This window comes from Periophthalmus magnuspinnatus, chromosome 11 (assembly GCF_009829125.3).
Source record: "Periophthalmus magnuspinnatus isolate fPerMag1 chromosome 11, fPerMag1.2.pri, whole genome shotgun sequence".
Lineage (NCBI taxonomy): Eukaryota > Metazoa > Chordata > Actinopteri > Gobiiformes > Gobiidae > Periophthalmus > Periophthalmus magnuspinnatus.
Genome location: NC_047136.2, coordinates 418,353 through 562,058, shown reverse-complemented (window position 1 = coordinate 562,058; position 143,706 = coordinate 418,353). Strand labels below are relative to the sequence as shown.

The 143,706-nt window shown below is 43.5% G+C and overlaps 6 protein-coding genes across 9 annotated transcripts; 4 read left to right on the top strand and 2 right to left on the bottom strand.

Annotated features, from left to right (window-relative positions):
* Nucleotides 1-12,327: 12,327 nt before the first annotated feature.
* zgc:91944 (uncharacterized protein LOC436941 homolog) lies at nt 12,328-33,197 on the bottom strand. 4 transcript variants are annotated; one of them, XM_033975692.2, is made up of 11 exons: nt 32,934-33,194; nt 32,138-32,241; nt 28,437-28,866; nt 28,138-28,223; nt 26,050-26,160; nt 23,806-24,006; nt 22,476-22,632; nt 19,190-19,272; nt 18,516-18,611; nt 17,451-17,578; nt 12,328-15,415 (listed from the first exon to the last, which is right to left on the bottom strand). In XM_033975692.2, the coding sequence occupies exons 2-11, from the start codon at nt 32,217-32,219 to the stop codon at nt 15,281-15,283; spliced, it is 1,509 nt and encodes a 502-aa protein (XP_033831583.1). In that variant the 5' UTR covers nt 32,220-32,241; nt 32,934-33,194; the 3' UTR covers nt 12,328-15,280. The 4 variants fall into 4 exon arrangements, with proteins under 4 accessions (XP_033831583.1, XP_033831584.1, XP_033831586.1 ...); XM_033975693.2 differs by having other exon boundaries at nt 13,932-15,415; nt 17,451-17,575; nt 32,934-33,197; XM_033975695.2 differs by lacking the exon at nt 23,806-24,006 and having other exon boundaries at nt 13,932-15,415; nt 17,451-17,575; nt 32,934-33,195.
* Nucleotides 33,198-34,299: 1,102 nt separating this feature from the next.
* Nucleotides 34,300-35,911, top strand: LOC117378982 (gap junction beta-4 protein-like). Its single transcript, XM_033975698.2, has 2 exons — nt 34,300-34,906; nt 35,375-35,911. Exons 1-2 carry the CDS (start codon nt 34,371-34,373, stop codon nt 35,634-35,636), a joined length of 798 nt encoding a protein of 265 aa, XP_033831589.1. The 5' UTR covers nt 34,300-34,370; the 3' UTR covers nt 35,637-35,911.
* Nucleotides 35,912-37,656: 1,745 nt separating this feature from the next.
* Nucleotides 37,657-39,665, top strand: LOC117378983 (gap junction beta-3 protein-like). The gene is made up of 2 exons (XM_033975699.2): nt 37,657-37,728; nt 38,385-39,665. The coding sequence occupies exon 2, from the start codon at nt 38,402-38,404 to the stop codon at nt 39,095-39,097; it is 696 nt and encodes a 231-aa protein (XP_033831590.1). The 5' UTR covers nt 37,657-37,728; nt 38,385-38,401; the 3' UTR covers nt 39,098-39,665.
* Nucleotides 39,666-42,439: 2,774 nt separating this feature from the next.
* LOC117379010 (gap junction beta-3 protein-like) lies at nt 42,440-43,913 on the top strand. The gene is made up of 2 exons (XM_033975727.2): nt 42,440-42,489; nt 43,204-43,913. Exon 2 carries the CDS (start codon nt 43,221-43,223, stop codon nt 43,911-43,913), a length of 693 nt encoding a protein of 230 aa, XP_033831618.1. The 5' UTR covers nt 42,440-42,489; nt 43,204-43,220.
* Nucleotides 43,914-45,320: 1,407 nt separating this feature from the next.
* LOC129456671 (uncharacterized) lies at nt 45,321-55,379 on the top strand. Its single transcript, XM_055225470.1, has 6 exons — nt 45,321-45,382; nt 47,831-48,027; nt 49,332-49,391; nt 51,109-51,300; nt 53,964-54,119; nt 54,711-55,379. The coding sequence occupies exons 1-6, from the start codon at nt 45,370-45,372 to the stop codon at nt 55,377-55,379; spliced, it is 1,287 nt and encodes a 428-aa protein (XP_055081445.1). The 5' UTR covers nt 45,321-45,369.
* Nucleotides 55,380-58,332: 2,953 nt separating this feature from the next.
* hpca (hippocalcin) lies at nt 58,333-120,983 on the bottom strand. Its single transcript, XM_033975700.2, has 5 exons — nt 120,623-120,983; nt 72,414-72,591; nt 68,705-68,986; nt 63,028-63,133; nt 58,333-61,234 (listed from the first exon to the last, which is right to left on the bottom strand). The coding sequence occupies exons 2-5, from the start codon at nt 72,507-72,509 to the stop codon at nt 61,137-61,139; spliced, it is 582 nt and encodes a 193-aa protein (XP_033831591.1). The 5' UTR covers nt 72,510-72,591; nt 120,623-120,983; the 3' UTR covers nt 58,333-61,136.
* Nucleotides 120,984-143,706: the final 22,723 nt, after the last annotated feature.

Sequence of the window (143,706 nt, the reverse complement as noted above, 5' to 3'; positions counted from 1 at the left end):
GTGTCATCGATCTGTTTGATTTCCTCCCCCTGGTGTGAACTTCTCCTGATCAAGTGTGTGTTTTATGGAAACTTGATCAACTTTTATCCTTTTTATCCCACGACTGTTTCATTTTAGTGATAAAAGCACATGGGCCGTGGTAAATGACTCTCACACGTTGGCACTTTGTGTAGTTTGTTTTGTATTTAATAGTTTTCTGTTTTTCTGTGCAGTCTGGTGTTGGATTTGCTCTGGACATTTTCCTCGTCTTTACTAAACTGTTGAAATGAACTTCTGTGTTTTAAAAGTGCCACGTTTGTTCAATAAATCAGATAAACTTATTTCCTGTTTATTTTATTTACTGAAACTACAGACACAGAGACACAAGTGCAGGAATCAGACGGAATATGAAAGAGTCGAATGGACCGGGCTCAGGTGTTTGAGCTCAGACCTGTGTCTCCAAACAGAGCCCACATTTCACTCGTGCAGAGTCTGATTTGTGCAGGTGGAGGCTCTTTGAACAAAGAGGAGGAGGGGGCCATCACGACTGACCTCAGGTGGACCTCAGGTGGACCTCAGGTGGACCTCAGGTGGACCTCAGGTGGACCACCGGGGTGAAGCTAAAATGTCGTCCCTAAACTCTGGGCGAGTCCCGTGATCTGCATCGTCCTGGTCCATCTCTGCTGAGAGCAGGTCCAGAGGTCGTGGCGTCTCGTCACCGTCAGGACGGAGACGCCGTGAGCTGCTTTTTAATCGTCTCGTAAAGAGGAGGAGTCACTCGGGTTGACAGGTGGAGAGGTTCCGATCCGATACTCCTCCGGCTCCACACGAGTCCCATAACATCCTCACGACAGTCTGCAGTGGACGGGACAGATGGAGCGAGGAGCAGCAGGAGGAGCAGGGGGAGGGGCAGGGGGAGGCACAGGGGGAGGAGCAGCAGGAGGCGCAGGGGGAGGAGCAGGGGGAGGAGCAGGGGGAGGAGCAGCAGGAGGCGCAGGGGGAGGAGCAGCGGGAGGCGCAGGGGGAGGAGCAGGGGGAGGAGCAGGGGGAGGAGCAGGGGGAGGAGCAGGGGGAGGGGCTTATCGCACATACTGTAATACTGAAAGTGAGTTTGAAAATACAGAGGAGACGTTCGGCTCTTTTGAACGGCTCTTTTGAACGGCTCTTTTGAACGGCTCTTTTGAACGGCTCCTTAACGTGAACCGTGAAGGAGCCGAATCTCATTTATAAAAAAATGAATCTTTTTCTGTATTTAGCACAAAAACAGTTTATTTGGAATAAAAACAGTTTGGGTTTTGCAGTTCTGCTTCTCAATTATTTTCTGTTTTCTTTCCTCCAACTATAATAGTAAAATTTGTTTTTAAAAACAAAAACAAAAATTAAAAAAAGAAAGAAATATAGATCAACTTACAACAAAAAATACTTTAACCCATAAGGCAAAGTAAGTTTATTTGTACAGCATAATCTGTACACAAAGTAATTCAAAGTGTTTTACAGAATAAGAAAGATTAAAATCACACAAATGAAAACATAAATAATCCCCCACTCACACTTTGTCCCTTTAAAAAGTCCCCACAGTGACACCAGTGGAACAAACTCTGCAGAGCTGTGTCCTCTGCTCCACTCGGTCTGTTCAATAAATATCAAATTAATAAATTAAAATGAAATAAATATAAAATTAATAAAAATAAATGAGTTTATTATTATTTATTGATTTTGTTTAATTTGAATGTTTTAATTTGATCTTTATTTTAATTTATAATAAAATAAAGTAAACTCTGACCTCGTGTGTCTCATTGAAGGATTTGTCCTGTTTAAATCTGGACACATCACAGTGACATCACGTGTCCACTCTGAGGCGCTAGAGAGCAGCCCAAACCATGTCAAACTCAAGCCTGGGGGCCAAATCTGGCCCCTGGTGTGATTATATTTGGCCCATGAGATCATATGAAATGTGTGTTAGAGCTGCCCCCTGGTGTACAGAGCGTGTACTACTAATACTACAAATCCCAGAATGCTTTGCTCGTGCGCAGTCGAGACCAATGAGCAAAGCAAATCAAAGTAAATTGAGCTTAAATATGTGTTTTCTCTGTGCACTTTACTACTCCAAGGTTTGGACTGGTACAACTTTGAAAATTGAATTTTCCGTGAACTAGATCTTATATAAAATCAGACTGAATAAAGAGTTTCCTGATTGGTCTGAACAGTCAAATTATAACAGACAGAAAAACCAAAGTGACACTGAAAACTGGGTCAAATATCGGCCTCCAGATAGAGTCAGTTTAGTCTGTATTTAAGGAACAGAGACAATAAACATAAAACAGATCAGAGCTGAGCGGCTCATTTCATCTGCAGACTCTGGTTTACAGAGAAAATACACTAATAATAATAAAAAAACAGATAAGAATTTATAAAGTCTATGCACATTCACACGTCTCAGTCTGTCATCCAGTTCAGACTCTGACGCACACACACATGAACACACAACACATCACACACAACACATCACACACTTTAAACACATCACACACTTAAAACACAACACACACTTTAAACACATCACATTTAAAACACAATAAAAAACTCAGTGTCATGTCCCAAAGCCGTTGTTTTATTTCAGAGGCTGTACTTTGGTTTCGTTCTTTCGTTCTTATTTCAGGTGGGAGGTTGTTCCGTTGTTTATCGATATCGGTTCGTCCTGATTCGATAAATTTGCTGATGTGATAAAACTCTTTCCTGTCACCGTCGGCCCAGAGAGTTTCATAAAGTTTAACAGCGACGTGACTCATTTGGATCAGAAATAAGAGCCGTTGTCCCTGGTATCGGTTCAGATCGGGCGATACTTCAGCGCTCGTGTGTGTGGAAATCAAGTCCTGAGCTTTAAAGCAGCAGTGTGGAACATTTTAATGAGGCGTTGAAAAGTCAATGACACTTTTGTCCTGATGCTCATTTCTGTTTAAATATAAAAACACGGGACACGATGGAAAAGTCGCTCATGTTTCATGTGGTGTTTTGGTTCAAGATGTTTCGTCCAATCAGGGAGCAGGACGAGCGTCACATGATCTGAAACTTTACGACTTAAACCCAAGAACCTGCAGCCGATCGTGACTCAGCGTGAGAGTCTGCAGCTTCAGATGGAGAGGCTTCAGTCGACTGTAGTACCTCTTTAAACCTGAAGGGGGCGCCACACGTGAGTCACTTCCGCCGCGGTAAGAGCGTCAGGAGGTCATAATCACGCTCAAAAACACGCTCTTTGTGTCAAACCAGAGCAGAACTTTGACACAAGAGAAGCAGCGCCCGCCCTGCCCCGCCCCGCCGCCCCACTGCTCCCGCCGCGCCCGCCCCGCCGCGTCTTCCCGCCGCTCCTGCATCATTACCCTTTGTGTCCAATGTTTTACGCTCTATACAGAGAAACGCCATCCATCTCCGCCTCGCTCCACACGGCTCTAAAAATTATTCATGGAAGTTCATAATTACGTAGAGGAAATATTTTCTTGTTCATTACCCGTGGACAATGTTCGTGTTGTGACGCAGCTTCGCCGCCTCCCGTCGACATCTGGCTCATTTCCTATTAACATTTTGCTCTGCGTTTGTTCCAGGGCCGTGTTTCATTTATGGCGGCGCCGCAGCTGTACGTTCACGCTGTAATTTGTGTGTGTTGATTTGCATCGAGCCGATAAGTGAACGGAACGACAGAGCGGAACATGTCCCGGCGCCGACGTACACGAGTAAAACTGTGTCTGTGATCAGCTCCAGTTTACACGTGTCACGAGGTTTAAGGGTTTAAGGATAAAAGTGATATGAGGCGACGGGGAGGTGGAAGGAAACGACGTAAAAAAGGTGAAAAGAAGTGAAGAAGCGGCTTGAACGAGAAGCAAAACGTCTTTTTTGTCCAGTCACAGATTTAATTTGATCTTTTGCTCTGGATCAGACCTGGACGACTCAGGGTTTTATTTTAAAAACAAACCACAAAAGGTGAAATCCACCAAGTATCAGCTTTATTTTTACATTATTCTCTCTGTTTTTGTCTGTCAAACCCCTCACCACACACTTTATACACTTTTCTCACACAGGCCTTAACATTTTCTCACATTTCTCTCTACAGTCCCTCAGCCAATCAGGACGTGGAACAGCTCATGTGTGTGTCTGACCTCACACACACACACTGAGTCCTGTTTGTGCGTCACATAAACTCCATAAACAAACAGCTCCTCACACAAACAGAAAACAATTAATTTATGTAACTTTTGTGCAATGTCCAGTGTCTTTATGTCGTTTTAAACTCACGTTTTTGCTGCTGTAACTTCTCCTGACCAGTGTGTCCTGTGTGTGGACACTGGACGTCTGCCTCATCAGGTCTGAAGTGTCTCAGGGCGTCTGCGTCCTCCCCGACCTGTGTCCACCTGCAGCTCCGGACAGTACTGAGGTCAGTCTGAGCGGTCAGTCTGAGCGACCTGAGACGTTTGTTCTGCAGGAAAATCAATAAATCTGTACAGAAAATATCACTTTATTTATAACAATTTAAACACAGCACAGGTTTGACAAAATGCTGCAGAAAATAACAATAAAAACAATAATAACATGTGTTTTTATTTATAAAACAACTGAAAAATTAATAAATCCATCTCCTCAGACTGAAGTCCTCCCTGGTATTTAACTCCACAGACACAGTTTATTGTTCTTTTCTTCTGTAGATTTGATTTTTTTATGTTGACTTTTTTGTTCAGCTGTTGTTGTTTTAAATGTGCCGTAGAAATAAACTTTTCAATTAAACTGAACAGATTTAAAGACGTTTCATAGACTCGTCTTTACTTCAAAACACCCAAAAAACTCATTTGTTTCCTGTTGTGACTTTATAAGTTTTTCACAACGTTCAGTGAAGTTTTTCCATCGAGGCAACGCTCACAACCACTAGCATGCTAACACTGCACCACTGTCCCGGGTCATGATAAACACTCAGCTTCACTTTTCTCTAGACACAGGAGCAGAAAATGAGTAAAAACCCGAGTCTTTGACTTTAAAGCTTCAGATCCACAAAATGTTTCATCTTTTACCTTTTTTTTTGTTTTGTTTGATGTTTGTTTTTTCTCACTGTCCAGTCGATGACTCGAGCTGAATCTGTTGATCATCAACAGATTTTCTGCAGATACAACAAAACTTTTTTTGTTTTGTGACTTTTGTGTGAAGCTTTTTGTCGTTTAAATAAAACAGAACTGAATTTAAACTGAAGCTGTTTAAAAATGACACGAGCGACAAACTTCACCACTTTAGGTTCATTAAAAAGAACAAACTGCCTCCTCCTCTTCCTCCTCCTCTTCCTCCTCTTCTTCCTCCTTCTCTTCTTCTTCTTCTCTGTTGATGATGTTCAGGAGTTAATCGCTGCATTAATGACTCTCAGTTCCTCCTTCGCCTCCTCCCACAGGAGCCTCCTCTGGGATCAAACGTCAGGATAATTATAATTAGACCAAGTTAAAAGAGTGAACGTGACAGAAGGAGAAGTGAGGAGGAGGAGGGAGAGAGAGAGGGAGGAGGAGAGAGAGAGAGAGGGAGGAGGAGGAGAGAGAGAGGGAGGGGGAGGAGGGAGCAGGGAGAGTGAGGAGGAGGAGGAGAGAAGAGAGGAGGAGGAGTGAGGAGCAGATAAATGCCGGTGGTCAGACTCTGGACACATCTCATCCAGTTTCTACATTTTATAAACAAACAGAATAAATTAAATATGAAACAAAACATGGAATAATATGAATAAAAACATTAAATAATTCTACTAAATATTTTTATATAGTTTATATTTAAATCCTCAAACTCTCCTCCTTTTGTTTATCAAAAATATTCAGTAGGAGGAAGTAACATTTTTCTTTACTCCATAAATGTTACTTCATGAATCTGATGCGTCTGTAATAATAATAATAATAATAATAATAATGTAAAATGTATAAAGTTTCATCTGTTTCTTTTACTCTTCAAAATGACGACAAAGATCCTTTTTCATGGTTTTCTGGAGCCAGTGACAGAAAGAAGAGCCCGGGAGAAAACTATGAACAATAAACAGGTGCATTATGGGTATTTTTGGCGTCTGCGTCTCTACGATGGTCCTGTGGTTAAAGGGGCGGGGTTAAGTTGCTTTAAATTTGCCGCGCTCTGGTTTTGGGGTCGTGACCTCCAGGGAAACAAAATAAATATTTAAAAGAAAAACAAAAGTGTGAATAATTAAAGGCACATGACGAGTGGACCAGCAGGGGGCGCTGTCAGAGTCACATGATCCACAGACACAAACACGTCACTTCAGATTAAACCTGCACTATGTAACTTTTCTGTCCATGTTCCCGTCTCCATGGAGATGTTTTAAATACGGTATTATCTCTATTGAAACAAACAGGTGGAGCTACGGGTCAGATCTGTGGAGAGGCAAGTGCTCACAATAAGATGCAGGTTTTTGAACGTTAAAAATGTTATGTAGTTGTAGAAACTGATGGTTTAAAGTCAGACTGTGGAACATTTCAGGCACTGACAGTTCATTTTACTTCACAAAACAGAAGTTGAAGTGTGAAAGTACAAAAGTACTCGTGTATATTCAGTACTTGCAGTTCTTCAGGCTGTACAAACTTTGCTGAAACTGAAGTCACATATAGATCTGAGTCTCAGAGCGGGATGTGGAGCTGAGGAGGTGGAGGTGGAGGTGGAGATGAGCTCAGGGCCTGTTCACTCTTGTTCTGCGGCTTGTGCGTTGCTCTTGTGGCTGACCTCTGACCTCTGCTCTCTACTGACTCTGCTTTTCTCTTTTCCTGCAGAACTGCGTCCAAACGGAAAACACGACTTTTCAAGTTTACAACATCCACCCGAGGGAGGAGCAGAAACACGAGTCCATCACGGAGTCCGGAAGGTGGAGTAAAAAGAGCAAGAAAGAGGAAAAAGAGCAGAAAAAAGAGCAAAAAAAGAGCAAAAAAGACAAAAAAGAGCAAAAAAAGAGCAGAAGAGATGGTGTAGTGTCCACAGGAAAAACACACAAACACAAACACACCCCACACAAACGTCCCTGGGCCATTTTGCTGATCTATCTTCATTCTTGTACACGCCCCCTGTGAAACACCTACTGTGCCACGCCCCCTATGACACGCCCACTGTGACACGCCCCCTGTGACGTCCGTTCTTCCTTCTCCAGTTTTATTTTCTTAATCGTTGATACTCGTCTGATTCTGCAGCGTCGCGTCGTCATTTTGGTACAAATGTATAAAAACGTGCTGCTCTAGTGTGATGTGCCTCTGTCCATAGGGGGCGCTACAGCGACACGACTCTTTATTGTGACGATGTTTACAGCGACGGCAGCTCCAATTGGACACCACAGTTTTCTTGTTTTTTTTTTATGAAGTGTTTTTAGATGAATATTGTGATTTAAAATGTGTAAATTATAACAAAAAGATCCACAGGTGTCAGATTATGTAGACACAAAAAAACCTTTATGTCAGTGTTTATACATGCAGTTTACACAGATTAAACACAGATTAAACCCATATTAAACCCAGATTAAACTCAGATTAAACACAGATTAAACACAGATTAAACTCATAATATACATAATAAACACATAATAAACACAGATTAAACGACAAACATCTCTAAATTTTCTGACAGTCGTCCTTTTGTTTCTTCGTGGTTTCCCCGTGGCGTTTGTCCAAATCACAGTTGTATAAATGTTTCTTTAATGGCTCCTTTTTCTGCTGCTGGAGTTTTCAATTTAAAAAAGTTCCAGCACAAACAGCCATTAGACAAAAACATAAAAGTTTGTAAAGTTGAGAGAAAAGTTGTGCGTCCAAAGAGACTTAAGTTTGTCTCGTTTTGTTCGTGCTCATCCTGCGGTGGAAGAATAAAAATCACACGACGGAAAAGAAATGGAGGAGATGAGTCCTCAGAGTAAATGATCTCAGAGCACGAGGTTCCACCTGAAGCTCTGACAGAATGAGGACAACAAACACAAACCTGCTGCAAATGGGACAAACTGGAACTTTTCCCTCCACGGCGCCGTCTCCGAGGGCAACGGGCCGGGCTTTATTTAAATGTACACTCTGGAACTTTTCTGGTGGAGGCGAGCTGCCTAATTAGCTCCCTGGTTGTGCGGAATGTTGCAGAGGACGGCATTACATTTATCTGCCTCATCCATCTCCATGGAGACGAGTAGTGTGTTCTGTGGAGAGGCGAGCTCGCAGAAACATGAGCACATGACCCGCGAGGATTTATTTAAAGAACCAGTGTGGATTATTCTGGCTTCAGTCGTTTTTAAATGTGCTTTTGTTTAGCTTCAGATTAGGATTTCATTAGAATAAGAACAAGAATAAAAATAATAAGACGACGTCAGGAGTTTTATCTATGACGCAACAAAATGCACAAAATGAAACAGCATTTTTAACAGAGCAGAGAGGACAAAATAACAAGATGATTTGACAGGTCCAATCTGTGGCGAGGTGAGACGGCTCACACAAAGAATGTAATGTAATAATTTTGAGCATTAAAAAAATGGATATGTGTCTTAGCATAGAACGTTTAAGGAACATTTAAGGAACTTTAAGGCCAAGCATTAACGTCCCCACAGAGACAAGGAGGTGTTAGACAATAGATGTTTATATAAATGGACAGAGCTAACCTGCCGCCGCCGCGCTCCAAACAGGAAGTGGTCATGGTGCACTTCCTGTCTCTGCTGCTTCAGACTCATTCTGGTCTTAAATGTTCGTATTAACCCTCTACATGATCCTGGGGTTTTTATTTTGAGTTTATTTTTTCCATGTTTTTCCTTTTTTTAAAAAGTTATTTTGAGTTCTTTTTTTTGTTTATTTATTATTATTATTATTATTTTATTTTATTTTTTTTTATTTGGAGGGATTTTTTTTTATTTTGATTTAATTTTTGAATTTTTTTTATTTTTTGTTTTTCGTTACTTTATTTTTTCTTTTTTTTTACATTTTTTTGAAATTTTGAGGTTTTCTTTTAGTTTTTTTTGTTATTTTTGGTTTATTTTTTTTGTTTTCTGTGTCTCTCTCTGTCTCTGCTCCTTCAGACTCATTCTGGTCTTAAATGTTCGTATTAACCCTCGACATGATCCTGGGGTTTTTATTTCACTATTGTGTCTGTAAATCAAGATATGAACATTAATAACAGACAAATCAGGCACCGTCTTCCTCTTCCTCTTTCTCTTATTTCCTCTTCTACCTCTTCTTCTTCCTCTCCTCCTTTCAATTTTTTTCTTTTCTCTTCTCCTTCCTCAGCTTCTTTTTTTCTCTTCATCCTCTTTTATCTCTTCATCTCCTTCCTCTTCTCCTTCCTCTGATTTTGCTTCTTCCTCGGCTTCTTTCTCTTTTCTCTTCTTTCTCTTCTTCTTCAGGCTCCTTCTTTTCTTAAGGTCGTTCTCATTAGCGACAGGTTTGATTGACAGCGTTGCTAAGCGCCGCTCCCTTCTAATCCAGTGATGGAGGCATGAAGGGGCGTTACCTTCAACAGCCTCGCTCCTGATTGGCTCTTTGGTTGCTATGATACTCGTGCTCCAGATTCGCCGCCGTACTCGCTTTAGCCTCGATGAGCTTCATTTGTGTTCGAATGCTGTGACTCACACTCACTCGGTCGCTTCTTTCTCCTTCTACAGTCTACGTGTCAAACCCGTCAGAAAAGTTTCACAGTACGTCTTTAAACACACATCTTTGCCGTAATGGAATTCAGAGCCATAAGAAGTTATTTTCTCCCGCCTCAGAAAATCTCCCGCTTTGTGATCCTCAGATAAGATAACTTTAACTTTCCTCATCTTATCTCCTCCTGCGTCCGTCCTGTCGCCTCAAAAGGACAAAACGGTGAGATGAAAAGTAATCAGACGGAGACGGCGCATGAAACGCTACGGAATAAATGTTTTCTCCATTTTTAAAAACAGGCAGTGAACGCCCCGTCGACACGAAACAGAACCAATCAAAACAGAACCGTTAGCGATACAAAGACGGGGAAATTCAATCGCTTTTTATTTCTGGGGGTGTCATTTTGGGGGGTTTTGTGCGCGGGTGTCGTCGTGGGGGTTTTGTGCGCGGGTGTCGTCGTGGGGGTTTTGTGCATGGGTGTCATTTTGGGGGTTTTGTGCGCGGGTGTCGTCGTGGGGGTTTTGTGCGTGGGTGTCTTTGGACGCTTTGTGAGGAGATGGTTTACAGGAGCAGAGCGTGGCCTGTGCAGTCAGCAGAAAGTTGACGGGTCATGAATTCCGCTCCGTCGGGAATAGAGACGATGAAACACCGGTGAAGGAGACAAGTGAAGGAGACAAGTGAAGGAGACAAGTGAAGGAGACAAGTGAAGGAGACAAGTGAAGGAGACAAGTGAAGGAGACAAGTGAAGGAGACAAGTGGCCTCGACGCTCGCTAAAAATGGCTGGTTTGTAAATATTATCTCCAGAGCGATCGGCAAAAGTGTCTCCAAAAGTTCCACAGCAGTTTTCTGATTGACAGCGAATAATCCATCTTATTCTGACCAGGACGATAAAATCCAAGGTTTGATTTCAAGGATCTTTTCAGTCCTGGAATTACAAATCTACTACTGAATTAAAGGTTTTTATTTGATTGGGACAGTGTTAATGAACAGACTTGATTCTACATAAACACAAACACACTGAATTATAACCAAAGGATCATTTCCATCCATTGTCCCAAAAGGCTGGGGTCAAAAAAGGGTCAAAATCAGTCAAGACACTTACATTTTACATCCACCCCCTTCATATTTCGCCCAAACATGTAAATATGTGTCTATGGAAAAGTTAAAATCACATTGTCTCGACAGATGATGACTCATAAAAAGGGAGAATAAAACCGGCCCGAGCATTGACCCCTGAGGGACACCAACATCTCAGTCTGAACATGAAGGTTTTACACCATCGACTCCACAAACTGTTTCCTGTGGGACAGATATGATGGACAGAGCTGGACTGGAGTTAAACTGAGTCGACCTGGAGATAGATCTGCTGGTTTAGAGTCGAAGGTTTTGTCCAAGTCTAAGACACAGAGTCTCCTCACAGACTCTTTGTGTTTTCTGTTCACGGGGCAGGTCTGTGGAGCGATGGGCACAAAGACAAACTGTAGATGATGTAACGAGGGTCTGGTGTTTTCTAAATGAGCAGTGAGAAGTTTGACCACAGGAAGTTTGTTTATAGGCCGATAATTAGACATGTCTGTTTTAGCACCGATTTAAAAACTGGTGTAACCGGAGGTACTGTCCACTGGGACAGAAGGACGTGAGGACAAACTGAGACGATTGGTCCAACAAGAGGATCCTATATTTTTACAAAAAATGTGTATTTAGACCAGCTCCGTCAGGCGCAGGTTAAGCCTCTAATTACTCCAGCCTCATGTCTCTCGTCTTTGGACCTTGGACCTCACATCTCTCCTCTTTGGACCTCTGGCCTCATGTCTCTCCTTGTTGGACCTCATGTCTCACCTCGTTGGGCCTCCAGCCTCATGTCTCTCCTTGTTGGACCTCAGGTCCCTCCTCGTTGGACCTCAGGCCTCACGTCCCTCGTGCTTCTACACTTTACAGATGTTTCTCAGATCTGAACATCGTGTTTCGCTCTAAAAATCCGGTCGTGAGGCTGAAGACTGGACCAGATGGTGTTTTTTTTTGTTTTTTTCTTTTGGGCCTCACTCCCGAGGGCCAGGCCCTCTGCTCTTTTCAGTTGTGAATGCACTTGACACTTATTTCCACATTTAAACACAAATTTGAATAAATAGAAAACATTTTGGACACATTCCAGAGGATCTGAGTTTATAATATTTAAAAAACTGACTTTATTTATAAACCAGTTACATCAGCTCTGAGCTCGTGTCTCCCTCTAGTGGAAAAACTGAATATTGTCGTTGATGAGTCTCACTGTGTGGATTGAATTCAACAATTTACAAACATGTTTTTTACCTGTTTTTGTGATCTTTGTGTTTATTTTACTTTGTTCTTAAATCCTGCTTTGTGATGAAAAAAACTGAAGAAAACTGAACTTGTATAAAATAAAATATCTCTATATGATCCAAAGTCTTTACAATAAACAAAGACGTGAGGTGTTTAACTTGAACATTACATAATTACACTCTGATTTGTCACTTTGGAGTTTCATTCATGTAAAACGATGCTGCCACCTTGTGGTTTGAAGAAGAATCACTGCACAGATTTCTACAGCAAAATCTAAAGCCAATGTGTTCAGGTTAAAACTTTAAAACTGATGAATAAAATTGTATTGTTTATAAAATTGACACAAACTCTGCGACTCAAAACAAACAAAGGTCTTTTCTCTTACATGGTTTTATTGGTATAGTTTGAGTTTTCAGATAAAAGCAGATACAGTAGAGTCGAGCAGAACCATCACAACGAGGAGCAAAACTCTGGAAACTGTGTCCAAAGTCTCACATGAGAGCTGAGGAGGAGGAGGAGGAGGAGGAGGAGGAGGAGTCAAGAGGAGTCAGAGGAGGAGTGAAGAGGAGGAGTCAAGAGGAGAAGTCAGAGGAGGAGTCAGAGGAGGAGTCAAGAGGAGGAGTCAAGAGGAGTCAGAGGAGGAGTGAAGAGGAGGAGTCAAGAGGAGGAGTCAAGAGGAGTCAGAGGAGGAGTCACCCAGAGGAGTCAGAGGAGGAGTCAAGAGGAGTCAGAGGAGGAGTCAGAGGAGGAGGAGTCAGAGGAGGAGTCAAGAGGAGTCAGAGGAGGAGTCAAGAGGAGTCAGAGGAGGAGGAGTCAGAGGAGGAGTCAAGAGGAGTCAGAGGAGGAGGAGTCAGAGGAGGAGGAGTCAGAGGAGGAGGAGTCAAGAGGAGTCAGAGGAGGAGTCAGGAGGAGGAGTCACCCAGAGGAGTCAGAGGAGGAGTCAAGAGGAGGAGTCACCCAGAGGAGTCAGAGGAGGAGTCAAGAGGAGGAGTCAGAGGAGGAGTCAAGAGGAGTCGCCCAGAGAAGTCGTCTAGTAGAGTTGCCCAGTCGAGTCACCCAAAGGAGTCGGAAGAGTCATCCAGTGGAGTGACTCAAAGGAGTCGTCCCGAGGAATCGTCCAGGGAAGTCGTACAGAGGAGTCGTTCAGGGGAGTCGTTCAGAGGAGTCAGAGGAGTCGTTCAGAGGAGTCGTTCAGAGGAGTCGTACAGAGGAGTCGTACAGAGGAGTCGTACAGAGGAGTCGTTCAGAGGAGTCGTACAGAGGAGTCGTTCAGGGGAGTCGTACAGAGGAGTCGTCCAGGGAAGTCGTACAGAGGAGTCGTTCAGAGGAGTCGTTCAGAGGAGTCAGAGGAGTCGTTCAGAGGAGTCGTTCAGAGGAGTCGTACAGAGGAGTCGTACAGAGGAGTCGTTCAGAGGAGTCAGAGGAGTCGTTCAGAGGAGTCGTTCAGAGGAGTCGTACAGAGGAGTCGTACAGAGGAGTCGTTCAGAGGAGTCGTACAGAGGAGTCGTTCAGGGGAGTCGTTCAGAGGAGTCAGAGGAGTCGTTCAGGGGAGTCGTTCAGAGGAGTCAGAGGAGTCGTTCAGAGGAGTCGTTCAGGGGAGTCGTTCAGGGGAGTCGTTCAGAGGAGTCGTACAGAGGAGTCGTACAGAGGAGTCGTTCAGAGGAGTCGTACAGAGGAGTCGTTCAGAGGAGTCGTACAGAGGAGTCGTTCAGAGGAGTCGTTCAGAGGAGTCGCTCAGAGGAGTCAGAGGAGTCGTTCAGGGGAGTCGTTCAGAGGAGTCGTTCAGGGGAGTCGTTCAGGGGAGTCAGAGGAGTCGTTCAGGGGAGTCGTTCAGAGGAGTCGTTCAGAGGAGTCGTTCAGAGGAGTCGTTCAGAGGAGTCGTACAGAGGAGTCGTACAGAGGAGTCGTACAGAGGAGTCGTACAGAGGAGTCGTTCAGAGGAGTCGTTCAGAGGAGTCGTTCAGGGGAGTCGTTCAGAGGAGTCGTTCAGGGGAGTCGTACAGAGGAGTCGTTCAGAGGAGTCGTACAGAGGAGTCGTACAGAGGAGTCGTTCAGAGGAGTCGTTCAGAGGAGTCGTTCAGAGGAGTCGTTCAGAGGAGTCAGGGGAGTCGTTCAGGGGAACCCGTCTCGCGCTGCTACATAAAGTCCGTGTCATGGCGTCTCGGTCATGACGCGTGAGTCTGAGGTAAGCTAGAGTTGGCTAGTGTTGTACTGAGCATAGAATCTACATAATCAGGTACAATGTGGTCGGACTGAGTCCTGCTGCTGCACAGTCTGAGTCTGGAGCTCGTTTCTACCTTGGCATAGCTTTGGCATTAAGAGGTAACATGGCCACGCCCACAGGGGGCGCTTCACAAACAAAGCATGAGTTCATTATATGAACCGTGAGGACGAACGGCGGCCTTGGGCCACGCGGTCGATACAGGGGAAAACAGAAAAAACAAAAACATTATTCAAGTCAAATATTTTACATTGAATTTAAAGAGCGCTCCACAGGGGGCGCTCTCTGGACGAAGGACAGAGCAGCTCCTGTAGAGTGAGGTCACTCTGAGGTGCTTTGAAGCTTTGAAGCTTTGCAGTCGATCATTGGAGCTTTGAGCTTTAGCTTATTCTGCTCACATAAAAACATTAACATGATGTGCGTGTGTGAAGCACCTGGATACTCACATTAGTTTATACGGATCTAACACTGAAGTAAGAAACATCTGAGTTCACTAGTCGAGCGTTTCTGTGCCTGAAATCAAACGGAAGCTATTCACAAGCGGACAAATAGAATCATCGCATTCACTCATAAAATGATCAAATATTCTGAGGCTTGTTCTGCTGATACAAAGAGGTATAAATAAGATCGTGAATATTATAGTTTGGTTAAACAAAAACACAAAAGTATTTATAGAAGCGCCGTACTGTTCTGCTCTGATCCGCTGTTCCCTGAGTCCAGCAGAGCCTCAGGGTTTGATGTTCACATTAGAAACACCGTCATCGGTTTAACCTTTGTCCCCAGAGCACCTGACCCGCAGGCTCAGCCGACAGCCGCTGTGGAAACTCAGGAAGACAGAAGAAAAGTAAAGGAGCTTAAAATGGGCGAGGTATTTTTACATAATCGTCCAACTAAGAGTTTAGGCTGATTAATACCATCTTGAACTGCATTATATACCATTATAAATATACATGTATACTGTATATTGCCGTAAATATAAGCAGGATTACTGTTGATAAATACGGAGGCCTCTCCTCGTCGGAGGCGCCTCAAGCTTCAGCACCCGTCTCCCTTTGATTATAGGGCACACTGCACCCACAAGGCTCGCACGCCGCCCCACGCCGCGCCGTGTGGCTGGACATGTTTGGTTTGCTCGTTACATTTGCTTAAACATGATTGTGCCGTCAGCTCGTGTCACTCCTCGTCCACGGCCTCCCGTTTGGACAGCTCCTCCTTGTGTTCCTGCAGCTGAGGGGCGGGGCTCGGTAGAGAGGCGCCGTCCGTCGCAGAGTCCTGTGGGTCTCCCAACCTCTGGACCGAGCCGTCCTCCTGAGGGACACAAACACTACGGTCAAAGGTCAAAGGTCAAACGGTCGCAGCTTTATCTGTAAAACGGGACAAGGAGCAGTTTAAAGACGATGGACAGAAACACAGACAGAACGAGGATCGACTAAAGTCCAGGTCAGGTTTAAAGCATAAAACCTCCTCCTCCTCCTCCTCCACCTCCTTCCTCCTCCTTCCTTCTTCCTCTTTCCTCCTCCTTTCTCCTCCTTTCTCCTCCTTCCTCCTCTTTCCTCCTCCTTCCTCCTCCTTCCTCCTCCCTCCTACTTTCTCCTCCTCCCTCCTCCTCTTCCTTCTTCCTCCTCTTTCCTCCTCCTCCCTCCTCCCTCCTCCTCCTTCCTTCTTCCTCTTTCCTCCTCCTTCCTCCTCCTTTCTCCTCCTTTCTCCTCCTCCCTCCTCCTCTTCCTTCTTCCTCCTCTTTCCTCCTCCTCCCTCCTCCCTCCTCCTCCTGCTCCTCTAAACTGAACTGTAGACTGTTTAAATCCTGCTGTTTGTCTCTGGCGTTTGACCACACGGGTCATGTGACCAGCCCGGGGGCCGCTCCTCGTCTCCTGGAGGAGCTGATCGGGGCTTTAGTGTCTGTTCTTTGATGTGTCAGATGTTTTTTCTCCATCTGCGGTGAAAACAGAACAGCTGCTCCACTTCAGCCAAGTCTGTGTGATTTATACATTTGTTCTGTGGCAGCTCTGGTCACCTCCTGGAGCCAATAACTGATATTTACAACTTTAAAAGACCAAAAGACGTAAACTGAACGGCCAGCACGGGCCCTAGAGCTGAACCACCAGGAAACACATCAACACAGTCATTTTTCTATCGAGCGTCGCGATTAGATTTGAGATTCATGATATAAATCAGTCTGTTGAGCTTGAGTCTCTATGGTTCTCATCTCTGTTATAATTTACACATTTTAAATCACAACATTCACCTAAAAACACTTCATAAAAGAGTTTGAAAACTGCGGCGTCCAACGAGAGCTGAAGTCGCCCTAAACGTCGTCACAATAAAGAGTCGTGTAGCTGTGGCGCCCCCTGTGGACAGATGCACGTCGCACTAGAGCAGAGCGTTTAAAACATTTGTACCAAAATGACGACGCGACGCTGCAGAATCCGACGAGTATCAACGATTAAGAAAATAAAACTGGAGAAGGAAGAGCAGACGTCACAGTGGGCGTGTCACAGGGGGCGTGTCACAGGGGGCGTGTCACAGGGGGCGTGTCACAGGGGGCGTGTCACAGGGGGCGTGTCACAGGGGGCGTGTCACAGTGGAGGTTAAATGGGACAGATGGACAAAATGGCGTCTTGAAAATTGTCGATTAAAGATTAAACTCAAACATAAATGGCTCCAGTGGATAAATGCTGAGGGGAAATATTTAGCAGAATCGTCTAATTTAATAAAAGAATCAGATCAAAGTTCACATTTTAAACACGTCCAGAAGAACTGAACAAAAAGACTGAAATATGAACCGATATAAACTAAGAACGAGCCAAACCCACAGGTGCAGATGTTTTTACGCAGACAAAGTTTTGTATCTTCTGGGGAAACGACGGCGCTTCATGAATCGTCTTTGTGATTTCAATTCTACTGCGATTCAAACCTCAGGCCGAGTCACTTTACTTCACGTCATCACCGTGTTTCAGATAAAATCACCACATTTTACACGACAATCATTTTAAACACAGATAAATCACAGAAAATGAGGATTAAAACGCTGATCTTTGTCGTAAAACTGAGTTATTTGGGTCCAGATCAGGTTCAACATTTGCGCTTTTACTTTTTGCATAATTCCTGGTAAAGCACAGTGTGATCAATAGGACAGTCTGGCTGTTGCGCCCCCATCTGGGAGTATGACGTCATTACATCTGAGTCTGAAAACGACCAATATCGAATGTAATATTAATCTAAAAAACGTCAGATTCAAAATGACTTCTATAGTTAAACAAAAGAGCGACCTATTTATGTATTTATTTTTCCTTTTTTAACTGAAAATCAGAGGTGTGTTTTCGTGCTTTCAGGCGTCACTCACGTGGATGACTTGCTCGACAAAGCGGTGGTTCACCTGATCAGCGAACTCGTGCATCTCCACCTCTTCTCCGTTCGAATGGCAGCTCGGACTTGGCACCTCGATCCCATGGCTTTCTAAAATGGCAGCTTCTAGTTGTATTAGAGAAAACACAGAACAGATTATGTAAGAAGCAAATGGGAAAAGTTTAACATGTCACATTTTTACACAGAACTTGTCACAATATTCACTCCATCGACGTGTGTTTCAGTACATCCCGCTGGAAATACACATTTTTGGGCTCAATATTTGGACTTTTCTGGACTTTTTTCTTTGCAAAACTGTGGAGATGTTTGTTCTTTTTGTTGTCGTTCCAGCCCTGGACAGACCGATGTGTCGTCTCCACTGATGATGTTTCTGTGCGAGATGTAAAACAAAACCTCCTGCGATTGGTGCGCACCCTAAAAGGCCCCGCCCCCTGCCGCACCTCCACTTCAGACTGAACCATGTGACACTTGTGAAGCTCTTGAACTTTAACCCTTGTAAAACCTTAGAACTCAGTGTTTTACCTTTAACCAGTTTTGAACTCGCTGAGCCTCTTCGTTTGTTCATTTTACTCGTGTAATTCTAAGTTTATGGCTCTTCTCGTTATTAAAATAGACGTTTATAATTTACCTTTTTACATCCAGGGTCGTGTTAGTTCCTTTTTGACCCTATAAACGATTTCTAACAGTTGTAAAATGATTCGATTTGAGCTGCAGACGGAGAATAAGTCACTTCTGTGGATAAATATCGCTTTGCTCTGCTGTTTATTTCTTACAGCTCATGTTTTTAAATGATACGGTTTATTTCAAAATGTTTTGTTGGATGATCTCACTGTTTTTTAATTGTATGAAAGGTTTAAAAAAGCTTCAATATTCTCATTTATTGCAGTACATCTCTATAAAAACATAATGTGCTTCAGATTGTGTTAACGTGGCAGGTCGAGAACCTTCAGATCAGTGGGCAAACGCTCTACCAGCTGAGCCACTGTCGCATATAAAACACAATAAAGAAAAAGCAGTTTAAACATTTATCTTAAATATTCACCGATATTGGCTCTTCTCTTCATCTCCTTTCGGCGATTGGCAAACCAGTTGTAAACTTTCAGCGCCGTCACACGTTCAAACTCCGACAGTTTACATCCTGGGACAGAAAATACACTTTACCTTTAACACTTTACCTTTAACACAACAGCGTCGTCGCTTTATTTTCACTGGACTAATATTTAAACCCACTGCAAAACTGAACCGAGGGATTATTTTTACCTTCAACAAACATCAAAACTGTCACTGACTTTGAAATGTAAAAACGCCGCGATAAAGAGAGAGAGTGATTTACCAAGAAAAAGGAACGAGAAGAACACGTCACGAGAAAGAAAAAAGAGCTTAAAACCTCTGTTAATGTGAAAGAAAAAACGTTAAAAAAAAGAAATGTATAAATGTATAAAAAGAAATGTATAATAAATGAATAAATAAATAAATGTATAAATGAATAAATAAATAAATGTATAAATATATGCATAAATTAATAAATAAATGCATGAATGAATGAATGAATAAATAATTGTATAAATAAATGAATAAATGAATAAATAAATGTATAAATGAATGTATAAATAAATAAATATATAAATAAATGCATAAATGTGTAAATAAATGAATAAATTAATAAATACATGTATAAAATAATAAATAAATATATAAATGAATAAATAAATGTACCTGGTTTCTGAATGACCGAGTTGCAGGTGTTGGCGATCTCCTCTCGCTTGGCCTCGTCCGGATACTGATTCTCGATGAAGAAACTGTAAAGGAAAAAGCCCAGAGCTGTAAATGGGTCTGCATCAGCGGCGGCGGCGGCGCGTGATTGGCCCAGAGCGCTAATCTGAACGTCTTTACTGCGGCGGCGTTTCACAGCCCATTACCTCCTGAAGACGACACACATCTTCATTTACTCTTTAAATTAGATTAAGACCAGGACTCATTCAGAAAGTACAGGTTACAGAAGCATTAGAGCGTCTGGATTTACTTAATAAACGCGTGTGAGTACAGAGCAGAGGGCGGGGATAGGGGGTGAGTGAAAACTGGATTTTTTTTGGAGAACTAAAGCGTCAAATACAGATCATAAACCTGCAGGAATCAGCCAAAATGCAAGAAAATATGATGAGGAAACACTGTTAAAAGCCGTAAAGGGACGTAATTCAGCTTAAAGTGTCACAGAAAAGAAAAACTAAAGGAGGACGTGCGTGTGTCGTGTGTAAAAGTGGAGCTTAAACGAGAGCAGATCGACAAAACGGCGTCTTGAAAATATTCGATTAAACATGAATCACTCCAAACACAACGTTAAAACAACTACAACTCGTTTAAAAACTCTAAAAAGTTGTTTTTGCAGAATCCGCCTGATTTAAAGTTTTACGCAGGAAGGACACGGTTTAGTTCCAGGTGGAGGAGCGTCCATTTTGAGTCTGTTTTGTCCCTCTTTGGAACATCTCTTGGGGCTAAAAAAGGAGGATTATCTCGCATTACAAAACACAGCGGGATCGATGTCTGCGCCTCGTCACCCCGGGCCCGTCCGCTCACGGCTCCTTAACCTCCGCCGTCCCGTCCTTGGGCGGAGAGCGGCCCGTCACTGCAGTGGAGTTGCGTAACCGTGCGAGGTCCTGTGGTCGTCTGCAGACTTATTATTGTGAGTGCTGCTTGTACTTACAGCAGGCGTGTTCTACAGAAATCAATGTGATACAGAGGAAAGAGCCGCCGCCAGGAGGAATGTCTGCCCCGGTTTTGTTCTCCAGAGCGACTCGCGGCGCTTCTGTCTGACACAAACACGGCGGTGCAGGTACAGCTCTGTAATTAACTCCACACTGTCGACTACAGCTTTAAATAACCGGGGTGAAGACTAAAGGACACTGCACCTGGGACTCTTATTAAAACTGACAAAGCCACGTTTTATGGAGTTTGGCTGCTCCCGCTAAAAACTCTCATTTTAATAAAACGAAGCGAGCGCCACGCGAGGGAATGCTAATCTCTGCAGCCGATTCTCTGGTTCTTCTCGACACAACAGTTTGAATTGGATTTTCAGAGGCGGAGTTTGAGCAGAGACGTTAAAGCTGTGGAGATATTAGACAAATATAAATCACGTCAAGAGCTTCTGTAACTCAGGAGGAAATAAAACGCCTGATTTCTACGTGTAAATCCTCAGTGATCCACGACTTTTGCCTTTAAAGAAAAAACATTATTCAGGTTTAAAATCCTTCAGAGCCTCAGTTCAGCGTCTGTGTAATGTGACTGAAACATTTAAGCACAAGTCAGTGTCAAAACAACACAGGGACCTGGTTTAGACCTGGTTTAGTCCTGGTTTAGTCCTGGTTTAGTCCTGGTCTAGTCCTGGTCTAGTCCTGGTCTAGTCCTGGTCTAGTCCTGGTTTAGTCCTGGTTTAGTCCTGGTTTAGTCCTGGTTTAGTCCTGGTTTAGTCCTGGTTTAGTCCTGGTTTAGTCCTGGTTTAGTCCTGGTTTAGTCCTGGTCTAGTCCTGGTTTAGTCCTGGTTTAGTCCTGGTCTAGTCCTGGTTTAGTCCTGGTCTAGTCCTGGTCTAGTCCTGGTTTAGTCCTGGTCTAGTCCTGGTTTAGTCCTGGTTTAGTCCTGGTTTAGTCCTGGTCTAGTCCTGGTCTAGTCCTGGTTTAGTCCTGGTCTAGTCCTGGTCTAGTCCTGGTCTAGTCCTGGTCTAGTCCTGGTCTAGTCCTGGTTTAGTCCTGGTTTAGTCCTGGTTTAGTCCTGGTCTAGTCCTGGTCTAGTCCTGGTCTAGTCCTGGTTTAGTCCTGGTTTAGTCCTGGTTTAGTCCTGGTCTAGTCCTGGTCTAGTCCTGGTTTAGTCCTGGTTTAGTCCTGGTCTAGTCCTGGTTTAGTCCTGGTTTAGTCCTGGTCTAGTCCTGGTCTAGTCCTGGTTTAGTCCTGGTTTAGTCCTGGTCTAGTCCTGGTTTAGTCCTGGTTTAGTCCTGGTTTAGTCCTGGTCTAGTCCTGGTCTAGTCCTGGTTTAGTCCTGGTTTAGTCCTGGTCTAGTCCTGGTTTAGTCCTGGTCTAGTCCTGGTTTAGTCCTGGTCTAGTCCTGGTCTAGTCCTGGTTTAGTCCTGGTTTAGTCCTGGTTTAGTCCTGGTTTAGTCCTGGTCTAGTCCTGGTCTAGTCCTGGTCTAGTCCTGGTCTAGTCCTGGTTTAGTCCTGGTCTAGTCCTGGTTTAGTCCTGGTTTAGTCCTGGTTTAGTCCTGGTTTAGTCCTGGTCTAGTCCTGGTTTAGTCCTGGTTTAGTCCCTGGTTTAGTCCTGGTTTAGTCCTGGTTTAGTCCTGGTTTAGTCCTGGTCTAGTCCTGGTTTAGTCCTGGTTTAGTCCTGGTTTAGTCCCTGGTTTAGTCCTGGTTTAGACCTGGTTTAGTCCTGGTTTAGTCCTGGTTTAGTCCTGGTTTAGTCCTGGTTTAGTCCTGGTTTAGTCCTGGTTTAGACCTGAGTTTTGTTTAAACCTGTCTCTCTTCCTGTAGATGTGACTCAGACCTCGACTTTGACGATGTTTGAATCAGACTCTGTTCTGTTTATCTGTGACTAAAGGTTTTTATTCTGCACTTTTCTCTTTCATGATGATTATTTATGTTTTGACTCATTGTGTTGTGATTTTTTTTGTCTTTCTTATTCTCTAAATCTCTTTAAATCACCTCGTTACATTTGTTCTGTACAGATGAACTTAAACCTGGTGGAAAAGTGTTTTTATTGAGACTCATTTTATGTTTTATGTTTGTTCTGTTTGTGCCTCAGAGCAGCTGATGTGTCTCTGTCTCTGCTTATTTCATTCTTATTCAATCATAATCACGACTAAAAAACAGCCAATCAGAGACGAAAGAGTAAAAACCAGCCAATCAGTGCAGAGGGAGCGACGCGTGAGGAGGAGGCGACGCGTGTGAACCCATCGCTCACAGACGCGGCGGTTCTCCTTCGAGCCTTTGCAGACGTTACTGTTCTTAAAACACGCACCTCTCCATGATGGACTGACACTCTTTCCTCCAGGTGAAGCGACTCCCTCGGCGCAGCCTTAAAGGTCCGCCCACGATCCCGGTCCTCTCCCCCGTCATGATGCCCGTCCTCCAGTCCGGCTCCTCCTTCACCATCGAGCGCATGGACAAAGTGGCTCCTGAAACAAAGACACGACGTGAATCTCAACGGAAAAAACAACAACGAGCTCCTCTAAAGACGTTTGAAGTGACGTTTGATCCTCAGCTCTGGAGACGTTCACACACAACACACAACAGACAACACACAACACACACAACAGACACAACAGACACAACAGCAGCGTTCCAAGAGGAATTCTATAAAATTCCTTGCATCCGAGAGCATTTATTGTACATTTTCATGGATTTACAATGGAGCTAATACGACAGTGTCCTCAGTAGATTATAGTTCACTCTGACCTCGGGGAAAGAAGGACCTGATTTGTCTGTTATTAATGTTCAGATCTTGATTTACAGACACAATAGTGAAATAAAAACCCCAGGATCATGTAGAGGGTTAATACGAACATTTAAGACCAAAATGAGTCTGAAGCAGCAGAGACAGAGAGAGGAGACAAAAAACAAAACAAAAAATAAACTCAAAATAACAAAAAATAAATAAATAAATTAAAAAAAATCTCAAATTTACTCAAAATAACCCCAAAAATATCAAAAAACAAAACTCAAAATAACAAAAAAAGTAAAAAAAAATAACAAAAAAGTAAAAATAAATAAATAAACAAAAAAACAACAACTCAAAAAACAACAACAATTCAAATAACAAAAAAAAATACAAATAAATTAAAAAAAATCTCAAATTTACTCAAAATAACCCCAAAAATATCAAAAAACAAAACTCAAAATAACAAAAAAAGTAAAAAAAATAACAAAAAAGTAAAAATAAATAAATAAACAAAAAAACAACAACTCAAAAAAAAACAACAATTCAAATAACAAAAAAAAATACAAATAAATTAAAAAAAATCTCAAATTTACTCAAAATAACCCCAAAAATATCAAAAAACAAAACTCAAAATAACAAAAAAAGTTAAAATAAATAAATAAAACAAAACAAAAAGCTCAAAACAAAACAAAACTCAAAATAACAAAAAAAAAACAAAAAACCAAACAAACCTCAAAATAACTCAAAATAAAAACTCCAGGATCATGTAGAGTGCGTTAATAACATTTACGACCAAAATGGCGAGTCTGAAGCAGCATTTACAGACAGAGACACTGGAGCGGCGCTAGCAGGTTAGCTCTGTCCGTCTGTGTGCCCCTGCTCTCCTGTAGGGGGCGCTCCGGGCTGTTACCTGTGTTAGTCTGTGAGGCAGCGGCGGTAGCGTTGTACCAGGGCAGCAGGTGCATGAGCAGCTCCCTCTGCCTGCTCCACAGCGGGGCGGCGTTGGGGTTCAGGGTGGTGTTGGGGTTGGGGAGGAGCTGGGGGGTGCTGTCTCCTCCCCTGCCCCTGGACGAGGGGCTCACGCTGTGCTGGTTTTCGCTCCACCTCAGCCCTTTTGGACAGAAGCCAACAGTCAGGCATAGACTTTGGAAGTTTGCGATGTGCTGCGGTTAAATAAAACAAATTGCCGCGCTCCGTCAGACCCGCGTTTGCATGTTTCCTGTTAAAATGCCCAATCGGGATCGTCATAGTAACGGAGCGGCAGGTCAAGAGGAGCCGACATCGAAAGCAAAGCATGTGGAGCTTTGGAGAGCTGTTGTTAGTATCACAGTTAATAGCCTGAGTGTTAGCCGTGTAGGAATGAAAACCAGCACAGAGACTTCCACCTGCAGACACTGCCGATGTTTGAGAGGCCAGAGCGAAGCGAGCGTGGGAGCAGGCGAAAAACAAACATAAAGATGAAAGAGACGCCGAGGGAGTTCATCAGCAGATTTTAATATGAATCACTCGAACCAAGCAACATAAAGGAGACAGTGTGAGCACGACGACGCCTTAAAGGGACGACGCCTTGAAGGGACGACGCCTTAAAGGGACGACGCCTTAAAGGGACGACGCCACAAAAACTCACTCTGGGGAACTTTAATCTGTTCTGATGTTTCCTCGTCACACACAGACCTGGAGTTGTGTTTTGTTTCATTCTCACATGTTTAACACACAAACCTGCAGATTTAGGCTGAAAACCCTCTGTTCCACCTTGTGATGTCATCATGTGGTGATACAGGAAGTGCTCCACTGTGTTTTTAAACTCCACACACCTTCATTTATAGAATCATTTCAGCCCTCCTCTCTCTTTCTCCTCTCTCTCCCATCCCTTTCCTTTCTTCCTTTCTCTCCCCTCTTCTCTCTCCTCTCTCTCTCTCTCTCTCATCCCTCTCCTATTTCTCTTGCACTCCCCCTTTCTCTCTCTCCTCTCTACCCCTTTCCTCTCTTTCACTCTCCCCCCTCCTCTCGGCCCTTTCTCTGCATCCTCTCTCTCCCCTCGCTCTCTCTCTTTTCTCTCATTATGATTCAAGCTTTCTCTCAGTATCCCTTCTTTCCTCTTTCTCCATCTGTCCCCTTCCAGCCCTCTCGCTCTTTCTCCTTCCCTCTTTCCCTCTCTCTCTTTCTCCATCTTTCTCTTTCTTCACTAGAATCATTTGGATCATTTCAGCCCTGGATTTTTTTCTTTCTGTCCTGTCTGTTTTCTCCCCGTCTTTTTGTCCTCTCTTTTATTAGCTGTATTCTTGCTTCTCTTTCTTTATTACCCCCCTTTGTCTTATTCTATCACTCGCTCCCTATCCCTCTTTTCCTCTTCCTCCCCTCTCTGTCCCCTCACTTTCTCCTCTTTCTTTCCTCTGTCTTTCACTAGAATCATTTCAGTCCTGGAGTTGTCTCTTATCTCGACTGAACTAAAGGTAAAAGGAGGAGGAGTTAACTTGAAAACTACCACTTGATGACATCACAAGGTGGAACGTCGCATTTTGATCTTTGTAGATGTGACAGACTAATAATAAAAGTGTGACTCAAACATGTGAATGAAACAAAACACAACTCCAGGTCTGTTTTTGAGGAGGAAACGTGGATTAAACCTCCCCGAGTCCATTTTGTGTGATCCAGGTCCTTTAAGTTCTTAAACGTTTCCTGAATGTTAAATGTGAACATAAAACGATATGAGTCTTAAGAATCCAGCCCTCACATGACCTTGGGCGTAATCACCTCGTGGTTACAGTCACACCACATTCACCTGCCTTACGCCTATCGACCCTCATCTCCAGTGACAGCTCTGGCTTTTTCATTTGTATTTCCTTTGAAATTATAGATTTTTTTTGGTCCGAGTCCTTGCTTGCCCTCGGTGCGCGTCATCAGAGGGAGTTAGCGCAGTGAGTGAGGCGGGGCGGTTTACCATGCAGGAGGCAGGGACAAAAGAAGGAACATGCACGTTTAGGAATGTTTCACCACAGAAAACACCAGCTTTTTCACATCATCATCTTTAACCTTGGCTCTTAATGCGTTTTCCACAGTCGCTCTCGGGCCTTATCTGCTCGGAGCATTCATCATCCGTGTTATCTGATCTGGCTCTCGGTCTGAGCGTTACATGACCGGGCGCTCTGCTCACCTGGGTTGTTCCTCTCCAGCAGGTACCAGCGGTAGAAGGCTCTGCGCTTGGAGTCGCTCATCTCCAGCCCCTGCTGCAGGAGCCACTGGGAGATGTAGCTCTGACTGATGCCTGGAGGTGAAAGAAACAGGTTTACACGCCTCAAACATGTATGAACAATGAGCTTCCTCACATTTACACGCCTCAAACATGTATGAACAATGTGCTTTTTCACATTTACACGCCTCAAACATGTATGAAGTTCTTGTATGGCCCTCATGACTTTGACTTATAAGACTCATATTTGTTTGTGTCTTTTTGTGAAGTATTTTTAAACTCGACAGACGAATCACAAAACTCAGTATCAGTTCATCTGAGTCTCTGAGCAGTAAACAGTAAACGTCTCGTTTCAATCACAGGGACAGTCACACCGACCGTTTACAGTTTGCACTAAAATCACTAAATCCTGACAGATCAGAGAGTGTAAGCTGCAGGCGGGTCAGAGGTCAGAGGTCAGGGGGTTTAGGGGGTGTGGACAATAAACACATGGGACACATTTCTTACTTTCTCACACAGGTGTAAAATGTTCTGTTTCCCATCATGCAGCAGTGCTCATAGATCACACGGAGGGCAGATAACAGCTGCAGGATGTTCTGGTCATTTTGGTCAAAGCCACGTCTCAGGAATGTGTGACCCCCACGAAGGAGGAGAATAAAACACACTCACCGTCAGACTCTGCTTCATCACTCCTCTCCTGTTTTGTATTTTACTGGACTCTGCCTTTAACTCGACTGTTTTACTGTAACCGACAATAAAGAGGGTCAGGGGTCAAAGGTCAGGGGGTTAGAGTCAGGCAGGTGGATGTCACTGTCACATGTTAAACACTGTGCATCTTTGTGTGTCAGTGCTAATGCTAATGCTAAAGCTAATGCTAAAGCTAATGCTAACTTCCATTTAAAAATTAAATGTAACATAAAAAAACAACAAAATTAAATAGGAATATTTTAAGAACGACCCAGTTATTTTTAGGTGTAGATTATTTCAGTCAGTGACGTTATTTAAATATTAGGCTCCACAACTAGCATTAGCATTAGCATTAGCATTAGCACGGACACTCAAACACGTCCCTTTGTAAACACAGAAGTCTCGTGTGAAGTTTTCTCTGCATTTGTGAAGAGTTTAACATGTTATCAATGACATCCACGCACAGCTCCCTGTCCACTGTCTGACCCTAACCTCTGACCTCTGACCCCTGACCCCCTGATCTGTCTGATCTGTCAGGATTTAGTGATTTTATGGCGACTCTAAAAACCTCACAGACATTACATTAAACCAGGTTTAAGCCGCTGAGCACAGAGCCAAATGTGACTAGTGACTATTAAAATAAGTGTAATCATATTAAATGGACAATAAACAATAAAACACAAACCAAAACACACATTATAATACAGACAGTGGCTTTATCAAGTCAAAATGGCAATAATTAACTTATCTTTTTAAAATCCTTCAGTCACCGAGGTTCAAAACAGTCGACATAAATGTTTGACTAGTGAACTTATCGTTAGTTGGTCAAACTGTTACTGCTCGTCACGACAAACTGCTTCTGATTAATCCCCGAGGAATAAAACACCACGTCCTGTCCAAACAGAACCGTGTCAGCAGCTGCTGCATTTGCACATTGGATGAACCACGTCACTGCAATGTTCTGTGAGACGCAATCTTTGTACTTTTGATTCACTTATACGAGGGACATTAGATTAAAGTGGCCACAACAAACACTGCAGTGATATGAACAGAAGAAAACTCAACTCTGAAGCAAAACAGCACATTTCCCTGCGTACTGTCCTGTTATAATCACATTAGAGAATACCACACTGTAAGGGAATTGCATCATTAGTGAAGAGGAGCAGCCTCAGATCTATTCAGACACTTCAAACCCAGAAACAAACACAGGCCTAATCACTGCGCTCTGTATTTAAGGACAAAATGTTCACTGAGTGTGGGACGCTTTCTAAAACACAAACCTGAAAACGTGCGTAGACATTTCGACCTGTGAACGTGTGACACCCGATGAACAGGAGCCTCGTTAAACCTCAGGACTCTACTCACCCGTCACTTGTCCAACTATTGCCTGAGAGATTCTGCGGTTGTTGAGGAAGGCCTTGATCTCCTCCTTCACCAGGTTACTGTCCCGTCTGCGGAACGAGCAGAACATCCACGTATTACCGTTACAATCCCACCTCTGCTCCAGTTAACCTTATTCACTGATGCCTCCCGTGTCCTCCCCGCTCCCCGAGCACTCAACCTGAATTAACACGCTAACAATCCTGCAGTACAAGACCAGGCCACCGGGGACATTTACCATCATTAGCCTCTGTTCTAATGCTCTCATTTAATCTCACCCTTACCTCATGTACTCCTCCACTTTCTCTTCAAGGTCCCACTCCTCTTCTCCCATCATATCGTAGCTGAATGACCTCTGAACCGCCACCGTTGGGGGGTAGAGCGGCGGGGGTGAAGCCTCGTAGCTGTTGCTGGGAGACAGCGCCGCTCCGTCCAGGCCGGAGGTTTGGGTGGTGGCGGAGGCCAGAGACAGCGAGGAGGCAGAGGAGGATGAAGATGTGGTGTGGGCGCTGCCGTTGTTGTTGTTGTTGTTTTGGGAGGGGGCGGAGTTCGCGTCGCAGTGGGCGGGGCGTGTGTCCGGGTCCAGCCGCTCCAGAGACTCCAGGGCGTGGATGATCTGGGGTTTGGTCATCCCGGACAGGCGGAGGCGCTGCAGGAGGTCGATCTGTTCGATGGTGTAACGTGGCTCCACTTCACAGCATTCCATCGTGGCATCTGGGAACGGGAAGATCAGAAGTGGCAGATTATAAAGGAAGGTCCAACTCCGTGATCTCAGAGAAACCGGAGGATCCACATGGACACAGCTTTATTTTTTACATTATTCTCTCTGTTTTTGTCTGTAAAACCCCTCACCACACACTTTATACACTTTTCTCACACAGGCGTTAACATTTTCTCACATTTCTCTCTCGTTTAAACTCTCTCAAAGTTCAAACCTTCGTAGGCGTCTTTGTCGGTGCAGAACGTTTCATCGACATTGTGGGTTTTGTCGGGGAGAAAAACAAATTGCAAACGTACAGCACTTCAGAGTCACACTGAGATCCAACGTTTATGTAAATTTGTCTGGACACATTCTGTACTGGACAGGAGACACGGCAAAGTCTCAAACTTTGTCCCTGACTGTCACATTTGTTTTGTTTATAGATTTGTTCATTATAATTTCAATCACGCCACTTTAAAAAATAAATGTGATTAATTTCTGGCTTTGCAGATTAAAGACAAAGTTTGTACTGTACTTGGATTCTACAGGATTTTCCCTTTTTCCCTCATATCGACCGATCTTCTTATTTAATTTGATATTTTTTCCTTTTCAGAAAATAAAAATCTAATCTTTCAGTAATGATTTCCTCAACATACACAAGACAGAGCGCTGCGTAAGTGCCATTAAACATAAAAAATACCCCCGTTTCTTTCTTTTAAGTCCACACTCTGGTCCAGACCACGTGCTTTTGCTGACGAGGCCTTGGCCGTAAACCTCTGCATCACAAACACCCAAGAGAATAAACTCAACATCTCAATTCACATTCTACAAACCGCCCAAACGCTTTGACCTTGTGATTATTGTGTCTTTTGATGAGTCGACGTCAGAAACAGCAGATATGGAAAGTCTGATAACGCATTAGTTTATGAATGTGAAATAAAACACATCTAGAGCAAAAACAGTTACAAAACAAGTCACTGCGCCATTAAAACCTGCACCTGCGTCTTTAAGAGGCTTTCTGTTGAATTAAAGTCACGAATTGACAAAGATTCAGGCTAAATAACGACCCAGAAACAGCTTGTAAACATCTGTGTCTGTATAATCATCTTATAAATGAGTGATTTTTGTTACGTAAAAGGTATAACTGCATTAATAACACATAATTAAAATCACAGACTGTAAAGAAGTGACTGAATGAGTCTGACGTCACCACAGCTTCAGCTCCAAATGAAGCTCATCGAGGACAGAGCAGGTAAAGAGACGATTTAGAGCAGAGTTTCATATTTGGAATTCTGTCTACGAGTATCATAGCAACCAAAGAGCCAATCAGGAGCGAGGCTGTGCGCTTAGCAACGCTGTAAATCAAATCATTAATGTTCAGATCTTGATTTACAGACACAATAGTGAAATAAAAACCCCAGGATCATGTAGAGGGTTAATACGAACATTTAAGACCAGAATGAGTCTGACACATTTCGTGGCCTCGCTGTTTCAGTTTTGGGTTTTTTTTTGTGCAATTTAGCATGTTTTTTTACAGTGTATGAACGTGCATTGTGTCGTGCGTCCTGATTGGCTGTTGGACTGTAGACCATCGTGTCGTGCGTCCTGATTGGCTGTTGGACTGTAGACCATTGTGTCGTGCGTCCTGATTGGCTGTTGGACTGTAGACCATTGTCCATCAGTCTCCTCCGTGCCGTGTCTCCTGTCCAGTACAGAATGTGTTCAGACAAATTTACATAAACGTTGGATCTCAGTGTGACTCTGAAGTGCTGTACGTTTGCAATTTGTTTTCTCCCCGACAAAACCCACAATGTCGATGAAACGTTCTGCACCGACAAAGACGCCTACGAAGGTTTGAACTTTGAGAGAGTTTAAACGAGAGAGAAATGTGAGAAAATGTTAACGCCTGTGTGAGAAAAGTGTATAAAGTGTGTGGTGAGGGGTTTTACAGACAAAAACAGAGAGAATAATGTAAAAAATAAAACTGATACTTCATGGATTTCGTCTATTGCGGGTTATTTTTAGAACGAAACCCCAGCGATAAACGAAGGACCAGTGGACTCAGACTGTAGTTAAAATACCAGCAGGCTGATGGTTCCGTTGTAAATACTGTGTGGAGTAGGTCGTGGGCAGTAGGAGGTCGTGGGCAGTAGGAGGTCGTGGGCAGTAGGAGGTCGTGGGCGGGGGCTCGCTGAATGCTGATGTGGCTGATGTGGCTGATGTGGCTGATGTGGATGTTGGATGTTCATTACAGTTATGTGTTAATAAAACTGGTTTATGGAACCAGCTGCATTCTCCTCTGTCGAAGCTCATTTGAAATCCTGGCATCTGTTCAACCGCTTGGCACAAACTATAACCTTGTTTGAGACGCCCGGGGTGAATACAGACGGAGCAATGACACTCGCGTTTTAAAACTACACCTACGGGCTCCTACTCACGGCCCATTTGTCTAATTGAGAGAAGAATTAAAAAGTGTCGTATCATGGAACTTTTATCATTATGGTTTTAAGGTCAGATGTTGAGTCTGGACTGGACGAATACTTTTTATTATATTTAACAAACTCAGCCACCTCCTCCATCCACCATAAGAAACACACAGTAACAACTGAAGCATAAAGGAAACGAACACCTAAAGAGCCTTAAAGGAGGAATGAAAGAGACTTCAGCCACAGCATCCAGAAGTCTCCTCTTGTAATACTGAAACGTGCATGTACAAGCTGAAATGTGCGTGTGTGGAAGCTGAAACGTGCATGAAACGTCCATGTAGAATCTAAAACAGGCATGTAAAAGCTGAAACCTGCACGTGGAAGCTAAACCGTGCATGTGTGGAAGCTGAAACGTGCATGTAAAAACTGAAACGTGCATCTAGAAGCCGAAGAATGTATGTGTGGAAGCTAAAATGTGTATGTGGAAGCTGAAACGTGCATGAAACGTGCATGTAGAATCTAAAACGGGCATGTAGAAGCTGAAGTATGTATGTGCGGAAGCTAAAACATGTATGTGGAACCTAAATCGTGCACGTCAAAGCTAAAACGTGCATGTAGACGCTAAAACGTGTATGTGTGGAAGCTGAAACGTGCATGTAAAAACTGAAACGTGCATATAGAAGCTAAAATGTGCATGAAACGTGCATGTAAAAACTGAAACGTGAATGTAGAAGCTAAAATGTGCATGAAAAGAGCATGTAGAAGCTGACACGGGCATGTAAAAGCTGAAACGTGCATGTAAAAGCTGAAACGTGCATGTAAAAGCTGAAACGTGCATGTAAAAGCCGTGTCCCGTTACCTGCAGGGGGGGGTGACACGGAGAGGCAGCCCGGGAGTGGCTCGGTGCGCGGGGTCGCAGCGGGGACACTCCACTGTCGCATGGCTCAGCGCGTGTCTCCGGACCTGCGGGAGAAAAGACGCACAGAGGTCTGAGTTTGGCGCACAGTTTAGCGCTGTTTCAGTGTTTTAGCGCGGTTAAAGCCGAGCCCGTCCCGGAGCATCACTAACTCCACAGTCACGGCTCATCCCGCTCTGGAACAGCCCGTACGGGGACAGCGCGCGCACCTCTGCCCGCAGCTGAGAGGTGACGTCAAGCCGCTGCAAAACACAGCGAACCGGAAGTGCGAGGCGAAAGTGTCAAAATAAAATGAGATAATGAAACAGCACTCCTTTAAAGCGAGGCTAGCTCAACAAACACGCTAACAACACAAATATAAACAAGAACAATCTGGAATGGTTATAATTAGCTTCTATTTACAACCAGTACTTTCTAAAAACACCAAACACACAGCTGTATTTGAGCGGAAGCAGCGTTTTATTTTGAAAGTTCCCCCGGATTCCGCTCGGGCTCGTCTCCTGTGACTTTCTGAATGTGCTTTATGTTGGCTAATAACTAAACTTTGACAACATGCAGCGCGGAGAGTGCGTTTAGTGCGGGTTCGCGTGACTGCGGCCTGTCAAATGACTTAAATACAATAAACGATGACGCGCATTAGCCCAAAAAAAACAGCGGACAGCGCCATTATGCTAACGCGTTAGCTCGGCGGTAGCGCTAGCAAAGCGAAGCTAACGGCTCCGTCCCACCGCGGGCTCACCTCCGGAGGAAGAGGAGCGAGGAGCGGCCAGCAGCAGGACACACGGGGCCCGGACTGAGGGACAGAGGAGGACAGAGGCTCCGGAGGACAGTCCAGCTGCAGCAGGGCGGTCAGAGCGGTCACTGAGCGGTCAGAGCTCAGCCAAAGTGCACAGGGTCATGTTGTCTTTGAGCTGTGCAGAGGGGAAATACTGTATGCAAATGTGGGGAGTCTGTTTCAATTTATGACCCCTCACCCGACACCACTGTAATCGCGCACATTGTAATAATCACAACTTCCGGTTACAGTACAGACGCACGTGCAGCTCGCCCCGTTTAAAGAGAAATGCGATTAAAAAACACCCAAAACAAACGAGAATCTGCAGTTTATTGACGTGCCGTGTCCTCTCCGGACTGTCTGACACTGTCCACGTCTCCAAAACACCCACGTCTCTAATGTGCACAATGTACAGAGTTAATGCACAGTTATGTTTTATTTTGACACGCGCAGGAAGTGGTGGATGTTATCAATCAGGGTTGACGCTGCAGCGCATAACAGTGGGCGTACAGTGTCTGGCACAGGCTTCTACACTGTCTGGAAAGAACAGGCATCCGACACTGAACACGTGCAGTGGAACAGGACATTTATGAACTGCATGTTTATTACAGTTTACTCCATGTACCAGTTTGACACAACCTCCTGTTCTGTGGGATTAGACTAAGTAGACACAGTGTTGATGTGCTCTCTGCAAACTGGAACTGTACTTCTAAAACTTACATTTTTAACTTTAGCTTTGCACGATCCCACTGAAATAGAACGTTAAAACCATACTTGTAATCCTACCTGTGCAGATAAGTTTAAACTAAACTGTGGAACTGAAACCAAAGGAACAACATTTCCTTGGCCCTCCCCCAGACCAAATAAGATCAGGTTTGTGGAGATGCAAGCCCATAAAGTAGGATTACAACATTTTTAGTGCAAAAAAAACAACAAAAATGAAAGCACTTGCGTTTATTTTTGTATATTTTTGGCTAAAAAGTTGTTTACTGTGGCTTTAAGTTCATTCAGATATCTTGTTTAACTTGTATATTATTATAATTCAGTGTTTTATGTTGCACTTTATCACAAAAAAACGTTCCTAGTTTGTGAGTTGTGTTCGCTGACGATGGCAATAAAAGTCTTCTGATTCTGATCTGATTCTTTTGTATTGATTGGACTAATGCAGTGATTTATTTAAAGGCGTTTTCAGCTTTGTAAAATCTGTTTTAAAACGGTAGGCGTGTTATCCTCGCTGTGACTGCATAATCAAATGTTTGCTTCGAAGTTAAAGGGGCGGAAAGTCATTCATTTCCCGCCCCTTTAACTTCGACGTGTGGTGCAGTAGTAGCACCAGAGCCATAAGGTGTGTGCCGTCTGTTCAAACTCACCCACTGTGTTTGCGTCTACCAGTTTGTCACAATGAACTGGGTCTTCTTGGAGGGTCTTCTCAGCGGAGTCAACAAATACTCCACCGCGTTTGGCCGAGTCTGGCTCGCTATTGTCTTTATCTTCAGGCTCCTGGTGTTCCTTGTGGCATGTGAGAAAGTCTGGGGAGATGAGCAAAAAGACTTTGACTGTAACACACGTCAGCCCGGGTGTCAAAACGTCTGCTACGACTATTATTACCCCGTGTCCTACACCCGTCTCTGGGCCCTCCAACTCATTTTTGTCACCTGCCCGTCCCTCCTGGTGACCCTCCACGTGAGCTACAGAGAGGAACGGGAGCGCAAACACAGGCTGAAGCACGGAGAGGACTGCACCCCTCTGTATGACAACACTGGGAAGAAGCGCGGAGGGTTATGGTGGACCTACTTCTTAAGCCTGCTCTTTAAGATCACGGTGGATAGTGTTTTTATTTTCTTGTTGTTCCATATCTACGAGGCCACCTTCTTCCCACCGCTGGTCAAATGCAGTGAAGACCCTTGCCCCAATGTGGTGGACTGCTACATAGCGAGGTAGGAGAACTTATAAGACATGTTTATTTAAGGTGAATATAGAATCATCACGTCCCACCGGGAGGAGGCCCTGAGGAAGACCCAGGACACGCTGGAGGGACTATGTCTCTCAGCTGGACTGGGGACGCCTTGGGGTCCCACCAGAGGAGCTGGAGGTAGTGTCTGGGGTGAGGGAAGTCCGGGAGTCCCTGCTTAGACTGCTGCCCCCGCGACCCGGCCCCGGATAAGAGGAAAATGGATAGAATCATGACGGGGTTTGTTAATGAAATGATGGCTGTGTGGCTCACCTAATTCCAGTTTCACAAAGTCCAAATAAAATATTAATACAAAAAATATTATGTAATAATTATACAAAACAAACAAAAATGTGTTAGTTTTATTCACTGTCCTTGTGTCATAAATGTACACATCGGTGCTCAGCGTCTTATCGCTGAAGAATCTAATCTGTGTTTTTCCTTTATGTCTCAGACCCACAGAGAAGAAGATCTTCACCATCTTCATGGTGGGCACCAGTGTCGTGTGCATCGTCCTCACTCTGCTGGAGGTGCTGTATCTGTGTGGAAAGAGGCTGTTTGAGAGCTGTGGCGCCGGGCACAAGTCCAGGAGAGACCAGTCCTTCATGATGCCTGTAATACCCCAGACCGAGAAGGAGAGCTCCATTTACAAAGGGCCAGTCATGGACAAACTGGACAATGGAGAAATGACCAAAGAATCGTTAGACATGTCTTGAGACAAAGTGTTTGATGTAAATGTTTTGTATTGACTAGACATTATAGTGAAATAGACTCCATGTTTTTATAAATGTTTCTTACTTTGTGTCAATGATCCACAGAACGGGCCCAGTTCTATACTTGAATGTAAGAATTTCTGTTTAACCACTGAAAGGGCTAATCATTTATCCAACCTCTGAATCTCAAAGCCTCATCACAGCCTTAAAATAAATACTGCAAAGAAAGATTTAAGATTGTACTTTGTATATAATGACTTTATTAATAAAAACACCTTTCTCACATTTTTCATTTCCATTTACATTCTTATCAGGTGCTCCATTGTGGAATAACAGGTTGGTTTGGGTTTGTTCTAGTGCATGTCGTGGACCTTCTCCTCACAACCACATTGAGAATATTCAGAATAGTTTAATTTGACCCTGGGAGGGCATCTCTGATACGGCACCAAACTGGTTCAAGTCCTGTCTTGAAAACAGGGAGTTCTTTGATGAAATTGGTAAATGCATCTCAGATAAAATGTCCCTGACCTGTGGGGTGCCCCAGGGGTCAGTCCTGGGGCCCCTGTTGTTCAGTCTCTACATGCTGCTGTTAGGACAGTTAATACACAACAATAATGTGTCACACACAACTCTGCAGACGAGTCAGATCTATGTCTCACTGCAGCAGGTGAATATGGACCAGTGGATTCACTGCATCAACAGATCAGTGTGTGGAGGAAAAACAACTTTGTCCAGATAAACTCAGACAAGACTCAAGTCACAGAAACATACAGAAAGTGTCAGCGTCACCTCCAGTCTCTCTCTAAAACCTTCAACTCAGGACAAAAATCTAGAGGTAAAAATGGACTCAGACTTGAACTTGAACAGACACATCAAATCAATAACATCTGCAGCTTTTTACATCTAAAAACATCAAAAATCAAAGGTAAACTGTCAAACCAGAGAGAGACTTATCCTGCATTTGTGTCCAGTAGATTAGACGACTGTAACGTCCTGATCACTGGACTCTCCAAACGAGACTTAACACAGAACAGAACATCCAGAAGTTAGTCCTGGTTTAGTCCTGGTTTAGTCCTGGTTTAGTCCTGGTTCAGTCCTGGTTTAGTCCTGGTTTAGTCCTGGTTTAGTCCTGGTTTAGTCCTGGTTCAGTCCTGGTTCAGTCCTGGTTTAGTCCTGGTTTAGTCCTGGTTTAGTCCTGGTCTAGTCCTGGTTTAGTCCTGGTTTAGTCCTGGTTTAGTCCTGGTTTAGTCCCGTCTCCTGCTGGTCCCAGAGTCAGGACTAAACATGAGCGCTAAAACAGCTAAAACCTTCTCTTTCAATGTTAATTTTATCATGATTATTTGTGATTATTCATGTTTTCCTTGTTGTATTGTGTTTTTTTTTTCTTATTCTGTAAATCACTTCACGTCTACATTCTGTCTATCGCCTTTATTCTCTTACGTGGTTTTGCTGGAGTAGTAGTCACTGATCTTGAGCAAGTTTAAAATCAATAGACATTTAATTATGGGAGTAATATTGACATTTTGATAAAACTCCACTCCTAAGTTTCAGTCGACCTTAAGCACATGACCACATCCTTTGCACATTCTCACGCTGTTGTTTCAAGCCGCAGATTGTAGTCGTATCAGAATGACTCGGCTGTGGCACTTTCATAATAAGTATTAGTAGTCCAGGCGTATCAATGATATCTGATAATGTTAATGGCTGAACGAGTTTAATCTTAGGTGGTAGCTCTGTTTATTCTCGTTTATCTGATCGCAGTTACACGAGTACAGAGAGGTCGGCCAGGTCAGACTTTTTTTTTACCTGTTAAGTTTTATTTCGCCATAATTTTTATCAAATAACTAAACTTCGTTGCCATATAAGTTAAGGACTATTACTCTATTCTCTGAGCTCTGTTATAATGTTCTTTCCTTATCAGAAATACACCTGTTTGCTTCTCCATCACAAACATACCAGTCGCTTTGGGTGTCGGAATTGGGCGTGGTTTCCAGCAGTGGCCCCTCCTCTCGGCGATGGTCAACAGTAAAGTTCTGTACACGGTTCATTCTAGACTCTGACCTGAAGGGAGAACTTTGTCTTCAATATTTTTCAGGTAAGATTTTAAATGCGTTTCTTTAAATCTGAAATATGGCATCGTGTCGGTTTTCGAGGAGTTTGCGTAGAATCTGGCACCTGTACGTGTTAATTTTGACAGGGAATAAATGTATACTCTACAACAGGTTCAGGAACATCGGCACTTGATTTAATAAACAACTCAATGTTCTTTTAGATATAAAGCAAACCTAAAAATGAGTAATGACTTTAAATGATACGTGAGCGATTGAAATAGATTTTAGAGTCGATGTAAAGACCTTTCTCCATCCTAAGCTCGGCAACTTGGCAAGAGCGACGTGTGAGATCTTTAGATTGGGTCTTGCTTAAGAGTTTCAGGAGGGTTAGTCTGTGCAAGATTTTATTTTATGGGAAAGAAGAAGAAGAAGAAGAATGTGAAGGAAACAAAGGCCCACTCTGTCACTTTCTTAGGTTCTTACCTGATTGTTTTTATGAATGTTTGTATTGTTTACCTGGAAGGCTTCATGGTTTGACTTGGACGTGGAGGAGACATTTATTCATTTGTAGATACTTTGACAAACATGAACCCTCACTGTGAGCTGGGACGCCTCTCCTCCACAGATCAGACCTGTAACTTGTCCTTTTCTTCTGTTCTTCTGTTTCCTCTTTTATAAACCTTCTTCTTGTGCCTTTCAGGACTTTATCCGACACAAATGGATTGGAAGTTTCTTGAAGGTCTTCTCAGTGGAGTGAACAAATACTCCACTGCGTTCGGACGGATCTGGCTGTCCGTGGTCTTCGTGTTCCGCGTGCTCGTCTTCGTGGTCGCCGCCGAGAGAGTATGGAGCGACGACCAGGGACACTTTGACTGCAACACGCGCCAACCGGGATGCACCAACATCTGCTACGACTACTACTTCCCCATCTCTCACATCCGCCTATGGGCCCTCCAGCTCATTTTCGTCACCTGTCCCACGTTCATGGTTGTTCTCCACGTGGCGTACAGAGAGGAACGGGAACGCAAATACAAAGCCAAGCACGGCGAGGAAACACGACTTTACGACAACCCTGGACAGAAGCACGGCGGCCTCTGGTGGACATACTTGATGAGTTTGTTCCTGAAGACTGCGTTCGAGGTCACGTTTCTCTACATGCTTCACTACATCTACGACACGTTCAGACTGCCGCGGAAAGTCCAGTGCGACGTTAGCCCGTGTCCGAACCTGGTGGACTGTTACATCGCTCGACCGACGGAGAAAACGGTGTTCACGTATTTCATGGTGGGGGCGTCGGTGATGTGTATTATTCTAAATCTGTGCGAGATTTTCTACCTGATCGCGGCGCGTGTGGTGAAAAGGAAGCAAAGAGGGAGCGTCCACACCAACACGTGTGCGAAGATCGTGGATTAAGATTTAAGACGCTGAAAGACTCCAGTACAAGAATCACAGACAAATGTTAATAATAATAATAATAATAATAATAATAATAATACATTTTATTTGTTAGGCGCCTTTCAAGGCTCTCAAGGTCGCCGTACACATATACACACATACACAATACAAATAGAACAATGTTGAGTTTTTGAATATTTTCTATTTCCATATTTACACATTTTCTAGACCTATATATTACAAAAACACTGTAACATTTGTGGCCGTGTTTTCAGGGGTGTAGCACCAAATTTTGGGCCCTGGGCACAATGAAAAATGCCCATTACAGTTTGTAAAGGGCCCCTCCCTGCACGGGGCCCTGGGTGAACAGTACCACCCCCCCCAGTCCAAGGCCTCTGCGGGTCCCTCATTTTTTACATACTTTTTTGTTTGCAGACTAACAGTACAATGTCCATTATTTTGTAATTTAAGTTTGGTAAATAAAAGTTCAGACATTCATAACATTAAAATGCTTTTCATCAAGAAACTGTTTCCCCTTTCGCACTGTCTCATTTGTTCATTGATGAGTTTGGATCTGCTGTATTTGAACATTTTATGATGTTTTATATAATAAAAAGGTAAATATGAGTTTACCTAACAACGCCTAAGTGTATCTGTTCATATTTTGACTTTTGATGCAGCTCCTGGTCGACTTTAAAGTGCTTTGTGCTCACGGCTCAAGAAGCAGCAACACAAATGATCCACAAAAGGCGAGACAAATTTATATGTAGCACAATTCGTACACAAGGTAATTCAAAGAGCTTTACAGAATAAGAAGGACATTATAATCACACAAATCAAAACATAAATAATCACAAATAATCGTCATAAAATTAACATTAAAACAGAAGAGTGCAGAATAAAAACCTTTCAGTCATATGCACAGTTAAAAAGAAATGTTTTGAGCCTGGATTTAAACATTGCCAAAGTCGAGTCCTGTGTCACATCTTCAGAAAGAATGTTCCAGGTTTTAACTGCAGAAAAATGACATGTTGATTCCTCAAGTTTAGTCCTGACTCTGGGACCAGCAGGAGGCCAGGACTAAACCAGGTCTACATCAGGAGGCCGGTCCCTGAAGTCCTCCTCATGTGAGATGGTCCATGTGGCTCATGTGGGAGATGTTCTTTGGTGCTGGTCCATGGAGAGACTTGTTCACACTGAGCTGCTTTAAAGTCTGAGCCACAGGAGCCACAGACCTGAGCACAGGACACATGTGTGAAGTACTTCCTGGTTCTAGTCCTGACCCGAGCAGCAGTGTTCTGGATGTTCTGGATGTTCTGTTCTGTGGCTCGTTTGTAGAGTCCAGTGATCAGGACGTTACAGTCGTCTAATCTACTGGACACAAATGTAGGATAAGTCTGAGTCTGGATTTGACAGTTTACCTTTGATTTTTGATGTTTTTAGATGTAAAAAGCTGCAGATGTTACTGATTTGTTGTGTCTGTTAAAGTTCAAGTCTGAGTCCATTTTTACCTCTAGATTTCTGTCCTGATTTGAAGGTTTTAGAGAGAGAGACTGGAGGTGACGCTGACACTTTCTCTATGTTTCTGTGACTTGAGTCTTGTCTGAGTTTATCTGGACAAAGTTGTTTTTCCTCCACACACTGATCTGTTGATGCAGTGAATCCACTGGTCCATATTCACCTGCTGCAGTGAGACATAGATCTGACTCGTCTGCAGAGTTGTGTGTGACACATTATTGTTGTGTATTAACTGTCCTAACAGCAGCATGTAGAGACTGAACAACAGGGGCCCCAGGACTGACCCCTGGGGCACCCCACAGGTCAGGGACATTTTATCTGAGACACATTTTACAATTTCATCAAAGTACTCCCTGTTTTCTAGATAAGACTTGAACCAGTTTAGTGCAGTACCACAGATGCCCTCCCAGTCCTCTAGTCTCCGTAAGAGGATCCCATGATCCACAGAGTCAAACACTCAGATCTAACAGGATCAACACTGAGACTTTGCATCAGTGTCAGGAGGACGTCATTTGTCCTTGATCAGAGCATCTCAGTCTGTGGTGGGTCTAAAACCTGAAAACATCAAAGGAGTTGTTCATTTGGAGAAAGTTAATAAACTGGTGGTAAATTACTTTTTCGAGGACTTTGCCTAAAAACGTCAGATTTGAGATTGGTCGGTAATTGTTCAATATTGTGGCATTGAGACTGCTCGTCTTTAGGAGAGGCTTGATAACCACAGTTTTCAAAGCTTATGGGAAAGTTCCAGATTGAAGTGACATATTAACTATACAAACGAGTGGTGACAGCAAACTGAGCACAGACTTTATAAATTTAGTGGGTAACACATGGAGGTGTAGATGAACTCAGACTGGAGACGATCTCTGGGACAGTTTTGTCAGTTACAGGTGCAGAGTGAGTCAGCTCTGTGTCTCGGTGGTGCTGGGTTGATATTTGTGTTGTGGAATTGATGGCATTTTAATGCCCTGAACCTTGTCATTAAAGAAAACTGCAAACTCATTGCACTTGTGGAAATTAGTTCTAGTGGAGCTGGGGGTTTGTTAATCTGTTTATTGTTGCAAACAGGACATGAGAGTTGTTACTGCAACTTCCAATAATGTCAGAAAAATACCTCTTGCTTTACATAAAGAGCAAATAATGAGTTTTTACTTTGTACTGAAGATTTTAAACCACAAAACAAACAACTTTAACCAGCAAAAGGAATCGAAAGCTTTAAAATTACACAGTTTAACGGAACTGGAGTCTGTGAGATTTTGATTTTAAAATTCCTAAAATTTCATAAATTTGATGAGTTCCTGTCCACAGATCTGAGGTAAACATGTTCAAATCTAATGTGGCTTTTACTGAGAACTATTCTAAGGCTGATTTATTCTTGATTACAAAAATCATGAACCATGATGTTCCATTTATTTATGTTATAATATTATGTTTTGGTTCTAAAGATGATTATCCAATCAGAAAGCAGAGTGTCACATGACTCTGTTGTTGCCAGGTTCAGTGCTGAAGTCCAGTTGTTTTAAACCTAAAATGCCTCTCTCTGATCTAAATGGTCACTACCTAAACCCCAGCACCTGCAGAACAATCAGGACTCAGTGCTAGTGCAGCCTCTGCAGCTCCAGGAGTGAATCTGGAGGATCTGAACATGAGGCCTGTCCATAAACTGAGAAAAGTCTTATGGTGTTGTTCGCTCATAACAAAAATAACTTTTTATTTCCTTGTCACAAATGTCCCTGTTAGTTTCCTCATCACAAACATACCAGGTGCTCGGGCGTGGAGAGGACTTGGGCGTGGCCAGAGGTGGCCCCTCCTCTCAGTGATGGTCAACAGTAAAGTTCATTCTAAAGCAGCTCTGACCTGAGGAGCACTTTGTCTTCAAGACCAATATTGTTCAGGTAAGATTTTAAATGTGTTTCTAAATGTGAAATGTGGCATCGTGTCAGCTTTGGAGGAGTTTGTTTATTCCCTGTCAAACTTATCACGTTTAATAAATCTGTACTTTACAACAGGTTCAGGAAAGATCAAACACTTTAATCTAAACAACTCAACTCCATCTACTTTTTATCTGACAAAATCAAAACAGATATTTGTATTAGCACAAGAAGCATGTATTTTTGAAACTTTGAAGGACTTTTAGATATAGCAAACCTTAAAACAAGACTTTAAATTATACGTGAATGTTTGAAATAGATTTTAAAGTTGATGTAAAGACTGGACAGCGCAGCGTGAGATCTTTAGATTGGATCATGGTTAATAAGAGTTTCAGGAGGGTTAGTCTGAGCAAGCTTTTAGTTCATGTGAGATTCTAATAATAAGAAAAGGAAAAAGAAGAATGTGGAGGAAACACGTTGACTAAAAGGCCCACTCTGTAACTTTCTTAGGTTCCTACCTGCTTGTTTTTATGAATGTTTGTATCGTTTACCCCGAACGCTTCATGGTACAATCTGTGGATTAAATATTTATTCATTTACAGGCGTTGAAAATGCTTTGACAAACATGAACCCTTAACTGTGAGCTGGGATGCCTCTCCTCCACAGATCAGACCTGTAACTTGACTTGTCCTTTTCTTCTGTTTCTTCTGTTCTTCTTCTTCTGCTTGTGCCTTTCAGGACTTTATCCGACACAAATGGATTGGAAGTTTCTTGAAGGTCTTCTCAGTGGAGTGAACAAATACTCCACTGCGTTCGGACGGATCTGGCTGTCCGTGGTCTTCGTGTTCCGCGTGCTCGTCTTCGTGGTCGCTGCGGAGAAAGTATGGAGCGACGACCAGGGACACTTTGACTGCAACACGCGCCAACCGGGATGCACCAACATCTGCTACGACTACTACTTCCCCATCTCTCACATCCGCCTATGGGCCCTCCAGCTCATTTTCGTCACCTGTCCCACGTTCATGGTTGTTCTCCACGTGGCGTACAGAGAGGAACGGGAACGCAAATACAAAGCCAAGCACGGCGAGGAAACACGACTTTACGACAACCCTGGGCAGAAGCACGGCGGCCTCTGGTGGACATACTTGATGAGTTTGTTCCTGAAGACTGCGTTCGAGGTCACGTTTCTCTACACGCTTCACTACATCTACGACACGTTCAGACTGCCGCGGAAAGTCCAGTGCGACGTTAGCCCGTGTCCGAACCTGGTGGACTGTTACATCGCTCGACCGACGGAGAAAACGGTGTTCACGTATTTCATGGTGGGGGCGTCGGTGATGTGTATTATTCTAAATCTGTGTGAGATTTTCTACCTGATCGTGGCGCGTGTGGTGAAAAGGAAGCAAAAAGTGACGGTTAACGTGAGAAGATCTGGGATTAAGATTTAAGATGGCCGCCACTGAAAGACTCCAGTACAAGAATCACAGAAGTGATGATTTTTGAATATTTTCATATTTCCATGTTTACACATTTTCTAGACCTATATATTACAAAAACACATTCCTAAAATTTTGTAAACTTGATGTGTCCCAGTCCACAGATCTGAGGTAAACATGTTCAAATCTAAAACAGCTTTTACTGAGAACTATTCTAAGGCTGATTTATTCTTAATTACAAAAATATTAACCATTTATTTATGCTATATTATGTTTTGGTTCTAAAGATGAGTATCCAATCAGAAAGCAGAGTGTCACATGACTCTGTTGTTGCCAGGTGAGGTTCAGAGCTGAAGTCCAGTTGTTTTAAACCTAAAATGCCTCTGTCTGATCTAAACTATCACTGTCTAAACCCCAGGACTCAGTGCTGGTGTAACACAGTTAAAAATGCACTTATAATTGTTTACTGTTTGTGTATTATGTTTCTTTTGAATTTATATGTGAATTTTATCATGTTGACGTTTTATTTTGAAAAAACTAAATGTGCGCATTGCTCCCGTGTGTTTTATTTTGAAAGCTTCACTTCCTCTCAGAGGGTAAGTCCCGTTGAACATAATATATTTTATAAAATTTATTTACAGTTAGCAACAATTCAAGACACTGTTCTCTCATGTAGTTCATGTATTTTGAAACGATAATTCTACATTTTATAAGTTTAATTTGGACTGTAATATTTTCAGTGAACTTTGTTTTGGTGCATGGAGATGAAGGCCGCTGTTGTCATGGTTACAGGAGTAAAGACATATTAAAGTGTGTTATAGTCACAGAGAGACTCTCACTGTGACTCTGAGTCTGGAGGATCTGGACATGAGTCTGTCCATAAACTGTCCCCAGATCTGCACAGAGCTGCGTGTTTAAACATGACCACACGATGGCGCCAGCAGCACAGGAGCGCGCACAGGAGCGCGCACAGGAGCGCGCACAGGCGCAGAGCATCAGAGGAGAGGTTTATTCTGTTTTATTTATTTTATTTTTATTTTATTTATGTATCTGTTTTGGGCCTTTAAAGAGCGACATAAACACAGGAAAGAAGCGTTTGAGAATAATGTTCAGAATGTGATTTTGTGTCAGTGTAAAATCTTAATTCGATCAGAATTTGACAAATACAAACAATTTGACATATTAAATGACTCTTGTCTGTCCACTAGACTCGTGTCCAGTCTTTTCTGTGCTTTCACTTTGGGGCTGGGCTTTTATTTTGAAGAGCGCGCGTGTCCCGCGGGTGTCACCTGTTTGGTGACTCGTTTGTCTCTCTGTGTCTCTGGTTTGGAGTCAGTCCTGCTCGAGCAGAGGAGCAGAGGACACAGACTCTGGACACTCTGGACACAGACTCTGGACACTGCGCTGGGGCCACGCGACTGAGACTCCCGGGGTCCACCTGAGGCACGCGGATGGTCACCTGAGGAACATGCCGGGCCAAGGTAACAGCAGCTTTAAATATAAATATAAGTCTGATGAAGTGTGAGGAGGTGGCGCGGGTCAAATGTCCGGGGGGAGGCTCAGCTGAGTCTGAGTCAAACACGTGGGGCTGTTCTGTTCTGTTCTGGTGAAATCTGCTCTGGTCAAATATATTTTTAATATCTCTATAAAATCTTTAAAATCCGACAGTTTTAGACAAAATAAATGAAGATCTGATGAGTCTCTGTCCATCAGACTCAGACTCAGACTCAGTCTCTGTGTTTGTGAGTCTGAGGTTTGTTTTTAAAGTAAAACAACTTTATCCAAATAAACTAGAATTTGTGTTTAAAAAAGACATTTGACACAACGATGAACCAGCAGATGGTTTAGGAATAGAAAGACTCTGTACACACACACACAGACCAGTACACACACAGACAGTACACACACACACACACACAGACAGTACACACACAGACAGTACACACACAGACAGTACACACACACACACACACAGACAGTACACACACAGACAGTACACACACAGACAGTACACACACAGACAGTACACACACACACAGACCAGTACACACACACACAGACAGTACACACACAGACAGTACACACACAGACAGTACACACACAGACAGTACACACACACACAGACCAGTACACACACACACAGACAGTACACACACGCACAGTACACACGTGTGCTCGAGGGGGCGGGGCTCAGACTCGAGGGGGCGGGGCTCAGACTCGAGGGGGCGGGGCTCAGACTCGAGGGGGCGGGGCTCAGACTCCCTCTGTGTTTTATTTAAATGTTTAAATCTTTGTTAAACTCATTCTGGGTTTGAACAGCCGAGCGGCTCTGACTCTTTTTGTTTGATCCTGTTTTTTCACGTTTTGTTTTATAAGATTAAACTTTATGGTCTTGTTCATCGTCTTCATCATCGCAGCTGTCGTGTTTTTAAATGAGCTTTAGTAATAAACTTTACTCCACTAATAGCAGAGCAGATTTATAAAGTGAGTCCACCGTTTGTTCTGTTAATCATTAAACTTGTGTGTCCACTGTGTCTCTGACCCGTCTCTCTGATCGATGGAGACGTCCAGCGTCAACACGAGCTCACGATAAACGACAAGTATCGACAGGATATGAACAAGTCCAGAGTCAAACTGGAGGAAAAGTTCTGCACCGCTCTGTCTGGATGGAACTTTTAACTTAATGTAACTGAAAATACAAAAACTTTAAACCACGATGAAAATCTGGTATTTTAACAAACAACATAAATAAAAAGACTCAGATTTGAAGCAGCTGCAGAAACAAAAAAGTTTAAATCATGTGATGGTCGACATGAAGCTCCAGTCACTGGTGAAGTCAAAGTACTAGAGTCTCAAAGTACTGAGACCAGACACTGTTTATATAAAAGGAAATATCCAAACAGGAAGTGATCATGGTCCACTTCAGCTCCATCGACTCTGGCTCCAGTTCATTTTACATTAAAAACTCGTCATTTTGGTCTTAAATGTTCGTATTAACCCTCTACATGATCCTGGGGTTTTTATTTCACTATTGTGTCTGTAAATCAAGATATGAACATTAATAACAGACAAATCAGGTCCTTCTTTCCCCGAGGTCGCTCCTGTTAGCGTTAGCAACAGGTTTGATTGACAGCGTTGCTAAACCAGCGGTGTGGGCGGGAAGAGGCGTTCCCTTCAACAGCCTCGCTCCTGATTGGCTCTTTGGTTGCTATGATACTCACTGTTGTAATTCCAAATATGGAGATGAGCTCCAGATTGGCCGCTGTACCTGCTCTGTCCTCGATGAGCTGGAGCTGAGTCTGTGGTGACGTCACTTCACTGACTCAGTCACTTCTTTACAGTTTGTGTGTGAGACGTTCGATTTTCTGATATTATTTAATGATATTTGACTCTTTAAGGCTTGATGCTCGAGCTTTACTAGATTTTTAGAAAATGTTTCATGATAGGCTGTAATTTTGAACACAAATAAATAAAAGTACTTTGTTCATGTGGTTCAAGGTCAAATTTGGTCCTGATTATGTTTTGTTTTTGTTTTTTTTTAAAGGGCCAGTATTACACTATTTTAATATTTCCTCATCAGACACAGACCTGGAGTTGTGTTTTGTTTCATTCACATGTTTAAACCCACAAAAAACCTGCAGATTTAGGCTGAGTTCTTTAAAATGAAAACACTCTGTTCCACCTTGTGATGTCATCAAGTGCTAATACAGGACGTACTAATAATAAAGTGACTCAAACATCTGTGAATGAAACAAAACTCGACTCCAGGTCTGTTTTTGAGGAGGAAACATCATTAGAACATGGATTAAACCTCACCAGAGTCAGTTTTGTGTGATCTAGGACCTTTAAATCTCGACTAAAATGAGAGTCTTCAGTTTGTCTCTTGGTGTCGTCTCGTTTGACTCGTCCCCGTGTCGTCCTCTCTGCAGGTCTGTGCTGTGGTCGTCTGGAGCAGCCCAAGCCCCTGATGAAGATGGGGCTGACGGTGATCCTGATCGGACACGTGAACTTCATGTTGGCTGCTCTGGTGCAGGGCGTGGTCCTCAGACACATCGACTTCCAGAAGCACCACCGCGCCCTGGAGTACGCCATCTCCACCGTGGTCACCCTCACCTCGGGCCTGCTGGTCAGTATGCAAACGCCACGGTCCAGACGGGGGCGCGCATTATGCAAAGCTGATGTTCTGTGCAAAGGCGGAGCAGGCGATGGTCCGTGAGAATCGAGGCTAGAGCGGCTGATTTAGAACAGAGTTTTATATTTGGAATTAAGAGCATCATAGCAACCAAAGAGCCAATCAGGAGCGAGGCTGTTGAAGGTAACGCCCTCTTCTTGCCGGCATTGCTGCTAAACAGGGTTGTCAACGCTAACAGAGCGACCTCGGGGAAAGAAGGACCTGATTTGTCTGTTATTAATGTTCATATCTTGATTTACAGACACAATAGTGAAATAAAAACCCCAGGATCATGTAGAGGGTTAATACGAACATTTAAGACCAGAATGAGTCTGAAGCAGCAGAGACAGAGAGAGGGGGCAGTTTAAAAAAAAAAAAACAACTCAAAATAAACTCAAAATAACCAAAAAAAATAAAAATAAATAAAAGCTCTCTAAATAATTAAAACAATAAACAGCAAAGAAAACAAAAAAACATGAAAATAACAAAAAAAATCATAAAAAATAACAAAAAAAAGAAAACTCACAAAAACAAACAAGACCTCAAAAACTCAAAATTATAAATAAATACATAAAAAACTTTAAAACTAAACTCACAAAAAACCCTCTCAAAATAACTAAAACAAATAAACAGAGATGAAAATAACAAAAAAGTCAAGAAAAAAAATAGAAAAACAACCTCAAAATAACAAAAAAAATAAAATAATAATCAAAATAATAATAATAATGATAATAAATGAACCCCAGGATCATGTAGAGGGTTAATACAAACATTTAAGACCAAAATGACGAGTTTTTACACAGAAAGTGACGGAGCAGGAAGTGCACACATGATCACTTCCTGTTTAGAGCGTGTTGCTAGCAGGTTAGCTTTGTGCTTTTATATAAACAGTCTGTGGTGGACATATATTTGTTCTTTCATGAGTTGAGGCGTAACTTTACGGTGGTGGATTTAATACCTTTTCTTTTTCCTCCTTTTCGAGCTGAAATAAGAAAAAAAAAAAAGTGAAATGAGCTGGACACATGTGGACTGACTTTGTGTTTGTTAATCTCCTCAAAATGAATAAATGAAATGATCGTTTGTATGAACATATTTTGTCTATGATCTTTTGTATATATTTGCTCCGTCCTCCTCGTCTAAACCTGCACTTCAGATTCTTTCACATTTTGTCAGACACATGTCCACATTCCAAACACTCGTCCTACAGGAACTGAACGTGTGCGGCTCAAAGGTTAACGCTCTGCTCTTTGTATTTGTAGGGCATAGTTGTTGGTATCCTCACCATCGTCCTGGCCAAGAACAAGAAGAACAAGTGTTTGGTGAGTTTGTACAAAACACAAAAACACAAAACACACAAAAACACGTGTCTCATGTTTGTGTCTGGGCCACAGTCGTCAAAATGTCCAAGAAAGGAGCCCAAACCATCCCCCAGCTCAGGTACTCCCCCAGCTCAGGTGCTCTCTGAGTGTCGTCCGTACACAGAGTATCGGGGTGACACTCTGCGGGACACAGAGTCCACTGCTCCTGATACACTGGGTCAAATGCACAGGACAAATACACGACTCTGAGGCTCAGCACCGGGTCTGATCCACACCCACTGAGTGAGAACGACAAACACGAGAGACGTTCAACAGGAGCAGCTCCTCCGGGCGAGGAGGAGGAGGGGGGTGGAAGGAGGGGGCGGGTGGAGGAGGGCCAGGTGGGGAGGAGGAGAGCCGGGCGAGGAGGAGGGAGGCGGGTGGAGGAGGGAGGCGGGTGGAGGAGAGGGTCCAGCTCATCGGGAGAGGCACGACTTTCAGCTGTTTGATATTTATCATCCACACGTGAACACGCCCTGATGTCACGTGACCAGAGCCTCGCGTCATGTGTGTATTTTATAAAAACTGCTGCTGGTTTGATCAGGATTAGATATTTTATCTTATAGTTTCTCTTTGTGATGTGATTTACTTCTCTCTCTAAACTTGAATCACTTAAATTTATCGGATATCGATGTTTTTGAAAACAAAGATCTAGTGAGGCAGATAAAATTAAAATGTGAGTTTAGTTAAAACAGAAACAGACTGAAGTCGAACATCAGAACATTTATTCAAATACAAACTGTTCAGTGTGAAATTGTCTAAAAAAAACATCTGGGAAATGATCAGGAGGATTTTGACTTTATTTCACCATAAAAGACCGAGTCAAACTCCACCTGCGCGCTCCACCTGCGCGCTCCACCTGCGCGCTCCACCTGCGCGCTCCACCTGCGCGCTCCACCTGCGCGCTCCACCTGCGCGCTCCACCTGCGCGCTCCACCTGCGCGCTCCACCTGCGCGCTCCACCTGCGCGCTCCACCTGCTCCACCTGCACACGCATGAGAAAACATGACAAATACAAACGTTTAATCCACAAAGCTTCATGTGGTTTGGAGACTTCAGATTCTGAAGGAAAAACCTGAAGTTACAGATTCAAAACTGTCCCATGTCCCATCCCTGAACCACACCCTCAGGTCAAAGGTCAAAGGTCTGATCAGAGTCAGGTCTGTGTTTAAGAACAGACACAAAATCACAGTCACATTTTATTTATTTTGTACATTCCTCTTAACGACACTGAGACAGACTCTCTGCCTCCACCCGTGCTCTGTTGGGGGTCAGATGTGTTCATAATGAGACTGTGGGGTCAGAGTCTACACCTCATTTTCACGTGTGTGATTCTGCGTCTGTCTGGCGTCTGATTGGCCGAACGAGGCGTGTTCTTTTGTTCTTTTGTTGTTTTTGTTGACACTGCAGAGTCAACAAAAAGTCAGATTCATCAAGTAATTCCATGTAAATACATTTTAAACATGTTTGTTTAACTGTTCGTGGACTTTTCACTGTGGACAAACCGTGGTCTGTTTATATAAATGGACGTAGGTGCGCTCTAAACAGGAAGTGACCATGGCGCTCCAAACAGGAAGTGACCATGGCGCTCCAAACAGGACCATGGTGCACTTCCTGCTCTTTATTCTGTCTGTGCAGTGAATAATCTCTTCTGTGTGATGTTTGTCTCTTTGTTCAGACCTGGACCGTGTTCGTGTTCAGTCTGACCTCGTCGCTCCTCGCCGGGATGTCGGCGTTGGGTTTGCTCGTCGCCGTGGTGATGGCCATAAAGCACCACGGCCGCACTCTCCTGAGCCACTGCCGCTTCCCCGACGCCATCAGCTACTCCAGCGTCACCAACGAGTGCCCCTTTGACCCCACCCGCATCTACGTGAGTCTGACACACGACACAGCCTCATCACTGTGACCTCTGACCCCTGACCCCTCCACGTCTGAGCGGGTGGACGCTGCGCTGTCCGGTCTGAAAGTGTAGACGCTTTATGTTCAGTCTACGACTCCACAAACCTGAGAAATGTGATTATTTCAGAGACTTTAAAGGGCCCGTCTGCTCTAATGTCAGACCTGGAGTTGTGTTTTGTTTCATTCTCACACGTTTAACACAAACCTGCAGATTTAGACTGAAAACACTCTGTTCCACCTTGTGATGTCATCATGTGGTGATACAGGAAGTGCTCCACTGTGTTTTTAAACTCCACACACCTTCATTTATTGAATCATTTGTATCATTTCAGCTCTCCTCTCTCTTTCTTCTCTCTCTCCCCTTTCTCTCTCCCCCTTTTCTCTCTTCTCCCTCATCCCTCTCCCCTTTTTTCTCCCTCCTCCTCTTTCCTTTCTTTCTCCACACCTTCATTTCTAGAATTATTTGGATCATTTCAGCTCCTGGATTTTTTTTCTTTCTGTCCTTTCTGTTCTCTTTTGTCTTTTTCTCCTCATCTTTTATCAGCTACTTTTTTATGCTTCTCTTTCTTTTTTTATCACCCCCCTTTCTCTCATTATCCCTCCTTTCCTCTTCCTCCCTCTCTCTTTCTTCACTAGAATCATCTGGATCATTTCAGTCCTGGAGTTGTCTCTTATCTCGACTGAACTAAAGGTAAAAGGAGTTAACGTGAAAACTACCACTCGATGACATCACAAGGTGGAACGTCGCATTTTGATCTTTGTAGATGTGACAGACTAATAACAGAGAAAAGGGCAGTGGAATATTTTAAATGTAGATTAAACTCTTGTCCTTCTCTCTGAATCACCTGAAGACATTTTTCCCTTCACAGCTGTGTCTTGGTCATCGTCGGCCAAAGTCTGTCCCGTCTTTTGAGTCGAGTTATTCCATGTTTTTGTGTTTTGTTCCGTACGTTTTCGTCTTTTGTTCCGTACGTTTTCGCGTTTTGTTCCGTACGTTTTCGTCTTTTGTTCCATACGTTTTCGTCGTTTGTTCCGTATTTTTTTGTGTTTTGTTCCGTATGTTTTTGTCTTTTGTTCCGTACGTTTTCGTCTTTTGTTCCGTACGTTTTCGTCTTTTGTTCTGTACGTTTTCGTCTTTTGTTCCGTACGTTTTTGCGTTTTGTTCCGTAAGTTTTCGTCTTTTGTTCCGTACGTTTTCGTTCTTCTGCCTCTTAAACTCCATGAACCTCTGAACTCAAACGCACTTAAATCGGACAAAAACTCGAGCTAAACTTTATTTCTGTGCGATCCATTAAAGGACAGAGTCTTCCCCACAAACACCCGGGGGTGGGTTACATCACCAAACGCTGCTGGAGCTTCTGGTCGCCGCCGCCGCTCCGAGGGTTATGTAAGCGGCGTGTTTGTTCTTCGTGCATATTTCATCATAAATTCTGTCTAAGTGGCAGTGTTATTTTGACTCACGACTTTCATTCCCTTTGTTCTGTGCGAGGCTCTTAACCCGCCGTAAAGACGATAATATCACGCTGCATTTTTCATACTTGTGTCCCCTGAGACGCTCGACTCAAATCTGTTTTTGTGTTTGGAAAATGTTTGTTCTGGTGGTTCGTCACATGATTAAGACATATTATACTTTTTTTTAGGACTTAGTGACAATAAACGACTATTTTTCTTTCACTTTTTGAACGAGCCGTAGTTTTACATCTGTGTTTATGAACAATTACATTTAACCCCAGTTTAACCGTGTCTGGTTTTAAGATCACACTCTCACTCTTTGTTCACTTTTATTCTTCTTCTACTCCCGTTATGTAAGTTAAGGGACCGCCCCCTTATGACTAATCAACCAATCACAACAATGAACAAATATATTCATAATTAAACCCTAATGTAAATGTCATATTGTCCCATGTTTATATAAATGGACCGAGCTAACACGCTAGCCTCCGAACAGGAAGTGATCACGGGCGAACTTCTCTCTTGAGTTTGGTCTTAAATGTTCATATTAACCCTAAAAACCCTACATGATCCTGGGGGTTTTATTTTGAGTTTTGGTTTTTTTCTTTTTTCTTTTTTTTTTTTTTAGTTATTTTGATTTAGATTTTTGATTTTTTTTGTTATTTTGAGGTTTTTTTTGTTTGTTTTTTGTTATTTTGAGTTATTTTTTGGATTTATTAATTTTTTGTTTGTTTTTTAGTTATTTTGAGTTAATTTTAGAATTTATTTTTTTGTTATTTTAATTTTTTTCATTTTTTTTTCATTTTTTTAGTTATTTTGAGATTTTTTTTATTTATTTTTTACCTTTTCTTGTTGTTTTGAGTTTTTTTGTTTGTTTTTTGATATTTTGAGTTCTTTTTTTGAATTTATTTATTTATTTTAGTTTATTTTTTAACTTTTTTTTGTAATTATTGAATTTTTTTATTTTTTTTGTTATTTTGAGTTAATTTTTTTGTTTTTTGTGTCTCCTCTCTCTGTTGCTAGACATAGGGGGTAGGTGAAAACACTTTTTCTGAACACTCCTTAAATGCAGGATGACACAAACACGCCTAAATCAATCAGAACACAACTCTTCGGTTATGAAAGAGGAAACTTGGGTCAAAGTTCATAAAAGTCCTTGTGTCCTTCTCCCCGTGTCTCCAGAGCACCACCCTGATCCTCTGGCTGCCGCTCATCGTCACGTCGGTGGTGCAGGTGGTGTTCTCGTCCCGGTGTTTTTCAGTTTGTGTCTCCGTCCTGGGTCTGCCCTGCTGCTGCTGCTGTCCTCCCCGCAGGGGGCGCAAGACGCTGACGAGATCGGTGAGACTCCGAGATAATGGATTTGTACAGGTTCTGTTTGAGACATGATGGTTTTTGTTGGAGTTGAGAGCACTTCCTCCACCTTCCTCCACCTGATTACCAAATCCAAAGATGGAACTCGGCTCTAAATTGGCCGCTGTGACTTCTCGAGTCGCCGTGAGCTTCATCTGTGTCCGAGCGCTGTGTGTGTGCGCTCAGTCCATTTCTTTACATTGACAAAAGTTTACGAAGTTCAGAACCACAGACAGGAAAAATGACGAGGGAGTTTAGACTTAGACGTTTTCTAGTGGAACGGAACAAAACTATGAGACATTTTGTATGAACTTTTACCGTATTTAAGTCGCTCCTGAGTATAAGTCGCACCAGCCAAAAAACTGAATAATAATGAAGAAAAACACAACATATTTCACACATAAGTCACACCCCGGACAAACTATGAAACAAAGTGCGTCTTATAATCCTGAAAAAACGGTACTTAGGTTTTTTTATTTTTTAAAACAAACTACTTTATTTTTATTTTTGCAAAACCATCTTCCATTTTGGCTTTAAATTGTTTATCAAGTCACTTCCTGAAGTTTCCTCTTGTTTCAGATAAATGTCGTGACGCCTCTGGCCGCTGACCCTCCCCACTCGACCTCACCTCAAACCAGCACTTTGCTCCCCCTCGGTCACCCCCTCCCCCCTCCTCCCCCCAGAGGCACCAGCCGCACCTCCACTCTGCACTCCGCCCGCTCCACCTGCTCCGCCCGCTCCACCTGCTCCGCCCGCTCCACCTGCTCCGCCCGCTCCACCTGCTCCGCCCGCTCCACCTGCTCCGCCCCTCCGCTGGTCAAACTCACAGAGAGCCCCACACGCCTCAGCCAGAGCACGTCTCAGCGGAGAATCCCCACCTTTACCGGCTCCGCCTCCGGGCCGCCCCGGGAGAGCCGCCCCCCTCCCCCGCAGTACGTGCCCCGGCAGCTTTATAACAGCGCGGCCCCGTCCGAGAGGCGGCCCCTGACCAAACCCCGGAGGGACCGGCCCAGCGACGTCAGGACTGAGAGCGCGAGGCAAAGACGACCAGAGGAACACGCGCTGCTCACCAGGACGGCCCAAACGCTGGAGCGGGGGCCCGTGGAGCGGGGGCCCGTGGAGCGGGGGCCCGTGGAGCGGGGGCCCGTGGAGCGGGGGCCCGTGGAGCGGGGGCCCGTGGAGCGGGGGCCCGTGGAGCGGGGGCCCGTGGAGCGGGGGCCCGTGGACAGGACCAGCTTTTGGATCTAGACTCATCTATAAAGGACAGAGGAGTTTGGTTTGTCTTGTCTTTAAGGATCCTAAATGCTTTTGTGCACTGTGTAACTTTTCTGGTGGGAGCGTCGTCACCATGGAAACACTTTCCCTGGAGTGTGGCCCAGAACATTTACCCGACCGGCATTTCACTTATTTATCTTGTATTTATTAAATTGCAGGTGTTTTTACTGCTGAAAACCTTGAAAAACATTGTTGCTTTGACGGGCGTCACCAGCCGCTCGTCTCTGTACCGCCGCAGCAGGAACATCGCCATGGAGACACACTGGAGACACGCCCACTCTAGAAAAGTTACATAGTGTTCCTTTTTAAAGCAAAAAAAATGATCAGCCAGTTTAGTCCAACTTCAGCTGCAGAATGAACGAGACGCGAGTCAAATTCACTTTAACCCGTTTGTTTGTGTCGGAGACTAAACGTCACCACAGCCTTTATATAAACGGACAGAGCGAACCCGCCGCCGCCGCCGCCGCGCTCCAAACAGGAAGTGATCATGGGCGCACTTCCTGCTCCATCGACTGTCTCAGTGTATAAACTGTCCCCTCTCTCTGTCTCTGCTGCTTCAGACTCATTCTGATCTTAAATGTTCGTATTAACCCTCTACATGATCCTGGGGTTTTTATTTTTATTTCTCTTTCGTGTCTGTAAAGTGGCTCTTTTTGTTCCTGTGATACTCGGGTAATTCTGAAAATGGAAACCTGCTCCAGCCTCGAGGAGCTTCACGTGGAGCTGCAGCGACGTCACTTCTTCAGTCTGTGACGTAGAGTTGATATGTCAAAGTTAAATTATAATGTAGCATCAAAACACGGGCCAGAGTTTCCATTTTATCTGCTGCTGGAAAACGCTGGAGTTAAGTTACAAAGTGCTGCTCAAACTGACTCGTGTTTGTCGGGTTTAGTGTTTTACTGAGTCTATTTCAAAACTAAATCCCCTTGAATCATTTCTGTGTCATTAACTGAGCAAAATGTGTTGTGTTTTAGGCGTTATTCTGAACGTAGAGCGTGTTTTGGCTTTTACAATTCACAAAATGGACACTGTACTTTAAATTTATGATAATTGACACTTTCTAATTAATTTTTCTTTTTAAACTTTAATCTACTCGTTCGTTCCAGTTGTGCTTTTCCTGCTTGAGAATCGTGTCCTGTCACGTCCTCAGTCCTCACTATGTCGTCAGGCCAGATTCTCCTCCTCTGATCAGCTGGAAAAACAAAAATAATAAAGGTTTGACGATGACAAAGTGGATTTTAGGTCAGAGCATCTTTACTGTGTCAGTGTTCACACGTCTGTGCCTCATGTTTACACGTCTAATAAAGTTTAACATGTTTATCTTTGTACTTATTCGTGTCTTTAAGCGTCTAAACGTCCTAAAATGAGCCAAAGGTCATCGGTGCGGCTCAGTGGCTCGACAGGTTGGACCGGTTGGATCCAGACGGTTTAGTCGTTGACGGTTCTTCCCGCCGTAGTGTGTCATTAGTGACATGTGTCTCTGCTGCTTTAACGTGACACTTGGACTCTGCAGGGTGACCGCACGTCCCTCTTGACCCGGGACAGTCCCCGTTTCCCCGTGTCCCCTGTCCCAGTGGATTTATCCAAAACCAGTCAAATGTCTCAGGTGTCTCTATTTTTGATCCCCAACAGCGTCCAAATGAGTCGAGTGGACAATGTCGCTCCATGTCCAGTTTTATTTATACCAACCGTCCCAACCCGGGTGTGTCCCAGTTTCTAATTTTGTCCTCACCTTAGACAAACACAGAGGTAACTCCATCTCCCAACGATGTTAAGAGACTAAAACCTGCGTCTGAGCTTCTGATTTCACAACTGAACCTGTTTGGAGAGACTTTATTTAGTTTAAAGTTTAAAGTGTCTCTGTTTTGGACGGAGTTTTACCAAATGATTCTGTTTTTGATTCACCGCTGCTTTACTTTTCCACTGTGGTCATTTTTACAAACAGAAATCCAAATTTGTTTTATTTCAGTCCCTTTTATTCTCTTAAATAAATTCTTTAAATTATTGCACAAATCCAAAAGCCTTGAAAACAAAAGTATAAAAGCACAATGTACAGAATTTGAAATATAACATGGAATATTGTCATTTTATTTTATTTTTCTACTGCAGTGTCTCATCCTCTTACAGAGACTAGAGGACTGGGAGGGCATCTGTGGTACGGCACTAAACTGGTTCAAGTCTTATCTAGAAAACAGGGAGGACTTTGATGAAATTGGAAAATGTGTCTCAGATAAAATGTCCCTGACCTGTGGGGTGCCCCAGGGGTCAGTCCTGGGGCCCCTGTTGTTCAGTCTCTACATGCTGCTGTTAGGACAGTTAATACACAACAATAATGTGTCACACACAACTCTGCAGACGAGTCAGATCTATGTCTGCAGACGCAAAACAACTTTCTCCAGATAAACTTTGAGTTTTCCTCAGTTTAAACCTGGAACATGTGACTCAGGCCCCGACTTTGACGATGTTTAAATCCAGACTCAGTTTATCTGCTGTGACTAAAGGGGTTTATTCTGCACTTTTCTCCTTTAATGTAAATTTTATGATGATTTATATTTTGATTTGTTGTATTGTAATTTTAACGTCTTCTTATTCTATAAAACATTTTAAATTACTTTGTGGACCAATTGTGCTAAACAAATAAACCTGCATTGCCTTTTCTACAAACGTCTTGCAGTGTTATTGTTAAACCACTGGATATTTGAATCAAACACATTTTAAAAAGTACCAAAATTTATAATAATAATAATAATAATAATAATTCCTGTATTTTTGCACATTTCTTCTCAGCTTTTTCTCAAAATTTCTACTTCACTAAACCTTTAGTGCAGGTTCTGTTCCACTAAACCAAGTCAGAATTATAAAAATGTCACTAAAAACATTTCAACGAGAAAAGAAACACCCAGAAAATGAAACACAGGACACAAGTGAGTTTAAACACAGACGTATATTTGTTCAGTTCAAACAGAATATCCATGACATCCTCGTGTGAGGTTTTCATGCAACATAAAAGTAGAGAAGAAGAAGAAGAAGAAGAAGAAAAAGAAGAGGAGGAGGAAGAAGAGAAGAAGAAGAGGAGGGTGGACAGGTCTACGAGCACACGGTCAGAGGCAGTGAGAATAGAAAAAAAACGGTCAAGGGAAAAGCAGCTGTTGTTCCTTATCTTACCAGCAGGAGGCAGTGACACTATAAGGTTCCCAAAGCTGAAGTGCAGCTGGTTAAGGAGCTCGTGTGCAAAACGGAGACTTTAAACGGGCGGATTGTTGTCGTGAGGCGTGCATTGCCATTTCACTTTGCCACAGTTTCCTGCTTCAGTGAGGTAGAGGAGGAGGAAGAGTTTCAAACATTCATTATCAAGATAAAATAACACATTAGGGAATTAAATTGAATCAAACAGATTTATAACGAGAAGGTTTGAACATTTTAAATACATTTAGTGTAAGATATAAAGCCTGACCACTAGAGAGCGCAAGTGTACCACAGACGGTCCCCAGACGCCATGAGACTCAGTGATGCGGCTAACATGCTAAGCTAATGCTCACTTTATCAGGGCAAAGCAGCTTTATGCTCAGCTTCTTCTAGTGTCATTTATCTGAGATGTTTTTTTCTGGTTTAAATCCTGTTTTTTATTCATTTTTTATTCTTTTTTTTTACGTCAAACCCGTTGGATCGGTTGAAGTGGCTGTAGTGATCTGGCAATGAAGCCTTTAGCCGCAGTTAAGCCAAAAGTTTGTTTGTTTGTAGAAATGTGGGTCTCACTTTGTAATAACGACACTTTAATTAACCTTAATGAACAAACGTTTAACACACGAGGAGTTTATTCAGACTGATTCAGGCCTGGTAACGGCTTAAAGCTACAGTGTGTAACATTCTGGACGTGGCACATCACCTGCATGACTCCATGGAAACAGAAAGTTAAAAAAACACACACGTCGGGACATTCTCCATGGAGTTTTAGGCCGTTCTGTGGAAGATTATAGCATTTCCATGGAAACAAGCAGGAGGATGAAAAATATATATATTTTCTGGGTAAAAATGTACACATTGTGGCTTTAGGAGTTTGGGTATTGTGTATTTACGAAGCCTGAGTCTTTCTTTCTTTCTTCGTTGAGGCTAATTAAAGCAGAGTTATTATAAAGTGAGTAAAGTGTAAGAAACCCCAGGCCAATTTCAACATGGAGTCAGTTCAAGAGATTTAAAACTGTTTCAAAAATGTGTTTATTTCTGTAAACAAAGCAGCCGCCCGGAAAAGTCTTGAGATCGGGATCAAGTGACGAGACTTGGTCCGTGTTCGTACCTGTTCATCTCACTGCAGTGTTACAAAAGCATTCAGAAGATGAACGAGCCCTTAGTGAGTCTCTGTCGGAGGGAAAGGAGAGCGGAAAGTCCCGGAAAGACCAGATTTATTTAACCAAAGCTGCAGGAAAAGAACGCGATCTGTGCGGCGCCGCTTGTGTCGCTATGATCTTCTTGTGTCAGGAAGGATCATGCAGTAGTTATAGTAGTAGTAGTAGTAGTAGTAGTAGTAGTAGTAGAAGTAGTAGTAAGTAGTAGTGACGAGTTACAACTACAGTATCTTAACTTTACTGCCTGATTTAAGAATAAAAACCAAGAACAACACAATGAGATAATACTGTTAAATTCAAGCATACAGGTGCCGTACGCAGACACAAAATGGCGGCTCAAACAATATGTGCTACCGGTGTGAAAAATGCATCGTGAGAAGTGCGTTTAAAGGAAGGACATGTGAGACTTTGATAGACTTTGTCCCTGTTCGTCCTCAGATCAGAGCTAAACGACCAAATACTGCGTTTACAGATACTTTGAACTTAAATGTGTTTTTATCACAAAAACACTGCACATTATGGCCAAGATGTTTTATAATTTGGTGATTCTCAAGCAAATATCCAATGAGAAAATAGAATTAGTCACTTTGTGTTGCCAGTTCTGAAGATTAAATCCAGTTATTTCAGAGCATGGATCAGTGCGAGTGCAGCCTCGAGTGGTTCTGAGCTGAAAATGAGGCACGTTCTGTCCATTTTATTGAGAAAACGCAAACTTCTGCAGGGACTGGCAACCTAAAATGAGTCAGATTATAGTTGATTTTTAAACCAGTCTCAGTGCAGCGTTCGTACCGTCCCTTTAAGCTCCACAAACCCTTCCTTTAACTCAAACGTGTGTCGGATTATTCACATTTTGTGTCAGTCACATCGTTACAGCGTCTTCTTCAGCGTATCAAATCACAAAAATACAAATAAATAAATAAAATATGAAGAAAGAAATATGTACAAATGAAAAAATAACAAAAATATGTTTAATCCCACACCTTAAAACAACGAACCGGATGAGCTCGGCTACATAATACTGTGAATGTGACCAAATCAACTCAAGTCGTGATAAAGACACACGGTATATACACGATGTACAAGAAAATCATATGAAAAGTGAGAATGCGCCGCCTCTCAAATTGCAAAAAAAATGAAATAAAAAATAAAATAAAAATAAGCAAATTCAACATCTTAATGCAAAGATCCTTTCTGGAGCGAGAGTGGACGCTCTGGCAAAGTCTCTCGTTTACAGCGATAACGTCGTCTTTACAAAATAACAACAACTCCAAAGAAATGATATGATAAACGAGACGAGAACCATCATGCATTATTTTGGAGTGACTGTTTCCGTAGTAACAGAGGAAGGTGAGAGGGGCGGGGTCAGTGCAGGAGAGGGGGCGGGGCTTCAGAACTGGGAGGCGGAGCTGGGGTCGCACTGCAGTAGCCGCACGATGGAGGGGTCACTTTTGGCACCTTTGATGAACTCCTCCAGGGAGAGCTTTCCTGAAGGAGAAGAAGGAGAAGAAGAAGAAGAAGAAAAAGAAGAAGAAGAGTTATAAATGAAATGAACCGAGCAAGAACCACAAACTACAACAGGATTAAACTGACCTGTGGGGTGCCCCAGGGGTCAGTCCTGGGACCCCTGTTGTTCAGTCTCTACATGCTGCTGTTAGGACAGTTAATACACAACAATAATGTGTCACACACAACTCTGCAGACGAGTCAGATCTATGTCTCACTGCAGCAGGTGAATATGGACCAGTGGATTCACTGCATCAACAGATCAGTGTGTGGAGGAAAAACAACTTTCTCCAGATAAAAGACAAGACTCAAGAGAAACATAGAGAAAGTGTCAGTCACCTCCAGTCTCTCTCTCTAAAACCGTCAACTCAGGACAGAAATCTAGAGGTAAAAATGGACTCAGACTTGAATTTTAACAGACACAACAAATCAGTAACATCTGCAGCTTTTTACATCTAAAAACATCAAAAATCAAAGGTAAACTGTCAAAACCAGACTCAGACTTATCCTGTGTTTGTGTCCAGTAGATTAGACGACTGTAACGTCCTGATCACTGGACTCTCCAAACGAGCCACAGAACAGAACATCCAGAACATCCAGAACATCCAGAACATCCAGAACATCCAGAACATCCAGAACATCCAGAACATCCAGAACACTGCTGCTCGGGTCAGGACTAGAACCAGGAAGTACTTCACACATGTGTCCTGTGGCTCCTGTGGCTCCTGTGGCTCCTGTGGCTCAGAGACTTTAAAGCAGCTCAGTGTGAACAAGTCTCTCCATGGACCAGCACCAAAGAACATCTCCCACATGAGCCACAAGAAACATCTCACATGAGGAGGACTTCAGGGACCGGCCTCCTGATGTAGACCTGGTTTAGTCCTGGTTTAGTCCTGATGTAGACCTGGTTTAGTCCTGGTTTAGTCCTGGTTTAGTCCTGGTTTAGTCCTGATGTAGACCTGGTTTAGTCTCAGTTTAGTTTTATCTTATTTCATCCAATTAAATCCCAAACTGGACATCGACTGAACCGATATCATGGAACTGATCCTGATCCAGTTCATTTTTCAGTATTGGTGCGTCTCTAATTATTACATGTTGTTAATTGTTATATTTTGAAATCGTTTTTGTTTTAGTGTCCCCTGGTTTAGCTAACAGTGACATGTTAGCTAATAGTGATGTTTGCTGCGTCCACACGGTTCTTATGTAACACACAAACAGAACCAGCGTTTGGACCTCGATCCTCATCACACAGATGTTCATAAACATCTGTGTGACGCTCCAGTCCAAAAACAAACATCTGACACAGAGGAGTTTGATGGATCCTATTTGTGAGAGAAATCTTGTGTTTGGACTGAACACAGATCTCAGATGGTGATGATCTATGGGCTATAATTATTCCACCTCAAACGTCAGAAAAGTGAATATTTTTAACCAAGTCTTTCCACAAAAAGTTCTGTCATCGGCCTCATCGAACGTAACTCGCCCATAATGTCCCTGAGTGTCGTTCTCCAGCCGCGACGCCACATTTCACTAAATAAAGCCCGATATTCAGCTCTGCTCTGTTGGCCCCGCCTCTCGCCCTCTGACCTCTCGCCCTCTGACCTCTCTCCCTCTGACCTCTCTCCCTCTGACCTCTCGCCCTCTGACCTCTCGCCCTCTGACCTCTCGCCCTCTGACCTCTCTCCCTCTGACCTCTCGCCCTCTGACCTCTCGCCCTCTGACCTCTCGCCCTCTGACCTCTGCTTCAGTCGTTGGCTGGTGTTTCCTGTCCTCACCGTCGTTGTTGAGGTCCATTTGTCTGAAGATCTTATCCGTCCTCTTCTCCGGCGTGGACTCGTCCTCGGGCATCTTCATCACCGACGACACCATCTTATAAATGGCCTGAGGGACAAAGAGGAAGAGGTTAGAGACGGAGGTGATGAAGGACGAGATGGAGGGGGTGATGAAGGACGAGATGAAGGAGGTGATGAAGGAGGTGAGCTCTGTAATTAAATATATGAACCAGGAAAAAACAAACAGATACTATTTTGAGTAACTGCAATATGTCCTCAAATAATAAGTAAATAAACGAATAAATGAAACCAACATCTGGTTTAGTCCTGGTTTAGACCTGGTTTAGACCTGGTTTAGACCTGGTTTAGTCCTGGTTTAGACCTGGTTTAGTCCTGGTTTAGACCTGGTTTAGTCCTGGTTTAGACCTGGTTTAGTCCTGGTTTAGTCCTGGTTTAGACCTGGTTTAGTCCTGGTTTAGACCTGGTTTAGACCTGGTTTAGTCCTGGTTTAGACCTGGTTTAGTCCTGGTTTAGACCTGGTTTAGTCCTGGTTTAGACCTGGTTTAGTCCTGGTTTAGACCTGGTTTAGTCCTGGTTTAGTCCTGGTTTAGTCCTGGTTTAGACCTGGTTTAGTCCTGGTTTAGACCTGGTTTAGTCCTGGTTTAGTCCTGGTTTAGTCCTGGTTTAGACCTGGTTCAGTCCTGGTTTAGTCTAAACGTCTAAAGTAAAATCTGGGTTTTACTTTTGACGTTTCAAGGTTTGAAACAGACAGAATCTCAAACTGTCTGAACATTCTGTGAAGCTTCAGACTCAGCCTCTGTGAGGAAAAGTTAAACTGGACTATTTTAAACCCACAAACACTTTAAGACAAAAACTGGTTCATCCAAAGGACAAAACATCGAGACATAAATAAAGTCATGTGTCACACTGGAGAAACTAAACACTCCATAAGAGACAGGACCAACACAGAGAGAACAGCTCAGGACACAGTCTGCTGTCCATCTCCACCTCAAACACACTGACCACTGCTTTAAAGAGGGAGGGTCAGATCTGAGTAGTCTCCAGTGCCGTTAGCTCCTCCTTCATAAGATAAAAGGCCGTGTCCAGGAGGAATCTGACTAGAGCTGAAGAAGCGTCTTGTTTGTGACGTTTGGCTGCTCGTCCAAACATCTTCACTTTTTCTTTTGTCTTTTACTCTGGATCAGACTGAGGGACACAGATGTGACTGAGAGAGTTTTATTCTTCTCTTTTAATGTTCATTTTCGGTGATTATTTACATTTTGATTTACTGTATTTTGATTTTAACATCTTTCTTCTTCTGTAAAACACTTTGAACGACTTTGTGCTCAGTATTTTGTAACTAAACTTAAACTTATTCAACTATAAAACACATAAAACATGAAACACTTGTTGTTTTAATCGTGTCAGTGTTTTTTAAAGTAGTTTCAACATTTTCGTTTATCGCAGTAAGAGACATGGAGCTTCAGAATGTTTTTGTGACAGGCCTGGACGAGTTTATCTATAAAAACCTGTTGATGTGGGAGTGAAAGTCTCATGAAGAGTTTTCTAAAAGTCGATGCCGTTTTGTCCTGGGGGTCGTCTGATGATGGACAGAGTCTGTTTATCTTTACTCTCGTTATTTCCTCCGCAAAAACGATTCCTCCTGAGGCTTTATCCCTGAACCAGACAAACCTGCTCTTATTTAATCTGTTTTCTCCTCATACGAGTCTGGAGCGTTTATCTGGATCACTGTGGAGTATCTCACTGTACATCTGTGCGTCGCAAAATGGCCCCGTGATACAGATCGGGCGGGTGTCGGCCTCTCGGAGGTGGAGGCTGGAGGCGGAGGCTGGAGGCGGAGGCTGGAGGCGGAGGCTGGAGCGCGTCTCCCGCTTTTATTGACACGATTTATTTTTATCAGTGAAACGACACGAGAGCCTCCGATCATGTGACGCGATTAGATTCACCTGAGAGAAGTGACGTTTTCTTTTACGACTGAGGGACGTCTGATTATAAAGAGTTTTATTGCCCAGGCATAAGGGAGTGCGCGTTAGCATGCTAGTTGTTGTTGTGTTGTGGTGGATAATTAAAACACGGATCATAAAGAAACAGAGGAGTAACGTTGGACCAATGTAACTTCAATAAAACAAAAGAAAATCAGTTTAAAAATCAAAATGGTGCAACAAAATCCAAAATGAACTAAAACGACCCTGGAATAAAACAGGACGCACTTTTGTATTAAACTATGAACATCAGGAGAATAATCACATTGTGTCGCTGTAGAAGCTCAAAGTTCCACAGATCTGCTCCTCACATGTGATAAACTTCAGTCTGACATAATAATAAAGACACACAGGCTTTAAGGCCCCAGGACAAACTCACTCATCAATAATATCGATCAGATAAACACCTGTGACCTTTGACCTAAAGGTCACAGCGTCACCTTTAAGAAACACGACTCCTGTGGATTCACCCACGTCTCATTAAATAAGTTACAGCAAAACAACCAGGAGTTTTAACCAGAGCAGAAAAAATGAGCTCATTTCAAACGACTAACCTCCTCCACCCTAAACTCTAAACTTTAAACTCTCACTTCACCCACACAATAGTCTGGACAGTATGAAATTTACATTGATACTAACTACTGTAACTGAGCTGCAGATTATCTCAGTTTTCTGCACACTCAGGACACACCAGAGGTAAATATAAACTGTTAATCCACAGAGGAGACATAAGCACAAACACACACACACAAACACACACTCATACACACACACACCCCTACACTTATACACACACACAAACACCCCCACACACACCCCTACACACACTCATACACACACACACACACACAAATGAAGTTCATGGAGGTTGACAGTTGTCGCGGCCGATTTGGAGCCGAGTTCCAGCCGTGAGCATCACAGCAACCAAAGAGCCAATCAGGAGCGAGGATGTTGAAGGTAACGCCCCTTTCCATCCACACCGCTGGTTTAGCAGGGAGCGGGCGCTTAGCAACGCTGTCAATCAAACCTGTTGCTAACATTAGCAGGAGCGACTTTGGGGACAGAAGGACCTGATTTGTCTGTTATTAATGTTCAGATCTTGATTTAGGGACAGTGGTGAAATAAAAACCCCAGACGCTTCCTCCACACTCACAAACAGCATTTTATGAGTTTTTCTTTGTGTTTATTCCACTTCTCGTTGTAAAGCTCTTGACGCTCTCCCCACACGTTGCTCACACTGCTGCTAACGCTAACGCTAACGCTAACGCTGAGTCTGGGTGATTATGGTCCTTAAAATCCTCTTCATACGACGCAGTTACTTAAATCCTTAAACTCTAATCAGATCCATTCAGTTGTTATTAGCGTCGTCGCTGGAGGAGCATAAACACGAATCAAACTGATCACATTTAAACCAAACACAGTGGGTTTGTTGCGTCGTTATCTGCAGAGCCACATGGAGCCGCCGCGTGTCTGTTTCACCGACGTCTGCCAGAGATTTACACAAATGAAAACACTGAAAGAGGTTTTTATTTTTACGCCTGGAGCTCCAGATAATTGATTTTCATTAGAGTTAAATGTTGTTTTACAGTGAGTCTGAGTCGGGTCAGACGGAGGATTAGAGTAACTGAGGCAAAAGGGGATTATGTAATGACACGCGTAATACGACTTATGAAAAGGACTTTCACCAAAAATAACAATTAGAAAGTAAAATACGCGGAGTCTCTCATAAGTACATGTTAGCAGCGAAGTACAAGGAGAAAAGTACTCAACGTAAGTAGAATTTTTAAGCATCTGAACTTTACTTAAGTACATTTTACGTTTACTTCACTACATTTGTACTCGTGGAAACATCATGACTAAAGTTTTCGAGTTTAACCTTCGGCTTTGAGCAAAACAAAAATAAAAAACACAAAATTCATAAGAAAAAATAAGAAAAGAACAAAATAAGAAAAAATTTAATCTATAAATCTCCACATTTACACTTTAACAAATGAACAGCTCTCGTGTCAAATACTTTTACTTTTTTAAATGTACATTTTTAAACGGGTACTTAAATACTTTTACTTTTTTACGTCAGTATTTGCACTTTTACTGAACAAAAGTGAGTCCATCATCGAAATGAACCAAAGACTCGAGGCCAAACCTTTGATTATTTTGAGTCAAGATTAAAACGAATGAGTCAGTCCGACTTTAAACTGTTTTATTTTCTAGAAATGGGTCGAACGAGGCTAATTAGCTCTGGCCGACATGATTAGCATCGCTGCTAAAATCAAAACTGAGGAATAATTGGTTCATAAACTACAAACAGAAGCAGCTTCTCATCTGAATCTGAAGGAAAATGTGTTTTTAATGAACCGTGTCACTGTGAGGCGGACACACTCTGGAACATTCATTATCTCCATGGAAACACACAGCCACTGGGCCCGTTGTCACGCCTAATTATGAACAGTGTCTGTGGAGAGGCGAGCCCGTTCAGAGCTGGGACACATGTTTTCCACAGAGTCTTTGAGCGATAAAGTCACCTGTGAGGTTTTTATTTGAGTTTATTGGCTCAAATGTTAAGCTAACAGGCTAACGGTAAGCTAACAGGCTAACGGTAAGCTAACAGGCTAACGGTAAGCTAACAGGCTAACGGTCGGCTAAATGGGATGTTCGCTTGAGCTTTTTTGTTTTAATTCCAATCGTGACCTGACAACACCAGAGGAACCAACAGTAATTTCAAGAAAAGTGTTTTTATTATGAACATGTGCATTTCCTCAGGAGGAGCCCGACATCCTGAGAAACTCCAGAGGAACAAAGACCCAAATGTGCCTCGAGTTTGCCCCATGATTCCATTTCCCCGACACAGAGACTCCAGCTCCACATGGAGCAGGTCCATCCTCCTCAGACCTGAGCTCATCACGGGTTTGATTCATTGGGACCTGATCCACATATGAGGACATTTGTTCTACATTTTAATCATTTTGATAAAACATTTCAATCATGATTTGCATAAAATATTTATTAAGAAACAGCAACATTTGTCCTGAGTAAAAACAGTTGAGCCTCTTGGATCAATGTGGCTCATTTAAAGATCTGCTCACAGGAGCAGACAAAAAAATAAATATTCTGAAGATTCCAGACAGAGGCAAACACACTCGGGCCACAGTGAGTATAAAATCTGTAATTTGGTCACATTTTGGTCACATTTGTTTGGCCGGAGTAATTAGCCCAAAGGGCCATGTGTGGCCCCCGGGCCGTAGTTTGTCCATGTCTGTTCTAAACTAAACTAAAATATTCTAAATTAAACATTTTTGCATTGTTGCTGTTCTTCTTCTAAAAATGTGTATAGTGGCCCAGACAATCCAAAGTGTGTTGTTCACATATGAGGAGGTTTGGGGCCGATTTGGAGCCGAGTTCCTGTTTTGTGATTCTGACCACGAGGATCATAGCAACAAAACACTGTCAATCAAACCTGTTGCTAAGGCTAAAAGGAGCGACATCAGGGAAAGATTTACAGACACAAAGTGAAATAAAAACCCCAGGATCATGTAGAGGGTTAATAGGAACATTTAAGACCAGAATGAGTCTGAAGGACAGAGACAGAGAGAGACAGGAAGTGCACCATGATCACTTCCTGTTTATAACGCGGCGGCTAGCAGGTTAGCGATGTCCACATACTTAATCCTACACCTCACCTGTACGATCTCCAGCATCTCCTCGCGGCTGATGTAGCCGTTTCCGTCCAGGTCGTACATGCTGAAGGCCCACTTCAGTTTCTGCTCGAGTTTTCCTCTGGACGTGACGCTCAGGGCGATGATGAACTCTCTGAAGTCTATCGTCCCATCGCCGTTGGTGTCGAAGGTGCGGAACACGTGCTCGGCGAACTTGGAGGCGTCGCCGTACGGGAAGAAGTTAGCGTAGATCTTCTTGAACTCGTCAACGTTTAAAGTCCCACTGGGGCAGTCCTTCAAGAAACCCTGTGGACAGACAGAAGAGGATTATGCGAAATTTAAGAGTGGAATAGTAAAATGTGCAAAGGTTTTTAAGAGTGAACACGTTTCACACTCGTCCAAGTATCTTCTTCAGTTCTGTTCTGTGAGTCTCTGTCTGAACAGAGGAGCTGAACTGAAGCAACAACTCAGGATTTATGACGTTTGTTTTTTAAAAGCTCCATATTCCTCTTTTCTTTGTTCTGTTCTAATGTTTCCTCGTCACACACAGACCTGGAGTTGTGTTTTGTTTCATTCTCACATGTTTAACACACAAACCTGCAGATTTAGGCTGAAAACACTCCGTTCCACCTTGTGATGTCATCGTGTGGTGATACAGGAAGTGCTCCACTGTGTTTTTAAACTCCACCTTCACTAGAATCATTTGGATCATTTCAGTCCTGGAGTTGTTTCTTATCTCGACTGAACTAAAGGTAAAAGGAGGAGTGAACGTGAAAACTACCACTTGATGACATCACAAGGTGGAACGTCTCATTTTGAGCTTTGGAGATGTGACAGACTAATAATAAAGTGACTCAAACATGTGAATGAAACAAAACACAACTCCAGGTCTGTTTTTGATGATTAGAACATGGATGTAACACCTTTAATGACTTAATATCACAGAAAACCTCTCGTTTCTGTCGATGCTTCAGATGAAACACGAGTGCTGTTGCCATAGCGATTGACATTTCAAATGAAACTCATTTTGAACTGTGTAAAGTACTCAAAATGGAGCCTATCGACGAGAAGCAGCTCCTCATGAACACACACACGTCGTACTGTGATTAAAAAAGTGTCATCTATAAAAGCAAAAAGATGTTTGGAAGTAAATGAGTAAAAGAGTTAAAACGTTTTCAACAAATAAATATGGACAAAATGAAACGACTTTTATATAGAACCAACCCATCAGCCTCACACACACACCCACACACACCCACACACACACACACACATTGATCCAGTGCACACAGACAGAGGGGAGTTAAGTGTCTTGCCCAATGACACAAAGACAGTGTTCATCTCAACCAGTGATGTTTACGTCTGTGTAATCCATCACGATCAAACACGTCGTTAACAAAAGACAAAATCAAATCTGTCACTGGACAAATCGTGAGACTGAGGACGTTTCTCTGCTCGTCCACGACACTTCAGTCCGATCAGTTTGTCCCGTTCACACATTTAATTTCGTCTTTTGTTAATGATGTTCAAGCCGAGGATTTGAACCACCAACCTCCAGATTCAAAAACATGATGTCATCAAAACTTTAACGATTACATCACCAACGGACGTCACGAGGTCACGAGCGATAAATGACTGAGGTCGATACAGACGATGAACGATAATATCGAGTCTGAAATATAAAAGTATTTTAAATGTTTCTCGGGGCTGTGTAAATGAAGCAGAATGAAACACCTGAGTCGCGTTTGTGTCGTTTTACTTCATAATTCTCTTTTACGGCTCAGATCTGATCGTTCTGCAGAAAATCAAGTCCCACAAAGAAACTTCAACCCAAATCCAAAGCCCCTGACGCCATGAGCAGATGTGAAGGAGGAGGCGTGTCCTGCCCTTTGACCCCTGGACTGTCCTCTCGTCTGGTCACGTCTCATTGTGTGACCACAGAGAAGGACAAAGTCACGTCCATTTGGTTTGTTCAGCACAAATATCAGAGTTTTCCTGCTGAGACAGAAGCAGAGTCTGAGTCTCCAGGTCTGACATCACCTGATGATTATTTTAGCTTCACATTTGACTCCACGAAAAGACTCAGTGTCTTTTATTAAGTGAGTGAGACACCACCAGGTCAAGTTACAGGTCAGATCTGTGGAGAGGCGACCCCACTCAGAGAAAGATAGTGTCTTAGAAATGTTTAATGCTGCACTGTGGAACATTTCACACAAAGAAATAACAGAAAGTTGGCAGACGAGAAGCTTTAATATTTAATCGACGCAGCAAACGTGTCGGGAGGTTTGTGGTCGCGTCGCTCTGGTCCGACACGCCTGACCCACACTGCACCAGGACACTCAGGGTCAGGGGTCAGGGGTCAGGGGTCAGGCTTAGCTCCACACACTGGGACACACAGAGCTCTGATCACACACATCTGTTCTGTACATTTAATCCACGCTCTAATCCACAGACTCGCTGCACAAACACTCGTCCATATGAGGAGGTCACAGTGGCACTTTACCACGGCACCGTCTAATCTGGGGCCCCTCAGGATAATCACACGGCTCGAGGGCCTCTATAGGGCCCGCATTACCAGGAAAACAGCTGAAATATGAGAGAGAACAGCCGGGAGAAAAGAACCAACACAAAGTGCAGCTTCAGCTTCAGCCTGTGGTAAGCGCAGGGGCTGCGGGGATTTTCACTCATTTATTTGATGCGTAAAAGAAAAAATACAGATGGATGTGTAAAATAGAAGTAGTTATGTGAAAAAATGCAGTAAATTCTGATACTTTAACATGATTTTTATGGCTAAAAAAAGAATAAAAGTCGAGGTGAGCTGCACCGGCCCATAGTGTGCTCAGGCCTTAAAGGGTTAAAGAGCGATATATATATATATATATATATATATATATATATATATATATATATATATATATATATATATATATATATATATATATACTCTAAATATCATGATAAATGATCATATTGGGATGAACTCAAACGCTTTTCTACGTCAATCATTTTAAACAAAGAGAACAACGAAACACTGGAGTAGTTAGCTTCTACTTTAGCTTAGCAGTTAGCTTAGTTAGCTTCTATGTTACCTTAGCAGTTAGCTTAGTTAGCTTCTATGTTACCTTAGCAGTTAGCTTAGCTTTTAGCTGTCTATAATGTGTCATGTAAATTCATTATTGGAGCATTAACAGCTCAAAAATCATCACAAAGGCAAATTCAGAAAAAAGTCCCGACTAGAGACAAGAAAAGTCAAATATAAAACACAGACACACACACACACACACACACACGCACAGACACAGACACACACACTGATGTAACACACACTTTTACACACACTGACACACAGACACACACGCACACAGACACACACACACACTGACACACAGACACTGATGTAACACACACTTTTACACACACACACACACACTTTTACACATCGATTTGTCTGTTAAATTCAATGAGGCTGATAAACAAAATGACGATTAAAATGTGGAATGACCTCGTCGCTGTGATGATTTTGACCTTTACAAACGAGTCTGACCTTTGTGTGAGTTAATGGATTTGATCGGCCGCTCGTTTTCTTTGGTAAATGGCAAACTGCTGCTGCTCGGAGTTTAATTGTTGAGTAGAACATTGAGTTTTCCCGATGTTGTTTTCAGATTTCAGACTTTGCAGGTTGAACTCTCCCTATACGAGCACATGCCTCCAGCTAGCGCACGTGTGGACTTACTTTGTACCACTCCTGCAGCTCGTGGTCAGAGAACTCGGTGTTCGCACGGAGGTCCTGAAGCACCTCCGGCCGCAGCTTGCTGTTCTGTTTCCCCATGGCAACCGGACAGGAGTCTGGGTTTCCTTGACGACGGCGGCGACGGCGGCGGCTACAGCGTTAGCCAGGCTGCGTTTCACACCTGTCAATCACACAAAAACACAAAAACGTGAACAAAGAGGCGACAAAAAGAAAGAAGAGGACAGAGAGGAACGCGACGAAAACTGAACCTGAGGTCGGTCTGGAAAACTGTTCAGTGGATTTAAAGAAAAGCTCCACAGCGTCTTTATAATCCCATCCAGACTCATCGTAAAGCTGCACTGCGTAACTTTTCTGCTGAAGGGTTTGACACCTGCTTATTTTGCCCGGAAAGTTCCACAGTTTGTACGTTTTTCTATCGAGCTCTACAAACCCAGACCTTTTTTCTAACAAACACAATGTCATTAAACCAAAATGTCCTAAAATAATAAACCATTTCAGGTTTTCAGAGCCTGATGTTTAATCTGGGGCTAAACGAGGCTGAGATTAATTTGTTCATCTTGTGTCTTTTAAAAATATTATTAAAGTATTTATTAGAACGTCATTTAATCAAACAAAGAAAAGAACAAAGAGAAAACAAAGAGCAGGTGCCATTTTCATTATTTCTGCTAATGATCCTTTAATGTGTTTTCGATTAAAGCTTCATATTCATCTATTTTCTGTTTTAATGTTGTTTCCTCGTCATAAACCGAACTTTATTTAGGCTGAGTTCTTCTCTCAAACTGAAAACACTCTGTTCCACCTTGTGATGTCATCATGTGGTGATACAGGAAGTGCTCCACTGTGTTTTTAAACTCCACCTTCACTAGAATCATGTGGATCATTTCAGTCCTGGAGTTGTCTCTTATCTCGACTGAACTAAAGGTAAAAGGAGGAGTTCACTTGAAAACTACCACTTGATGACATCACAAGGTGGAACGTCACATTTTGATCTTTGTAGATGTAACAGACTAATAATAAAATGTGACTCAAACATGTGAATGAAACAAAACACAACTCCAGGTCTGTTTTTGATGATCAGATCATGGATTAAAGCTGCAGGAGTCACTTTACTGAGCCACAGCTTTAAACAGTTTGATTTTCTTCTTTTCTCGTGTTAATATTTTACACTCGAGCTCAGAGACGAGTTCAGAGTCGACACAGCGACTCTGTTTATGCTCATGAGCATCTCCGCCCTGTCAACGCCACAATGCAACCGCCACACGGAGAGACTGGAGCCTCAAGAGAACGAGCCAACAGTGTGGTACAGTGTGGTACAGTGTGGTGTGTGTGGTACAGTGTGGTACAGTGTGGTACAGTGTGGTGTGTGTGGTACAGTGTGGTACAGTGTGATAGTGTGGTATCATGTGGTACAGTGTGTTTTTATTCAGATTCTACAGCAGGTCACTGAGCAGATCTGTGGAAATACAGACTCGATGTTGAATTAAAACAGATTTTACCCAGAGCCACACACAACCAAACACACAAACACACACAGTGACACGCTCCACTTAGCCCCTCCCACTCTCCATCAAAGCTCTAATTATGTGCAGACCACACCACAGACTGTTTATATATGTGCACATAGCTAACCTGCTAGCCACTGTGTTCAAACAGGATCACTTCCTGCTCCATCAGCTCCAGTTCACTTCATTTTGGTCTTAAAAGGTTCGTATTAACCCTTTATGATCCTTTTTATTTCACTATTGTGTCTGTAAATCAAGATATGAACATTAATAACAGACAAATCAGGTCCTTCTTTCCCTGAGGTCGCTCCTGTTAGTGTTAGCAACAGGTTTGATTGACAGTGTTGCTAAGCGCCCGCTCCAAACCTCTCAGCTCCTGATTGGCTCTTTGGTTGCTATGACACTCATGGTCAGAATTTCAAATATGGAACTCGGCTCCAAACTCGCTGCTGTAAACGCTCGAGGCTCGATGAACACACACACACACCCACCCACCCCACACACACACACACACACACACACCCACACACCCACACACCCCCACACACCCCCCCACACACACACACACACTGATCGTTCAAATCACATTCATCCAAAACGAGGTCACATTGTCAGAGACGCGTCGCTTCTTTATCAGACGTACAAACATTTACAAAAGTGCGGCGTGATGGCGGCGGCGGCGCCGTGATGGCGGCGGAACGGCCTCATGTGGGTTTGAAATAGGTTCATCAGAAGAAGCGTCGTTTTGAGTCGGAAAGTCTAAGACGTAAAGCAGCAAATGGAAATAACATCAGGAAAAATGTGTCTGCGTCAGGTCTGAGGAAGAGGAGGAGGAGGAAGAGGAGGAGGAGGAGGAGGAAGAGGAGGAGGAGGAGGAAGACGAGGAGGAAGAGGAGGAGGAGGAAGAGAAGAGGAGGAGGAAGAGAAGAGGAGGAAGAGAAGAGTAGGAAGAGGAGGAGGAAGAGGAAGAGAGGAGGAAGAGGAGGAAGAAGAGGAGGAGGAAGAGGAGGAGGAGGAGGAGGAGGAGGAGGAGGCAAAGACTCTCCAGTGAAGGGTGGAGGGAAAAACACTGGAGCTTGTCATTGTTCTGTGGCTCTTCCTCACACTCTTCCTCAGGCTCTTCCTCACGGCTCCGGCTCTCTCCGTTCTGCTGTTTCCCGTCGCATTTTCGCTCCGTCTCCAAACAAACCTGTAAGGGCCGCGCTGCGAGAAACGTAATAATCGAATTAGGGAGCGAAGAAAAAAAGTTTTACGACTCTTATTATGTTTTTTTTTCATTTATTTCAGGTTCACATTTTCTCGAACAGCCACAGTTTATTTTGTGGACGGAGCTGAAACGTTTAGAGAAAATCCATAAAACCCTCATATTGTCAGGGCCTGTAGGGGGCGCCACACTGGGGTTATTTCATTAGTGTTCATGTGGTAACTGCACATCTGAATCTTTGTGAACGTTAATATTATGACATTTGTGCGACTTTATAAAACAAGAACAGGAAGTGGAGTAGAAATGTGTTTCACCTCCCTGCCACCGGGGGCAGTACGTGTTACTTCAGCCCACTCCGTTTGGAACAAAGACACTTTAGTCCAAAGACATGTTATATAAGTGATACTTTCAAAGCGTTTTCATGCTTCTTTTTTTATTTTTATTCTTGGACAAATATGAAAAATTATCCTCAGAATCGGAAAAAAATATATATCATCAGCCTCTGGCCTTTTCTCAATGAGCTTCACGAGGAAGTCTCCTGAAATGTAGAAAGAGAAAAATATAAAAGCCGTATATGAGCCGTACATGAGCCGTATGTGAGCCGTATATGAGCCGTATATGAGCCGTACATGAGCCGTATGTGAGCCGTATGTGAGCCGTATGTGAGCCTTAATGAAGCAACAACAAAGACTGACTTCATATCGAGTGAATCAGAAGAATCAGAGAAAATCGTGAGTTTTTTTTCACAGACTGAGGGTCAAACACATCAGTGAATCCAAGAAGTTTAAAAGAGATTTTTTTTTTTTAATTTCTGTTTGAAAATCCCGACAGCAGCTCCAGAGACGAGAGAGTGATCCACACCACGACCTCCGACAGAACGAGGACGTGTTTGTGTGAAATGTGGCTCGAAAGGACGTTTTATAAATACAGTTTTTATAAATATAGTTTTTATAAATATAGTTTTTATAAATATAGTTTTTATAAATACAGTTTTTATAAATATAGTTTTTATAAATATAGTTTTTATAAAGTGCAGGAGACATTTGTTTTATGTTTGAGCTCGACAGAAAGTCACAGACATAAAAACAAATGAAAGTCTTAAATATTCAGCAGAAAAGCAGAGAGTTTTTAAAAGTCTGAGTCTGCAGAGAAAATGAAAGAGAAAGTGGAGCAGAGACTTTTAGAGGAATATCTGAGGCCCCTGAGGCCCCTGAGGCTCCTGAGGGCCACAAGCAGAAAGACCTGCTCCATCAAAGACCCTCAGACCCTCAGACTCGTCGTCTCATGGTTTGTTTCTGTTTCATATTTAAATTTAAAAATGTGAAAATCAGAGTTGGAACATCACGAAGTAAAAGTATTAAAGTACTGTACTGAAGTAAAAGTTTTATGTATGTGTACTTTACTTAGTACAGTTTTACAGTGTATCCCGGCTCAGGATTTTAGGGCTTTTCTGTGCAGAATTTGCATGTTCTCCCTGTGTATCGTTCAGTGTGAGGCTCATTATTTATCTTGAAGACTTTTTCTTATTTTTTCTGTTCTTTGATCAGATTTGGGCTGTAAAAGTTTGAATAAAAACGTGTCTGACTCTTTACAGACTCAAACTGCACCACTGGAAAACCCGCCATAAATAAAACCACCTCAGACCTGAGAGTTTGACCCAGTCACTTTGAAAAATGGGTCAAATGCAGAGAATTTAACTCTAAAGTCTAGTTTTACCTTCGCCTCCAACAAACCAAACCACCGTCACGTCGTGTTTGAACGAGTCTCTATTTGCCCTGGAGAACACGTTAGCGTTAAACATGGACTAGCATAACATAGACTAGCATAACATAGACTAGCATAACATAGGCTAGCATAACATAGGCTAGCATAACAGAGGCTAGCGCCGCGTTACAAACAGGAAGTGATCATAGACGCACTTCCTGCTCCGTCCACTCTGTCTCCAAGTCACTTATGAGACATGAACATTAATAAGAGACAAATCAGAGGTCGCTCCCGTTAGCGTTAGCAACAGGTTTGATTGACAGTGTGAAGGGGCGTTACCTTCACCAGCCTCGCTCCTGATTGGCTCTTTGGTTGCCGCACCGTGAAAGCTAACTCTTGTAAACGTAGTTAGCATCTGCACAGTGGGATTCATCTTGTTTTTTGCTTTGACTAATTCTTTTCTGTTTCCTACTTCATCATTTGTCCCGTTTCCCTCTGAAACGTGGGCCGGCTCGCAGTAATGGCCCGTTTATTAAAGCTGATATGGGCCGGCTGCGTCTCCTTCTTCAGGTTCCGTCTCTTTGGGCCGATGTGCTTTTAATACTCCTCCGATTCCGCTCGCCGCCCGGAGACGTGCCCTCGGCGTCTGTAGGAGGTTTGACTCAACGCTCCAACCAAACTTAAATTAGTTTTCACTGAAGCACAGCGAGGTTTTTCTGCTCTTTGGATTCGGGGAAGTTAAAGGTGCCAGTTCATTTTTAAAATACTCTGAGAAATATCACCGACTCACAGCGTGGACGGGAACCGGCTCTGCGGAGCTGCGAGGTCGAGATTAACACTAAATATAAACAAAGACAAAGGGATTTTAGATTTAGGGACGGAGTGAGAGCGGAGGAGATGTTTTTTGAGGAGAAAACACGATTAAAAGCTGCAGAAGTGTCTCTTAACACGTCCAAACTCTGCTCCAAATGTTTGAATTATTGTGTGGAAATCTGGGGTAATAAATTTGACACAACATCTACTTTTCTACTCCAAAAGAAGATCGTTAGAACAGTTCACCAAACGGACGATCTTGCGCCAACAAATCCTGTTTTTGTTACGTTAAAACAAGTCAAATTGTCTGATCTTGTTGATTTGAGCCGTGATGATATAAGACAGATTATTTACGGATGTTATTCAAACAGACTCAAAATCATCTTAGACAAACAGATTTATTAAAAAAATTAAGACTAGAACCAGTAAAAACGTCACTGTGTTTGTGTCGAGGGGTCAGTGTGTGAAGATGATAAATTAAAGGATCCTACACAACAGAAACATTTAAAAAGACGTATAAAATATGACTTTTTTGAACATCACAGGACTCAGGACTGATTCATGTGACTGTTGTGGTTTGTAGTTTTTCTTTTGTGACATATCGACTCATTTGTTGTTATTACTAAATAGAGTTAGATGTTATTAGTGACTTTTATTTCAGCCTAAACTCTTTTGGTCATGATGGAAATGTCATGTACAAACTCACACAAGTGAATAATAATAATAATAATAATAATAATAATAATAATAATAATAATAATAATAATAATAATAATAATAATAATAATAATAATAATAATAATAATAAATAATAAATAATAATAATAATAATGTTTGATTTTTTATGTAATGACCCAATAAAATGTTAGTAAAAAAAATAAAAAAATCACTTGTTTATCACGGTTCATCTTTCCTGGTCTCGCTGTTTCGCAGATTTTTTCCTGATTGGCTGTTGGACTGTAGACCATTGTGTCGTGCGTCCTGATTGGCTGAGGGATGTGCCGTGTCTCCTGTCCAGCACAGAATGCGCCAAATTTATGTAACTTTTGAATTATTTGACGTATATTATTTTATGCATTAACATTTACTTGGGTCATTAGTATTTTGTTTATTACTCTGTACATATTTTATTTTATTTATTTTTTTGTATTATGTTGGATTCATTATTTAAATTCTTTATAATAATATTGGTTCCTACTTATTGTTTCAGTACAGCACATTTGAGGAGCGCACCAGACGAGATGAGTTCAGTTGTTGAATAAAGTCGAGCTAAAGTTAAATCTGTGACCAACAAACCACAAAATCAAGAACAGAACAAGATGTGAGGGTCAAATCTACATAAACGTTGGATCTCAGTGTGACTCTGAAGTGCTGTACGTTTGCAATTTGTTTTCTTCCCGACAAAAAAACCCACAATGTCGATGAAACGTTCTGCACCGACAAAGACGCCTACGAAGGTTTGAACTTTGAGAGAGTTTAAACGAGAGAGAAATGTGAGAAAATGTTAACGCCTGTGTGAGAAAAGTGTATAAAGTGTGTGGTGAGGGGTTTGACAAAACAGAGAGAATATCTTATTTTCTGAACACAAAGGCGACTGACGTGACCTTCGCCAAAACAAGAACCAAAACAACAGCGTCTCACCTCACGAGTCTCTAAACTGACCAGTAACTGACCGATAGAACTGAACACAAAACATCAGATCATTACAAAATAAAAACTCCAAACAGATCACTCCATTAAAATGACACAAAAACACAAAAACACAACACGTTCACCGCTCCTGCGTCCTGAACATTCACAATCGCTCTTCTTCTCCTTCACGCTCTTCTTCTCCTTCACGCTCTTCTTCTCCTTCACGCTCTTCTTCTCCTTCACCTCTGTGTCAAAATGAAGCCTCGTTTTGTTCGAGTAAACATAAAAATACAGATCGTCACGTCAAGGATTTTTATTTGATTAAATGTTTTATTTTTCTTGGAAGAAGCCGCTCCACATCCGACCACAGGCTCTGAGACAGAGGAGCAGCTTCCTCTTTTTAAAAGCATCAGTCACGATGGAGAAAGTGGAGAAAGTGGAGAAAGTGGAGAAAGTGGAGAAAGTGGAGAAAGTGGAGAAAGTGGAGAAAGTGGAGAAAGTGGAGAAAGTGGAGAAAGTGGTCCATTACTGCCATTCTGTCCACTTTGTCCACAGCTCAAATCTCCTCTCTCTGTTGAGCCTCAGTTTTTCCTCAAACACGTGAAGGAGCCGCTTTAAAAATGTGTTTTATGGAAAGAATCTGGTTTAAACATCTGTGTCTGGACTTAGACTCAGAGAAACAAGAAACAAGAAACAAACGAAAAAGAAGAAACAACGAAAAAGAAGAAAAAAACACAAAAGAAGCTGTGATTCTACCTGGTGAAGCTCAGACGATGAACATAAACCCCTCACTGTCTCAGCATCGCTCTGTCAGAAAGAAAATAAAACAAAATAAAATAAAATAAATGCTCAACTTGGTGTAGCAGCAGGGCCGGCCCCAGCTTTAAGGAGGCCCTGGGCTGAATGTGTCTGTGGGGCCCCCTCCTCTCTCCTCAAACATATAAGAACAACACAAACATAAGAACAACACAAACACATAAGTCGAGAGCGGGATTTGAACCGGCAACCTTAAGATCTGTGGACAAACACTCGACCGACTGAGCCACTGTCATTAGCTCCAAACATAATTTAATCTGTTTTTAAGGACGACGGAGAATCGAGAATCGTCATTTTAGTTTGAGAAACAAAGATGAAGTTTTATTCTTTTTTTGGCGAGTTGAATGATTCATGTTGACGTCTTTATAGAGTTAAACAATCCCAGACTTCAAACTCAAATGCACAAATAAAACATTATTTACTGATGCACTGGTGTTAAAACAGAATCTGAGACAGAAGCCAAAATGTTCCATCTGCAAAGAAAAACCATCAGACGCTTATTTCAGAAACAGAATCTTTAATGAAGAGTTCAAAGCCGCGTGGAGTTTTTAAAGGACGTCCTCTCGACTAAGACGACGAGCGACGGTCAAACTGAACGATACCAACTTTTCTTTTGGCTTTTTTAGACTGTTTATATAAATGGACTTAGCTAACGTGCTAGCCGCTACGTTACAAACAAACATGAGCACGACTCAAGCTCCAACGACGCGAAAAATGTGAAAACTGTTGCCTCATTTTGGTCTTAAATGTTTAACCCTGTACATGATCCTGGTTTTTTTTTTTACTTATTTTGAGTTTTCTTTTTAATTTATTTTTGTTATTTTGAGTTCTTTTTTTTTGTTTTACTTATTTTGAGTTAATTATTGAATTATTGAATTTTTTGTTATTTTCAGTTTATTTTTAATTTTTTTTTTTTTTGTTATTTTGAATTTTTTTGTTATTTTATTTATTTTTTATTTTTTTTACTTTTTTGTTATTTTGAGGGGTTTTTTGTTAGTTTTTTAGTTATTTTGAGTTTATATTTTGTTTTTTGTCTCCTCTCACTGTCTCTGCTGCTTCAGACTCATTTTGGTCTTAAATGTTTAACCCTCTACATGATCCTGGGGTTAATTTTATTATTATTATTATTATTATTATTATTATTATTATTATTATTATTATCATTATTTTGTTATTTTGACTTTATTTTATTTTTTTATATTATTATTTTTTGTTTTTAGTTATTTTGAGTTTATTTATTAATTTTTTTGAGTTTGAGTTTTTTTTTCTTTTTTTAAGTTATTTTCTTTTCTTCTTTTCTTTCCTTGTCATTCTGGTCTTAAATGTTCGTATTAACCCTCTACATGATCCTGGGGTTTTTATTTCACTATTGTGTCTGTAAATCAAGATCTGAACATTAATAACAGACAAATCAGGTCCTTCTGTCCCCGAGGTCGCTCCTGTTAGCGTTAGCAACAGGTTTGATTGACAGCGTTGCTAAGGGGCGTCACCTTCAACAGCCTCGCTCCTGATTGGCTCTTCGGTTGCTATGTTACTTGTGGTCGGAATTCAAATCTGAAACCCCGCCTCAGATTAGCCGCTATAACTGCTAGCCTCGATGAGTTTCATTTTGGAGCGTCCACTTCACATCTGACCTCTGACCTCTGACCTCACATTGTTCCCCCTCGTGTTTTTGTTTTCCAGTTTGGTCTCCGCGGGGTCGAGAACCTGCTTAGCCTCGTTACACCAGATGTTAACGGGAGCGGACAGAGCGACTGTGCAGAACGCGGGGCACTTACGCTAGAACGAGGGATTACGCTCTCTACGGGGCAAGTGCGGCTTTGTGGGAGTCAAAAGATTAAATCCTGATTCCAGTGTTTTGGTCTGGTCTGGAATAGTATTTAACCGAACGGAAACGCAAAAAGTGCAATCCAAATGATGTAACTTTTGTGCTGGAGGTTCCACGAGCGCCTGTAATGTTCCACAGTATGACATTAAGCTCATCTATCTCCATGGAGACGCAGTGACGCAGCGAAGCCAAAATACAGGTGAGATCTGCGGAAGTTTTCAACGTATTTGGGAACGATAAAAACACCTGTAACTAAACAAATAAGTCAGATCTGTTCATGGTGAAAGTTTGAAAAGTCAGGGCTGATCCGCTCGACCGACGCTGAGCTGTGCGTTTATTTAAAGTCTGCTTCTGGAACTTTACAAAACGACAAATTATTAAAACGTTTAGCAGAATCTTGCATTTCAAACTGTCTTTTTGGACTTAAAACAATCACAGTGAGGATATTAGCACGTAGCTGGTTAGCACGTAGCTGGTTAGCACGTAGCTGGTTAGCACGTAGCTGGTTAGCGATGCCTTTGAACTCTATTTGAATTTTGACAAAAAGCTCCAGGATAATGTTCTTCCAGGACCAGAGCGTCGCTGTTGAGCTTCACACGACTTAATTTTTGTGGAACGTGTCGTCGCCCAATGAGACGGAGGCATCGAAATGTTGAGGATCGACCTCCAAAAGCTTCGAGTTTGAGATTAAGTTTAAATTTAAATAACAACGACATTAAGGACGTGACAGTAAAACTAAATATCAGGATAACTATGAACTTTTTTTACTTAAATGTTTTGTTTTGTGGCTAAAAACAAAGAGAACTACATAGACCATGATCCTTTGCTCCGTTTGAACAGACAGTTTGAAGAAATAACAGTTTTAAAGAACTTTTCTACCTCAAGTCTCTGGATTATGACAGTGGAAAAGTCGTATGAAGGAAGTAGATTTATCCCTCTGATACTTTTGAGTATTTCTTCACTCTGGTATTATTACTTTTACTCGAGTATTTCTTCACGTCCTTCTTCCGTCCCAGTTTGTCTCTTCTGTCTCTTCTCTTGTGGACGTGCGTCTCTTTCTGGGTCACATTTCTTCTGTTTTCTTGGCGTCGTGTTGTTTATTCTCTAGTTTCACTTTTCCCGTCTGACTCGTTGTGATTTTACGGTTAAATCTAAACGAGTAAAAACATTAAACGCATTAGAGACGGCGCTCTGATGTTCCAGATGAGCGTCGTTAGTGACGTGTCGTGGTCAGATCCATTTGGACTAATCGTTTCCTGCTTCAGTTAAACATCATCAGCCCAAGTTTGAATCGTTTTGTTCTTGTGTTTTTATCTGGGTCACGTTCTGCAGCTCGTCTTACATAACTCCCCCGAAACGCCGACAACAAAGTGACTGTTTTAATAATAGAAATAAAACGAGCGCCAAAGAGGAACGAGTGACAAAGATAAAGACGGGTTTTTTCTGTCGTCCGGACGCGGCGGTGAAATGAGGCGCCGTTGAATATGATGTTTCCTTGTGCGCCGCAGACTCCGCCCCGGGGCGGGGCCTCGGTGTTTATCGCGAGCGTGACGGCGGCAGAGGAGGAGGAGGGCGGAGTTTACGGTGCTGCACGTGCTCAAGTGTTTATTTTTGTGTCTGATTTTTCCTGTTGTGTCTGATTCTTCCTGTTGTTTTGTTTTTTGTGTCTTGGCGGCACGGTGACTGAGTGCCATCACTCATGTCTCACAGCAAGAAGGTTGGTTCGATCCCCGGGTCACCAGGCCTTTCTGTGTGGAGTTTTTCATGTTTCTCCTCGTGTCTGGATGGGTTTCCTCCGGGTACTCCGGTTTCCCCCATCAACCAAAACATGAACGCCCTTCAGACAACTGTTGTTGTGATTTTGGGCGTTACAAAAATAAATGAATTGAATTGAATTGAATTTATGAAGCGACGGCGTCCACAGGAAAACAGACGGAGGTGTGGAAAAACACGAGGACAGAGGCATCATGGGAAATGCTCCTGTGTGTAAAGAGATGGATAGACAGACAGATGGACAGATAGATGGATGATAGACGGACGGACAGGTTGATAGATGGATAGATGGATGGATGGACGGGGCTGGACAAACACTCTGACCCTCGGGCCACAGTGGGTCTCAGATGTGACCGGGGGGCGGGGCCAGGACTTATATATGTAAATATGACATTAAAGATTTGTCCTGTAACATGTAATAACATGAATATGAAAGGATCATTGTACAAAATGTTTCCCAAATGCATTAATTAAATTAATCATTATTTTATTACATTTCAGTTAAATAAACTCAGATTTATCAAGTCCCAAAAGATCAAAAACTTGTTGAAAAGGAAAAGGAAACGGTGTGTGGCCCCCGGGGCACAGTTTACCCATGTCTGAAATAGACAGATAAAGATAGAGAGACAGATAAAGATAGAGAGACAGATAAAGATAGATAGAGAGATGTATAGAGAGACAGATGGATAGAAGAATGAATAAATAAATAGATGGATGGTTTAGATAAAGAGACAGAGATGGACACAGATGCATTAAATACATTTTATTAATTGTAAATGTTTTGTGTTTGACTCAAGACTCTTGAAAATAAGATGCAAGGATGGATGGATAAAGAGGTAGAGAGATGGACAGATGGGTGGATGGATAGGCACAGATAGATAGACAGATGGACAGAAGAATAAAAAGATGGATGGACACAGTCGACAGAAGTAGATGCTTTAGATGAATTTTATTAATTATAAATGTGTTTGATCTGTGGAAAAATAAGATGTACATAAATAAATAAGAGAAAGATGGATGGATAAGCAGGACGGGAGGATTGATAAAGATGGATGGATAGATACACAGACAGACGGATAAATAGATGGACTTTTCTATATAAAACTCCTGACACTTCACTTGTTCTAAATGTAAATATTGTTCTGATATATTTCATAAATCTTCTTCTTCTTCTGTTTCAGTTTGAGTCGTTCTGGAGGTTATTGCTGCTGAAATGATTCCTCTGAGCTCGTCTTATTAAAGTTTGGATCGTGCGGCTCTGAGGGAGAATCGTGAGTTTGAAACGGCTCCTCTGTCGTTCCAGGACAGAGGAAAGAAAAACACGTCTGTTTTTTACAAATGTGAAGAAGAAACATAAAAAAAACATGAGGCTGTTTCCATTTTCAAACAAGTTCAGCTCTAAAATGATATGTAGAGTTTATACTTCACTGTGGTTGGTTAAATTCACCTGTCACTCACTCAGAACTGACCAACAGGGGGCGCTAGTGGAGAAAAGTGTCTTTGTATTTGCATAAAGTGGCATTAAAAATGGAATTATGAAAAATCCGCCTGTAAATCGTGTAATTACATCCGACTAAAGACCCGACCAGGACATCGACTCAACCGATATCACGGAACCGATACCTGGTACAGTTCATTTTTCGATACCAGAATCCGCCTAAAAAAATATATAGAAATGATCCAATACTTTTATTCAATTTTTCAGCCAACACAAATATCTCAATAAACTGACATTTTTTAAATCCAATAAAAATGTACAAACTTTAAAATACACGGCACAAAACTGAAGTCAAACTGTAATTAACTCAAAAAATTCACTTTTCCTTTTGCTGAAACGTAAACATCTTTTTATAATGATTGAAAATATCCCCCGATGTCGCCAAAGCTAAAAAAAAACAAAAAAAACAAAACAACGAAAGACACAGAACTTTTGTCTGAATATTTTCCAAAAAAATTCAGGTAATTTTCAGTCACAACATTTAAACAAAACTTTAAAAAAAAAATCCAAATGTGTTTTTCTGCCGCAGACGATCGTCGTTACTTTGAGTGTGAGTGTAAAATGTTCAGCTCCAGACCTGCAGGGGGAGCCGTTTAATACAAGTCTCATTTTATTAAACACTTTTGATGAGGTGGAGCTGTTTACGGAGGCTCCACATCCACAACAGGCCACACTTCTTCAGTCTAACCACAAAAACAAATCCGTCGCACTTGTATTTCTGCGCTGACAAAACCACTTAATGCAATTACCCAACGCAGCGAGCGCAGGGGTCAGAGGTCACCCCGAGCGGCGCGCTGGGGCGTCACTGATAGTGTAATTTATGCCAGAGCGGAAGAAACCTTCACGCACTAATGACTGCTTTGATGGCTCAATACAAGCTAATTAGCGCGACGCACCAGGCAGCTAACACGCTAACACGCTAACACGCTAACACGCTAACACGCTTCAGTTTGTTGCTCATTTTAAAAGCAAAGTTTAGCTTTCGTCATCTGACAAATCGCTCGCCGGTGTGAAAAGTTTAATTAAGGCCGAGTAATGAAAGAGCGAGACTTTTAATGATCTGAGTCTTTTGAAACGAGGATGATTTAATTTAACTTTGATGATATAATTAATCTAAAAAAAATAAATAAAAAAAACAGGTTATAACTTCAGGAAAGAACAACCTGCCAAATGAGAAACAGATTTAAATAAGACTTTTACATCACAGTGAAGCTCAAATACGACAGAAAACAACGACGCAGAACAGAGGAAAAGTAGTGAAGTACTTAAGTACACGGTTTAAGTATCTAAGTACATTTACAGTGTGTACTTTTACTTTTACTTGAGTACATTTGAGAGCAGTATCTGTACTTTCTACTGCACTACATTTATGAACTGGACTGAAAAGTAAAAGTATATTTTTGTTTGACACCTGCACAAAAGTCTGTGCCGTTTATTTTTAACACGTTCAGAATCTGAGCAAAAGAAAAACATAAAAAAACAAATAAATAAATATAAAACAAATAAAAACAGATGGAATAAAAACATTGAGTCACTTGTTTCAGTTGAGCAAAATTCAGCTCAAACTTTATCAAAATCACCACATCTGAAGCTTCTGTCTGTACTTTTACTTCAGTAACAGAGAGGACTGTGTTTAAATGTGGACATGAGGAGCAGTCCCAGCTCTCACCAGCAGGGGGCGTGGATGAAAAGTGCAGTATGAAGTGTCTTTGAGTGTTAAAAAAACACTATGTAAATCAAATGCATTATTATCAGCGCTCGTGGCAGGAGGTGGTGGGACCTGGTTTACTCAGTGGAGGTATTAGCATTAGCATTAGCATTAGCATTAGCGTGAGGCGTGGTACTGGTGATATCCCCTGATGTGCACGTGTTATGAAAATAGATTTAGATGAACAGAAAAAGTCACGTGTAGCACAAACGCCCAGGTGATGAAAGAAACTATTCTCCTGGGATCGTCCTAATCAGATTCAGGTGAGTGTGAACGAGCAGCTCGTGTTCATCTGCAGAGAGCGCCCCCTGCTGTGCACAGAGGGTTGTGCGCGCTGTCTCCAAAATGTTTATCTCTCCATTTTTAGCGGCGAGATCACGGTTCAGGGTTTAGTCGTTAAAGCGCTAAAGTGATCACCTGTCACTCACTCAGAGCCGAGAGAGGCTGACCAACAGGAGGCGCTAGTGTCTTTGTATTAGCATTAGCATTAGCATTAGCAAAGTGAATCATGATGGAGTAATTACCGCGAGGATCAGAGGTCGATCGATGTGGCTTTTCCAGAGAAACCGACGTCCCATAAAATCTGTCCATATTTCTGGGCCGATAAATTGGTCCAATTTTTATTATTTTACTTAAATTATATGATTTAAATAAACGACAAAGTCAAACACAGGACAATACAGATCTGGACAGTTTTCCTCTGAACAAAACTGACCAGTCCAGGGAAAGAAACTTATTCATCTGAAAAAAAATTAAACTTGAAACTTGCCCCTTCTAAATGTGGAGTAACATCTGTGTCCACATGATCCTGCTCCAGAGGACATGTCCTCTCTCAGACCTGTCCTCTCTCTGTCCTCTGTCCAGGTCTCTGTTTGGGGCGAGGACGACCTCATTTAGTAAACGTCCACAGGAGGCAAAGTCTATTTCCATCTGAGTCAAAACAACAAGAAATAATGTTCTCCCCAAAAGCCCCGAGAGCGAGACGGGTCTAGAGTCTAGAGTGTCTCTGCTGTCCCTCAGTGTCTCTGCTGTCCCTCAGTGTCTCTGCTGTCCCTCAGTGTCTCTGCTGTCCCTCAGTGTCTCTGCTGTCCCTCAGTGTCTCTGCTGTCCCTCAGTGTCTCTGCTGTCCCTCAGTGTCTCTGCTGTTCCTCTGTGTCTCTGCTGACAAATGTGTGACATCATCACTATTGCCACTCCTCCCTCTTTAGGCCCCTCCCTCTCATCTTTAGGCCCCTCCCTCTCATCTTTAGGCCCCTCCCTCTCATCTTTAGGCTCCTCCCTCTCATCTTTAGGCTCCTCCCTCTCATCTTTAGACTCCTCCCTCTCATCTTTAGGCTCCTCCCTCTCATCTTTAGGCTCCTCCCTCTCATCTTTAGGCTCCTCCCTCTCATCTTTAGACTCCTCCCTCTCATCTTTAGGCTCCTCCCTCTCATCTTTAGACTCCTCCCTCTCATCTTTAGGCTCCTCCCTCTCATCTTTAGACTCCTCCCTCTCATCTTTAGGCTCCTCCCTCTCATCTTTAGGCTCCTCCCTCTCATCTTTAGGCTCCTCCCTCTCATCTTTAGGCTCCTCCCTCTCGTCTTTCTCTTTAACACTTACGTCCGTAGCCACAGAATCATCTCTTTTATTTTTAATCCCAAAGTCAAATATTCTCAGACTCAGGCGTTTTCTCCTCTGAGTAAAGACGAGGCTCCAGCACAGACTGAGCCACAGGAGACGAGATTCAAAACATCCTGGTATGAGCCGAGAAAAACGTCTCTTAAGTAATCGAGTAAAAGTAATAAAATACTGTACCTAAGACAGATACTTCAAATGACTTAAATACACTTACACTTTAAAACGTGTAAGTGCAGCCCTCAGATCCACATGTGCACGTCTGAGTTTGATGGAACACACAGAGAGAACATGCAAACTCCACAGACATGACAGTGTCAGGTCTGAGCCTCAGAGCTGCTCGTCACAATCCAACAGAAAAATATAAAATCACAAATATTATGCAAATATTTAGATGAAAAAAACTGCAAAGAACAAAGCGCTCGCTCGTTTATAAACCTGGACAAACATGTTAGAGTTTAGTTCAGTAGATTTGAGATTCCAGGTTGAATTTATCCAGATGATTCCAGTGAAGGCGAGTTTAAAAACACAGTGGAGCACTTCCTGTATCACCACATGATGACATCACAAGGTGGAACAGAGAGAAGAGCTCAGCCTAAATCTGCAGTTTGTTTGTTCAGGAAACATTAGAACAGACCAGAGTCACATGGACACGACTCGTCACAAATGAAATGTTTTACTCCTCCCACACGTTAGCTAATGATGCTAATGATGCTAACGATGCTAATGATGCTAACGATGCTACGACATTAACATTCTCTCTCTCTTTTCATAGCGTCTGCTTCCTGTTTTAAACTCGTCCTGTGCGTCTGGACTCAGGTCGGTGTTTTTCAGCTCGATGCTTCGACAGAGACTCGTGTGACTGAGCATCAGGACGAGCTCTGCCTCAGCCGGAGCAGCTCTGCGGGAGGGCGAGCTGTGGGGGAGGGCGAGCTGTGAGGCCTGACCCGCCGCAGTCTGCACAGCGGGCGATTCAAAAGAGAACTTGAGCTCTTCATTTTCTGCTCATGCGAAAGAAAAGAGAGAGAGAGGAAAGAGCGAGAGGGAGCGACGGGGAGAGAGGGGGAGAGGAAATAAAAGAGAGAGAGAGGGAGAGAGACGGGGAGCGATAGGAAAGAACAGAGAGAGAAAGAGAGGGAGCAAGGGGGAAAGAGAGGGAAAGAAAAGAGAGAGAGAGAGAAAAGAGTGAGAGGGAGCGATGCAGAGAGAGGGGGAGAGGAAATAAAAGAGAGAGGGAGGGAGAGAGGGAGAGAGACAGGGAGAGATAGGAAAGAACAGAGAGAGAAAGAGAGGGAGCAAGGGGGAAAGAGAGGGAAAGAAAAGAGAGAGAGAGAGAAAAGAGTGAGAGGGAGCGACGGGGAGAGAGGGGGAAAGGGAGACAGGAAATAAAAGAGAGAGAAAGAGACAGAGGGAGAGAGGGAGAGTGAGTGAGAGGAAAGAAAAGAGAGTGGGAAAAAGAGAGCGAGCGAGGGGGGAGAGAGGGGGCAGCGAGAGGAAAGAAGAGAGAGAGAAAGAGAGGGAGCAAGGGGGAAAGAGAAAGGGAAAGAGGGAGAGAGGAGAGAGATGAAAGAAAAGAGAAGATTGAGAGTGAGTGAGACGAAAGAAAAGATAGAGAGGGATAGAGAGACAGAGAGAGATAGAGAGGGAGCAGATGTGCTCAGTCTAAACGTTCGGTGCTTTTGCTAAACACTGACTTTAAATTGACAGAACATTTGACACTCGCAGATTAAACATTTTTTCTGGATTTGTCTGATCAAACTTTTCTCTTTCGTCGTTAGATTTAGAGAATTTATAAAACGCAGATCTGCTCCGTGTGAAATTTATTACAGAAGAGTTTGACTAATCTTTATCTTCAGACGTGTGTGTGTGTGGCACAGGTGCATTCTGGGTAATGTAGTGTTGAGTGTCTCCTCGGGGCCACAGTCGTGTGTGTTTTTTGTTGTTTCTGTTTTTCGTGTCTTTTTCTGTCCAGAGTCAGTGTTTTCTCTCTCTCTCTCTCTCACACACACACACATCACACACACACACACACACACACACACTGGTCCATCACAGCTCGAGTCCAGACTCGACTGAAGGACATGAGACTTTGAAAAGAGGAAACATAATAATCCTCAAATAAGTGTCATTATCCATCCATCCATCCATTTTCTTCCGCTTATCCGGGCCCGGGTCGCGGGGGCAGCAGTCTAAGCAGGGACTCCCAGACTTCCCTCACCCCGGACACGTCCTCCAGCTCCTCCGGTGGGACCCCAAGACGTTCCCAGCCGAGAGACATAGTCCCTCCAGCGTGTCCTGGGTCTTCCCCGGGGCCTCCTCCCGGTGGGACATGCCTGGAACACCTCCCTAGGGAGGCGTCCAGGAGGCATCCTGAGCAGATGCCCGAGCCACCTCAGCTGGTTCCTCTCAACGTGTAGGAGCAGCGGCTCTACTCCGAGCTCCTCCCGTGTGACCGAGCTCCTCACCCTATCCCTAAGGGTGCGCCCGGCCACTCTGCGGAGGAAGCCCATTTCAGCCGCTTGTATCCGCGATCTTGTTCTTTCGGTCATTACCCAGAGCTCATGACCATAGGTGAGGGTAGGAACGTAGATTGAGGTAAATCGAGAGCTTCGCCTTCCGGCTCAGCTCCTTCTTTACCACAACGGACCGATACAGCGACCGCATCACTGCAGACGCTGCACCGATCCGCCTGTCAATCTCACGCTCCATCCTTCCCTCACTCGTGAACAAGACCCCGAGATACTTGAACTCCTCCACTTGGGGCAGAGACTCACCACCCACCCGGAGAGAGCAAACCACCTTTTTCCGGTCGAGAACCATGGCCTCAGATTTGGAGGAGCTGATTCTCATCCCAGCCGCTTCACACTCGGCTGCAAACCGCCCCAGTGCTGCAGGTCCTGGCTCGAAGAAGCCATCAGGACAACATCATCTGCAAACAGCAGAGATGAAATCCTGTGGTTCCCAAACCAGGCCCCCTCCGGCCCCTGAACCAGGCCCCCTCCGGCCCCTGACTGCGCCTAGAAATTCTGTCCGTAAATATAATGAACAGAACCGGTGACAAAGGGCAGCCCTGGCGGAGTCCAACATGCACCGGGAACAGGTCTGACTTACTGCCGGCAATGAACACAGCTCCTGCTCCGGTCATACAGGGACCGGACAGCCCTTAGCAAAGAGCCCCGGACCCCATACTCCCAGAGCACCCCCCAAAGGACACCACGAGGGACACGGTCGAATGCCTTCTCCAGATCCACAAAACACATGTGGACTGGTTGGGCATACTCCCATGAGCCCTCGAGGACCCGATGGAGAGTACAGAGCTGGTCCAGTGTTCCACGACCAGGACGAAAACCACACTGCTCCTCCTGAATCCGAGGTTCGACTATCGGTCGGATTCTCCTCTCCAGTCCCTGGAATAGACCTTACCGGGAAGGCTGAGGAGTGTGATTCCCCTGTAATTGGAACACACCCTCCGGTCCCCCTTTTTATACAGAGGGACCACCACCCCGGTCTGCCATTCCACAGGTACTGTCCCCGACCGCCACGCGATGTTGCAGAGACGTGTCAGCCAAGACAGTCCCACAACATCCAGAGACTTGAGGTACTCAGGACGGATCTCATCCACCCCCGGAGCCTTGCCACCGAGGAGCTTGCCAACCACCTCAGTGACTTCAGCCAGGGTGATGGACGAGTCCGCCTCTGGGTCCCCAGTTTCTGCTTCCTCCTCGGAAGACGTGACAGTGGGATTGAGGAGATCCTCAAAGTATTCCTTCCACCGCCCGACAACATCCCCAGTCGAGGTCAGCAGCTCTCCACCCGCACTGTAAACAGTGTTGGTGAAGCACTGCTTCCCCCTCCTGAGGCGTCGGACGGTTTGCCAGAATCTCTTTGAGGCCGTCCGATAGTCCTCCTCCATGGCCTCCCCGAACTCCTCCCAACCCCGAGTTTTTGCCTCTGTGACTGCCCGAGCCGCGGCACGCTTGGCCCACCGGTACTCATCAGCTGCCTCAGGAGTCCCACGAGCCAACAAGGCTCGATAGGACTCCTTCTTCAGCTTGACGGCATCCCTTACTTCCGGTGTCCACCACCGGGTTCGGGGATTGCCGCCGCGACAAGCACCACAGACCTTACGACCACAGCTACGAGCAGCCGCATCGACAATAGAGGTGGAGAACATGGCCCACTCGGAGTCCATGTCTCCAACCTCCCCCGGGATCAGGGAGAAGCTCTCCCGGAGGTGGGAGTTGAAGACCCCCCTGACAGAAGGCTCCGCCAGACGTTCCCAGCAGACCCTCACAATACGCTTGGTCCTGCCAGGTCTGTCCGGCTTCCTCCTCCGCCAGCGGATCCAACTCACCACCAAGTGTCATTATTTTATCTCAAATGTGTCGAGACTTTTAAATGTTTAAATCCAGACTCATTAGTCTCAGATGATTGTGTGTGATTGTTTGTTGTGGAGTTGTTGTTTGTTGTAGAGTTGTTGTTTGTTGTGGAGTTGTTGTTTGTTGTGGAGTTGTTGTTTGTTGTAGAGTTGTTGTTTGTCGTGGAGTTGTTGTTTGTTGTAGAGTTGTTGTTTGTTGTGGAGTTGTTGTTTGTCGTGGAGTTGTTGTTTGTTGTGGAGTTGTTGTTTGTTGTAGAGTTGTTGTTTGTTGTAGAGTTGTTGTTTGTTGTAGAGTTGTTGTTTGTTGTGGAGTTGTTGTTTGTTGTAGAGTTGTTGTTTGTTGTAGAGTTGTTGTTTGTTGTAGAGTTGTTGTTTGTTGTAGAGTTGTTGTTTGTCGTGGAGTTGTTGTTTGTTGTAGAGTTGTTGTTTGTTGTAGAGTTGTTGTTTGTTGTAGAGTTGTTGTTTGTTGTAGAGTTGTTGTTTGTTGTAGAGTTGTTGTTTGTTGTGGAGTTGTTGTTTGTTGTAGAGTTGTTGTTTGTTGTAGAGTTGTTGTTTGTTGTAGAGTTGTTGTTTGTTGTGGAGTTGTTGTTTGTTGTAGAGTTGTTGTTTGTTGTAGAGTTGTTGTTTGTTGTAGAGTTGTTGTTTGTTGTAGAGTTGTTGTTTGTCGTGGAGTTGTTGTTTGTTGTAGAGTTGTTGTTTGTTGTGGAGTTGTTGTTTGTTGTGGAGTTGTTGTTTGTTGTAGAGTTGTTGTTTGTTGTGGAGTTGTTGTTTGTTGTAGAGTTGTTGTTTGTTGTAGAGTTGTTGTTTGTTGTGGAGTTGTTGTTTGTTGTAGAGTTGTTGTTTGTCGTGGAGTTGTTGTTTGTTGTAGAGTTGTTGTTTGTTGTGGAGTTGTTGTTTGTTGTGGAGTTGTTGTTTGTTGTGGAGTTGTTGTTTGTTGTAGAGTTGTTGTTTGTCGAGCTTCACTCTCTCACTGTTTGGTTCAGAGTCTTTAAATTATATAAAAACAACACGACAACAGTTTTTTTTTCCAGTTTTTCATAGACGCAACTAATAAAGTGAAACGAGCGCGACTGAAATCTGTTTGGGATTTTGAATTATTTATCAGAGCAACAAAAAACTGAAAAACGACGAGTTCATGTGTTTCTTCTGTGTCAAGGGACAAAACAACAAAAAGGACAGAAACGCCGAGGACGAATGAAAACTTAAATGAACGAAAGTCCAAGTTTGGAGGAATGGGCCGCTCCCACGGGCCGCTCCCACGGGCCGCTCCGACGGGTAATAAACGCCGCTCTTCACCGCTCTGACCTTCTGCTGTGACCCAAGTCCAGCCTGAGCAGAAGAAAATGACGATCTATAGAACCTCAAGAGTCTGCGGCTCAGGACGAACACAGGAAGAACAACAGAGGAACAAAAGAACAACAGAAGAACAACAGAACAACAGCAGCAGAACAACAGAAGAACAGCAGAACAAGAAAAGAACAACAGCAGAACAACAGCAGAACAACCGAACAGAAGAACAGCAGAACAAGAAAAGAACAGCAGAACAACAGAAGAACAACAGCAGCAGAACAACAGCAAAACAGCAGCAGCAGGTCACAGCGCAGAGGCTCCCAGGGGCCACACACTGTTTATCTCCCGTTTAGACAATTGACCCTAAAACTTCCGCCTCAGCACAGACTGAATCTTCGGGGCTGTTTTTGTCTGAGACGCCGTTTAACAGTTTTTGCTTTTCCTTTGTTTAAAATCAGACATGAGGCTCTGCAGCTTCTGCAGAGTTTATTTACCAAAACCCGACGAGTGCACAGAGTTATAGTCAGTTAGCCACGTGTTTATAGATCTGTACAAACTGTAAACTACATTTCACTTCACAAAAAGAACAATTAACAAACCACAAAGGCGGCGATTATGGTCAATAATTCTGCAAAGACGAAAATATTCTGTTTTAACCGTTGTTTTGAGTTTTAGTACAATGTATGAGCTTTATGTGTAAAGAAAAGACTGAGAGTGTGACGTCACCACAGCCAACGCTAACACTGCTAATGCTAACACTGCTAATGCTAACACTGCTAATGCTAACAGGAGCGACCTCGGGGAAAGAAGGACCTGATTTGTCTGTTATTAATGTTCATATCTTGATTTACAGACACAATAGTGAAATAAAAACCCCAGGATCATGTAGAGGGTTAATACGAACATTTAAGACCAGAATGAGTCTGAAGCAGCAGAGACAGAGAGAGGACAGAGAGAGACAGGAAGTGCGCACATGATCACTTCCTGTTTGTAACACAGTGGCAGATTAGCTCAGTCCATTTATATAAACAGACTGTGGTTCATATTCAGTCACTCAAATATTAAGAAGTTGTTTCTATAAAAACTGTATTTATAAACACGGATAAACTGATTCTGTTCAACAGAGTCTGATCTCCACACTCTCCTCCACACTCCACACTCTCCTCCACACTCCACTCTCTCCTCCACACTCTCCTCCACACTCCACTCTCTCCTCCACACTCTCCTCCACACTCCACACTCTCCTCCACACTCTCCTCCACACTCCACTCTCTCCTCCACACTCTCCTCCACACTCTCCTCCACACTCCACACTCTCCTCCACACTCCACACTCTCCTCCACACTCTCCTCCACACTCCACTCTCTCCTCCACACTCTCCTCCACACTCCACACTCTCCTCCACACTCCACACTCTCCTCCACACTCCACACTCTCCTCCACACTCCACTCTCTCCTCCACACTCCACACTCTCCTCCACACTCCACACTCTCCTCCACACTCCACACTCTCCTCCACACTCCACACTCTCCTCCACACTCCACTCTCTCCTCCACACTCCACACTCTCCTCCACACTCTCCTCCACACTCCACTCTCTCCTCCACACTCTCCTCCACACTCTCCTCCACACTCCACACTCTCCTCCACACTCTCCTCCACACTCCACTCTCTCCTCCACACTCTCCTCCACACTCTCCTCCACACTCTCCTCCACACTCTCCTCCACACTCCACTCTCTCCTCCACACTCCACACTCTCCTCCACACTCCACACTCTCCTCCACACTCCACACTCTCCTCCACACTCCACACTCTCCTCCACACTCCACACTCTCCTCCACACTCCACTCTCTCCTCCACACTCCACACTCTCCTCCACACTCTCCTCCACACTCCACTCTCTCCTCCACACTCTCCTCCACACTCTCCTCCACACTCCACACTCTCCTCCACACTCTCCTCCACACTCCACTCTCTCCTCCACACTCTCCTCCACTCTCTCCTCCACACTCTCCTCCACACTCTCCTCCACACTCCACACTCTCCTCCACACTCTCCTCCACACTCCACTCTCTCCTCCACACTCTCCTCCACACTCTCCTCCACACTCTCCTCCACACTCCTGTGTTGTTCTATTGATCCTCTCGCTGCATCTGTCCTTTAATCCCACAGATAAATGAGGATCACACACAGATTAATGTAACACACACACATACAACACACACACAACACACACAGTGATATGTGTGTACAGACATAACATCTACACAACACACACACACAACACACACAACACACACATACACAACACACACAACACACACATACAACACACACACAACACACACAGTGATATGTGTGTACAGACATAACATCTACACAACACACACACACAACACACACATACACAACACACACAACACACACATACACAACACACACAACACACACATACAACACACACACAACACACACAGTGATATGTGTGTACAGACATAACATCTACACAACACACACACACAACACACACAACACACACATACACACACACACACCCACACACACACAACACACAAAAACTCACACAAAACACACACACACAGTGATATGTGTGTGTACAGACATAACATCTACACAACACACAACACACATATACACACACAACACACACACACAACACACACACACACACAACACACGCACACACACAAACTCACACAACACACACACAACACAACACACACACACCCCTGGACACATATATTTTATGCTCCTGAGGTAAAACATTTGTGTACAACCTGCATCTAAATATAAACAATGGTCTGATGATACATAAGTGTGTGTTAGCATGCTAGTCGTTAGTATCACCGTGATGTAAAAATTCCACTTTGGCCTTTGAAAGCTGCTTATAAACTCATCCTGGTGAATAATTAGGATGTTCTGAACGAGGTGAGTAACACTGGACTTGAACTGGTTTTATTTTCACATTTTAAGAGTAAAAAACAAACGGAGCTTTGTTTTTTTCACAGCTCCTGATTTTTGAGTCGTTCCAGTTCGAGACACAAATGGACAGAAGCTGAAATGAGACGAGCTCGTCCACTGAGGCTTCAGCTCTGACTTTAAACAGATCTATACGCCGCAGAGAGTTCCCCGGGGGCTCAGGACGCTTCCATCGCCGCCGCAGAGGTGAAGGACACTCGGGTCTATCCTTCGCGGTCATCGATCTCCGGACGCGCGGCCCTCGTCTTCCCCGTCCTTTCAATTAGCTCGTCTCTTTCTCATTGGCTGCGGCCTCGTCCCTGTCCCCGGCGTTCTCCTTTGTCAGTTTGTCGCTTGTGAGGCCTTGATCTTTGCTAAACGCCTCGGGCTCGGTTTGGCTTCTGCGGCGCTCCCTCGATGCCGCTGCTCTAGATCTTTCCATCCGGCTGATGCCACTGGCGGCTGGCGGCGGGTGAACCCTGGCGGCGGGTGAACCCTGCCGCCGCTGGTGCCAGAAGTAAACTTTGGGTGAAGTACGGTCCAGGCCGTGGGGTTACTGCAGACGGACGACTGAGGACTGCACAAGGACTTGAGGATGATTCAGTGTCGAGATGAACGGGTTTGGACGCCACAGGATTAAAACTGAGATTTGTCACGTTTTACACAACAGCACCAGCGTAAACGTCAAAGTATGAAGAAACATGAAGAAATATGAAGAAATGTGAAGAAATATGAAGAAACATGAAGAAACATGAAGAAATATGAAGAAATGTGAAGAAACATGAACTGCTCAACTAATATAAGTAATAACTAATATAAGGTAAAGGTATTTTCGAACAAGAGGAAAAACAGACACTGTTCAGTTCTACTCAATTTTATATCTGTATTTGTAATATATATGTGTATATATATGTATATATGTGTGTACGGTTGTCGTTATATTGCAGTTTTCCTTTCGTGGTCTCGCTGTTTTGTGGATTTTTCCAGTGCAATTCTATACGTGAACGTGCAGTGTGCTCTGTGTCCTGACCGGCCAAGGCACTGCAGAACCAGCGCAATCATCTCCTCAAGTTTAATTCATATATAATAATGATGTACATTTACAGTGTTGATATTTTATTATAAATGTTTTATGTTTACATGAATCATTTCATATTGACAGATTTAATTTTTTATATTTATATATATATATATATATATATATATATATATAGATACATTTATTTTATTGCATCAGTGTGATGTTAAAATATCTTAAAATTGTTATTATTTAAGTTTTACATAAATATGTTACCGTCACTTTAAGAGGAAAAGAGCACACGCCTGTAAATGAGCTGAGACGCCGCACAAAGACGGAGAAATGTTTTTTCTTACGGTCGTATTGTTTATTTTTGAGATTTGGTTTGATTCATTCTGTAAAAAAGGATTTTGCAAAGCTGTGAATTAAAATGTTGTCATTTCTTTTTACATCTGAGTCCAGTGGAAGTTTTTTTCTCTTCAATAAAAATACACGAGTAACAACAACGGACGACACAAAACCAGAATGTGTTCAGACAAATTTACATAAATGTTCGATCGACACGACGAGGCGCGTCCAGAGGAAATGTGCACTTGAGTTAATATTAAAAAACGAGAGAGAAATGTGAGAAAATGTTAACGCCTGTGTGAGAAAAGTGTATAAAGTGTGTGGTGAGGGGTTTTACAGACAAAAACAGAGAGAATAATGTAAAAAATAAAGCTGATACTTCACAGATTGCAGTTATTTTTAGAACGTGACCCCCGCCATGGACCAGGGACGACTGGACGGCGGAGGCTCGTGTTTCAGGTCCGTTGTCAGGACACATTTGCCTGAAACGTGTCTGTTCTAGATCCAAAGACGTGACATAAGTGCAGCTTCTCCCACATGTATCTTTATTTATTCTAATCGATGTCTGTGAGTAACGTCGTACCTGCTGCGCCTCTCGCTATAAACGCGCCGTGAGATCTCAACAACAGCTTTAGAAACCAGAGACGTGACAGTTTGACTCTAATCCAAAGTTTAACTGACAAAGCTCCTCTGCACCTGCGATTACCGTCAAATCTGATCCGTTTGACTTTTGTTACAGCTCCTGATTCTGATTGGTCCATCGGTGCGTAATGTAAATGTGTTTATTTCACCGTCAAAATGTCACAGACTGTAAAGACGAGGACTGAGTGACAAATGAAGCTCATCGAGGCTCAGTGAGGAGTTAGAGCGGCCAATGTTCTAGTGTCATAGCAACTAAAGAGCCAATCAGGAGTGAGGCTGTTGAAGGTTACGCCCCCTCCGGTCTGTCATTAATGTTCTTATCTCGATTTACAGACACAACAGCAAAATTAAAATACAGTTGTCCCTCGGTTCACCTTTCTTGATTTCGCAGATTTTTTTAGAGCAGTTTTACACGTTTTTTTTTTACAGCGTCTGAACGTGCATTGTGACGTGCGTCCTGATTGGCTGTTGGACTGTAGACCATTGTCCATCAGTCTCCTCCGTGCCGTGTCTCCTGTCCAGTACAGAATGTGTTCAGACAAATTTACATAAACGTTGGATCTCAGTGTGACTCTGAAGTGCTGTACGTTTGCAATTTGTTTTCTCCCCGACAAAACCGATGTCGATGAAACGTTCTGCACCGACAAAGACACGAAAAGATTGAGAAAAACCCTGACCATCGCAGAAAAAGTTGTACTTCTGGACGCGCTGGAGGAAGGTAGAAGTTACGTGGCTGTAGGGGGCGACATTATGGAATAAATGCATCTTCAGTTCGTTATAAAGACGGAGGATCTTTCATTCTATAATACTGTACTTATTTTTTTAAATCTACGAAGGTTTGAACTTTGAGAGTGTTTAACCCTTTAAGGCCTGAGCACACTATGGGCCGGTGCAGCTCACCTCGACTTTTATTCTTTTTTTAGCCATAAAAATCATGTTAAAGTATCAGAATTTACTGCATTTTTTCACACAACTACTTCTATTTTACACGTCCATCTGTATTTTTTCTTTTACGCATCGAATAAATGAGTGAAAATCCCCGCAGCCCCGCGCTCTGATTCGTCACCTTCAGGACAACAGAGGCAGATTAATGTAATGACGTAAAATATTTAGACAGCCCCGCGCTTTGAGACGCCATTTGAATTTACATGAAGCACGACTGGGGGCGGAGTTACGCTGCTGGAAAGTCGATAGCATCCGATGCTATAGGGTTAAGAGAGAAATGTGAGAAAATGTTAATGCCTGTGTGAAGTGTATAAAGTGTGTGGTGAGGGGTTTTACAGCAAAAACAAAAAAACGTAAAAATAAAGCTGATACTTCACAGATTTCACCTACTGCAGGTTATTTTTAGAACATAACCCCTGAGATAATCGACTGTAGAGCAGAAACACGCACATGATCACGATCTTAAATCTGTTTAATTTAGAGACAAATCCATGAATGTTTTGTTCTTTTTTTGTCATTCTTCTTCTTCTTAACATCCTCATCGTCGCACAGTCTCATTTTAGACGTGTTTTTTTTTGTCTTATTATAAAAGGAAAATGGTCACATTTTTTGTAAAGGAAATTAAAATAATAGATTATTTTACCTTTTAGAAATCACTTGGTCTTGTAAATAAGACTCATTTGGTTTGGTCAAAGAAAATAGAAAACTCCACATGTTCCATCCTGAGGTTATGGACGGTCCATCTTAAACTATATGAACTCGGCGGTTTGCATCATTCTGGGTCGGACATTAGAGCGAGATGCTGTCGGTGAAATAAACAAAACGTTATATGAGTGAAGACGTTTGTCTGCTCATCCAAGGCTTGAGTATTTTGCATAAAACGTCTTAAAAACATGACTGTACTATAAACTTTATGTTCTCAAATTCAGGCAGTGTCCATCTTTGTCCGTTCCACTGGTCAAAGAGTTTAAGCGTCTTGCGGTTGCGTTAACTTGGATTGTAACAGATCTCGTAAACTCAAACATCACAGACTCAGCTCTCTCCTTTCTAACCTAATCGTATCACGTTTCCACTGGAGAAGGTCACAGCGCTGTTTCCTGAGCTCCGCGGGGACTTGGACAAAACGAGGACAGTATTTACACAGCCTGGTCTCTGGGGCAAACGGCTTTCGAGGCTTCGGAATGTCGCTAACATCCCAAACGCGAGCGTCCTCCCGGCAGCACTGTACAAAACATCCACACAAAAAAAGACGAAATCCCACTCCGGGGCGCGCGGCGTGATCACGAGCCTAAAACGTGCACCGCAGGGAGACACGTCCCACAAGAGACAGATCATTATCGTCACAGCGTCAGCTTCATTTGGTGAGCGCCCAGGGCAATTACTTGGTAATTCAGGTCAGGCAATAAATGAAATATATTAAAAAGCCGAATAGAGCGGTTTGGACGAGGCCAGCTGCTCTTTTTACTCTTTTTACTCTTTTTACTCTTTCTACGTGAGCCACAAAAGCAAAACGGTCGAAAAGAGTTTATAATAAACATGGGCCGTGTCTGCAGGTCCACGCTCGTCCTACAGGGGGCGATATTTATGGGTCACACATGTTTAGTATCGTCTGAATGTCGAGTTCAGGGGCTTCAAACTCAAAATTAAAAACTGTGACTAAAATGCTAACGAGTATCAACAGAAGTGATGATGACACATTTGCAAAGGATTCTGGGATTTGTAGTTTTAGAGATGCTTTTGCTTTAGTGGTGGGACAGCTCTCTCCTCTTTTGATCTCACAGGCCAAATATATTTAAATCAAGGGCCAAATTTGGTCCGTGGGCCTGAGTCTGACGTGTCTGCTCTAGTCCTACAAACCCACAATGCACTGCAAGAGTTGGAAAAACAACATTGGACAGAGACACGTCTTTAACTGGACACAACACGACTGAATGAAACAGACTGAAGCGTTTGTCGCACTGTGGATCTGATTATGAATAAAACAGCACTGCGTAAAGGTGCTAGCGTTAGCCACTTACATTAGCTTTAGCTTTAAAACCCAAGTCCGTTTACGTGAGATCCATCTGGACATAAACGTGCGTGATTATTATTAGTCTGTAAAGATTATAAATAGTTCTAGATATTGGTCGTTATTTTGAAGAGCTGGACCATTGAGCTGAGCGAGTCATGTGACGCTCTTTGGGCTTTCTGATTGGACGATCATGAACACAGCTACTCGTCCATCATGCACAGTATTTCAGATATTAAAGAATAAATCAGCATGTTAATCGTTCTCTGGAAGCTGAATATTTGATTTAAACGTTTCACTTTGTATCTGGAGACGCAGTTTGGTCATGTTTGTGAAATTTAAAATAAAAACGCTGCACACCCCGTCGTTGAGTCTTATTGTTCATAACCTGCAGTTCCGTTTCACATTTATTCATATTCATTTCACATATTTAAACCCACCAGCTCCGAGTGCGCGGCTTTAGATTGAGACAAATCTCTTTCTATATCCCTCTCTCCTCCTCTGGTCGTATACATTTCCAGATTGGTACCATACAATTTCCTTTAAAGCCAATATATCTCTCGCGCGGCCTCTTCTCTTGACATGATTACATTGTGGAGCCTCCTTGTTTCCCGGTTGGTGCTGTGGGGCCGCGCTCTGAGGACAGGGCGACGTGAAAGGCAGATGGAGGCGACAGAAGCATCAGTCTTGTCCAGATGACAACAAGGTCACGACCCGGCGAGTTTCCATTTTTATCCTGCGTCTCCTCGGCTTTTTCCTGCACTACACCGTTTGTTGGTTTGAGCCGAGTTCAGTTCCACAGGATTTACATAAGATACCGTCGTCCTCTCCGAATCCTCGGTGTGAACGCAGACGCACAGTGCTGGGTTTGAGTTAACGTGGTCACGGTGGGTTGGAGAGTCGTGTGAGGTAAAGCGCTGAGAGGTTCATTCTCGCGTTTATGAAAGAATTGGCAGCGTTTAGTGTAGCTCACGATACACTCGTGTGTCCAAAGAGGAGCGTAATGAAAGGAGCGCACAAACCGGCGAGTATGAGGACATTTAAGTCAGCGCTGACCACACACTGGGTCCAATTTACTCTGTCTGTAAAAACTGTGTCCTCTCTCTGTCTCTGCTGCTTCAGACTCATTATTTTGGTCTTAAATGTTCGTATTAACCCTCTACACGATCCTGTTTTTTTTTTCACTATTGTTATCATTACAGACGAATCAGGCGCCTTTTTTCCCCGAGGTTGTACCTGCCGGCGTTAGATTTGGACGTGCGTTTTGAAGAGTCTGCACTGGACAGAGATGATTATGATTCACTGCCTGGTTAAATAAAAAGTCACCACCTGGATTTAACTAAGACAACAGGTGGGTACGAGTCAGATCTAGGTTCTGTGCTCAAAGAGTGAGGTCAGCTGACACCTGAATATACTGAATGACCAGGTTATTCCATCAGTGGATTTTTTGGGCATATTCCAAGACGAAAATGTCAGGATCATCGGGCTCAAACTGTGACAGAGTGGATCAGGAGCAGAGACGTCATTTTCACACATGGATCGTCCACCACAGAGTCCAGACCTTAACCCCAGTGAGAATCTTTGTGCTGGAGAAGCTTTGAGCAGCGTCAGACTCGACCATCATCAATGCAACAGGTGAAACATTAATGCAACAACTGGATGGAAATAAATCTGTGACGTTGCAGAAGAGAAATCGAAACAACCAATCGACGAGGTCCTGGGAGGTTCAGATTAAAGTTACTGGATAAATTATGTTCATGAAGGTCAGGCGTAAGGGTCGAATATTTAGAAACGAGCAGATGGGGTTACGCTCCTGTTCCTCTGAAGGACGTCTGTGTCGTCCAGGTCTGATCCATCGCAAAAGACGAAGCTTAAATCTATAAACTGGACAAATCGTTGTAGGAGTGAAGACGTTTAGCTGCTCGTCCAAGCCGCGGCTTGGACGAGCAGCTAAACGTCTTCACTCCTACAACTACGATCGTAAATAAATCCAACCCAACGCTACAAACATTTGAACACTCGGGGGGCCACAGCAGCAGAGGGCGCTGTTCAAAAACTATGACAGCCGTTTCTGTTTAACACCGGATGGAAATAAATCTTGTGACGTTGCAGAAGCGAAATCGAAACAAAGCCACAGCGAATGTGACGAAATCAAAGCTAAAGGAACAACCAAATATTAGAGCGTGACCTTTTTTTTTTTTTGGTGCCGACTTTTTTTTTATATATCTGGATTTAGTCGTGTTGTGTTATTCTTGTCTTTACCCAGATTGAGGCGTAATATTTTGTCTTTTAGAGTCAGTTCCTGCTCAGAGCTCCTCTCATCAATGACTCTGAAACTGAGACCGCTCCAGAACTTGGGCTCGACACAAAGCGCTCACCCGACTGAAGACGCACACGGAGGATACACTAAATAAATCAGCAGGTGACATACAGTCTGTTGTGTAACGTGTATTTACTGTTGACCTTTCTGCTCCGCGTCTCTGACACTTGGGCTGGTGACGGAGCGAGAGCTGATCTAAAAATACCACGCGGATCTGTGACCGCGAGAGTTTCTTCCTTCGCGTCGTATCGTGTCATAAAGACGGACGCCCCGCGAGATCTGTCTGACGACGCTCCCCCGTAATGCAGTGCGGCGCTGTGACGTGTACGTTAATGGTGCGCGGGGCTCGCCGTTGGCTCGGATTAGATTAGATTTCAGAGTGGACTAGTGCGGTCGCGCTCACAGGAGATTTTCTCTTATGCTCTGAACCCGTCTCCTCATTATCTGGGATCTGAACCATCTCCTCTGGACCCCTCTCCTCTGACCCCTCTCCTCTGACCCTCTCTCCTCTGACCCCTCTCCTCTGACCCCTCTCCTCTGACCTCTCTCCTCTGACCTCTCTCCTCTGACCCCTCTCCTCTGACCCCTCTCCTCTGACCTCTCTCCTCTGACCTCTCTCCTCTGACCCCTCTCCTCTGACCCCTCTCCTCTGGACCCCTCTCCTCTGACCCTCTCTCCTCTGACCCCTCTCCTCTGACCCCTCTCCTCTGACCTCTCTCCTCTGACCTCTCTCCTCTGAACCCCTCTCCTCTGACCATCTCTCCTCTGACCCCTCTCCTCATCCTTTTCTTCCTCTTCGTTCTTTCTTCCACAGTTGTACGAGTGCGACTCCTTAACACCAGAGTAAACGTGTAACTGTGCCACGCTGAGCTGAGAAAAGAAAACGGCAGAAATCCAAACAGCAGCTCAGACGTGTCAGGACAGAAGTGTAAAAGAAGAAGAAGAAGAAGAAGAAGAAGAAGAAGAAGAAGAAGAAGAAGCATGTAACAGTATTTTCAGATTATTTTTCTTCACACGTGAGCCGGACAAACATGAAACATCTCTGTGTAAATCCTTCAGTCGTCCAGGTCTGATCCGAACAAAAGAAAAATATAAAATCTGTCACTGGACAAAATGTTTCAGTGTCGTTAGCGCCCCCTTCAGACAGATATGAGGCAGTGTCCAGGAGGAATCTGACCAGAACTGAAGAAGCGACTTGAACGAGCAGCCAAACGTCTTCACTTCTACAGCTTTTTGTCCAGTTACAGATTTTATATTTTTCTTTTGTTATTAACATATTACGCAGAAAATAGAAGCAGCGACTTGCAGGGCCTGGGTAAATCTTCACAGTTTTGTTCTGGCGTAAGGAAAAGTAACGAAATACAAACACGAGAGCGACTGTCGGCCAAAACGCAGAACTGACCCGTAACTGACCGATGGAACCAAGTGTCACAAACAAAAGCAGAACGTTCACAACGACATAAAAGCAACAACAGAAGGAGAAACTCTGAACTAAACTAAACAAACTCTTTTTTTTCCCTGTTCTGCGTCTGTCTAAACTTTATTTAAGCTGCATCATGAGAATCTTATGGTTTTATGTTGAAGTCGTGTCGTTCACAGAGACTGAAACCTCTGCTTCATTTATAAAGTTACACTGGTCCCTGGTTTATCTCGGGGGTCACGTTCTAAAAATAGTCGAAATCCGTGAAGTATCAGCTTTATTTTTTACATTATTCTCTCTGTTTTTGTCTGTAAAACCCCTCACCACACACTTTATACACTTTTCTCACACAGGCGTTAACATTTTCTCACATTTCTCTCTCGTTTAAACCTCAAAACCGTTTGAAAACAGTCCAAAGAGCTTCATCTGGTTTCTGTTTATTTATTTTAATAGATTATTTTTCCAGACCGAGGTTTAGTTTGTTGGTGTTTTCATCCCTGAGAGTTTGGACGGCTCAGTAGCGCCTCAGTGTGGTCAAAAACAAACTACACCTCCGTCTGAAAAAAGAAGCTGTTAAAATAAATAACTTACAGACTGGAACGTGTGTTTAACAAATGAGAAAGAACGTTTTACCCATCGACTGTAGACGTGAGTGTATTTCACGTTTCACAGGTAAAAATTTCCCGTCCAAACTGTCAGGTCACACTGAAACCACCAAATGCACAAAATAACGTCGCATCTTAAGGGACCAAACTCTGACAGCGCACACGTCGACCCACCGGCGCTCCCTTTCACTCCTTTGATCCGCTCTTTTCGCTCCGCAGCCTTAACCAGACAACGTGGCGTCTCCTGCACAGAAGCGATGACAGACGCAGCCGTCGCTCTGAGTCCTGACAGGTCGCTAAGCTCCGAGGCTCCGGGTTGTCACCGGTTCCATTTTCAGCTCCAGATAAATACGTTTTGTTCACAGCAGATTCTGAAGTTTGGCAGGAGAACGTGACGAGACCACAGTCTGTTTAAAGACGTGGACTAAGTGAGTGCGACGTCACCCACGGCGTTCAGCTTTGGATTTACCACCGCGAGTGTCAGAGCAACTAAAGAGCCAATCAGGAGCGACGCTGTTAAAGGTAACGCCCCTTCCCACGCGCATCGCCGAAGTGACCTCAGGGAAAGAAGGCGTCTGATTTGTTTGTTATTAAAGTTCACATCTGGACTTACGGACAAAATACAAATAAATAAAAAGGCGGATGAAGGAGTCACCAACACGCCCTGGTATTTATATAAGTTTAAAAATGACAAAATCGTAAAAATATGTTCATTATACGTGAAGTTTAGATGTGTGCGCGACAAGTGCTCAGCTCACGAGCGACGTGAAGACGAGCGACGTGAAGACGGGCGACGTGAAGACGGGCGACGTGAAGACGGGCTGAATGCAGTTTACCGCAAAAACACAGCAGGAAAAAACTATCACTTTCACAACAAATTTTTCCGTTTGTAAAATAAACCTGTGTGAGTCTCATCTGCAGCGACTTCACTACGTGTCACAAAAGCTCCACGCTCACTCCCCACCAGGAGGCGCTCAATCCCCACCAGGAGGCGCTAACTCCCCACCAGGAGGCGCTCACTCCCCACCAGGAGGCGCTCACTCCCCACCAGGAGGCGCAGTTTTGGGTAAAAGTCTTTTTCACGAGACCTGCAAAAAATTCACAAAAAGCAACTGAGATTTATTTAAAAATGTGTAAGTAGATTTTTCTATAACATGACATAATTTATCACTTTTTGAAACCTGGTGCCACATAGTTTGTTTTGTTAAAAAGGTTTGAGATGTAGAAATGTAAGTGTCATCTGAAAATTTAACAATTACTCAGATTAATAAAGTTTAAGTGTTGAATCTTCACATCTGTTTCGCTCATTGTTGATCATTTTTGTGAGAAATCCTGAATCCTCACACAGATGATCATTTATTTTTTATTAATAAAGTAGAACTAAAGGCTGAGCACATGTTATTTCAGAGGATCAAACCGGTCGCCCCTTCGTACGACTCAGGTTAAAAAGGCTGGTGACCCCCGGTGTGGGTCCTGTGGTCAGCGATGTCCATTTATATCTACTGTTTATGGTAAAGACACAACAAAATGGCTGTTCTCTGATGAATTCTGTGACGTTTTACTGGAGCACGTCTGTATTTTTGTGTTTCGTTTTGTAGAAAAACAACAAAAATCTCCAGGCTTTTCCAAAAGACGAAAAATGGGGCGAAAAAACACATCTCCGTTTGCTCCACTACAGAAAGAATTATTTAGAGTCGCACTTCAAGTTTTTATTTTTGATTGAAAAACTGAAAAATAAATCAGATCAGAGCCGAGAAAAAAGGAGGAGGAGAATCTCTGCTGCCAGATTTTTAAAGTATCTCGTCTAATCAGCCCCACAAGCCACAGGCAGGGGGCGGCCTCATTACTCTCCCCGAAACACAGACGCACACCCCAGTCTCTCACCGAGGAAGAAAAGGACAATGTTCAAAGCCCAATTCTCCAGTTTAAGCCCAGAAATGTCACGACTCTTCGCTCAGATACAAAAGGAATCCTGATTGCCCCGTGATCTCATGAAGTTTCAGGGTTATTTTTTGTTTGTTTTTTTGTCACCGGCTGCAGAAAATTGACTAAAGAAAAGTGTCATCAAACTGGGAAAACTGGTGCAGAGACGTGGTGTGAAAGTAGATTTGAAAATGCAAACTGCTCGAGTGTTCTGGTTCTGGACAGTTCAGGAAGGAACGTGAACCTTGGACATTTCTGGTGTTTGTGACAGTCGTGCAAAAGTCACAGATCTCCCTCCAGAGACAAAACAAGGTAAAAAACTAAACAAAAGTGACAAGAAGAGCGGCTGATGTGGGATTATTCAAACCCGATGCTGATTGTTTAGAATCGAGAGAAACCGATAACATCTGCCGATATTTTTGGACAGATTTTGATTATTTTCCCCAAATGATGTAAGTTAAATTTACTACAAACTCCCCTCTTTTTACCCCAAACCTTTAACAGAGCTGTGGAGTCATCTCGTTGTATTAAAGTGTTGGAATAAAACAAAATACCGACCTGTGCTGGAGATTTAACGACAACAACCGATACGATAAAAACTCAACTCGATATATCGGCCTGTCTCCAGTCACTCCTGCTAAATAAAAGGATTTAGTTCATAATTCAGTCTTTTACAGATCTACATGTTCACATACTGCAAAAAAAATAACCAAAAATGTACAAACACACACAAACAAACACTCTACCAACTGAGCCACTGTCACGCGCTCGCACAAAGAAAATTTACACGATACTGACCCCGAAAACTGTTCCATCTTTAAACATTTATACGAACGATGCTGTTTTATCTGTAGTTCAGTTCAGTTCTGTTTAATGTAACTCCGCTCTTACTCTGGGTCAAAGGTCGCTCTGTTTTAAAGTCTGAACTTGGTGATGATGTTTTTGGAGCGTGGCGTAATAAAAGTGTCGTCTGCGTCGGAGGCTCCGGGGTTCGTTCGTCTCACTCCCACCGCAGAGTCTGGACCTGCTGCTGGACGCTCCTCTTCACACAATCTGTGACCTCAGCACAGCGTCATAAATCAGCTCAAACATGGCCGACGCTGACCCCACACAGCGGCAGGACGCACAGAGCGACGCTGACCCCACACTGACCCCACACTGACCCCACACAGCGACAGGAGGCATCACTTTAACTGACCTTGAAGCTGCGATGTAAAATGATCCATATTATTGACAGGTTTGAATGAAAACATCACAGAAAAGTAAAAAACAGTGAATGCATTTCCACCACAGACTGTAAAGACTCAAATGAAGCTCCTTCCTTAGCAACGCTGTCAATCAAACCTGTCGCTAACGCTAACAGGAGTGACCTCAGGGAAACACGACGTCTGATTTGTCTGTTATTAATGTTCATATCTTGATTTACAGACACAATAGTGAAATAAAAACCCCAGGATCATGTTGAGGGTTAATACGAACATTTAAGACCAGAATGACGAGTTTGGTTCCAGACAGGAAGTGATCACGGCGCATTATTTTGCTCGTAACTCAAGATATGAACATTAATAACAGACAAATCCGGCGCCTTCTTTCCCCGACGCTGTGGTTTAGTCCAGTTCTTTACACGGTTTATGATCTGAACAGAATCTTAATCTGACGAGACCAGTTCACTGCTCAAGTCCATTGTTAATCATTTTGCACAGAAAGATGCTAATATCATTTTCGAGTCACATGACACTCGTGGGCAGCGTCCTATCGAACGAAGCGGGGACATAGTATTGATTTGTCCACTATGCACAGACTATTTTTGTCTCTTCTGGTGTGATTCTGTGTCTTTATGACGTTCACTTTAAATCCAAATCTCTTTAATGTAAAACACAAAAGAATAATTCATTTCTCTGTTTCGTCGCCGTTTGTTCCCGTGTTTTGGTCGTGTTCAGAGCGCACATGTGACGGGGGTGGTGTTCAGAGCTGATCTGACTGAACGCCGTCTCCAGTCTCACGCCGCGGTCCCACCCTGAGCTCCGTGAGGGGGTTACTCTGTGATTGCACCAGCAGCTGGAGAGAGACGAGCCCGCATCATTACAGCTGCTTGTAAATGCATCCAAGCTCGCCGGCGCCAGATCGATTTTTCTATTTCTGATTGGCCCTCTGCTTTTCGCCCGGAGAGGCCCCGCGGAAAAGGCTGCTGGCGGCTGAAACACGCGAAGCCTAATAACTTAATTGATGCTGTCGCTGTACGAAAAAGCCTATAATTTTTCAAACGGGAAACATTTCATCTCCATCTCGGTGCGACAAAAACATCCAGCCGTCTCTCTCTGCTGCCTGACCCCAGGTGGCAGCTATTCTTCCATAAAATTTGGCATATTCAGAGGAAACATGGGGCCAACCTCGAAGAGACGGGAAAGAAACGACATGAGTGTAAAAAAGAGAGACTGTATAAAGAAATGGACCGAGTGTTCAGCTCCAAATGAAGCTCATCGAGGCTGGAGCAGTTTAAAGGGACGAATCTGGAGCCGAGTTCTATATTTGGAAATCTGACCACGAGTATCATAGCAACCAAAGAGCCAATCACACCTGTGGCTAACGCTAACAGGAGCGACCTCGAGGAAAGAAGGACCTGATTTGTCTGTTATTAATGTTCAGATCTTGATTTACAGACACAATAGTGAAATAAAAACCCCAGGATCATGTAGAGATTTTTTAGTACAATCCTACACGTTTTTTTGTGTGTGTGTTTTTTTCAGCGTATGAGCATTGTGTCGTGCGTCCTGATTGGCTGTTGGACTGTAGACCGTTGTGTCGTGCGTCCTGATTGGCTGTTGGACTGTAGACCATTGTGTCGTGCGTCCTGATTGGCTGTTGGACTGTAGACCATTGTGTCATGCGTCCTGATTGGCTGTTGGACTGTAGACCATTGTCCATCAGTCTCCTCCGTGCCGTGTCTCCTGTCCAGTACAGAATGTGTTCAGACAAATTTACATAAACGTTGGATCTCAGTGTGACTCTGAAGTGCTGTACGTTTGCAATTTGTTTTCTCCCCGACAAAACCCACAATGTCGATGAAACGTTCTGCACCGACAAAGACGCCTACGAAGGTTTGAACTTTGAGAGAGTTTAAACGAGAGAGAAATGTGAGAAAATGTTAACGCCTGTGTGAGAAAAGTGTATAAAGTGTGTGGTGAGGGGTTTGACAGACAAAAACAGAGAGAATAATGTAAAAAATAAAACTGATACTTCGTGGATTTCGCCTGTTGTGATTATTTTTAAAACGTGACCCCGAGATAAACAAAAGTCTGGTGTAAAAACAGCAGTGATGAAAGGAAAACTATGAATGTTATTAAAACAGCACAGACGAAGTGACCTAATCTCACGATGTTAAAATACTCGGGTGGCCCTATCTCGCAATGCTTCAATGGGAAAATTAACTTTATTAATCGATATTGGTTAAAAAGAATCGCTCATTTACGGGGAACGTGCAGCTGTGACATTTAAACATCCTGCAAAGAGAAGGAAAGAGTCTCAGGTCTAACATTTAAAACTCGATTTCGATACTAAGGAATTGACTCAATACTCGATACCGATTACGATAATTTTACTTTATTTTAGCACGAGGCCTTACGTTCGACAAAACTCAAAAACACCAAAACTGGAAAGCTCAAGTTTTGTCCCATTAATGTGTCGTCTTTTTTCAGTATCTAGTTTCAATAACAGTTTTAGTATCGATTAATATCTCATTTTCGATACTTTGACGACGCTACGACACTCAGAATCAGACACATCCACACAAAAAATGCTAATGCTAACTACAAAATGACACTTTCAAACACAAATGTAGAGTATAACAGGCTAAATGTAATAAATATACGACACGTTCTCCATAAACTTCTGTGTAACTCATGAATATTGATAAAAAAAACACCTAAAAACCAAATTCCTCGTCCGAACATCCATCTGATCTTAAACCACGACATAAACGGCCTCTATTTTTGTTACTATGGGATTTCAGTCTCCTTTTTGAAAGTATTTTGAATCCAGCGGAGCGGCTCTGCGGAGAGGGGGACTAATTATGCTCCGTCTAATCTCCTCAGCCTTTTAAGCAGACACACAGCCACAAAGACACTAAAGTGCACCCGGATAGAAACAAAAGCCAAACAAAGACGCAGCATATTGAAACGCCACAGCAGATTCTGACAGATCTGTTGGCGCGGCGACGTGCGAGCTCGTGATAAACACGTCTGTGGAGCTGCGAGCGTTTGGAGATACGATCTTCAGGCTGGTTCAGACGGAGACGAGTGTTTTTTCCTGCTCCTCACACTGAGCGTCTCCTCTTCATCAACCTCCTCTTCTCTCTCCCTGTGGCTTCATTAATCCAACCACAGACACGGCTCAGGGAGTAAAGGTCTGCACTTTGAGAGGCTAATGTGAGGAAGAGGAGGAGGAGGAGGAAGAAGAAGAAGAAGACGATCACCCAACACCGCTTTTTTTATAACCCAGAGAAACCAACAGCCGATATGTTCTGCCGATACTTTTGAGCCAAGTTTGATGATCTCCCCCCAACGGACGTAATTAAAATGTCTTAAAAACTCAGCCTCAGACCTGCACAAAACAGCAGAAGAGTCACCCGGGTTTATTCTCTTCCGTTGCTTTTAGATTAGAGATCGAGCGATATGGTGTTTAGAATCTAAAGAAACCTATGGCCGATATGTTCAGTCGATATTTTTTAGCCAATTTAGATGATCTATAATTTAAATGTATTTCAAAGTCACACACAGCTCTGCACAGACGAAGACGAAGACATTCCCCGGGGTTTATTCTCTTCCACTGCGTTTGTCAGATTAGAGATTTTTAAATATTTGTTTTTATAATCCAAAGAAACATATGATCCGCCGATATTTGTGTGTAGATTTAGATTATCCCTCCTAAAGTTTATCATTAAAATGTCTTAAAAACTCAGACCTGCACAAAACGCAGAAGAGTCACCTGGGTTTATTCTCCTCAGTTTGTTTTACATTAGAGATCGATAAGTTGTTTATCACGACCAAAACCGATGAGAACAGATTTATAATCCAAAGAAACCGATGGACGATATGTTTTGCCGATATTTTCTCCCCCAGAATATGTAATTTAATTTTATTACAAACTCACCCTCAGCCCTCCACAAAACGCAGAAGAGTCCCCTGGGTTTATTCTCCTCAGTTTCTTTTATCAGATCAAACGTTTGGTTCTTTCAAGGTTGATACCGATACCAATTTTTTAAAGAATCCAGAGAAACCGATGCTGATATTTTCCGTCTGATACGTACGATTATCTCCCCTAAAGTTTATCGTTTAAATTCATTCCAAACTCATCCCACAGTTTCACTTCAAACGGGATCAGAGCTGAAGTCACGTGATGTGCATTTCTCTTTTTAGACTAAATTAATATTTATAAAGATTTTAGGCCTTACATTTCCTTCAGAAGACAAATATCGGCTTTTGGAGGAAATGTAAGGCCGATAACTGATCCTCTAAAACTTCAAATATCGGCTGAGTATCGTCCACATTGAGTCTGTGTCTGGATTAAATCACAAATGTTTTATCCCGACGTGAAAGTCCTTTGTGTTTTTGTCCTGACCCAGTTTGTAAAAGCCGGAGTTATTTTTATTGCAGAGACAAAGAGCGGAGTCGTTCACTTCTGTCACGTTATTCCAGACCAGTGTCTCCTGATGCGATTCCCACAGACGGAGCATCTCCACCGCCTCCGATTACGAATAAACCCGTGATATTGTTACGGTGACACGTCGGATCACGGGGCGGTCGCTCAAGGACGACCACGACGAGCCAAATGACGCCGATTTGTACGAGTCGATAAGACGGAGACGACGTCAGAAGAGCTGGTCCTGAGACGATGGACTTTTACCGTTGGACTGGGGCCAAAGCAAATGAAATATTCAGTGTGGTCACGTGTGCGATAGATAATTAAAGCTTCTAAACTGAGGAGTGGAGCCTGATCGGGCCGTACGCGCAGTTTAAAGGCACAATACGTACTTTTATCGGCACTTTTCTGACCCGACACCTGCTTGTTGTCACGGAGATGCTAATGCTTTGCCTGGAACGTTCCCCAGTTTGGCGTTTAAACTGTCGCTCTCGCTTTTATTCAGCGGGTGTAAAAACGGGGCTGATTCGGGATGGCTCGTCCCTCCGGCTCAGACCGGCTCCTTCAGACCGAAAATGACGTTTGGCAGATGAACATCTCCAAGGAGACGACCAGGTGCAGACGCCGCGGAGCCACCACCGAAAAGTCCAAGTTCAACTGTCGACGGAGACTTTTGAGTATGAGTAGAATAGAAAAGTAGAAGAGAAAGCAGCACAAAACAATCTACAAAGTGACACGACTGGGAAAATGAGCCGGATCAAATATCGTCCCGTGATCTGTTGAGTCTTTATCGTGTTTGTGTCGTCGTGATCAGGACATTTACAGATTCAGGCTCATATGAAGCAGCTCTGTGTTTATTTAAAGGAGAAATAACAGTTACATAAAACGCTCGGAGTGAACTGACATTTCCATCCTTCCACTGGTATCGGTCAAAGTATTGATATCGGTATCGGAGCTGAAAAAGCCGACCGTGTTCCTTAATACAGCGAGGCCCACTGAGGTCTGAGATCAATATAAGAAACAAACTCGAGCGTCGGTGCCAATAACAACACCAAACACCCTCCTCCACCAGGGGGCAGTGTCACACATGGACCAGGGCTGAAACTTTAACATCAGAATTCAAGGCGACGGCTTCTGACAATTTCAAATAACGGCTCATTTCACTTTATGTTCGTGGCAAAGCTCAGTATTGATCTGAAACAGTTTAATAATTTATACAAGAACATTTATACGAAAGAACTGACTCCAGCAGAACATGTTTTTATTTATTTATGTTGAAACTAAGGACAAGGATGTGGGCGGGGCTAAGAGGCATGTGGGTGGGGATAGGTGACATGTGGGCGGGGATAGGGGGGATTTGAAAACAGGCCTTAAATCTCTGTGTTCATGATGAGGAACACGATTAAAACAAGAATTAAAGCTCATTAAAGTTACATTTTCTTAAACATCTCTACGTCCGTCTGTAAACGCGCTCACACCGGCTCCAAAAAAGTAAAAACATGTCACATTTTTGCACTTCCTGTCGTCTGAAGCCTGAAGAACTTCACACTTTGGCCATAAACTGAACAGACCGAGCGTTTGAGGAGATGCAGCGTCTGGTCGATGTTTGTCTTTGGTCTTTTGCTCAACTGATTTCAACGTGATTCAATCTCCAGACTCACGAGAAAAGACCAAACGTTTATCGACTCAGAGCTTCATCGAACTTCTCCTGGAATCAATCAGTCAAATCTTTGGTTTTTACTGAAAAAGCTCAGGATGGACCGAAGTGACAACGATCAGAGTAAAGTTTTATAGCCAATCTGAAAAAAGAAGAAACGTCAAATCTGCACAACTTTACTCCCAGTATCGTCCAAAGCGCCGTGTTGATGTCCTGATGATGGAGCCGGACGGGCCGAGCGTCCCACATATGATGTAATAAAGTTCATGTATAAATGGGCCCAACGTCAAAGAAGATCTGGAGCTCCTGGTGAAGATGAGAAAACCTCACGTCCACAACAGAAAACAGCGACACACAGACCAAAACCAGATCGACTGGACCGACGTCTGGGCCGATACCTGATCCATCAAACGTTTTGATATCGATACCAGTATTGTATCGGTGCTCATTTTCAACTGTCGTCTCTGTTTATGTGTTTGCTGCAGACACAAAACGCCGCACACGCCACACACGCCCCGCCCCTCCCCCGCTCCAGACTGAATGTCCACCGTGTTCTGATGGACAGTGACGTCTGGGACAGAGACACATGTTTTTGTGATGATTTTTGAAAGAGACGTCGTTTTTGTTTGACTTAAAGAAACGTCTGAGGTCATTTTTGCACCAAACACCTGTCACATGACCCTGTCACATGACCCCGTCACATGACCCTGTCACATGACCCTGTCACATGACCCCGTCCAAACGATCACCTTAGTCCAAATACAATAAAGTAAAACAGAAAGTTAATTTAATAAGACAAAGTAAAGACTCATATCACTCTGTTTAAAGGCCCATAATGCAACATTCTCTCATCTCTGTTCTAATGTTTCCTCATCTCAAACAGACCTGGAAACACTCTGTTCCACCTTGTGATGTCATCATGTGGTGATACAGGAAGTGCTCCACTGTGTTTTTAAACTCCACCTTCACTAGAATCATGTGGATCATTTCAGTCCTGGAGTTGTCTCTTATCTCGACTGAACTAAAGGTAAAAGGAGGAGTGAACATGAAAACTACCACTTGATGACATCACAAGGTGGAACGTCGCGTTTGTAGATGTAACAGACTAATAATAAAGTGACTCAAACATGTGAATGAAACAAAACACAACTCCAGGTCTGTTTTTGAGGAGGAAACACAGAGTCACTTTTGTTTGACTTGTGTCTTTTTGTTTGACTCTTTCTCTTTAAAAACGCCTCGACTTTGGTGTGAATCATTTCTGTCATATTTAGGGACGCACCGATCCGGCTCTTTCAGTTTCGATACTGATTTTGATACTCTTATTTTACATTTCTGCTGATTCCCGATATCAACCGATACCAAAACAGCACAGAACTGATCCAGTCGAGCCTCTGTCCTGACAGATCTCAGGTTTGTGTAAATAAAACGTTTATTACATCGGCTTAAATTTAACCAGGACCAACTGAAATGATATTTGGAAGTCGATATCAGAGTTGATATCAGAGTCCAGAAGGAAACAATCCAAAGAATTCACCTTAAAAAAACGGTTATTCAGAGGTGGAGGTTCGGGAGGTTCACAGTCTACGATTCTACGATTCTGAACAAATCTCTTTTCAAAACAAATGTTGAAAAAGTCACAACGAGACTTTTTGTGTCAGATTCACATCGTTCACCGGTGCTGAACGCCGTGACGGACAGATCAGGAGCACATTTTTTTGCACACTTTTGTTAAACTCTGAACATTTCATAACATTTTTTACATTTTCTTTTTAAATCGATCTGATTCTGATCCAAAACGACAAACATAATGAACCTCATTAAACTCGATAAAACGTCTGAGCAGAAAAGTCTCATTTTCAGAGTAAATTGCCAGATTTTTATGGTCCAATTTTGTTTTGCCAAGAGGCACAGCGGAAACACGAGCTCGAGCTCTGAACCCGGCGCCTCAGCCACAAAAAAGAGTCACATCCAACTTCAGTCGTCCATTATCCACGAGACGCAGACTCATGGAAATGTAGCAGTGTTTCCATAGAGATTAACAATTTAAAACTAAATATTCTGTAATGTGAAAGGTAAAAGTGCTCAAAAGTGAAAACCATGAGTAACTCTCCTCTTTCCCGTCTTATTTCCTTGAGTCGAGCAGCACCACGGACAGCTCCAGACTCAAACTTCTGTTTTTGAATATTTTTTATGTATTATTCAAAGCGCAGACGGCGGGAGCGCGCGGCCTCTCGTCCTCTGCCTCGTCGTGACAGTGAAGGCGGCTAATGCAAAGTGACTGGTGATGCTATGCTAACAGTTATGCTAACATATTCTGCAGGACGAGGGCAGAAATTTCCAACGTCCACAAGCCCAAGGTCAGATATACGAGCGCCGCAGGGTCCGCTCTTCTCACTGTCGTCATCAATAGAAGCCGTTTGTGAAGCCAAGCACGAGACTGACGCATAAATAACTTTTACTATGGACAGAATAAACATAGATCTGATTCAGAAGGTGCTTAACACTCTGGACCTCCACACACACTGGTCACACGCTGACGCAGACGTGCACTCGACGCCGCCTGACTGGGTAAGTAGTGCTCCACTTCTCATTTATCTCCTTATGTAACAGTGAGACGAGCGCTGCGTCTTCAGGAGGACGCTAAAGCTAACAGGCTGCGCGGGGCTAACTTTTTACAACGAGATCCTGCAGCAACAGACGAGAGACACAATGTGAACGTTCTGAGGGTCGATCTGTGAAACACCAGAAAACACCAGACAAATGTGTTTATGGAACACACTGGAACTTTATTTAAAATGACTGTTTTTTTACACCAAATAAAACAGAGATCCAGAGCTTTTTATCCAGCTGTGTTTGTGTTTTTGTTTGTGTTTTTATTTGTGTGTTTGTGTTTTTGTTTGTGTTTGTTTTTGTTTGTGTTTGTGTTTGTGCATCGATATTTGTCCAAATGAGGATCTAAAGTTTAACGTCTGAGCTTCATCAAACTGGTTTAAATATGAACATTTAGTTTAAAGATCAGGGTTAAACTGAAGACAGAACCGTCGTCTCTGTCTCTGTCCCCGTCTCTGTCCCTCTCTCTGTCTCTGTCTCTGTCTCATGACGTAAATGTAAAGTGTAAATGTCGTTTTCTTTCACAGTTTTTGAATCGTTGCAGATTTTGGTTCATCAGATGAAATGAGTGAAGTGGACACTGTTGTGTGTTTTTGTGTAGTTTTTGTGTAGTTTTTGTGTGTTTTTATTTTCTGACTTTGTTGGACTCAGTTTAACGTCTTTGTGTTTTTACTGGAGTTTGACTGAAGTCAGAGCTGAGACGACTCGAGTTTCAAACGGGGGCAGCTCTGCATCGTTTTATTTAACAAAGTCGTGATTTCAGTTTAAATTAGAATCATTTTTACTGTTCCAGTGTGTGATTGTACAATAATCCTGTTCTGCAAATAAGAAAGTCAAGAGTAAAATCAGGAGTAAAATCAGGAGAAAATCTGTTTCATAATAATCCTCAATTTCACAGTTTTGTATTTTTTTTTAATCTTGATTATTAAAAACACAAATGAATCAAACTGATTTGATGATTTGCTGCGGCTCCAGCTCCACACGACTCCACCCAAACAGATATTACAGCTGAATTACACCACCTTCAGTGGAACTGCAGTAAAAATCAGACCAAATCACCAGGTTTTTTAGTTTAGACACAAACAGTAGATCCATAAAACATCCACCTGAACTCGACTCCATCACCCTCTGCACCTCTGCACACCTCCACCTCTCCACACCTCCACCTCTACACGTCTCACGCTCACTTTATAAAAACTTTTCCCAGGACACAGTCTGACACTTTTCACTTCATCCTGAGTCTGACAGAAGAACGAGGAGAAAAACAGAGACGTGTCCAACAGGGACACAGGAGAAAGACAGGAGTGAGGGAGGAGAGGAGGAGGAGAGGAGGAGGAGGAGAGGAGGAGGAGGAGGAGAGGAGAAGAACAGGAGAAAGACCCACAGACAGGAGTGAGGGAGGAGAGGTGGAGGAGGTGGGTGGGTTCATCAGGAAAACTCCAATTATCCAATTAGTGCAATGACAGAAATATCCAAAATCATCCTCATGTGAACAGGACACACACACACACACACCCACACACATACACACACACAGACACCCCCACACACCCCTACACACACACACACACACACCCCCCCACACACCCCTACACACACACACACACACACACCCCCACACACACACCCCTACACACACACACACACCCCCCCCCCCACACACCCCTACACACACACACACACACACACCCCCACACACACACCCCTACACACACACTCACGCACTCACACACGCACACTCACCCCCTCACGCATTCACAGGCACACTCCCGCATTCACACACACACAGTCACGCACACTCACGCACTCACACGCATATACACGCACACTCACGCACACACACTCACGCACTCACACGCACACTCACGCACACTCACGCACACAGGGACAGTTCAGGGCTGTGTTGTGCAGAGCAGCTCAAACCCCGGGGTCACGCTGGTGACGCTGGTGACGCTGGGACAGTTTACTCCAGATGCCTTTACGCGCACTGAAGGAGCTCAGGACAGACACAAGAGCAGCAGCAGAACCATTCATAAAAACACAAACACGAGTCCTCCCTCTGTCCCCGCGCCACTGTCCCCGCGCCACTGTCCCCGCGCCACTGTCCCCGCGCCACAGACTTCACCTTTTACACAGAAACACAAACCCACACAAACCCGCAGCACCAAACCGCAGATGTGACTCGTAAAGACGCGCCACATGGTGCGTGCACGCGCGGGTCACTTCAGCGCGCGCGGACACATTTACACATAAAATATAAAGACGTGACTCGGACGATGCGTAAAACGAGACAGAAACAGGAAACTCCGCGTCTTACCCAGAGGAGGACCAGCCCTGTCCGCGCGGAGTCCGGTCTGTTCCGCTTTAACAAAAAGAGACGATGCTGCGTCCTGCTCCTGTGGCTGAATGCACAGACTGCACTGCTCCTCGGTCACAGCGGCTCATAAACCATGGTCTCTGCGGCGGCGTCTCTGCGGTGTCTCTGCGGTGTCTCTGCGGTGTCTCTGCGGTGTCTCTGCGGTGTCTCTGCGGTGTCTCTGCTCTTGTCCGGGACGGGGCCGGTGGCGCGGGGCGGTGTTCGGATGGACTGCGCCGCTGGAGTGGATTTAAACCTGGGGGATGGTGCTGTGGAGATTACGTTGGAGGTTTAATTACACAGCGCTGCGCCGATTGGTACTGGGCGCGCGCACGGCCCTCCCCCTCGCGCACACGCTCTGTCACAGCCGTGCACGACGAGAGGCACGGTGCAGTGCGCGCGCTGAGGCCTGTGAGGTCCGCTCCGTGAGGTCCGTGGGGTCCGTGGGGTCTCACTGCGCCATATTTGTCCTGACAGAGGTTTTAGTGACATAAACGCGCCGCTCTGGGCGCGCGCGATGAGCACGAGCCACGAGCACGAGCAGGGCCGGCCCCAGCTTTAAGGGGGCCCCGGGCTGAATGTGTCTGTGGGGCCCCCTCCTCTCAGGGGCCCCGGGCTGAATGTGTCTGTGGGGCCCCCTCCTGGATCAAGTGTTTGTGATTCACATTTGACACAATCTGACTCTCATCACTTTGACCAATAAATAACCCCAAATAGAGCTTTAATACGACAACATCAGACTGAACACATCCAGAATGTGACAACTACAACAACACAACAAGAACACAAACACAACAGCAACACAAACATAAGAACAACACAAACATGTTAAAATACTAGACATTTTTTTCTTTGTTTCTGTTGGATTTTAATGTGTCCAGTTGTGTGTCCAGTTGTGTGTTCAGTCGTGTGTCCAGTTGTGTGTTCAGTTGTGTGTCCAGTTGTGTGTTCAGTCGTGTGTCCAGTTGTGTGTTCAGTTGTGTGTCCAGTTGTGTGTTCAGTCGTGTGTTCAGTTGTGTGTCCAGTCGTGTGTCCAGTTGTGTGTTCAGTTGTGTGTCCAGTTGTGTGTCCAGTTGTGTGTTCAGTTGTGTGTTCAGTTGTGTGTTCAGTCGTGTGTTCAGTTGTGTGTCCAGTCGTGTGTCCAGTTGTGTGTTCAGTTGTGTGTCCAGTTGTGTGTCCAGTTGTGTGTTCAGTTGTGTGTTCAGTTGTGTGTTCAGTCGTGTGTTCAGTTGTGTGTCCAGTCGTGTGTCCAGTTGTGTGTTCAGTCGTGTGTTCAGTTGTGTGTTCAGTTGTGTGTCCAGTCGTGTGTCCAGTCGTGTGTTCAGTTGTGTGTTCAGTTGTGTGTCCTCAGCAGCAGAGATTTTACTGTAAAAATAAAACAAACGTATTCTTTTTATTTCCGGGGCCTCAGACTCAGATTATCTGGGGCCACAGGAGGCGGAGTCTGGGAAGAAGAGGCGGAGTCTGGGAGGAGGAGGCGGAGTTTGGGAGGAGGAGGCGGAGTCTGGGAGGAGGAGGCGGAGTCTGGGAAGAAGAGGCGGAGTCTGGGAGGAGGAGGCGGAGTCTGGGAGGGGGAGGCGGAGTTTGGGAGGAGGAGGCGGAGTCTGGGTGAGGCGCTTTGTTTTCAACACACATGAGGTTATACGCTGGCTCTTGGGGGCCCCCTGGTGCCCCGGGGCCCTAAGCAGCGGCTCATTCTGCACAAACACACGAGCTCAGGTCAGAGACTCAAGTGTAAATCTGAACATAAAGACGACACTAAAGGTGCACTCTGTAACTTTTCTGCCACCCGCTTGTCTCCATGGAGATGTGATCACTTTACCAGGAATGCCACACATTACGGCATTAAACCAACCTGTCTGCGTTTATACAATTACAAGACCCTGAAAAACACTCTCCACTCCACAGACCTGACCTGTACCTGGGCCTGGAGGCTCTGAATCCACCGGAGACGCCATCTTGGTCTGACATCTGCTCGCCACGGCCCACAGAGAGGACGAGGGGACAGGAGGGGACAGGAGGACGAGGGGACAGGAGGGGACAGGAGGGGACGAGGGGACAGGAGGGGACGAGGGGACAGGAGGGGACAGGAGGGGACAGGAGGGGACGAGGGGACAGAAGAATGTGCAGGTGTGAGGCTTTAGTTTGTATCAGTGTCTCACTGCGTCTCACACAGTTTGGACGAGACAAAGTCCCGGCAGATTATTATTTTAAAACTGCAGAGAAAAAACTTTGAAATGTTTTTACGAGACGAGTCCAGAGTTTGTGTCATAAAAAACGTCACATGTGAGAAAAATGTGAGTGGACCTGAAATATGTGTCAGTTTATCAGGAAATAATAAACATGTTAAAGTTAAACATGTGATAAAAAAAATAGCATCAGTGAAAATCCTCTCACTGTAACTGAGTCAATTTGGTCTGATTTTAATCCTGATCTAGTCCTGGTTTAGTCCTGGTTTAGTCCCAGTTTAGTCCCGGTTTAGTCCCGGTTTAGTCCCGGTTTAGTCCCGGTTTAGTCCCGGTTTAGTTCTGGTTTAGTCCCGGTTTAGTTCCGGTTTAGTTCTGGTTTAGTCCCGGTTTAGTTCCGGTTTAGTCCCGGTTTAGTCCCGGTTTAATCCCGGTTTAGTTCCGGTTTAGTCCCGGTTTAGTCCCGGTTTAATCCCGGTTTAGTCCTGGTTTAGTCCCGGTTTAGTCCCGGTTTAGTCCCGGTTTAGTCCCGGTTTAGTCCCGGTTTAGTCCTGGTTTAGTCCTGGTTTAGTCCTGGTTTAGTCCTGGTTTAGTTCTGGTTTAGTCCCGGTTTAGTCCCGGTTTAGTCCCGGTTTAGTCCCGGTTTAATCCCGGTTTAGTCCCGGTTTAGTCCCGGTTTAGTCCCGGTTTAGTCCCGGTTTAGTCCCAGTTTAGTCCTAGTTTAGTCCTGGTTTAGTCCTGGTTTAGTCCTGGTTTAGTCCTGGTTTAGTCCTGGTTTAGTTCTGGTTTAGTCCCGGTTTAGTCCCGGTTTAGTCCCGGTTTAGTCCCGGTTTAATCCCGGTTTAGTCCCGGTTTAGTCCCGGTTTAGTCCCGGTTTAGTCCCAGTTTAGTCCCAGTTTAGTCCTGGTTTAGTCCTGGTTTAGTCCTGGTTTAGTCCTGGTTTAGTCCTGGTTTAGTTCTGGTTTAGTCCCGGTTTAGTCCCAGTTTAGTCCCGGTTTAGTCCCGGTTTAATCCTGGTTTAGTCCTGGTTTAGTCCCGGTTTAGTCCCGGTTTAGTCCCGGTTTAGTCCCGGTTTAGTCCCAGTTTAGTCCCGGTTTAGTCCTGGTTTAGTCCTGGTTTAGTCCTGGTTTAGTCCTGGTTTAGTCCTGGTTTAGTTCTGGTTTAGTCCCGGTTTAGTCCCAGTTTAGTCCCGGTTTAGTCCCGGTTTAATCCCGGTTTAGTCCTGGTTTAGTCCCGGTTTAGTCCCGGTTTAGTCCCGGTTTAGTCCCGGTTTAGTCCCAGTTTAGTCCTAGTTTAGTCCTGGTTTAGTCCTGGTTTAGTCCTGGTTTAGTCCTGGTTTAGTCCTGGTTTAGTTCTGGTTTAGTCCCGGTTTAGTCCCAGTTTAGTCCCGGTTTAGTCCCGGTTTAATCCTGGTTTAGTCCTGGTTTAGTCCCGGTTTAGTCCCGGTTTAGTCCCGGTTTAGTCCCAGTTTAGTCCTAGTTTAGTCCTGGTTTAGTCCTGGTTTAGTCCTGGTTTAGTCCTGGTTTAGTCCTGGTTTAGTCCTGGTTTAGTCCCGGTTTAATCAGGAGCTTCTTTCCTCGACGTCGCTTCGTTAGCGACAGGTTTGATTGACAGAAGGGGCGTTACCTTCAGCAGCCTGGCTCCTGATTGGCTGTTTGTTGCTGTTTGTTGCCATGACACTCTCAGTCTCACTTTTACCTGCTCTGTCCTGTGGTGACGTCTCACTCTTTCTGTCACTCTTCTTTACACTTTCTGTGGATGGAACACATTTTTATCACATCGTCAAACCTGGAGTAACACGGGCGCCGTTTGTGATCAGCGGCGACGCGATGAGTAATGAGAATGTTACAAACGTGTCGGGAAAGTGAGGAATCTGTTTGGACGACTGCAAAAAAAAAAATACAACAAAAAAAAACTGTGAAAACGTAGAATCCGAGGCTGATATTACAGATGTAGAGTCGTCTCACTCGTCCTCGCCGCGTCCACATTTCACAGTTTCGTCCTCGTGTTCTGGATAAAAACGTCTCTCTGTGTCGGCGCCATCGTACCAGTGGCTCAGAATCAAAAGTTCAGTCTCATCTCGTTTAAAAGAGCGAGATCGTGCCAAAATACCAGCGCGGCGTTTTATTGAAGCAGCAGAACGAGCCCAGCGGGGGGAGGACAGATCCGACACAGGACGAGATGAAACTCGCTCGTTTTAGTTCCCACTCGGCCTGGAAACGTGTCGAGGAGCGAAAAGGAGGAATCGAGCTTTGTGAAACATTTAAAGAGCTCGATAATTCTCCAAAATGCAACAAAAACAAAACAAAAAACCTCTGAGCTGTGGGACGACGGTCGGTGAAGGTCAGAGTTCACCTGTAAACTGGCCCCGCCTCTTCACCCCGAGCTGTGACGTCTCTGTGTGTTTACAGTCTGAGCTGAGTCTGTTTCATTTTTCAGACGTTAGATCCAAACTAAAAATGTGCAAAAATGTTCAGGATTTTTGTTTTATTTATTTATTTGATTTTTATTTTTATTTTTTATATATTTGTGCCTCATTTAACATGAGTCTCTTCTGTTTTTGCTGCCACCATTTTGTTTGTGTGTTTGTTTGTTTTTGTTTTCCTTTCTTTGCGCGACATCAAACAAGTGTGAAAGAAGCGAAACACAACAGACACGTTTATGACCTAATGTGTGTGTTTATAATAATGTGTGTGTTTATAATAATGTGTGTGTTTATAATGTGTGTGTTTATAATAATGTGTGTGTTTATAATAATGTGTGTGTTTATAATGTGTGTGTTTATAATAATGTGTGTGTTTATAATAATGTGTGTGTTTATAATAATGTGTGTGTTTATAATAATGTGTGTGTTTATAATGTGTGTGTTTATAATAATGTGTGTGTTTATAATAATGTGTGTGTTTATAATGTGTGTGTTTATAATAATGTGTGTGTTTATAATAATGTGTGTGTTTATAATAATGTGTGTGTTTATAATAATGTGTGTGTTTATAATAATGTGTGTTTATAATAATGTGTGTGTTTATAATAATGTGTGTGTTTATAATAATGTGTGTGTTTATAATGTGTGTGTTTATAATAATGTGTGTGTTTATAATAATGTGTGTTTATAATAATGTGTGTGTTTATAATAATGTGTGTGTTTATAATAATGTGTGTGTGTTTATAATAAAGTGTGTGTTTATAATAAAGTGTGTGTTTATAATAATGTGTGTGTTTATAATAATGTGTGTGTTTATAATAATGTGTGTGTTTATAATAATGTGTGTTTATAATAATGTGTGTGTTTATAATGTGTGTGTTTATAATAATGTGTGTGTTTATAATAATGTGTGTGTTTATAATGTGTGTGTTTATAATAATGTGTGTGTTTATAATAATGTGTGTTTATAATAATGTGTGTGTTTATAATGTGTGTGTTTATAATAATGTGTGTGTTTATAATAATGTGTGTTTATAATAATGTGTGTGTTTATAATAATGTGTGTGTTGTGGCTCTTTAAACGTCCATGTTACACAATTATACTCTTCTGACGTTTCCTCGTCACACACAGAGAGTTGTGTTTTGTTTCATTCTCACATGTTTAACACAAACCTGCAGATTTAGGCTGAAAACACTCTGTTCCACCTTGTGATGTCATCATGTGGTGATACAGGAAGTGCTCCACTGTGTTTTTAAACTCCACACACCTTCATTTATAGAATCATTTGGATCATTTCTGCTCTCCTCTCTCTTTCTCCTCTCTCTCCCCTTTCTTTCTCTCCCTTTCCTCTTTCTTTCTCTCCCCCTTTTCTCTGTTCTCCCTCATCCCTTTCCTCTCTTTCTCTCCTCCCTCTCCCCTTTTTTCTCCCTTCCCTCCTTTCCTTTCTTTCTCCACACCTTCATTTATAGAATCATTTGGATCATTTCAGCTCTCCTCTCTCTTTCTCCTCTCTCTCCCCTTTCTTTCTCTCTTTTTCCTCTTTCTTTCTCTCCCCCTTTTCTCTCCTCCCTCTCCCTTTTTTCTCCCTTCCCTCCTTTCCTTTCTTTCTCCACACCTTCATTTATAGAATCATTTGGATCATTTCAGTCCTGGAATTGCTAATTTTTACTGAACAAAAGGTTAAAAAAAAAGGAGCTGTTAACTTGAAAACTACCACTCGATGACATCACAAGGTGGAACAGAGCGTTTGGAGACGGACGAATAATAAAGTGTGACTCAAGAGTTTAAGTTGAAGTTCTGTTGGTGAGTTCATGTTCAAACCTCGGGGTGAACGATCAGAGGAGCGTGAAGAGGACGAGGGCCACAGCTCCGGCCCGCAGCTCTGACACTGTGTGAGGTCTGACGTGTTTTTTTCTGCTTCGTGGAGGGAAGAACATGGACAGAACATTCTATTCAAGTGTTTGGACCTAAAGTTACAGAGTTTAATGTTTTTATCACTTATTTCAACATTAACTTTGTTCCGTAGGATTAAAATGATGTTTGTGAAGTTAAATTTAAAGTGTTTGCACCGGAGGTGAAGGGGAGGGGCACACAGGGGCCTGTTCAGGGGCCCCAGTATTAGACCCTCTTCCTATAAATAAATACTACAGGGGGCCCATGTGAGGCGTCTTGCCCTGGGCCCCAGATTTCTGTGGACGGGCCTGATTCTTGTATTTCTTGTACTTCTGTGTATTTTTGTGTCTTCAGGTCAAAATAAGTCTCTACGTTCTGTTTGTATCTGATTATGAAGCGTTTTAATGTCCAGTCATCAGGAAGTGCAAATTAGCATGCCAGAAGTTGTCTGATCTCGTCTCTAAAAGTTGTGAAAGTTGCTTATAAACACATCATGGTGAATAATTAGGATGTTCTGAACATAAAGTGAGTGAGGAGTTAAACAGATGAACTGGTTCTGTTTTTTCAGGTACAGAGGCTCCACGTGTGATTGGTCGGAGGGGGGAGGGGGAGGCGGCTGATTGGCTGAGAGGTCAGAGGGTCAGGCTGGGGTCATCTGGCCGTGGCAGGAGACGCTTCTGTCTGGTGTTAGCGCCACAGCACAATGACCCACCGCCTCCACCTCGACTCCACCTCGACTCCACCTCGACTCCACCTCGACTCCACCTCGACACCACCTCGACTCTGCTCCACCTCGACACCTCGACCTTCAGTGTGTTATTTCTTCATGTCCTTCCTCTGGTGTCAGTGTGGACAGAATCACAGGTGAACACACAGGTGTTTAAAACCACAAAATAAATAAAAGAACAAGAACTTTGACCAGACACAGAGACACGCCCCCTTCAAATATAACAACATTTATGCAATTATGTAAGAAAAGAAAAAACATGAAATCACTTTGAAATAAAACTCCATGTTTTTCAACAAAGGGCGAAACTTAGACCAGGACCAAAGAGGACCAAAGAGGACCAAAGAGGACCAAACAGGACCAAACAGGACCAAAGAGGACCAAAGAGGACCAAAGAGGACCAAACAGGACCAAACAGGACCAAAGAGGACCAAAGAGGACCAAAGAGGACCAGGACCAAAGAGGACCAAAGAGGACCAAAGAGGACCAAACAGGACCAAAGAGGACCAAACAGGACCAAAGAGGACCAAAGAGGACCAAAGAGGACCAAAGAGGACCAAAGAGGACCAAACAGGACCAAACAGGACCAAAGAGGACCAAAGAGGACCAGGACCAAAGAGGACCAAAGAGGACCAAACAGGAGCAAAGAGGACCAAAGAGGACCAGGACCAAAGAGGACCAAAGAGGACCAAAGAGGACCAGGACTCATTTCAATGTAGGATTTAGGAAAAGTTGTGCCTAAACTTTCCATAAAGTCGTGTTCATTTGTGTAAAACGAGTCGATACTGATTCTCTGAGTCTTTAAACGATTCTCTTGGTTCTATGGAGTCGACAGATGATTGGACCAAAGAAGGTTCCTGTTTGTCTCAGGTCATAAACCATTTCTCTCTGTTTAAGTGGACATGAGTGTTTGACGTCCCGCTGTCCCTAATGAGACACAGTTTGTGTCTCATTACTGAAGATCATTGTCCATAGTCTTCTTCATGAGAGAGTGAAGAGTCAGACTGACGCTGGAGGAGCACGAGGTCCAGTCGTGTACGTCCCATGAATTATTCAAATGTGTCACATATGAAAAACTGAAGCGTCACGTGAAACCAAAGGGACCGAACAGAAGCTGCACAGTGTCTTCAGACGACGAGCGGCAGATGGAGAGTGTGGACTCAAACACGGGGTCTTCATTTGTGAACACGATCTGTCCGGTCTGTGCTGTTTCTGCTCATGGAGCCCCCTGCTGGTCAGATCAGGAGCTTTGAACACTTATAATCAGATATTTACACGGTTATTCTGTTTTCTCCAGGACGTCATGGAGAGTCTGGTCAGAGTTCAGACGGGTGTGATTGACAGGTGGATCAGCCAATCAGGGGCGGGCACAATCTGCCCAAATCAAAACAAAGATGGAAAGAACAAAAATATCACAGGGACTGAAAAAATCACAGACTTCAGCAAAGTCACTGAGCAAAGCACCAACCGAGGAGAGAGCGGACACTTCAGCAGAAAAGACTTTTCATGAGTTTGACGTTTGTTTAACACGTCACTGAAGCTCAAGTCACTTTTACTAAACCTTTTTACACCGTGTAAAGTCTCACATTTGTATAACCGGACGTTAAAACAGACGAGGCGTCGCTGAAGCGGCGCTGAGCTCCTCACGGCGCTGAGCTCCTCACGGCGCTCGATGAAACTGGAGTTTCATCTCATTTCTCTGTCGTTAACTTTGCCACAAGGACCAAAGAAACGACCTCTTTATTTCACTTTTTAAATTCTTTTTACTTTAAAACATACATTTGTGAAATGAACTCTGGCTCTTTGTTAAAAACTGACACATTCTACGACACAATAAACACATTTATAAATGTCACATTTTAAATGAAACTCACAAACAGAAGCATCAATAAAACAAACCTCCCTAAAGTTTTGGCCTGAGTCACATTTTAAACCACAGGCTCCAGATAAAACATGTTCATTTAGAACAAAACCCCGAGGAGCCACATCCATCAATAACATGCTAATGGAGCACTTCTGCTCGGCTCCATGGAGACACATTTACTTTGTTATAATCCACAGAAAAAAACATGAAACATCCATCTCCAGTTTAAAGCCACAATGTGGAACATAAAAGGCAACGAGCTAAAAGTGACTCCACCACAAAGACACACAGTGTGTCTTTAAAACCAAGAACAGTAATACTACAGTAATACTACAGTAATACTACAGTAATACTGCAGTAATACTACAGTAATACTACAGTAATACTGCAGTAATACTATAGTAATACTACAGTAATACTACAGTAATACTACAGTAATACTATAGTAATACTACAGTAATACTGCAGTAATACTATAGTAATACTACAGTAATACTACAGTAATACTACAGTAATACTATAGTAATACTACAGTAATACTACAGTAATACTACAGTAATACTGCAGTAATACTATAGTAATACTACAGTAATACTACAGTAATACTACAGTAATACTATAGTAATACTACAGTAATACTACAGTAATACTACAGTAATACTACAGTAATACTACAGTAATACTGCAGTAATACTACAGTAATACTACAGTAATACTACAGTAATACTACAGTAATACTATAGTAATACTACAGTAATACTACAGTAATACTACAGTAATACTACAGTAATACTACAGTAATACTGCAGTAATACTACAGTAATACTACAGTAATACTATAGTAATACTACAGTAATACTATAGTAATACTACAGTAATACTACAGTAATACTACAGTAATACTACAGTAATACTATAGTAATACTACAGTAATACTACAGTAATACTACAGTAATACTACAGTAATACTACAGTAATACTGCAGTAATACTACAGTAATACTACAGTAATACTATAGTAATACTACAGTAATACTATAGTAATACTACAGTAATACTATAGTAATACTACAGTAATACTACAGTAATACTACAGTAATACTACAGTAATACTAGAGTAACACTACAGTCTGTGGTAATACTGCAGTGATAAGCAGTAGTAAGAGCTGGAGGATGTGTGGCTCAGTGTGTGGCTCAGTGTGTGGCTCAGTGTGTGGCTCAGTGTGTGGCTCAGTGTGTGGCTCAGTTTGTGGCTCAGTGTGTGGCTCAGTGTGTGGCTCAGTGTGTGGCTCAGTGTGTGGCTCAGTGTGTGGCTCAGTGTGTGGCTCAGTGTGTGGCTCAGTGTGTGGCTCAGTTTGTGGCTCAGTGTGTGGCTCAGTTTGTGGCTCAGTGTGCGGCTCAGTGTGCGGCTCAGTGTGCGGCTCAGTGTGCGGCTCAGTGTGCGGCTCAGTTTGCGGCTCAGTGTGCGGCTCAGTGTGCGGCTCAGTGTGCGGCTCAGTGTGCGGCTCAGTGTGCGGCTCAGTGTGCGGCTCAGTTTGCGGCTCAGTGTGCGGCTCAGTTTGCGGCTCAGTGTGTGGCTCAGTGTGTGGCTCAGTGTGTGGCTCAGTGTGTGGCTCAGTTTGTGGCTCAGTTTGTGGCTCAGTTTGTGGCTCAGTGTGTGGCTCAGTTTGTGGCTCAGTGTGTGGCTCAGTGTGTGGCTCAGTTTGTGGCTCAGTGTGTGGCTCAGTGTGTGGCTCAGTTTGTGGCTCAGTGTGTGGCTCAGTGTGTGGCTCAGTGTGTGGCTCAGTTTGTGGCTCAGTGTGTGGCTCAGTTTGTGGCTCAGTGTGTGGCTCAGTGTGTGGCTCAGTTTGTGGCTCAGTGTGTGGCTCAGTTTGTGGCTCAGTGTGCGGCTCAGTGTGCGGCTCAGTGTGCGGCTCAGTGTGCGGCTCAGTTTGCGGCTCAGTGTGCGGCTCAGTGTGCGGCTCAGTTTGTGGCTCAGTGTGTGGCTCAGTGTGTGGCTCAGTGTGTGGCTCAGTGTGTGGCTCAGTGTGTGGCTCAGTTTGTGGCTCAGTGTGTGGCTCAGTTTGTGGCTCAGTGTGTGGCTCAGTGTGCGGCTCAGTGTGCGGCTCAGTGTGCGGCTCAGTGTGCGGCTCAGTGTGCGGCTCAGTGTGCGGCTCAGTTTGCGGCTCAGTGTGTGGCTCAGTTTGTGGCTCAGTGTGTGGCTCAGTGTGTGGCTCAGTGTGTGGCTCAGTTTGTGGCTCAGTGTGTGGCTCAGTGTGTGGCTCAGTTTGTGGCTCAGTGTGCGGCTCAGTGTGCGGCTCAGTGTGCGGCTCAGTGTGCGGCTCAGTTTGCGGCTCAGTTTGCGGCTCAGTTTGCGGCTCAGTGTGCGGCTCAGTGTGCGGCTCAGTGTGCGGCTCAGTGTGCGGCTCAGTTTGCGGCTCAGTTTGCGGCTCAGTGTGCGGCTCAGTGTGCGGCTCAGTTTGCGGCTCAGTGTGCGGCTCAGTGTGCGGCTCAGTTTGCGGCTCAGTGTGCGGCTCAGTGTGCGGCTCAGTTTGTGGCTCAGTGTGTGGCTCAGTGTGTGGCTCAGTGTGTGGCTCAGTGTGTGGCTCAGTGTGTGGCTCAGTTTGTGGCTCAGTGTGTGGCTCAGTTTGTGGCTCAGTGTGCGGCTCAGTGTGCGGCTCAGTGTGCGGCTCAGTGTGCGGCTCAGTGTGCGGCTCAGTTTGCGGCTCAGTTTGCGGCTCAGTGTGTGGCTCAGTTTGTGGCTCAGTGTGTGGCTCAGTGTGTGGCTCAGTGTGTGGCTCAGTTTGTGGCTCAGTGTGTGGCTCAGTGTGTGGCTCAGTTTGTGGCTCAGTGTGCGGCTCAGTGTGCGGCTCAGTTTGCGGCTCAGTTTGCGGCTCAGTTTGCGGCTCAGTTTGCGGCTCAGTGTGCGGCTCAGTGTGCGGCTCAGTGTGCGGCTCAGTGTGCGGCTCAGTTTGCGGCTCAGTGTGCGGCTCAGTGTGCGGCTCAGTTTGCGGCTCAGTGTGCGGCTCAGTGTGCGGCTCAGTGTGCGGCTCAGTGTGCGGCTCAGTGTGCGGCTCAGTGTGCGGCTCAGTGTGCGGCTCAGTGTGCGGCTCAGTGTGCGGCTCAGTGTGCGGCTCAGTGTGCGGCTCAGTGTGCGGCTCCATTTGACCTGGGCTCATGTGGAAATTTCACATATGGAGCCGGACGTGAAACACGAGATGAAGCTTTTCAGGAAACACAATGATGCCCCGGACCTCACCCCAGGAGCAGAGACGAGGAGACGCAGGGGACGCAGGAGACGCAGGAGACGCAGGGGACGCAGGAGACGTTTATCACGGATAAAACATTAAAGTGACGGGTTTTTATGATATTTAAATTTACATTTAAATACAAATAATAATTTTACATGAATGAAGCAAAAAAGTAGAGCAGAGTTTACAAAACAAAACACTCAGTGTCGGGAAATTTACATCCAAAAGTCAGACATGAATTACAGAAAAACAAAACAGTTAAATATATATATATATATATATATATATATATATATATATATATATATATATATATATATATATATATATATATATATATATATATATATATATATAGTGAAAAGACTCGAGTCTTTGAACAGTTTGATAAATGTGATAAATGTGATTTTCTTGTGGTTTTGTCTCAGATCTGGGAGAGTAACACAAACACAGACCTGTTACTGCGTGAAGCTGGTGGAGCTGGTGGAGGTGGTGGAGCTGGTGGAGGTGGTGGAGCTGGTGGAGGTGGTGGAGCTGGTGGAGGTGGTGGAGCTGGTGGAGGTGGTGGAGGTGGTGGAGGTGGTGGAGGTGGTGGAGCTGGTGGAGCTGGTGGAGCTGGTGGAGCTGGTGGAGGTGGTGGAGGTGGTGGAGGCCTGTGTGAATCCAGAGAGCTGTGGGTGGATGTAGGTGGATGCCCAGTTGGACAGAGCGGCCACTGAAAATCCAAAACTGAAATCTGCCCCGATGAAGCTGTTTGAGTGGATCTGATTTGCACAAATATTATATTATATTAATTATTCATAGAGTCTGTGAAACCTGGAGAAAACAACATGAAAACATATTCTACACCCGTCTGCACCCGACTACACCCAACTACACCCGTCTGCACCATAATAATGATCCTTACTACATTTTTTCTCACTCTCCAAATAAAAATATTCAAACTTTAAGTCAAATTATGTCAAGGACAGAGTCAGACACAGAACAAACAAAATCTACAGTTTAAGACTTTTATTTAGACAAAAATGTTCAAAATGTTCAATAATGGGCCATAAAAGACGTCAAAATAATAAATAATGTCAAGACGAAGTTGTTTGTTTATGTTGAGACAAAGACAAACACAACACTGGACAGTAAATACAGAAATAAACTCGATGGAATTAGATTTAATAATTATATTTAGAATTCAGTTATAAAAATGTGGAAATAATTTAAAGTGACCCCAGCGTAAACCTGTTTAAACTGGACTTTTAGACGACGTTAGCCTAGCGCAGAGTTAGCACGTGTCTAAATATACTCACAGTTTCCTCGTGTTTGGCTCAAATCAGCGGCGTGTGGCAGCGGTCAGCGCGTCTGTCTCTGGACGAGGCGGCGGCGCAGAATAAACCTCGTAATTGTCAGGTCTAAGTGTCAGTTTGTACAGTGTTTTATTTATGTCGACACTCAGACGTCTTAAACTTAGACCCCACAGACTCAGACATTTTCTACATCGTAAACCATTATTTTTCTAAAACAGGTGAAACTGCAGAGCTGAAAAAAACGCCTCAGAGCAGAACTGAGGAGGTTAATACGAACATTTAAGACCGAAGTGACGAGTGTGGCGAGCAGATTAACTGTGAGCGTTTATAAAAACAGTCTGTGGTCACAGAAACATCTGAAACATCGTCCTGGATTCAGCGCAGCAAACACAAAAAGACTCAAACACACACAGTCGATAAAACGCACAAACGAGTCGATTATAGCGGCTGATTTTACATAAACGCATCACAAAGACAGGAAGAAGAATCAAACACACAGATTTGTGTTGAGTGAATGTGGAGGACCTCACAAAACCTCCAGGACAGACTCACTCGCTCTGACCCTCTGACCCTCTGACCTCTGACCGTCCTCAGAGCGGTGGATGTTCTTTCTCTCCTGCAGATTCTCTGTTGAAGTGACGGAGGAAAAGCAGAATCTCGTCCTCTCCTTGTGATTTTCCACATTGATCCTTTAAACCTGAGGGCGGGGCTGTGTCTGGAAACGTCAACGATCCAAACAAATCTGACCCTCGAAACCAACGAGAACCACGAGTTTTAAACTATAACTTAAGTTTAAAGTCACATTTTCTCCACTTTAGGTTTTTAGAAACCTGAAAAAATCCTTAGAATATTTAGAGTTTATTTTAGATTAAATGTGTTTGTCGTGAATTAGACAAAGAAAAACAGACTCAGAGTTTGACTCGTTTGTCAAACACAACGATCGATAATCACATTTATACATCACACTTTTACAACACAAAGGAGCAGGACTTAAACCTCGAGAAAGGTACTCTCTGTGGGTACTCTCTGTGGGTACTCTCTGTAGGTCCTCTCTGTAGGTACTCTCTGTGGGTACTCTCTGTGGGTACTCTCTGTGGGTCCTCTCTGTGGGTAACACAGCGCCCCCTGTCCTCAGACCCTCCTCCTGCAGGAACAACTCAAACAAACAGAAAAAGAGAAACATCGAGGAGAAACAGAGTGAAGGAGAGAGTCAAGAGCCAGAGCCGCTCAATGAAGAGCCAGAGCCGCTCGACAGAGAGCCAGAGAGGGGCATGTGTCACATTCTGACTGAGAAACACGTTCGATGTTTCAGGACGTCCCCAAATTAAAGTAAATCACAGGTTTATTTACGTCACAACAGTCGGACGTTCTCAGAATCTGCTCCCACAATGCACCACAGGACGACCAGCTCCCACAATGCACCACAGGACACGAGGAGCCAGAGTCAGAGTCAGAGTCAGAGCCAGAGCCAGAGCCAGAGTCAGAGTCAGAGTCAGAGCCAGAGTCAGAGTCAGAGTCAGAGCCAGAGCCAGAGTCAGAGTCAGAGTCAGAGTCAGAGCCAGAGTCAGAGTCAGAGTCTCGTTTCAGTTTGTGGACATCGTGTTTGGACTGTGCATATTTTTACTTTCATTTCCATTAAAAATAAAAAGTAACGTGACCTTCAGCAGAAACACGTGTTTCAGCCGAGCTCTGAGTTTATCACAGTGTCACATGATTCAAACAGAATCAGGCCGAGAACTTCAAGACAAATTCAACGTTTGAACTGAACGAGGCAAATGTGGCTCAGTTGGTAGAGCGTTTGCCCACTGATCTGAAGATTCGACTCTCGAACATCGACAAGAAATGATCCTGATACTGATTTAATTTAAAAATCACATGTGCTGCTGATGCCAGGACTAAACCAGGTCTAGACCAGGTCTAGACCAGGTCTAGACCAGGACTAAACCAGGACTAGACCAGGACTGTGTGTTCCATCGTGTAAAGGGCAGATTCTCGTCTTCGCTGTTACGTCACTTTCTCCAAACTTATTGATATCGATTGGATTTTTATGACTTTTTCAGACTTGTTTCAGATTCTGTCTCGTGTTCGTCTCTGGGAGTAAAAAGGCCGGTGGTACGGAGGGGGAGGGGCGTACCGCTTTCATCTCGTGGACCGTCTGTGCATCAAAACCTCATCATAAAATTGGCTCATCGTCCGAGTTCTGCTCCTCTAAAGTGATTCGTCTGTGGATGTGACTTCTCGGGGGACGTGTTTCTGCGGCGCTGATCAAAGTGTCACTGCGGAAACGGACGAGTCGTTTCAGCGAAGAGACTCGTTTGAAGAGGATTTGAGTCTTTAACAGGAGCCGGGTTTATCCACTTTAATCACGTTTGTTACTATTGGAGTCTGTTTGAGTTTTACACAAAATGTTCATGAACTTGTGTCTTCACGTGGATCTCGTGCACATCTGTGTCATAACGTTTACTCAAAACACATTTAAAGTTCAGTTATGGAACTTTCCTGGTGAAGAATCCAGCCCCTGCTTTTCTCTGTGGAGCCGAACCTCCAGTGTTTGATAAGGATCATTTATTTATCTATTTATTTATGTATCTATTTATTTATTACATATTATTATTTATTTACACATATTTATTAAGGCAAATCATATATATTATAAGGCAAATTTATTTATCTATCTATTTATTTATTACATATGATTTATTTATTATGTGTTTATTGTTTATTTATTACATATTATTATTTATTTATTTACACATATTTATTTCCATGGAGACAAGAGGATGACTACTGTAGTTTTCCTCTTGTACACATGTGTTGTGTGTGTAGTTTTGTGTGCTCTATCAGTTGTGCACTTAAACTGTTATTATTTTTTTCACTTTTGTCTCTTTAAACTCCTCTCGGTGAATAATTCAGATGCTCCGACTGCAGAAGGAAAGTGAAATAACAGATCAGTGCAAAACGTTTAAAATGCAACAGTTTTGTAGTTAAAAAACCCAAAAAGCTCCGTCCACTTTGTCAAAAATCAGAGTCTGACGAAGGCGACACCAGACCATGTTTAATAGATCAGATCTGACGTAACGTGGACCTGATCCAGACAGAGGTGGGTCTGAGAAAAACACCACCCGAGCGAAACGCGACTCGAGATGAAAAACACCACCCGCCCCGAGACGAAAAACACCACCCTTGTGTTTTGTGTATTTACTCACATCAGCCTTAAGTCACATCTCACATCAAGTCTTGTGTTTTGTTTCATTCTCACATGTTTCACATAAACAAACTCTGCAGATTTAGGCTGAGTTCTTCTCTCAAACTCGACTGAACTAAAGGTAAAAGGAGCTGTTCACTTGAAAACTCCCACTTGATGACATCACAAGGTGGAACGTCACATTTTGAGGTTTGTAGATGTAACAGACGAATAATAAAGTGACTCAAACATGTGAATGAAACAAAACACAAGTCCAGGTCTGTTTTTGAGGAGGGTTTGTGTCTGTGTGGCTGATCTGAAGGTTGTCGGTTTGAATCTCGCTCTTGACATAAACATTTTTGGCTGAGCAGTTTCTCACGGGTTGGCGGTGCGATTCCCTCAGAACATTTAACCCCTCGTGTCTCTGATGTGATTAAAACAGAGACAAATCATTTTAAATAGTCCACAGAAAAACAATGGATCTATTTCATAAGGACAGTGTTTGATTCATGGAATAAAAACGACTCAAACGTGTAAGACTCACTGTAAATACATCAGATAAATGTGTGATATAAAGTGTCTCTTTAATAAAACTGATTATGTTTCTTTTATTTCATTTTTTACAATAATGGAAACTGTGGAAACGTATCTGCCTCATTGGAATCCCTTCCTCGGATCTCTGTATGGATCACGTGACATCGAGCGCGAGCATAAAATCAGTTTGTTGAAACAGAAGAATTATGTTTTCATCGCGGCGCCGTGTCGGACTTCGATGACGGCGCCGTTACTGCGGTCTCCAAGTGTTTCCCTTGAACGAAGCAGAAATGAGGATGTAGAACCGGCATTTTTGCGTTGCATTTTTGTGGTGTTTGTGGTGTACAGTGTGGAGCAGGAGCGACTGCACAGACGCTCCTGACGCCGGCACCAACACAAACATCAATTATGGATTATTTTGTAGTTCGGTGTGGACCTGATGAGTCGGAGCTGCGTCGCTCTGACAATGATCCGTAATTCAACTAGTCAAATATTTATGGACGTGTGGGACTGATCTAGACCCAGACGACGCAACGAGACGGAACATTCCAGGGTTTTTTCAGGGCCGATATGATACGATTATTCAGAATCCACAGACACCGATGTCGATAAAATCTGTCGATATTTTTAGGCTGATATTTTGGGCAAATTGTGATTATTTCAAATTCAGTTATTTAAATAAACTAAAAACTCTCCGATATACGCCGAGACCGCTCTGAGACCGCTATGAGACCACACTGAGACCACACTGAGACCACACTGACACCACTCTGAGACCGCTCTGAGACCGCTATAAGACCACTCTGAGACCACTCTGAGACCGCTCTGAGACTGCTCTGAGACCACTCTGACACCACTCTGAGACCACTCTGAGACCACTCTGAGACCGCTCTGAGACCGCTCTGAGACCGCTCTGAGACCACTCTGAGACCACACTGATATTTTTAGGCTGATATTTTGGGCAGATTTTGATCATTTCCTTCAAATTCTGTTATTTAAATTAAAAACTCTCCCACAGTCCTGGTGTACCACAGACCTGTAATAGAGCTGTGGTCACGTTTTGTGCAGTTATCTCTTCAAACTAAAATGTTCAAATAAAGCTTTATGCACCTTTTACACAGCAGCTTAGACAAAACAACATATCGGCCTGAGCTGGAGAGTTAAGGCCGATATCTGATATGTTAAAAAGGGCAAATATCGGCCTGAACATTTGATCGATTACAGCTTAGAAACATGAAAAACAGAACTAACTCATTTTAAACCATTGTGATAAGTTTATAAGTGCTAAAATTAAAACACTTTATGTTTAGATGCAGACAGTGGACTTATTTTGACCTCCAGAGATGCTCATACAATATGGATAGAAACTTTATTATTTGTCCCAAAGGACATTTCAAAAAGACCAGCTGTTTTTTTCAGCGACGACATCCAGGCATCAGGAAAATAAATCACTAAAACACCATAAAAACTGTTTAGAAAAACTGAAACATAAAACTGTTTATGAAGTTGACAGGAGCAGGTAGAATCTCGCTCAAACACAGGGTCTTTAAAGGTCATGATTTTATTTTTTCAGACTGTCCCATAAAACAGCAGCGGTTTATGTCTGACCCGATGGAGAGTATAGAGCTGGTCCAGTGTTCCACGAAAACCACACTGCTCCTCCTGAATCCGAGGTTCGACTATCAGTCGGATTCTCCTCTCCAGTCCCTGGAGTAGACCTTACCAGGAAGGCTGAGGAGTGTGATTCCCCTGTAATTGGAACACACCCTCCGGTCCCCCTTCTTATACAGAGGGACCACCCCGGTCTGCCATTCCACAGGTACTGTCCCCGACCGCCACGCGATGTTGCAGAGACGTGTCAGCCAAGACAGTCCCACAACATCCAGAGACTTGAGGTACTCAGGACGGATCTTGTCCACCCCCAGAGCCTTGCCACTGAGGAGCTTGCCAACCACCTCAGTGAATTTCTAGGCGCAGCCAGGGGCCGGAGGGGGTCTGGTTCAGGGGCCAGAGGGGGTCTGGTTCAGCAACCACAGGATTTCATCTCTGCTGTTTGCAGATGATGTTGTCCTGATGCTTCTTCGAGTCAGGACCTGCAGCTCTGGGGCGGTTTGAGCCGAGTGTGAAGCGACTGGGATGAGAATCAGCTCCTCCAAATCCGAGGCCATGGTTCTCGACCGGAAAAAGGTGGTTTGCTCTCTCCGGGTGGTGAGTCTCTGCCCCAAGTGGAGGAGTTCAAGTATCTCGGGGTCTTGTTCACGAGTGAGGGAAGGATGGAGCGGGAGATTGACAGGCGGATCGGTGCAGCGTCTGCAGTGATGCGGTCGCTGTATCGGTCCGTTGTGGTAAAGAAGGAGCAACCGGAACCGGAAGGCAAAGCTCTTGATTTAACTCAATCTACGTTCCTACCCTCACCTATGGTCATGAGCTCTGGGTAATGACCGAAAGGACAAGGTCGCGGATACAAGCGGCTGAAATGGGCTTCCTCCGCAGAGTGGCCGGGCGCACCCTTAGGGATAGGGTGAGGAGCTCGGTCACACAGGAGGAGCTCGGAGTAGAGCCGCTGCTCCTACACGTTGAGAGGAACCAGTTGAAGTGGCTCGGGCATCTGGACATGTCTGGGGTGAGGGAAGTCTGGGAGTCCCTGCTCAGACTGCTGCCCCCGCGACCCGGCCCCAGATAAGAGGAAGAAAATGGATGGATGGATGGTTTATGTCTGATAAAAGTGAGACCACACTGAGACCACACTGAGACCACACTGAGACCACTTTGAGACCACTTTGAGACCACCCTGACACTAGGGTAATCCACCAACAGAATCTCAGTGCAACAGAAAACAGGATTTCTCAGTTCTAGTCGTTTCACTCATCGCTTCAGTATAATCTGTATAATCCACTTAACGTTTTTCAATCTGGAGCAATGGATCCTTCTAACTAAGAATTTATGGTTTGGTTACACAGTGTTTCATTCACAGGTGAGTTTGCAGATGAACTGGTGTCAGTTAAATCTACATTCACATACATGACACATACATGACACATATGTGACATACATGACTTATATGTGACACATACGTGACATATTCATGACCTACATGACATTTATGTGACACATGACACATACATGACACATACGGCTCAGAGTAACTGATACTTTGCAGTAACGTGGTGCATAGACACTACATGTATGTGGATGGAGGAATGTTCAGCAGTCACCATGGAGACATAATGTTCACATCAGAGAAAAACAGCCTGTTTTTAGATTTAGAAAAGCTCAAGACAAAAAATACAAAACAGATTTGAACAGCACATTTCAGGAGCCTCGAGGACCATGGACCTGGTCTGGAGATTTGACACAAAACGGTGAGTGTGACGTACGTGAGCGCAGAGACTGAAATGTCATTTAACAAATCAGCTCCAATCATGTCAGTTCTTTATGGACAGATTCTGTTAAAAAAAAGCTCAGATTAAAGTCTAATTTGCCCCAGAGAGCTTCAGACAGAGCAGTGCTTCCTGTTGGATGTATATTAATGTCCAAACAACAGCAGCATTAGGCTGAAAAAAACATTATGATATCACAGAATCTATTTGACTTTCCAGAGACGCTGAACACAACCGCACACTAATCACCCCCCGACTGATGTGAGTGATGAAGAGAACCCCCCTCCCCCCAGGTCACTGTGGGGGGGCTCCGAGGCCTCTCCCGCCCCCTGCTGGGACATGGATCGCTCTGTCAGGCGCACTCTTCATGTGCTGCTGTTAACTCTATGGACACGAGCTGCAGCTCATGGATTCAACTGTGAACTGTGGTTTTTTTTTTTATTGAATTAAAATTTGGAAATCGTTTGATCAGACAGTGGTTTGTTATTATTACGATAATCAGTTAAACAAAAAGTACATGTGCGTTAAACACACACACACCCCTACAGACACACTCACACACACACCCCCACACACATACAGACACACACACACAGACACACACACCCCCACACACACTGACACACACACAGACACACCCCCTCACACAACAACAAGGCGAGTTAAGTGTCTTGCCCAAGGACACCAAACCCACAGGTGACATGGGTCCAGTTGACTTTTTTCATCAGGATGACATGAAGACTCATTGTGGCAATTTTGACAATATTCCATGAAACTAATGTTTTTCTGATGAATGGATAAATGTGGGAGGTTTCCCATTAGGATAACATTGGCAGTTTGTCACATCGCCATGGCAACACGGAGCAAAAAAACACATGGGTCTGATTGACTTTATTGATTGGGATGAGCCAATAGACTCATCGTTTTATTTTATTTGTGATTATTATTATTTTTGTTTGTGATCTAAAAGCACAATTGAAAAAGATAAAAATTGTCTCCGTGGCGCCGCCTTAAAAAGTCAAAATACACGATGTAAATGTGACGACTCCAAACCTTTTTCAACATTTAAAGATGTTTGTGTTTCCCTCAGTCGTCCTGGTCTGATCCAGAACAAAAGACCAAGTTTAAATCTGTAACTGGACAAATCGATGTAGGAGGAGCTAACGACACTGAAACTGTAAACATGTTCACAGTTTCAGTGTCGTTAGCGCCCCCTTCAGACAGATATAAGGCAGTGTCCAGCAGGAATCTGACCAGAACTGAAGAAGAGACTTGGACGACTCCTACAACGATTTGTCCAGTTACAGATTTAAACTTTGTCTTTTGCTAAACATATAAAGATGAAACTTAGTGTGACAAAGGCCCATGACACATAAAAAACTCTATTCTGACCCCGTCCTAAACCCAACAGGACGTCGGCCATATTGGACAGAACGCCACTTTTGCAAAATTTCCCTTCTCTTACTTTTTATATCTCCACCTTGGAATTTATTTCAAGATGCTTGAAAAAAGGTAAAACTAACCAAGACTCATGTGCAATTAAATATTATTATTTATTTTTTTGATGAATTTTAAAATGTGAAGCAGTGCTTCACCAACACTGTTTACAGTGCGGGTGGAGAGCTGCTGACCTCCACTGGGGATGTTGTCGGGCGGTGGAAGGAATACTTTGAGGATCTCCTCAATCCCCCCGTCATGTCTTCCGAGGAGGAAGCAGAGACTGGGGACCCGGAGGCGGACTCGACCATCACCCTGTCTGAAGTCACTGAGGTGATTAGAAAGCTCCTCGATGGCAAGGCCCCGGGGGTGGACGAGATCCGTCCCGAGTACCTCAAGTCTCTGGATGTTGTGGGACTGTCTTGGCTGACACGTCTCTGCAACGTCGCGTGGCGGTCGGAGACAGTACCACTGGAGTGGCAGACCGGGGTGGTGGTCCCTCTGTATAAGAAGGGGGACCGGAGGGTGTGTTCCAATTACAGGATGGGTTTGGCTAATCCACAAATCAGTGACTGAAAGGCTCACGAACAGCCTCACGAACTCATGTAAAGTCCATGCTGCTGTTCTGTAACCACAACAGTCTACACACACACACACCCCCCCACACACACACACCCCCCCCACACACACACACTCACACAACAAGGTGAGTTAAGTGTCTTGCTCAAGGACACCAAACCCACCAGATCCGCTTAGCGGCGTCTCGCTCTCTCAAAAATCCTGGTGAATATCCCTGAGCGTGTCCTGTTTTTCCGATCCTGTTGTTGCTGTTTCTCTGTATTTTCCACACTTTGGGATAACTCTTGGAGCTGGAGTTGACTTTGTGC

Excerpts from the sequence above, each read along its gene's own strand:
- LOC117378983 (XM_033975699.2), top strand. The coding sequence starts at position 38,402 with ATGGATTGGAAGTTTCTTGAAGGTCTTCTCAGTGGAGTGAACAAATAC.
- LOC129456671 (XM_055225470.1), top strand. Across the intron at positions 48,028-49,331 it reads CCCTCACCTCGGGCCTGCTG|GGCATAGTTGTTGGTATCCT; the intron begins GTCAGTATGCAA and ends TTGTATTTGTAG. Across the intron at positions 49,392-51,108 it reads ACAAGAAGAACAAGTGTTTG|ACCTGGACCGTGTTCGTGTT; the intron begins GTGAGTTTGTAC and ends CTCTTTGTTCAG.
- hpca (XM_033975700.2), bottom strand. The coding sequence starts at position 72,509 with ATGGGGAAACAGAACAGCAAGCTGCGGCCGGAGGTGCTTCAGGACCTC. Across the intron at positions 68,987-72,413 it reads AGCTGCAGGAGTGGTACAAA|GGTTTCTTGAAGGACTGCCC; the intron begins GTAAGTCCACAC and ends GTCTGTCCACAG. Across the intron at positions 61,235-63,027 it reads AATGGACCTCAACAACGACG|GAAAGCTCTCCCTGGAGGAG; the intron begins GTGAGGACAGGA and ends CTTCTCCTTCAG.
- LOC117379010 (XM_033975727.2), top strand. The coding sequence starts at position 43,221 with ATGGATTGGAAGTTTCTTGAAGGTCTTCTCAGTGGAGTGAACAAATAC.
- LOC117378982 (XM_033975698.2), top strand. The coding sequence starts at position 34,371 with ATGAACTGGGTCTTCTTGGAGGGTCTTCTCAGCGGAGTCAACAAATAC. Across the intron at positions 34,907-35,374 it reads GTGGACTGCTACATAGCGAG|ACCCACAGAGAAGAAGATCT; the intron begins GTAGGAGAACTT and ends TTTATGTCTCAG.
- zgc:91944 (XM_033975692.2), bottom strand. The coding sequence starts at position 32,219 with ATGCGACAGTGGAGTGTCCCCGCTGCGACCCCGCGCACCGAGCCACTC. Across the intron at positions 24,007-26,049 it reads GCTGGAGAGGAACAACCCAG|GGCTGAGGTGGAGCGAAAAC; the intron begins GTGAGCAGAGCG and ends TCTGTCCAAAAG. Across the intron at positions 17,579-18,515 it reads GAAGAGAAGAGCCAATATCG|AAGCTGCCATTTTAGAAAGC; the intron begins GTGAATATTTAA and ends TAATACAACTAG.